Source organism: Lithobates pipiens, unplaced genomic scaffold (genome assembly GCF_037356315.1).
Source record: "Lithobates pipiens isolate NorthernLeopardFrog02 unplaced genomic scaffold, aLitPip1_a1.2 Scaffold_10, whole genome shotgun sequence".
NCBI lineage: Eukaryota > Metazoa > Chordata > Amphibia > Anura > Ranidae > Lithobates > Lithobates pipiens.
The window spans coordinates 49,322,323-49,466,501 of NW_027507686.1; positions in this window are offsets into that span (position 1 = coordinate 49,322,323).

The window sequence follows — 144,179 nt, forward strand, 5'->3', positions numbered from 1 at the left end:
TACGTGTGTACGCGGCATAAGTGGCAGCACAATGCAGAATAGCAATATCTAAAAGAACAGCATACAAGAAGAACTCACAGCACAGTACAACTCTGAGGAAGGGGGTACGTCCCCAAAACATGTTATACTTCCAGCTGCTGCATATATGGCTAGATAACATTAGCTATGGCTGGAGTTTCATTGCGCTTATTCCGTCTCACGTTTGTGAGTATGTTTTTAGCTTCTGAATTCAATACACTTTGGTGATGGTAATGCACTAGGCATTTGCACCCTTCTTTGTGTTTTCTCAGTCTTGTTGGAGATCCTCTATCTGACGAAGACAGCATTATGGACGTAGCATTACAAGTTGAGACACCATTGGGTGTGCTTGGAGTGTTACAATTTTTCATAGGACAAAGTATAACAGGTTTAAATATAGTAGAAAACATCTGTTGTAATTCCCTGAGCTGGTGAGCGATTGGTGCACTGACTTGTAGTGTCCTTCTAGCACCCAAGCAAACATATAGGTGAAAGAAAACTGGCATCTTAATCTTCCTCAATTTAATGAGTTTATTAATCCAGGTGTAGAGTACAAAATAATACAGAGCTTACCTGTTTCGACATGTAGCCTTAATCATAGTATTAAGGCTACATGCCGAAACACATAAGCACCGTATTATTTTGCAGTACACTGGGGGTTAATAAACTCATGTATTGCGGAAAGCTGCCGGCTTTCTTTCATATAAAAGTATAACAAAGACCACTAGGTAGCATCACAATGCAAAAAAATTGTATCTAAGAGAACAGCTAAGTCACAGAACACAAAAAAGACAGCATAGTGCAGTCCAGTCAAGTGCAAACATGGTTACTTGCGGCTCCTGGTAGGCCAGGCTGGTCAACCAGAAGCATCTTTGGACAGACTCCACAAAGGAAAGATGGAAGGAGTCCTCGGTTTGGAGTCTAGATAGCAGCAGAAGTCTTAGGCAACTGTAAAGGTAGTATTTCAGCCAGGGTCAGCTAGCACAGTGTCCACCACAGTGATTGATTGGGGCTTAGGATGAAGCTGTTCGTTTGCTCTTGAACTCCCAGCTGGTGACCCATGCGTTGGAAACAATGAAGGAGGCCCTTCTAGCATGCCCATTGCTGGCCCATTAGGTGTTGTCTCTCTGAGCACCTGAGGGTGACACACAGTGGAAATTTTATCCCTTGGGCATGTCCAAGTGTGATTGAGATTGTTGGAGCCTACTAGATTGTGGATAAAAGAATTAAAGGGGCCTGTACCCACTGCTAACACAAGGTGGGTAAAGAGGGAATACACCGTAGGACTAGCTTATTTCCATAAATGGTGGTTTAAGCTTTTGTGCTCCAGGTGCACAGGTTAACGACAGGTTCCTTGTCGTTAACAATGAACTTAAAGTGAACAACATCACGTCACCATATGAACCTTAATACAAGGTGATCATATTGTTTAATATAGACAAACAATAATAAGCATTTATGTAGAACATTGTTCCCTTTGCATTGGTTTGTTAGACTGGCCTTAAACTGGTGAAATAAAAACTTTACCTTCTCTGGTCTATGTAATACTAAACCCCGCCCCACCTATAGACATGCAATTGGGACACCTGTAACAGAGATCAGATTTTAACTTGACACTAGAAATGATTTATTTTTTACATTCATGGGAAGAGCAAGCCTGGTGTAGACCAAATTGTAGGCTACCTTTTCTAGAGTAATGCTTTACCGATTACTGGTTTGTCATTAGATTTGCCTGCTGCTCCTCTCTTTTCTCAAAATATCCAACATATTAAACTTTTTTTCTGATGAAAAAAAAAAACTCCCACCCAGGCGCAGGCATTGCAAGAATTTAAGCCAGTGTCATTGTAATGACATAATCAGTTTCGATGTTGTAATAAGAGTAAAACTGCAGTAAAAAGCCAGGAGCCAATCCTTTTAGCAGGACATTCGATTTCTGGGTGGGTTTTATACTAAAACAGTGCACATTGTTTCTCAGGTCTTCCATGGGTACTGTAGTTGCATTGATGCAACCATTACATTCTTTTACCAATTTAAATTGTCAGAGCTCGATGAAGATTGGATGTTGAGACTAGACCCCTTCCTTCCTTTCTTCCCTCTCCATCCTTCTCTCTCATTTCCTTCTTTCAATTTCCTTTCTTTCCTCCTTTCCCTCTTCTTCCTTCCTTCCTTTCTTCCCTCTCCTTCCTTCCCTCTTCTTCTTTCCTTCTTTCAATTTCCTTTCTTCCTTCCCTCTCCTCCTTTCCTTCTTTCAATTTCCTTCCTTCCCCCCTCTCCTTCCCTCCCTCTCCTTCCTTCCCTCTCCTTCCTTTCTCTCCTTCTTTCCTTTTTTCAATTTCCTTCCTTCCCTCTTTCCCTCTCCTTTCTTCCTTCCCTCGCATTCCTTCTTTCCCTCTTCTATTTTGCTTCTTTCAATTTCCTTCTTTCCTTCCTTTCTTCTTCCCTTCCTCCCTTTTCTTCTCCCCTTCCTTCCTACCCTCTCCTCCCTTCCCTCTCCTTCTTTAAATTTCCTTCCTTCCCTCTCTTTCCTTCCTTCCCTCCCTCTTTTTCTTCCCTTCTTTAAATTTCCTTCCTTCCTTCCTTCCTTCCTTCCTTCCTTCCTTCCTTCCTTCGTCCCTCCCTTCCTTCCTTCCTCTCCATCCCATTCCTCTCTCCTTTCTTTCTTCCCTTCCTACCTCCCTTCTTTTCTTCCTTCCTTCTCCTTCCTTCCTTCCTTGCCTCTCCTCCTTTGCTTCTTTCACTTTCATTCCTTCCTTCTTTCCTTTCTCTCCTCCCTCCCTCTCCTTCCTTCCTTGCCCCTGCTCCTTTGCTTCTTTCAGTTTCCTTCCTTTCTTCCTTTCCTCCCACTCCTTCCTTCCTTCCTTCCTTCCTTCCTTCCTTCCTTCCTTCATTCCCTTCCTCTCCTTCCTTCCCTCTCCTTTCCTTCTTTCAATTTCCTTCCTTCCTTCCCTCTCCTTCTTTCAGTTTCCTTCCTTCCCTCTCCTTCTTTCAATTTCCTTCCTTCTTCTTCCCAGCCTTCCTTCCTTCTCCTTTCTCTTCTGTTCACCCACTCACTCTGTCCTTTCTCTCTTCACTCTCCCTTCCTTTAAATCTCCTTCTTGTATATAACTCACAATTCCTGCATGCCAAGGGTTGCAAAGCTACACTGAAATGCCTGCCTATTAAGCAGCACCAGAAATACACTTGTTTGTTCCCAAGTAATGTATTTTTACTGTATACCCATGTGTGTATATATAGGATTGTGAACCTTGTCTATATTTAATATTGAATTGATGTTTTATGCTATGTATGAGTTAATCAATGTAAAGCAAGCTCTGTCTGTGAGAGCTGCTCCCAGTTTAAGTGAAGGAGCCAAGTCTCTGTCTGCAGTGCTGGCTCAGGCTATATCTATGTATTTTGTTTTCTTTGCCTCTGGGAAATAACACTGCTTTGAGAACTTTATTGTAACTTTTTTTGCCTGTGTCAATGTTCAGAATGTGGTCATTCCCTTGTACTGCCCCAATGGTCCTTAACCATTTCAATACTAGGCACTTTAACCCCCTTCCTGCCCAGGCCAGTTTTCAGCTTTCAGTGTTGGTGCACTTTGACTGACAAATGCGCGGGAACACTGTACCCAAATTGAATTTTTAACATTTATTTTTAGATAGCTTTCTTTTGGGGGTATTTAATCACCACCATTTTTTTTTACTAAACAAACTAAAAAAGCCCACAATTTTTTTAATATTTTTTTTTCTTCGTTTCTGTTATAAAATGTAACAAAAACATTTTTTTCTCCTTCACTGATGTGTGCTGATGAGGCTGCACTGATGGGCACTGATAGGGGGCACTGATGAGGAGGCATTGATAGGCAACACTGATGGGCACTGACAGGCGGAACTGATGGGCATGATGAAGAGCCACTGATAGGCACTATTAGGTGTCACTGATAGGCACTAATAGGCTGCATTGCGAGGCAGTGATAGGCTGCACTGATGGGGCAGCACTGATGGGGCAGCACTGATAATCACGGCACTAATGATCAGTGCCCTGATTATCAATGTTAATGTCCCCTGTCATAATTGGCGGTTACCGGCTCTCCTATCCTGTGACAGGGCATGCGGAAAGGAATGCTGGTAACCAGTAAGTTTGTTTCCATGTGATCAGCTGTGATTGGACATGGTTGTGATTGGCCATTTACCATGATCTGTGATCAGATGAGTCCAAAGGACACAGCAATTACAGAGCATGATGGATGCACACCCCGGAGTGGCGTGGTTCTGGGAGGAGGTCTATGAACACCCTCCCAGAACTGGACGAACACGCTGTAGCCACCTTTTGGCTATAGCGTGGTCAGGAATAGGGATGAGCCGAACACCCCCCTGGTTCGGTTTGCACCAGAACTTTCGAACTGACCCAAAATTCGTACGAACTTTAGAACCCCATTGAAGTCTATGGGACTCGAAAGTTCTAAATTAAAAGTGCTAATTTTAATGGCTAATATGCAAGATACTGTCCTAAAAAGGGTTTGGGGACCTGGCTCCTGCCCCAGGGGACATGGGTCAATGCCTAAAATGTTTTTAAAAATGGCAGTTTTGGCGGGAGCACTGATTTTAATAAGTGAAAAAAAAGTGAAATATTCCTTTAAATATCGTGCCTGGGGGGTGTCTATAGTATGCCTGTGAAGTGCCACGTGTTTCCCGTGTTTAGAACAGTCCCTGCACAAAATGACATTTTTAACGGAAATAACGTCATTTAAAACTGCTTGCAGTTTTAATGTTATTTCTGGTTCCGGCAATATGGATGAAAATCATTGAGAAAAATGGCATGGGTAGCCCCCCTGTCCATTACCAGCGCCTTTGGGTCTTGTATGGATATTAAGGGGCCTTAGGCACTGGTGCTGGTGCCACGACACTGCAACCTCTCCCATATACTCTAGTTGTGGTGCAGGAATGAGCCCTGCTACAAAGCATTGCATCAAAAATTGTAATTAAACGCCCCTGTTAAACAGGGGCTGAAAAATTGGGCCTTAGGCACTGGTGCTGGTGCCACAACACTGCAACCTCTCCCATATACTCTAGTTGTGGTGCAGGAATGAGCCCGGCTGCAAAGCATTGCTACAGCTGACTGCAAGCTCTATTTAAAAAGAGCAATATAGCTAGCTATATAGGTGGATATAGCGGTGTATTCTGCAGTCAGGGCACGCAGACAGCACGCACAATCTCCCACAGCTGACTGCAAGCTCTATTTAAAAGAGCAATATAGCTAGCTATATAGGTGGATATAGCGGTGTATTCTGCAGTCAGGGCACGCAGACAGCACACACAATCTCCTACAGCTGACTGCAAGCTCTATTTAAAAAGAGCAATATAGCTAGCTATATAGGTGGATATAACGGTGTATTCTGCGGTCAGGGCACGCAGACATCACGCACAATCTCCTACAACTGACTGCAAACTCTATTTAAAAAGAGCAAGATAGCTAGCTATATAGGTGGATATAACAGTGTATTCTGCGGTCAGGGCACGCAGACAGCACGCACAATCTCCTACAAATGACTGCAAGCTCTATTTAAAATGAGCAAGATAGCTAGCTATATAGGTGGATATAATGGTGTATACTGCCCTACAGAAGTGCAAGAAAGCAAAATCGGCCGATAACGAACGGTGTATACTGTGTTGAAGGTACACAGAACACCCACTAACTCCTACAGACGCCAACACACTACACAAGGCCGCCGCGCCTGCGGCCTTATATAGTGTGGGGCGTGTACTACACAGCCTTAGCTATGATTGGCCACAGGCATCCTGCCTGTGGCCAATCATGGCTCTCCTCGCTACCGGCGCTGTGATTGGCCAAGCATGCGGGGTCACAGTGCATGCTTGGCCAATCATGAGCCAGCAATGCACTGCGATGGCGCAGTGCATTGTGGGCCATGAACGCCACACAAATTTGGCGCGAACGGCCCATAAGGTTCGGTATTCGCCGAACGGGCGAACAGCCGATGTTCGAGTCGAGCGTATGTTCAACTCGAACACGAAGCTCATCCCTAGTCAGGAACTATTTAAAGGAATCATATACACAGGGAAATTCAAAGGCTTTTAAGGCTGATCTCATTCTGCAAAAGCAAGCTGCTGGGCTGTTGTGCTAATCCAGTTACTTTAAAACTTCTCAAGTCTCTGCCCCGGGCACATAGGAGAAAGGACATATGACAGGGTGTGATGGAAGGCAGGAGAAGGGTTAGGAATGAACAGGGAATGGTTTAAGGATATGATGTAGGGAGCAGAGATGTTGTGGTCATAGCTTAGGGAAACCTTGAGGAGGAACAGAAAGTGTGGGGAGAAATTTGGCCCACCGACCACCGTCTTGGTAAATCTGTAGATATGGATATGATTGAAGAAGCATATGTTTGGGGAACTGAGGTATGGGAAGAGGATGGCTGACTTATGGGGCAAGCCCCAGTGAGCACGGGAAAACATGTTGGAGGGCTTGGCTGGAGTGGCACTGGCTGATGCCACATTCATCTACATACTAATGCCCTGGGTTGGTTTCTTCTCTTTGATAATGGACTTGTGGGGCACATTGTACTTGTCAGAACATCGATGGGTCTTTGATGGTACCAAGAAAGTAGGATCATTGGTAATGTTTGTACAAGTGGTTTAAACTTAATGGGCACAAATATATATGATTATGTGGTGTTCATGAAAGAAGTACTTACAAAGGTTTATTCCATGTGAATAATGGTGTAAAAATTACTGATGTATAGCCACCAAACCAGTTGTGTATTTAATTTGTCAAAAGCATTCAGTAAAATGGCCAACCTGTTTTAAAGATTCAAACACTCCCTTTATTAGGGCTTTAAACATACGGAAGAGCATTATAATACTAATCATAATGCCAAAACATACTAAGTATAGATAAACATATTCAATTAAATGTATAAAATGTAAAAGTATAAAATACATAAATATACTTGTTTTATGTTTTGAAATTATGAATAGCTTTATGTAATTTATGTATTTTTAGATCTATTAGATCAACTTTTTGAATAGGTGTTATGACGTTTCTGCATTCATGTTTGTATCCCCCAATGAAGAGGGGCTTCTAAACTGGCTGTTTTAATGAACAAATTTGAAAAATAAAATCTATATAGAAAATATTTTTTTTTTCTGATGCTGTAATTTCAGTATTATGCAGCACTTTTCTATAAGAATCTAGATAAGGTTCCTGTATGTTGGAGAGCAGCCTCAGAATATCTACAGAGCAATCATTCACCCAAATAGGACAACCCCCCAATAAAGGGGGGCTTCACACTAATGGATTGACTTTTCCTTCTCATGAACTCATAGAACTGCATTTCTATTAATCCCTGTCCTGGCCAAGGAGTGTTCTGTTTTCTAGCTATTACTCTCTCATTGAGTTGGCACCATGTGATACCATGGAAAAAGGTCAAGAAAGGAAAGTTACAGTAGGTGTTTTGGTCAACAGCTTCCATCTTCTTATCCTCCCCATGGTATCACACTAACAGGAAGTAACTAGCTGAAACAGGAGTTAGACACTTTCACAATTTTATATATGTACATTGGCTGAAGTCAACATTTTTCGGCAGAAGTTGACTGTGGTCAGTGATGCCAAATCTAAGCAATGGTGAATCATAAAAGTACAAGGCGTTGTCCACGTAGCTGCCTTGTTGATTACTTTTGTTGAGACCTGACACAACGCCTCCAAAATGGTAGCCAGGCTCTGTGTCATGTAGATGGTCATCCTTTGTGGATTAGGCATGGGTCCCTATAGATCTGATGATATAGGTATAGGTCGCTATTTTGAGTATTGCAACTTCTTTCCCCTAGTTTTTGCCAAAAGTGTCCACAAATAGCTGGTCTAAATTTCTGATGTCAACAATTGTTTCTCTATAGAACCTTTAAAATCTACCCACACTTTCCGTTTCGGAACCTCAAATACCCATAATGCTATTTCCTGATTAATGTTCACAGGGAACAACACTTTCAGGATAAAGTGAAGTCTAGCAGTGAGGACCACTCTATCCAGTAGAAAGCCTAAAGTAGAACTATAGGCAAAACTATTTTTTTTTTTTCATTTTGGATAGAGCAAGGGAGGGTTATAACCCCTGCCATATGCTTTTTTTGCCACCTGTGTCCCACTTTGGAGATTTCCCTTAACTTTCTGTCCCATAGCCAAAACTGGAAGTGAGAAGGAATCCCTGAAAATTAAGGGAATCCCTTGGGGACCCCTAAGTCACCAGAACTAGTGTCCCCATTGGAGGATTTACCCTCTATTACTTTTCTGGGGACAACCCAAAATGTGAGATTTCCTCTTACTTTCATTTTTAATGATAATGGTAAATGGTACAAATAGAGAAGGTGAATCTACCTAATGGTGACACTGGCAATGACAGGAGTTCTAATCCCTCTCCACTCTATCCAAAAGTAAAAAAAAAAAAAAATGCCTCTAGTTATACATCAACAAAAGTTTGCTACAACCTATAACCCTGATCTAAATGTAGTTGCAGATAAATTGGTCCTGGTGGTTTAATCTGCAAAGGAGTGTGATTTAGGGCCATTCTGGCCAAAATGGTACACTAATTAGTGCTACTACTGGTTACTGGCACAGTCCCCTGAGGTATTTGTATGCTAGCAGCATCAGGGAAACGTGTATATCATCATTCAGTACCACTGCAAAGTGACAGTATCCCATGCCAACACTTGCGCATATAGAAATCTGGAAATGAAACAAAATCATTTTCTTTTCTGGTATGAGGCAAAGATGTTCACCTCTGGATACCCTCAATATCTCTGGTGTTAGTACCCACTCAGTGATTTTCTCAAGAGGAAGTCTGCCTGCGTAGTCTGGACCTTGGCAATAGAGGTCATGAAAATTTCAAACAGATTTGGTTGGTTCAAGGCATTATGGGAGACATTTCCCTTAGGAGCATTGCACTTCATGCTTCCCTCTTGCCTAAATACTCCACTGCCATCCTGTTTACCCCATGCAACAGGACTAATCAGATCTTCAGATAGTGTGAAAGGGCTTTTAATGCACAGAAATGTATTATTGATGCTAGGATATTGAACAAGTATCCATCTTAGTCAAAGGTCGATATCCCTGTGCCACCTTTTTCTGAACTTCCCAATCCCCCTGCTGGTATACAGAATAAGCCCTTGTACACACGATCGGAGATTCCGACGGAATGTGTCCGATCAGAGCGGTTTGTCGGATATTCCGACTGTGTGTGGTCTGCATCGGACTGTTTCCATCGGACCAAATTTTCCAACTTGCCGGAAATATTTTCCGACAAAATGCTCCGATCGGACATACTCCGATCATGTGTAGAGAATTCCGATCGGTCAAAGTGCCACGCATGCTCAGATCAAATTCCTACATCAAAGCTATTGGCTACTAGCCTGAACATAGTCCCGTCATAACGAAATAACGTCATCACGTTCTGAACGATCGGACATTCCGACAACTTCGTCCGACCGTGTGTATACAACAGTTTCGGACAAAATCCAACGGATTTGGTTGTCGGAATGTCCGACTGTGTGTACAAGGGCTAACAGTGATGCAAGATGTGAGCTGCAGTGAGTGGCAATTCAATAAGCTCAGCATCTTGAGCCACAGCCAAAGAATGGCCCTCATTAGGCGAGTCACTATTTTCTTCTGATGCAAAGACTTTGTTACCCACTGTTGGAGAAAACCCAGTTGAAAGGGTTGTAGCCTCCATTGCTTCTACCTGATCTTATGGATATTTGCAACTATGATCCTAATTAGCTTGAGGCATTGGGCTGCTGAGAGGTGAAAACAGAACATGTCCCTTGCTGCTCTTTTTTTAATGATTAGTATTTTGTCCTGTGGTAAGGTGATATTTGGTATACAAGTATTGAACCTTGCCTTCAGATATAATAGATCATGTGAGGGTTCAAGATGACCCTTGGTGGGATTTACAATCAATCCAAAGGGTGTTAGGGTGGCTAGTGCCTTCTTGCAGTACTCCAGAAATATAAGAATTCTGCACAGATGCTTTGGAATGTTTTGGGGTATTTTTTCGAGAATGTCAGGTGTGGGCCAAACAACATTATCCTTAGAACCCATGAGTCTGAGACAATGTCCAACTGAGGAGGTCTGTGTGGGTGCAAAGGCCTTAGGGTTTTCTTGTAAAGTGTATGGGCTACCCTGAAAACATGGGAATATGGTGCAGAACTGAACACAGAGTGGCCGCCTATTAGAGGAGACAAAGACCTACCCTGATAGTTCACCCAATGGGGTTTCCTGGATTCCAGATCATTTAGAGACAGGAACTTTGCCAGCAGCCTGTACCATACAGAACACACTACAAATGTTTTTCAGCATGTAGGAGGAAAGCCTTTGTCACTTATTCACATGGTCCATGGGAGAGGAGGAGACATAAAGGAACACTCCCCTTGGGCAAGGGGATTTATAGATATACAATGATAAAACACAACATATTAGCAGGGTCAACCTGTGATGCAATAGAGCAGAGATATGCAATTAGTGGACCTCCAGCTGTTGCAAAACTACAAATCCCATCATGCTTCTGCCTCTGGGTGTCATGCTTGTGGCTGTCAGTCTTGCTATGCCTCATGGGACTTGTAGTTCTGCAACAGCTGGAGGTCCGCTAATTGCACATCCCTGCCATAGAGGGTTAGAACTGTTTTAAACCTCAGACATAAAATATGAACATAGCATTACCCTTTATAGTGTGTACGTGTCTCAATCTAGAACACTAAGTGTCATTTCTGTCTATTGCCTTGTTCCTCTGCTATCTACATAAGTCACGTATGACAAGTTTACCTGACACCAAGAGAAAAAAGGTTACAGGGAGGGAGCTACAGTGCACAGCCTGTGATTGAAAGCTGCAGCTCTGTTCCTGTGTGCTGTGTGATGGGAGGCGTGTCCCTTCCCTCTAATCAGCTCTCACTGAGCTCTGCAGAATGAAACTTTAGCTCCCTGCCCTCTACCATATGAAAGCTCAGGCAAGCTGTATAAATGATGGACTTTGAAAAGGATAGAGAGAAGAGGAGACTGCAGATAAATAGGTAGGGAGATTTGTTTTATCTCTGTGTATCACCTAAAGCCAATCACTTCCCTGGGTAAATGTGAGGGTTGACACCCACTTTAATATTCTTCCCGTTAAATTGCTAAGCAAACACTTTATAACCCTAATTAGCCTCTCCCTTCTCGATATATTAGCTTAATTTGTATTTATTTATTTTTTGTTGTTCTTGTTTATATGCTAACATTTTTTAAGTTTTAACTTATTTGCCTTTTTTTGGAGTGTTGTGTAAAAAAAATATCAAAGAGGCAAAAATAATTTTTTGGGTGTTTTAACAAATGAGACAACTAGCAAAAGAAAATGTGTACTTTGTATTTGCTGCAGCGCTTTTATTTCTAAAGCTATCACTAGTTAAAATCTGTAGGTTTTTCGTTTTACTCTTTACTTTTTTTTACCTTTAAAATACCTAAAGTAAATCTGAAACCAAAAGTTTTAAGTTTTTATTTGTGAATAGAGGAGGGAATGGTTAAAAGCACCTGGCAATTTGTTTCCTTTGTGCCCCTTTTGGGGATTTCCCTAAACGTCACGTCCTACAAACACAGTGAGAGGGTATATCTCGAATTTAGGAAAACCCCTCTTAACTGTCACTGGAAAAAGTGAACCTATTGAAAGTTTTTCCTTAACTTTCTGTTCTGGTTTTATATTTTCCCTCACTTTCGGAACTGATTTCCTTTTCTATATACTGAATACAGCAAAAAAATTAAAAATAAAAATCAGTATTTGTAAAGAGTTAGGGCTATCTTGTTCCTAGTGCTGATTGGGCTCTTCATGGACAGGATATCATAGAGTGGTCAAGTATAGAAGGGTTTCACCTCTTGGTGGCATTGGTGGCTGGAGGTGACATACAGTAATAAATATTGCCTATTGCTGGAGGAATTTAAATTATATGTTCCCTCTTTAGTCTGATAGAGCTATGAACTTCAGCTTGCCCTTAATCATTTCGGATCTGTGATGCTCACTTCAAAAGATTATAGAGTGTTCCTTCAAGTCGATTGGAAAACTCTAGCCTGACGTGGAGGAATATACCTTTGAAACATCTTCATGAACAATGGTAAGTTCAGACATGAAATTGATAAGAGAACTGAATCAGCAGTTTTAAAAACATAGTTATGGTGTGATCTGAGTTTTTACCAAGGAGCACAATTTACCAATTAATCGTTGACTCTGTCCCAAGCCCTGGAAAAAAAAGTATTTTTCTGAAGAACTAGATTCTTACTTATCAACACTATAGTAGTTGCAAGAGTTGCAGGCAGGGCTGGGACAAGGGGTGGGCAAGAGGGATGGCTGCCATGGGTACTGTGATATCATGTGAGGTGTGGGGGTGCCACAAACAGATTGGGGGGTTGTGTTAGGAGAGGAAATTGGTGGGGTGGCTGCGGGTAAAAATTGTCCCAGCAGGGGACTTTTGGGGAGGGGGTACTAGAAGTAGGGATTTAGAGGGTTTTTTGTTGAGAGGGGGATGGGGAAAAGGATTTGATCTAGAAGGTGGGATTTGGGAGGTTTGTCCAAGAAGAGGAGATATGGTGGGGGGGGGGGGGATTTGTGCTAGTAGGGATGATTGGGGGGGGGGGTTTGTGCTAGGTGGAGACATTTTGGAAGGTGGGAGATTTATGGTAGGAGAGGGGGTTGGGGGGGGGGGGGTTGTGCAGGGGTGGGGGAATTTGGGAGGGCAAAGATTTGTTCTGGGAGGGGGGGTTTCAACGGGGGGTGGATTTGTATTGGGAGGAGGGGGAGTCTAAACATGCAAATTAGTGCTCAATTGTTTTTTTGGGGGGGGGGTTGCTGACACATAATGCAAATACATCTTGGGGGGGCGTAATTTGGCATGTTCACCCTGGGCTCTAGATGACCTTGCCATAGGACTGTAGCACAGGATGCAGGCCTACACACACACATCACACTCCATAAACACAGACGATAGCTCAAATATACCTCCACGATACATCTTGCCAATTATTTATCCCATTTTCATTCAACAAGCATATACTTGTAGTCGTCTGCTTTGTCCAGGGGAGGACTGGGTGGCAGGCACGGAAGTATTTGCTCGCTTGGCCAATGCTACCAAAATATGTTGACATGGTGGCCCTGAGCGAAGATTCTTTATTTAGACATTGATCAAGGCTGGAACCACGGTCAGTGACACGTGCTGGATGTACAGCTCAGTGTCCAATTTCGGGATCCGCCAGATTCCAGGATGAATTCACATCAGTGTACTTTGTGTATTTCTTCAAGTTCTATACAGATAACCAGTGAGAAATGTTGCCTCTGAAGGAGATTTCTGTATTAAGAAAATACTTTGCTGCTATTTCTTGGGTAAGGTAAATGGTCTTGTGTGTGCACCCTCCTCTAGTTTTCTGCAGGCAGTCTGTCCTGTCATGGAAATCCAAAATTTTGCAATGCATGCAAGGGGGTAACTCTCCTCTTGTGTACATGTTCACCAGTGCCCAGGACCCAGCGGGGACATGTTCACATGAAAGTCGATGTTAAGGTGGAACCCCGGTCTAGAGATAAGCCATGCACCGTGTGCAGTTCCTTTGTGAGCATTCCATCCCATGCCACTACATACCTTGCTCGTTGAATGTTGCATTTAGAAGGAACACTGCTGAGCCCATGCCCTCTCCACCAGTCCAGCCTAAAATATCTCCTTCCACTCTCCTGTACCATACGGCTAGGTCCATAAGGTCTCCGTATTGTGGGTTCGGTCCCGCTATCTTTTTTTGGGGAGCCAAACTCTAGGGAGGGAGGCAGAACATCACCCCCCTTGCTATTGGAGGACCTGTCATCTATGCCAGGTATTTGTCAGGGCGCTGTACGGGCGAATCTGCATGCGCGCAAGCGCACGTGCGCCGCTGGACAACCCAGGCATCGGCGCGTGTGTGTGCGTCAGTGTGCACCTCAGGCTTTTACTCCTCTACTCTGTGAGTGTTTAACAGGCCCAGTTCTTCTGATATGCTCCATCATGCACCCCTTTCAATAACTTCAGACCAAGCATTTGGACAGTGCAAGAAACTGAACTGAACACTTCTGAAAATTACACGTCACAATGCATACTCAGTCCTCTTCACTAACTAAGCTATGGCAGCCCAGGCATACCTGTACAGTTGTAAGTCCAATACTGGTAGAGTCCATTGGAGTTAATTTGTGAAGCATCCCTGTGATCATCTTTCCCTGTGATCCAGACCTTCTTGCTTTCCACATGGTCCTGCTCTCTCCCTGAGCTCGCCTTCCCCCTATTTACAGTATACATAGACCAGGGTGGGGGGCTAAACTTCAAAAGCCTGAGAAACCAACAGACTTAAAGCTTAACCCTTTCCTAACCTTGGCAGCTAAATCTTACTTACAAGCAGCACACTTCCCTAGTAGGCACCTGCCTATAGAGGAATAGAATGTAAATCTTCCGATGTGGATTGCTTTTTTCATGACAACTTAGGAAAGACTTCCTCTTGTTTCCTGTTGTGCCTCCAGGACAGGTAGTGAAGGTAAATTTCCCCAACCGAGGACAGAAAAAAAAACTACCCAATACTAAAAAAGGTTTTTAAAACATAGTTTTTAATCATCGAAATAAGTCATTTTAAGATGTACAATTTCATAACTTTGTAGGGTTTTTACTTGAATTTTTGTGATGTTTGAAAAATAATGAAGCTACCAAGGAGTATTTTTTTGGCACAAGAACAGGTCCATGATAGCTGAAAGAAGCTATTTAACCCCCATTGCACTCTAAAAACTACCAACCCCCCCCATAGGTTTAACTTACCTGCTCCATTCAACAGATATAGCCAAGACGGGAAAATTTTGCATAAATCTCGCGATTTTTGACGAATGTTCAGGGAAATGAAAACTCTCAATTTCACTCATATCTAGCTTACATTAGCCTGGAGTTCAGTTTTTAATGTAACCATTTTCTAAAACAGGACTTTCCTTTCCTTCAGGAAAAGGAAGTAGCTTTAATTTTTCATATTCTACTCCATGTCAGTGCTCTGTGTAGTTGCTGTTGCAGCGACAGACATATAAATCTATTTCACGACTGTGAATTTCAAGTTTGTCGTTCATTTTTTAGCCACGCACATTCTATAAGATGTAATGTTTAATGGAAACCTTTGGCGACGGGGTGAAGGGTAGTCAGTACACTGAGCTCTTTTGATTGTCGTCAGTGTTTAGATAAGGAGCTGGTGCTGCAGGATTGTCTTCCAGCCACAAATATTAATGAATAGCTTCAGTACTAGCATTCATCACATTCACCTCTTAAGTTTTTTTTTTTCCTGTAATTTTTATTCCTAAGGATGTAGTGTCAACTATAAAATCCCTGCATCGATCTATAATTCCATGTAGTGAGTCCTGTCACTTTTAAAGTGTTAAATTTTTGTAGAGAATATATTAAAGTACAATTCTAGCTTCATGAAAGCTTTCAGGAATATGTGCAGCATAAACAAAATATTTTACCTATTGGAAATTTATTTTCGCTCTTGTTTTGAGAGGTTTCTCTGCTCTCCCATTTCTGTTTCCAAAAAATGCACACGGTCAGTTGAAGTTTGAAGTATCTTGAACGTTTTGCATTGACCTGAACACATTCCAGTCCATTGGGAATCTGTCTGGGTGATTTGAGTAGCAATGACCACCTAAGGAGTCACTAGATTTTGTGGGTCCTCCTAGCCTTTCCACAGGTGATCTGACCTACAGCTTCCCCAAAACACTTACTGATCCATCAAGGGTGACCGATAGACCGGTATTCACTTTCTCAATATTTATTTGCAGCTTTTATTAGCTCAGAGTTTAGGGAAGAAAGGGTTATTGGTTACAGAATACCCCAAGACAGCAACAAGTATTCCCTCTGCTCAAAAATAATTCAACCCCTCTCAAAGGCTAGTGGTGTGCCTTCAAGTTGAGACCCGCAATCTTCTGTTGTAGTGTGGGATGTTGCAGCATGGTGTGGTGGCAGTAAACACTCATGCCTCGTACACACGATCGGACTTTCCGCCAACAAAACCGTGAAATTTTGTCCGAAGGGTGTTGGCTCAAACTTGTCTTGCATACACACGGTCACACAAATGTTGGCCAACAATTCCAAACGTAGTGACATATAAGCCCTTGTACACACGGTCGGACATTCCAATGGAAAATGTCCGATCGGGCCGCGTTGTCGGATAATCCGACCGTGTGTGGGCTCCATCTGACTTTTTCCTTCAGAATGTCCGGACAACAAATTTTGAGAGCTGGATATAACATTTTCCGACAACATGATCCGATCGGACTTTGTCAGATCATTTGTAGAGAATTCCGATCAGACAAAGTGCCACACATGCTCAGATCAAATTCCTAGACCAAAGCTATTGGCTACTAGCCTGAACGTAGTCCCTTCGTAACGAAATAATGTCATCACGTTCCGAACGATAGGATTTTCCAACAACTTTGTCCAACCGTGTGTATGCAACACCAGTTTCGGACAAAATCCGACGGATTTTGTTGTCGGAATGTCCGACCGTGTGTACGGGGGCTTAGACGTACTTCGTGGTTTATTCAGCTCTTTAGCGCCACTCTTTGGGCTCCTTCTGCTAATTTTGTGTTAGTAGAAGTGTTGGTGAGTGTTGATTCGCGCTTTTCCTTTCGTTTTTTTCATTTAGAGCTTTTCAGTTCGAGCTTTTCATTTCATGCTTTTCAGTTCGTTTCTGAATGGCCTTCGTCAACCAGACATGTTTCTGAATCGGAGGAGATAATGTGTTATTATTGGCCTTGGAGTTATTGCTTTGATATTATTTTTTTAGTAGAATAATTATTTGATTTGGTATATTTTCTATATTTTTGGATGCATAGATAAAAAAATCGTGTAGAATAATACTTAGCTATGTGTTTTACTTCAAATGACAGTTTGGGAGTAGGCAGTTACATTTAAAAAAATACAATGTAAAATTGACAAGGGACACCAACATAGTTGTATCTTTGATCTTATAAACTACAGGATAATGGTGTTGTGGTAACTTGCACAAATAAAAAAACAAAAACATAATAATATTATTCTTGATATCACTAGAAAAAAAAAAAAACTTTGAAAATTAGTTTGCAATAACTCCATCAGTATCACCAGCAAAGCAGCTTCATTATTATCCCATTAAAGAAAAAGAGAATGTGCGCTGCATTTGGAGATTTCATAATTTGCCACGTCACAAATGTTAATTCTCCATTACGAACGCTAGTTTACAAGACTGATCCGACAACACACATTTGTTGGTGGAAAATTTTAAAACACGGCAGCCAACATTTGTTGGCGGAAAGTCAGACAACAATTGTCCGATGGAGCATACGCGCGGTCGGATTTTCCGACAACAGCCTGACATCCAACATTTCCCATCGGAATGTCAGATTGTGTGTACAGGGCTTTAGAGTCAAGTTGCTGAGAACAGAACTTGTATTAAAGTTCAGCAATTCACAACAAGCCCAGTGGGAAGGCACCCAACTAGGAACATTCACAGGATGGAACAGTGATGTGTAGCAGAGCAAGTCTCAGATGTGCTGACAACATCAGTTTTAAGGGGCAAAATGTGGTCTGGCAGGTCCGTACCCAAATGGGGAGGCTTCTAGGAAGCCTTGTCTGAAACCTCTCCCAACCACTATTCACTATCCCTGACAAACGGGTGGCATGTCCCTACACAACTCACATGCGTAATGCGTGCCAAGCCTGGAAGCTAGGGTCTTAAATAGACTCTGACTGACCCAAGATAGCCACCAGAGTCACATGGGGGTGGCAATTCTTTGTGCACATAATTAACATAAATGTAAAAAGGCTTGCATTTTATGGCAAGTTATCTACCCCTATATAAGATGAGACCACATATTTTGCCTTTTCCTCTTTATCCCAAAATGTTGATACACAGCTTAAAAATCCTGTCAGCTTTTTTTTTTCCTATCTGTGTCCTAGTTGCAGATTTTTTTCTCACTTCCTGTCTGGTTAACCATTGTTACCATGAATGTAAGTGAGGGGAAACTTCTTTAATGAAGCTTTTTCTAAAAAGTTTTGGTTGGACATACTCTTAAGAATTTGAACAGATCGGGGTTCTTTTTATGCTGTTGGAAGGAGTGCCGCGCGGTGGCATTACTGCACAGGTGCGAGATTGGGAGGTGCATGCTGGGTAGCCAGCTGCACTGATTCCCGAAAAGAGATAGAAGAGGGCTTCAGATGCCCACAGTGAAGATGGGCCCTGTCAGCTTCCGGTACTTTTATTAAATTCAAACATAAATAAAAAGGACTCCGTGAATATCACTATCAAAAGAATGCAGTGGATCAGGTTAGAGTGGAGTCTTAAAAAAAATAGAATTGGGGGACTGGAACTCCACTTTAAAGTGGAATTTTAAATACAAATTAAAAATGGGCCAATAGGCTGGCTCTTTATTGCAGAAAAGGCATACTATGTCTCCTCTGCAATAAAGGATTCTTACCTGCCTGTTTGTGATCTTCTTAACAATGTACACTGAACTACACATGTGTGGGTGTTATGTTATCTTGGCAAAGCCAATCAAGTTGGACGAAGATCGAAGAAGAAATCTGAGTGAAGATGCCAGGGAAGGAGCCTATGGAAATTGCATAGCTCTGAAGGAGAGATGGGTATAGTTCCACTTTAGGATGAGCCTTTTATGGGGGGGGGGGGGAGTACTTTTAAAAAACAAGGCACATGACAGTGAATAAACGATGGTTACATAGTTACATAGTTAGTCAGGTTGAAAAAAGACACAAGCCCATCCAGTTCAACCTTAAAAACAATAAATATATATATAAAAATAAAAAATAGCATACAATCCAATATACCCAATTTTATACCCACAGTTGATCCAGAGGAAGGCAAAAAAAAAAAACCCCAGAAGAAGAGCATGCTCCAATTTGCTACAGCAGGGGAAAAAAATCCTTCCTGATGCCCCAAGAGGCAGATTTTCCCAGGATCAACTTTACCTATAAATGTTAGTACCCAGTTATATTATGTACATTCAGGAAAGTATCCAGGCCTTTCTGAAAGCAATCTACTGAGCAGGCCATAACCACCTCTGGCGGGAGTCTTTTCCACATTTTCAGAGCTCTTATTGTGAAGAAACCTTTCCGTATTTGAAGATGAAATCTCTTTTCCTCTAGACGTAAAGGGTGCCCGCGTGTCCTCTGGGTTGACCGTACAGAGAATAACTCAACACCAAGTTCACTATATGTATTAATTATTGATTTTAACCAATGCATGGTGGAAAAACATAGATCGATACGTGCATTTAATATATATATATGTGTTCAGTGCTCTTTCTCATGTTCTATGGTAGGCAGACGGGTACTGGCTACTCGGTCTGCCTGCCCTGAGATAAACGCACCCGGTTGGCTGAGATGGCTGTGGAGCGCATATAAAAACACACTTCCGGTAGGTGAAGTCACGCCCTTAGACGAAGTCGGATATGACGAAACGCGTCAGCACCATGACCCACCGGAAGTGACGCCTGCGCCTCATGGATTGATCCAGCTAACTGGACGCCTAAGGACACTTCCTACGCTCTAGCACAGACATGGATGTCTATGGTCCCGGCGGAGGAAGATCTTTTCCCAAGGCACAGTGCATACTTACTTTATTACATGCTCTAATATTATTGTGTTCGGTACGCATATTTTAAAGGGAATAATGGGCAATACAAATGAAATCTTTTAAACGGGTTCACACTATGTGGATTTTGTTACTATGTTTTTTATATGAGCCCTGAAAGAAATTAAATCCTGACATCTAGTGGACGGTGGTGGATTTGTGGAGATTGGTGTGTCCAAGCCTGGGTATTCAAGGTGCATTGACCCTTTGTGGTCTGGTGAGTGTATCCCCAAAAGGGGATTCGTTTATCCCACGTGGTGAATGGTGGTGGAAGCTACTTGTATCACAAAGAGACTGACATATACTACATCGGATTAACTTTGTTTGAACGCTGCTGCAATTTTTATAGAAACTTTTTTATTACTGTGGACTCTGCGATTATATAGGTTTCTTGTTTATTGCCATTATACTAGTTTGATTTTGTTTTAAGTGGCAGCTTTGATTTATATGGATTTTTAAATTTTTCATAAAAGCGCGGAGGGGTGTATAGAAGGAGTTGAGATTATTTGCATCCTATTTTTTTATGTTGATTATATCCCCCTTATTCTCCCCTTCTCAAGAATGAATAAATTCAGTTCCTCTAATCTTTCCTCATAGCTGAGTTCCTCCATGCCTCTTATCATTTTGGTTGCCCTTCTCTGTACTTTCTTCAGTTCCCTGATATCCTTTTTGAGAACTGGTACCCAAAACTGAACTGCATATTCCAGGTGAGGTCTTGCTAATGATTTGTACAGGGGCAAAATTATATCTCTCTCTCTAGAGTCCATACCTCTCTTAATACAAGAAAGTGCTTTGCTCGCTTTGGAAACAGCAGCTTGGCATTGCATGTTATTATTGAGCTTATGATCTACCAAAACCCCTAGATCCTTCTCCACCACAGATTCCCCCAGTTGTGCCCCCCCCCCCCTAGCATGTATGATGCATGCATATTCTTAGCCCCCAAGTGCATAACTTTACATTTATCAACATTAAACCTCACCTGCCACATGGTTTGTAGTATGATATAGTATAATAATTACTGAGTGTCAGAAAAGAAGAAGAGGGAAGAAGCAGTAATAAGTCAAAGAAAAAGGGGAAGAGCATGAATAGGATCTGTTTGAATCTTATTCTCATCCTGTATCTCAGTGACACTGATCTCTGGCAGCCTCTTTGCAGCTACTGCCTACCTTCATGCCCTGCAGCAGCAGCTTCACATCATTTCTCAGAACTGGAAGCTTGTCAAAAGTGAACCATGACTGTGGCATGTGCGTCACCACAGCTGCTTGCTTTTAGTCTCCAGTAGGCATAGGGATACTGCAGTAGCATAGGTGTTGTCACTCGTAAAGGCGATGTTTGCATTTGTGTTTCTCTCTGAAGAGCGATCTACATTCAGATCGCTCTTCAGAGAGCATTTGACAGGCATTATATCACTTCCTCACTGCCCGTTTTAACCCCTAAATGCCGAACCTTCATAGTAGAATCATCGGGTATTATTTTAATGAAAACTGCAGATTTACAAAGAGTGAAAACAACTTTTGAAATTGCATTAACATGTTAAACATTCTGTACACCATTATTAATTTGAATCGTTTTTAAGCTGAGGATTCATTTTAAAAGTTAGATTAAGTGGAAAGATTAGGGGTGGGATATGTAGTTTATAAGTGATGTATACGTTTTAGGGCTAGGATAACCCTGCATTAAGCTACCAGGACCTAAATGTTATGCACCATCCATGTGCAATAGGAAACAATGGGGAAACATCCAACATTAAATTGGATCTCTTGGCAAACCGTTTGTTTTTAGTTTTGGATATAATGGAGGAGAGTTATACCCTCTGTCAAGTTTTAATTGCTGTCTGTTTCCCCATTGGGAAAATTCCCCTCTCTCTTTGCCCTGGTGACCATTGTCACTGAGAAAGAAAGTGTGATTAATTCCAACATTTTAGAGCTTTCCCTAAAATAAGAGGTAAGAAAAAGTCTTACAGTCCAATGGAGACACCTGTTCCAGGGTCAACTGTTAAAAAGGGGAACTTCCTTCCCTTTGGGGGGGTTTCCTCTTACTTCCTGTTGCTTTTCTGGGAAAGGAAGTGAAGGAAATGTCCCCAATATTACATAGCCCTACTCTATCCAAAATGAAAAAAAACACACTTTAACAAAATAGTGGCTGTAGATGTCAGGTGACCATAGGAATATTTTAAATGCAAATTATGTTTAGAGGCGCACTGGAGAGGAGCACCTCTTATCTGGTCTTGACCATGTGTCCTATAGAAAGGCCAGAAGACAGCACTTGGGAAGCTTTTTAGCAGTGGAGTAAACTCTAGAGGAAATATAATAAAGGAGAAGCGCCTCTAAGTGCAGCAGCCAAAAGTTTTATTATAGTAAGTGTAGCAATATGGATTACAGGTTGTGCTCTGTCTTTAGGGACCAAAGACTTTAAAGTGGGGGGGAGGATGTAGCAATATGGAATACAGTTGCAAAACACCATATACTCCGGTATTTCCAGGTATCGCCTGTTCCTCTAGTGATCAGGTGACATCATATTTGTATGCCGAACAAAAAGGACTGTGTCACGTACCTTACAGCGGAGTCAGATTGTTGAGGGTGGCCTCTCGCACGGTTCCGGTCTCCACGCCCCTGGAGATGGTAACAGGGAGCGTGAAGACAACGAAAGGGTGCAGGTGCCTGCAGGTGGAAGTTGAAGACCTGGAGACGCTGGGTCCTCACGGAGGAAGAGGTGTAGACTGGTCACGGAGGTAGGCAGCGGAAGTTCAGCAGGTATGCAGGAAGCACTGCGTGTCTATAACAGGCAAGGTCGGCAACTGGCGGGCAATGCGGTACAGGAACAAGAGGCAGGTGCGTAGTCAAGGACGAGCAAGGGTCTGGTAACATGCTAGCAAATGAGGTACAGAATCAGGAAGCAAGCCAAAGTCGAAAGTCCAAGCCGAGGTCAGTGGTAGTCCAGGAGATCGTAACAAGGGGTATCCAAGGAATGGGTATCAGGAACAAGGTCACAGGAACAAGGTCACAGGAACAAGGTCACAGGAACAAGGTCACAGGAACAACGATCAGGTCTCTCAGGAGTAGCTGAAGACGATCCAGCACTTGTGTCAGGCCAGGATCCTGTTTATATAGAGGGGAGTGAGCCAGGATTGGTGGAAGTGGCCGTCCGTGCGTGAATACGTACATACGTTCAGTTTGCGCGGGTGCCTCCGCGTGTTCGGATTGGTGTACGTCCACATGTTCGGATTAGCATGCGTCCGTTCGTCCCGGAACTCGTACGCCTCTGACGGGGACACCGCGCATGGCGCCTAGAACGAAGATGAACTGCTGCTATACGGAGACGGGCATACATACGGTGAGTTCCCTGACAGACTGTGGGATGAGTAATTCTCCCGTCAGACAATAGCTGTGCCTGACTATGTGCCCGGACTACATATTACAGGGATCTTTGCTGCTATTGGGAAGATTGCTGGGAATAGCTATAAAAGAATCAGAAAGCCCACGCAAAGCTCTCTTGTTCCTGAGCCTGACACAAGACGGACCTCTCTGAGCCTGGAGAGGAGGTACTCCATGTGGAGGACCACCTTCCAATCCGTAACCTGAGGTGTCTCGCTTTGCTGTTTGCTGTCCAACATCTTTCCAGCAACACTTCAGTCGCCTGCCAGTCGGTGTGTCAAGCTTCACGTCGGGAGATCGAGACAGCGAATCTGCTGCATGAGTGCCGCTACACAAGTTACTGTCCGGAAGGCATCATAGCGGTCTGGTCATTGGTGAGAGGAAAAATCGCCCAACCTTTATCCATAGTTTGTCGCAGTTACATTGGGACACTTTGCATAGACATCTCTACTCTAGGAATACTTTACTGAATGAATTTGAACACTGTGCTTAGACATCTTTAGCCTTCCTCACTACAAGAAACATACTGTTTCCCACTACACCTAATTGGATTACAGTTAACAAGCTCCTAGAATATCAGATCTGCAACATGGACTTTATTGCTATTACTGATAGGAAGGCCGCTATATTATCATTTCTAGATCTGCTCTCTCTCCTTAGGATAGCAGCATAGGCTGGCCAGGTTCCATCTTCTACAGTGTCAGTATAATCAGTTAGCTGAAACATCCTTTTAGGGGATAGCATTGTTTCTCAAGGAAGTGTGTATATAGTATTGTCATTGTTAATATTTGTTTCGTATCTTCAGAAAAATTATTTTGCTGAGTTGGCGCTGTTGCCTAGAACTCAGCAGATCTATTACCACCTGTTTGTGACAACATCCCCTTTAATTAGTTTAAGTAAAATATCCTCAAAACATAAATATGCAGAATTGTCTGATTTAGTACTCTACAGTGATACAAGGATGTCTGAACCCAGAGTGTCGGGCAGAATGTTCACCAGATCATGGCCGTGCAGATGAGCAGGTAATTCTAAGCAGAATGGGATGGATACATGAGCCTGCAAGATGGGTGCTCGGCAACTTCCAGGACCAGCGTGAAGTACAAACAGGAAGTGATGTCACACAGGAAGGGGCAGTAATGCATTTTGGAGCAAGCTCAGTTCGCTCCTTCGTCAAAGGACAAAACTTTTGGCTGCTGCACTTAGAGACACTTCTCCTTCATTATATTTGCTCTAGAGCTTACTACACTCCTAAAAATCTGCCCAAGTGCCTCCTTCATATATACATATATGTTTTATGTAAATAGCATTATTAAAGTGGTTCTAAAGACAGAAGTTTATTTTTCACCTTAATGCATACTGTGCATAAAGTTAAAAAACCTATTGCAAGCAACTTTTCCCCAGACCCCCTTATACTTACCTGGGGCCCATCTTGATCCAATGATGTGCGTGAGAGCAGAGCCTCTCTGGGCTCTCTCTCTCCTCATTGGCTCAGACAAAGCAGCGGGAGCCATTGGCTGTTAATTACAGCCAGTGCAGGGGCGGATCCAGAGTCTAGTCTCGGGAGGGGCACTGCTATAAAATATGTTTTTTGGGGGGCAATTTATATGGTAAATGACTGGTATTGGTGCTTCAATCATTACGGCACCATGGTTGTTATGGTGTCAGGATGATTGAAGCGCATAATTTCTATTATTACATTGTAATATAAAATTAAATGGTTCAACTTCAATGCGGATTGTCACTTGCCACGTCACTTGTCACCAAATGCGGATTGTCACTTGCCAAGTCACCTGTCACACATTGCGGATTGCCACTTGCCACCTCACTTGTCACCAAATGCGGAATGTCACTTGCCACGTCACCTGACACACATTGCGGATTGTCACTTGCTACGTCACTTGTCACCAAATGCGGAATGTCACTTGCCACGTCACCTGACACACATTGCGGATTGCCACTTGTCACGCAGCCTGCCACACATTACAGATTGTCACTTGCCACATCACCTGCCACACATTGTGGATTGTCACTTGCCACATCGCCTGCCACATATTATGGATTGTCACTTGCCACGTCACCTGCCACACATTGTGGATAGTCACTTGCCACGTCACCTGCCACACATTGCGGATTGTCACTTGCTGTGTCACCTGCCACACATTGCGGATTGCCACTTGCCACATAGCCGGCTAACCCTTCCCGGATTGTCACTTGCCACGTCACCTGCCACACATTGTCGATTGTCACTTGCCACATCGCCTGCCACATATTATGGATTGTCACTTGCCACGTCACCTGCCACACATTGCGGATTGTCACTTGCCACGTCACCTGCCACACATTGCAGATTGTCACTTGCCACGCCACCTGCCACACATTGCGGATTGTCACTTGCCACATCGCCTGCCACAAATTACAGAATGTCACTTGCCACGTTGACTGCCACACATTGCGCATTGTCACCTACTGTGTCACTTTTCTGCTAAGGTGGACTTTTGCTGTGTCTCCCCTGCCCGCTGGCTTCCTGATTGGCCAGCAGCCCTCAGACACTGAGCCACCAAGCTGCTCCCCCTCTCACCCATCCACTCACCGACCGAGCCACCCGCACTGTCACCCGCGGAACCGGCCGCGCTGTCACTCGCGGAACTGGCTGCGCTGTTACCTGCCAGCTGCATTGTCATCCACAATTCTCGGAGGGGGCAATTGCCCTGCTTCCCCCCTCCTGGATCCGCCCCTGAGCCAGTGAGGAGGGAGCAGAGGGTGGGACTGAGCTGCACTCTTTGCACACTAGTGCCCCCATAGCAAGTGGGTTTCTATGGGGGCACTCGGCGGGGTAGAGGAGCCAGAAGCGCCGGCGGAAGACCTGAAAATAGAAGGTTTGGGCCTGCCCTGTGCAAAACCAGTGTGGTATTTAAAAAAATAAAAATTGCTTATAGAACCAGTTTATCCTTAATGAATATTTAAAAAAACGTTCTTACTATTTTCAATTTAACATGCAAATGAGAGCAGCCGTATCTACAATAGACATAGAAGACAATATACTCTTCTAGAAAACATTTCCTGTAACTGATTTTCTTGCAGCATCTAATATCCAGATACCCAATGGAGGTCACAACTTGCAATAATTGTACAATATATGGCCATGAAAGCATGGCCCAGCAATTGAAAATGATAAAAAAAATTGCAAAAAATAATTTTTAAGAAATGAGATATTGTCTCTATATATATAGTAATCTATTAATAGTAAATTATGTAAAGCAATACGTTTTTTAAGTTTATTGGTGCTATAATAGTGCTGTTGAAACTTAATTAAAATAACATAAGGGGAAGGAAATATAAAACTGGCTTAAGCCTGTCTAAAGATATGACATGTCAGACAACATATACTCACACAGCGTGTTGGTTTTATATGTATCACAAACGACTGCAGAGCAATGCAAATAAATACTTGTGGAACAACACCTGCTTTTATAGTTCAGGCTCTATTAGATCACTGACCTTGACCACGTGTGAAATTACACACATAGCTATTTATTGTACGCTTCGTACTACAGAAATGTTTTAGCAGGTGTACTCTTTATGTTTTATTTTTTTTGTTTTTTTCCTTTCCTGTCTTCTTAATTCTGGAAAATAATGTTACAGGGAATTTCTCCCTTTAAGCCAAAATGTTCAGTCTTAAGATTTAAAGAGGAGCTTCATTCAGTTCTTGAGATATTAAAAGTCAGCAGCTACAAAAACTGTAGCTGCTGACTTTTAATAAACATAGTTACTAAGGTTGAATAAAGACACCAGTCCAACCTGAGTGAGTGTCTACAAGTGTCCCTATCCCTGTACATTACACACTCACATCGGTCCCTACCCTCAAGGAGCCCACAATCCAAGGTCCCCATTCATATACTAGGGCCAATTTTTGGACAGAACACAATTAATCTACCTGCATGTCTTTGGAGTGTGGGAGGAAACCCATGCAGGCACAGGGAGAACATGCAAACTCTAGGCTGGTACTGTCATGGTTGGGATTTGAACCAGCAACCCTTTTTACTACTAGGTGAGAGTGCTAACCACTACACCACTGTGCCACCCTGACACCACTGTGCCGCCCTAAACATGCACTCACCTGTCCAAGGATCCAGTGCTGTCCCCACCCGGACCAGTTCTTAAATGGTTTTCAGGTTCCCGGTGCCTTCACGTTAACTGTGGGCAGCTGGCTGTGACTCCTTGTAGCCTCACAGCTGGCTTCTCACTGCGAATGTGTGAGCTTCTCTATGCTTTATGAATGGTCCCGGAGCCTCCTGGGAACCGTGACATGTCCCAGAAGGTTGTGGGCTGGGAAGGGGGAAGGACAACTTCTGCTCAGATCACTTAGGTGATCCAAGCAGAAGTGGGAGCGGGTACCTATAAGAACTAGACTTCAACCCCCCCCCCCCTCCAAATATGGCAGGAGGAGAAGTAAAAGCAAAACTTCCTCTTTTGGGTGAAGTTCCACTTTAAAGTGATACTAAAGTCTTGCTTTTTTTTTTCTTAAAAATAACAAACATGTTATAATTACCTCCTCTGTGAAGTGGTTTTGCACAGAGCAGCCCCAATCCTCCTCTTCTTGTGTCCCCCTTTGTCTCTCCTCCTTCCTAATGAGTGCCCCCACAGCAAGCAGCTTGCTATGGGGGCACCTGAGCCAAGCCCCAGCTCCATGTGTCCATTCAGACATGGATCTGTGGCTAGGCCCTGCCCCTTCTCTCTACTCATTGGCTCACTGACTTTTACAGAAGCGGGAGCCAATGGCGCTGCGCTGCTGTCCCAGCCAATGAGGTGGGATAGTCCTGGGCAGACAAGCCTCTCCTACAACATCGCTGGATAGAGATGGGGCTATGGATTAGGGGGGCTGAGGGGGACTGCTGCATACTGAAGGTTTTTTAATTTTAATGCATACAATGCATTAAGATAAAAAGCCTTCTGCCTATACAACCACTTTAAGTTGGCTATGCACTGCTTGAATTTTAGCCCATTCTTGCTGGTCATGCCAACATCCTAGGTTCAACAAAAGTCAATTTATCAATCAACTTTTGTTAACGCAGTCTGTCGGAAAATTGTTGGATAAGCAGCTTCTCTATTCACCCAGCAGGGGGGATTCATCCATCTGTGCTCTCAGCCTGGAGAGGAGATTCTGTTGGATTTCTCGATTGTTGGAAATCGATGCATGCATAGCCAGTCTTACATAGATCACTTAATGCATCTACCTAGGGCAGTGATGGCGAACCTTGGCACCCCAGATGTTTTGGAACTACCCATGGAATTTCCCATGATGCTCAACTACACTGCAGGTTGTATGAGCATCATGGGAAATGTAGTTCCAAAACATCTGGGGTGCCAAGGTTAACCATCACTGACCTAGGCAATGGTTAGATGTGTCAGAGTTTAGCATTATAATATATAGGTATTAATTACCTGGTAATTCAATTTTATTGAAAAAAAAATTGTGATTCATTTATGGCAGTTCTTGCTTAAGGCCGCGTACACACGGGCGGACTGTTCGCCCGACCTTGTTCGTCAAACAGTTTGACAAACAGTCCGTTCAAAATTAGCATGAACGGACTTGACCACACACGACGAACGAACAGTCCGCTGAAACCTTGCGCGATGACGTGAACGGCACATACGACGGGACGAGAAATTCGGCGTCCGATACACTGCAATGCAACCTTCGCCGTGTAAATTCTTTCTGAGCATGCGCGAGACTTAGTTTGCCGAACAAGCCTACACACGAGGGGACTGTTCGCTGAAACAAAGTTTCAGCGGACAGTTTTTCGGAATTTCCGAAAAACCTTGTTCAGCGGACTGTTTGCTGAAACTGTCCGCTGAAAGCCCACACACGAGCGGACTGTCCGCCGAAACACTGTTCAACGGACAAAGTTGGACGAACAGTCCGCCCGTGTGTACGCGGCCTGAGAGAAGGTGATCTAATACTCTGCTTCTCTCAAACGGGAATGTTGGAAAATCTTCTTTTGATCAGGAGTCTCTGCTTTCAGAATACAATCGCGCAGCAGGCAGGATTCCTCTATCCACCTTGAATGTGTGGATGGGGGAATCTGTTCCTTTTTTTTTGACCAGCTCACTGGCTGATCAAAAACAGAAAACAATCCATCTATTGCCAACTTAAGCCACACATACATTAATAAGCCTTTACCTAAATCAGAGCCCAAAACTTAGGGCATCCAACCAAGCAGGCACAATAGGATCAATTTATATGTAATTGTTGTTGTAAGTTGTTCTATTTTTTTGAATACAGACCTCAATTTGACCTATAATCCGTCTCCTGCAATCCCCTGAAGAGTGGGAGACGGGAAAGAGTCAATAAATTGTTCTGCAATGCTCATGTACTAGCAAGGGATATACTGATAGAAGGAGAGAACAGAGTGACAGAGAGATTGGTTCTCCTTTCACTGCCCGGTCACACAATGGACCTGCAATTAAAATCCAGCTATGCTATAGACCAGGGATATGCAATTAGAAAACCTCCAGCTGTTGCAGAACTACAAGTCCCATGAGGCATAGCAAGACTTTGACAGCCACAAGCATGACACCCACAGCAGAGGAATGATGGGACTTGTAGTTTTTCAACAGCTGGAGGTCCGCTAATTGCATATCCCTGCTATAGACCCTGCTCTGGTCTTGGTGACATACTTGTGAAGCATGGGGGTGCAGACACTGCGGGGTAGCTGCGGGGAGGAGCAGTAGATCAGATAAGCAAATTCTCTTTTATTGTTCCCCGAGACATAAATGTGTGATTCATCCTTGCAACAAGAGCACAGCCCCACTGCAAGGAATAATGTTTTATTTGTCTGGAGTTGGGCTTTAACTGAAGCAGATAAAAATCAGACACAGCTGTGTAAATCTCAGGACTGGATGGGCAGAAATACAAATTCTTTCATAGGTAAATCAGGTTCCATATACTGTATGGCCTCTTTCACACTAATGGTCTGTTCAGGTCCGCCTGTCAGTTTTTTAGGCGGACCTGAACGGATGCTCCATAGACCTCTATGGAGCGTCGGATGTCAGCGGTGACATGTCCGCTGACATCCGACCTGCTCCGATCCGAAAAGCCTACTAAGACAGAGCAAGAACCTACTTTTACACAGATCGGGTGATGACAGACTCTGCGGTCCGTCGTCATCTGATCTCCCATAAGGTAGAGCGGCGCTCTGACAGGTTCATCCCTGCACAGTGTGCAGAGACAGACCTGTCATCTTCCTGCTCAGCGGAGAGATCCCAGCTGAGAAAGCGGATATTCACGGGGCAGATCATCACGGATCCTTCCCATGTGAAAGAGGCCTATGTGTTTCATTTCTGTATTTAACTGTTTGTCTATCGTTCAGATTTAAGGAAATAAATAAATGGTAATATTGATGATGTGCTGTTATTTCTGGGTTCACTACTTATTGAATATATTTGCATATTAATTTTTTTGCTACAATTCTCCTTTCTCTTGTTTAGTCCATCTAATAGGCCAATGAACCTGGAATTCTTGCATGCTCATAATGACTGTACCATAGCTCCCAACGGTCCCTGATTTTGAGGCATTGTCCCTGATTTGGATCAAAGTACCTCTGTCCCTCTTCCCTCCTCATTTGTCCCTCATTTTGGTCTGATCTATGTAGTTGTATATAAAATGCACTTTTTATCTTTCAAAAAGTGTTTCTCCGTGCTAAACCTTCCATCTAATTTCAAAATTGCTGCATTTGTATATTTTAAAAGCCAATATAAAGGAATAGTAGTGGTAAAAAAAAAAAAAAAAAAAAAAAAAAAAACACTTGTGGATTTAATTAACCTTTTTTATGGGATTAATTCTCCTTTAAGGGGGTGTGACAGGGGGCGTGTCCTATGCCCATACATTTGTTAGTAGGTGTCCCTCATTTCTATCTCAAAATGTTGGGAGGTATGCAGTACAGCATGCATCATAAAGTTCAGCAATATACCTTCATAATAACAGCTTGGGTATTTAACCGCTTCCCACCCGGCCAATGCACATATACGGCCGGGTGGGAGCCGTCTACTCCTGATAGGACGTTCAGGAACGTCCATCAGAAGTAGCGGGATCGCGCGCGCGTGCCCGCGCAGCGGCGCGATCCCGATGTGCCCGTGTCACCCGGACACGGCGCATCTCAGATCGGCAGGAGGGCTCTGTGATTGGCCCTCCTGATCACATGACGGCCGTGTCCAATCACAGAGGAGAGCGGATCGCTGCAGCCGGCTGATGATCAGTGAGTATGAGCTGTTTTTTACAGCTTTTTACTCACTGATCATCAGTCTAGTGTACACACAAATCACCACACAGTAAACACACCACACAGTATAAACACAATGTCCCCACACATGTCCCCAAAACATACATGTCCCCAAATAATAAAAACACATGTCCCTAATAATAAAAACACATGTCCCCCACATATGTCCCACTAAAATCACATGTCCCAATGATTATCTGCACACATATGTACGTGATCACCTGCACACACATGTACATGATCATTTGCGTACATATGTCCGTGATCACACAAACCAATTATTATACACTTAACGGAATTTTTTTTACCAAAAACATGTAGCAGAATACATTTTGGCTTAAATTTATGACAAAATTTGATTTTATTGGATTTCTTTTAAAATAGAAAAAAGAAAATATTGTTTTTTTTTCCAAATTTCCGCTTTTTTGCGCTTATATCGCAAAAAATAAAAAACAGAGTCGTGAATAAATACCACCAAAATAAAGCTCTATTTGTGCAAACAAAATGATAAAAATTTCATTTGGGTACAGTGTAGCATGACTGCGCAATTGTCACTGAAAGCGCTAGAGCGCTGAAAGCTGAAAATTGGGCTGGGAAGGAAGGGGGCGAAAGTGCCCTGTATTGAAGTGGTTAAATATACAGTCCTCACCTTTTCCTTCCCACAATGCACATTGGAGTGAGGGGGGACGGGACGTGCCTAGTCCTATGCAAATAACGACATTCAGAAACTCATAATTTCCATGGGGTGTTTAACCTCCCTGGCCGTATGATTATGTCAGATTTTTGATGCTCAAAGCGGTACATTGTTTTGCATGGAAATTTGGCGTTTTATATTGTAGGCCTGTAATTCTTATGCATAACTCAGTTAAAGAGGAGCTGCACCTTAAACAAAAAATGTTAAAAGCCAGCAGCTACAAATACTGCAGCTGCTGACTTTTAATAAATAGACACTTACCTGTCCCAGGGTCCAGCGATGTCGGCAGCAGATGATGAGCAATTGCTCGTCTCTCGGCTGCCCCTGCTGCCATCCTCTGACAGGGAATCGGGAAGTGAAGCGTTGCGGCTTCACTGCCCGGTTCCCTACTGCGCATGCGCGAGTTGTGCTGCGCGTCTTTACTGGTCCCAGTTGTGTCCTGGGAACTGTGTGTTTCTCAGAACTCAATGGGGGGGGGGGGGGGGCTGCGTCTGCGGCTAACTGCGGCTAGCTATTCCCAGAAGTTGTTGCAGATACCTGGATAATACAGGTATCTGCATCCCCCTCCCCCCTGAAAGGTGGCAATTGTGGCAACGGAGGGGTGGAGGGTTCCGATGAGCCGAGCTTCCACTTTAGGGTGGAGGTCCGCTTTAAATATGCCCAAACAAGAGTCTAGTAGACATCCCGGGTATGAAACATGAAATCATAAATTATAATATAACAAATAATGTTAAATAATGTAAATGTTTTGGTTGAACTGGATGGTCTTTTTTCAACCTGACTAGCTATGTAACTATGTAACTATGTAAATAACTATAAATAATTACAACAAATGTAATCAAATCAAAAACAAAGACATTTGCTCAGTTGCAGAATTGTCGCTGTCATTAGTTTCAGTGTATGATGACGGATCTCCCCACAAATCGCTATCCCTCAATTCTGCAAGTGATTCTAATTTATTATCGCTGTTTTCTAGCTGGTCTAAAACCGCTTTTGATGTAAAGAGACAGTTTTGGTTGCTATGGACAATCTCCAGTTTCCAGGCAGAAAGAACAGTATTTATAATATAAAACTGCATGCAGGACACTGGACAGACCACTAGGGACAAAGGGGATGTGAAATTATTATATACAGTAATGTAATCTGTAAGATTACAGTGTTCTGTATGTATTGTGTGTTTTAACTTTTTGAATTTTGGCGCCGGGCTCTGTTCCACAACGCTCGCAGGAAACAGAGCCCGGCACAGTGATAGATGGAGCGGAGGACACGGCTTACACATACAGCGGGGAGACATCGCAGGATCATTGGAACAAGGTAAGTAACTTTGCCTGGATACTGCGATACAATCACAAGTTTGGTTCGGGGTTGCCGCTTTTGGTAATGAAAATTCACCCCGAGCCACACTTGGGATTAGCACCTGGGAGGTTAAGCAGGCTTTTCTTATGCAATTTTGCACAATCCCCCCATCAACACAGTCAGACTCCCTCCTGCAGGTCTATTGTGTTCTGCTGGTGGGGGGGGCTTCCCTGCTGGCAGAACACAATGATTAGTGTTGCTGGCTATAGTCAGTGACACTAATCATTCTAGAAATCCCAACAGGCTGGTTGTACACAAGTTGATAGATTGACTTGTGTACAACCATGGGGACCATACATAGATCCAAACTTGGAGGGAACCCACTGAACCGGCTGAATTTCTATACACCAGTGGCGGTTGCTCTTGCAGGGTGCAGGGGCGCAGCCCCCTAATCCATGTGCTCGGTCCCTAATCTACATGTAGACCCCCAGATGCATGGATTCCAATGTTTTTTTTTTCTTTTTGAAGCACATGATTAGAGCTGGAGGCTCTAATTGGCTTCAAAATGGATGGGCTTGGGGCGCAGAGCTAATGTCTTCCTGTTTCTCCTCCCAGCCAAACCGGAAGCGGGTCCTGAGACTGTCCGGAAGTCCTAAGACCCGTTTGACCGCGAGTCTTAACTCCTAAATTGGCCGGGAGGAGAAGCGACTGTAGGGGCTCGGGGGGAGACACAAGGGGGGAAGCTGCCTAAGCCGCGACCAGGATGGAGTAATTGCGGGGCTGGTGGATGACAAGCAAGCGATTGAGCGACGGGGGGAGAATGGTGATCGATTATGCGATCACGCGGGGGCGTTATGTGGTTGGTTGGCTGGCTGGATGGGGGAACGGTTGGCTGGTTGGCTGCCTGGCTGGGGGGCCGCTTTAAAGGTGCATTCATTGTTTTCATGCATCATTCTTTTTGCAAAATGTTGTGGCTCTGTAGATAATGCTGTATCCTTGATAAAGTCTACACACGTAGAATAAACATGGGTGTCTGTGATTTGAACTGTATTGCACTTTTGCAGAGACGGTTACGTTAGGAAACCATGAGCCTCTAAGGCAATAGTGCCATCTTTAGGAAATAAGAGGGTGATGCCCCAAACAATAAAACATGCCGCAAGAAAACAAATAAACAGACTAAGGAGTTTATAATATAATAAACTGCAAATAGTATACTGTTTGTATTTAACTCTGCCCAGCATGAAACTATAGATTGTCAACTGCTTTCACAAAAGCACAGCCAGTAATAATTCAGAGTCGAGCGATTCTATCTAGTATATATTCATGGGCTGAATAATAGTTCAAAGCAACTGAGACTGTTTAGAGAAGACTTTTTAATGCTTTTATCCACAAAGGATCCCTTGAAAAAGTTTGTAGATTTAAGGACCCCACTAAAAATTATATTGGGTAATTAGTAGGTTGTATAAAGTGAAAAAAAAACGATAAAAATGTACTTTTTGTACATTTTGTAAAGCGCTGCACAAATTGTTGCTGCTATATAAATCCCGTATAATAATAATAATAATAATAATAATAATACAGTACTTAAAGTACAACTTCACTTTCTCAGCCAACATTGACCATTTGTATTTCTTATGCTGCTAGCATTAGTAAATCAATAGGAAATTATATCATATTTAAAACCTTTTATTTATTTTTACATTTCTTCAGTTACTTCCTGGATTCCGTGCCTGGACAAATGATGTCATACATCCCAGGAGTCTTCAGGAGGTGAGGAGGGGTTTTCTCTGCTAAGCGCACCCTCCCACCTGCATGCCTGACCTAAGGGCAGATGGATTTCAGGAAATCAATGTGCACATGAATCATCTGCCCTCACTCAAGATGGCCATGCCTAGAAAAGCTAGGCGGGTGTTTTTCGAAGTGGTTTCGCCATTATAAAGCATGGAGAGACATGGGTCGATGGGTGAGTTTGCTTTAAATATCAAAAAGGAATTAAATAGCATTTTGAGTTTGTTGTGCTCAAATGCAGTGTGTTCGGTTTTAAAGCCCAACTCTAGGAAATGTGAAAATCCTCCCTTGCAGTTGGGCTGTGACTCAGACTGCACTGCAAGGGTTAACTGCTTGTTTAGTCTAGAGGACAGTAAAAGTACTTTAACTTTCCTGATCCTTCAATCCCTCCAGCAGATAGCACTCCTCTGTGCTCCGGCAATGGACTGTACCTTGTTGCCATCTTATCCGGTGCTGAGCTATGGATCCTGCATCGATCTTCATGACATCGGTACCTTAGACCACTGGTACATGGGGGAGAAGAAGCTGCAGGGACCGGTCTAGCAGTGTGAAGGATCAGGTGAGTAGATCTTGAGCAATTAAGTCTTTTAGTGGTATACAGCCAGAAAAAAAACCACAGTGAAAGTTGTAGTGACCCCTTACACTGGTGGTCAGTGTAGACAAGAGATCAATCTATCACTGCTTCCTCCTAAAGGAACCTCTGGAGGAACCTTAGAGTTCCACATAATTCTAGTTAAGACAGGCTGATTTAGAGGAATGGAAGACTAGTTACTCGGCTCCTAAACTGGCCATACACCAGTACATTTTCAAACAAACATACCTACAAATATTTGTATGAACATTTGAGCGAAAATTATTGACTGTAAAAATGTTGTAAAGAACTTCAAAATTCGGTTTGCTTTGCATATGATTTTGGAATGAATGGAATTTCCAAAACGAAAATCACATACGCTATTAGAAATTTGTTTGTGCAAGAAAAATTGCCCATCCAGCTCCTTCAAATGCTCTTCTTATTGCGATCTCAAATGACCATCGATTTGACCCCACTAACAATTACAAAATCGAAAGAACATTCTTAAAACAGAAAATTTCAAACAAAATTGTACTAGGATATGGCTGGTTTTAGGATGAAGTTGATTTGGGGTTGATATACTAAAGGGAAATAGGCTGTGCACATTGCAAGTGCAGTTGCTCCAAAACTTAGTAAATGAGGTGAAGCTCTGCTGACTTCCATCATCCACTCATATGTAAGCAAAAATGCTGTTTTTTCCTTTCATGTGATTGGGTATCCTTTGCAAAGTGAACCTTCACTTCATTTACTAAGTTTTGGAACAACTGCACTTGCAAAGGGCATAGTCTAGATGCCTTAAAGCCCCATAAACACTGTCAGACTTTCTGCTGATTTTTTCCTTCAGATTTACCAAAACCATATAATATGAGGTCAAACCTTAGGCGTTTCAATGTGTATGCAATCAGGCAGGCCCTTCTACTACATGGTTTTGGTAAATCTGAATACAAAAATCAGCAGAAAATCTGATAGTGTGTATGGCGCTTTAGTAAATCAACCCCTTTGTGTTACCTCCAGTATTTTGTGTCTCATATCAAAACAGCATAGTAGACAACACTTCCACCGATAGTATAAATGGGCAAAGAAGAGTTGGGGGATGTGTGTTATCAAGAGCAACATGCATGTTTCTATGTTTTATATTAGATTAAGGTCCTTTTGAGAAATACAAAAGTTTGTCAACTCTAGAACAATGGCATACTGATATTACAAATCCCAAAAGATGCCATGATGTTTTGGAACCCAATATTATAGGGTGAGCATTTCTACTCTGTAATGCCCTTTATGTTAAAGCAGGGCCGCTGATAAGGCAGTACAACCGGTCCTGTTGTACTGGGCCCAGGGCCTATCAGCTAAAAAAAATGGGGCCTGTGGAAGCTTCAATGTTCATTAATAAATACATTTTAGTAGACCACACACCTGCATTTACTTGCTTACCAGGTCTTAAAGCGGAGGTCCACCCTAAAATGGACCTCCGCTCATCGGAATCCCCCCCCCCTCCGGCGCCACAATTGGCACCTTTCAGGGGGGAGGGGGGTGCAGTTACCTGGATAATCCAGGTAACTGCACCCACTTCCGGGATAGCTGTCTGCGGAAAGGGGCGTAGATTACGCCCCTTTCCGCAACTGCCCGCCCCTTTGCGCAAGTGCCCCGCTGCCTGCTGGGAAACACACAGTTCCCAGAGGCAGCGGGGACCGTCCGGATTGCGCCGCGCGGCTCGCGCATGCGCAGTAGGGAACCGGGAAATGAAGCCGAAAGACTCCATTTCCTGATTCCCATACCCAAGATGGCGGCGGCAGGACCCGACAGATGACCTAGCGATCGGCTTCGGGTGCCGACATCGCGGGCGCGCTGGACAGGTAAGTGTCACTATTTTAAAAGTCAGCAGCTGCAGTATTTGTAGCTGCTGGCTTTTAAAAAAAAAAAAAAACGCGGAGTCCCGGTGGACTCCCGCATTACATTTCCCAGGGCCTCATCCGGTCAACAGAGGGACCAGGAGGTGGGAGCAGAGGAGGGACTTTTTTTTGGGACGTAGGTGAATAAAGTCAGTGCTGCTGTTCTGCTGCACTCTGGGGGTGGGGTGTAGAAGGATTGTGGGGGCCCCATCAGGGAGGCTGTACAGGGCCCCATGGTTTCTAACAGAAACCCTGTGTTAAAGACTCTGCCCATCCAAAAGTGATATTTCAATTTATAGATCAAGCCTGATGGCTTATTCCTGTATTTACTTTTTAATTCTCATTAAAGTGTTACTAAACCCACAACAGTAAAATCAGTCTGTATATGCAGTAAAGCATCCTTGTTACTGTATACTCACTGCAGAACCTAAGGGGTTAATCCTCTGCATTGTGTAAAAAAGCTGTTTGATCATGTCCTCCGATCCTCCCCCCCTTCCACTGTCTCCAATATATTTCCTGATAATACAGAGGCAGAGGACAGGTGGCACATGCTCAGTTTGGTGTGTATTGCTAGAGAGTTTTTTCATTCTTGGGAGGGTGCATATGATAAGCACAGGGCCAATCAGCACTATCCAGACAGAGGGTCAGGGGTTCTGCATCCTGATATGACAGTCAGTGCAGAATGAAAATTCCTCCTTATAAACTTTAACCAAACACTGATAGAAATTACAAGACTACTATATACTGCTGATGAGAAAAGGCATTTAGCAGTTTATATTTACTAAAATAATTGCATTTCCATGTTCTGTGTATTGTGGGAGAGCAGATATAGTGAATGCGGGGTCCTGGGTTTAGTAAAACTTTGCTCTCTTCCTTACCCTACTTCATAGTCTTTAATATAAACAATATTAGAATTCTAAAGGGGGTTAAAGGGGAACTTCATCCATGATGGTTGTAGTAGATGAGCAGAGCTTGAATCAAAGCAAAGATTTTCCCACAAATCCCCTAGCAGGAAGTGTGAGAAGGGTGTAGCTGTTCAATATCTACCGCAAAGCCGTGTTTCTGCCTGGGGGAAAAAAAATTAAAAGTCAGCAACTACTGTAGTTGTTGACTTTTAATATATGTACACATACCTGTCCAGGGAGCCCACGGTGTTGGCACCCCAGACTATTTTCGGATTGGCTATCGGGTGCTGCCGCTGCCATTCTTCATGAGGGGAACCAAAAGGTGAAGACCTTCAGCTTCACAGCCATTTCCCGACTGTGCATGCACGAAGTGCGCTGTACTTTCTAACTGGCCCAGCGACGGAGGAAGGAGTAGGGGGGCCGAACTTCAGAGGGACGGTGCCACGGCGCTTTCTCCCGAAGTGGGGAAGGGTACCTTTTAAAAACAGGTACTTGTTCCCTCCTCCTCCTTGAAAGGTGCCAAATGTGGCACCAGAGGGGGGGGGGGGAGGAAGCAAATAAGCGGAGGTTCCAGGGTGTAACATATTACAGATTCAACGCCCCTACTCCCCTGTTCTGACAGCTAGTGGGGGATCTTCTCCCCCCCACTAGCTGTCACAATCTGCCTACCAGCAGCGTCATCCATTCAAAGTGTTCTGTGAATGGGAAAACTACAAGGTCCAACAGACTTTGTAGCTGTCGGCTTGTAGTTCTCAATGAGTTACCAGTGCGCTATGGAGCACTGTGGTAGATCATTGATTCTTCCTGCCACAGTGTAACTGCCTGGTCGTATCGGAGGTAAGGCCAAACACATACACAGAAAGTCTGCAGGATCATGACATTACACCCACAATCTGCTTTACAGGTCCATTACAAAAAAAAAATGCATTTATTTTTTTTAATTAAAATAGAGCAAACTGAGCTAAATACCTAAGTAAACAGAAAACAGCAGCAGTTCAGCTGCAAGATACATACAGTTGAAACACAAAAGAAAAAAGGGAGCTGTGCTAATTAACTTGATAAAATCCGTAGTAAATGAACTAAATAAAAAAATATTGTGTATCAATCTTGAAAGTGAATACAGAAAATACATAATATAGTGCTTAATGAAATTAAACAAACAAAACTCTGAAAAGGAAAAATTATGTGTATCACTCTTGAAAGTGAAGACAAATAAAGTTGGCAAATCACTTTTCAAAGTCTTCTCATAGTGTCAATGGTGAACAGACATAACATAGCAATCCCTCCACCACACAGAACGCACACTTACCAGATAGCAAGCGATATAGCACTTGTGGCTTAATACCCAGCCCGGGCCTTTCTCCTCAACCAGGAAGTCAGATGACAGCTCATTATCTGGAGAGTCGCTCTTAGGTGGAGCAAAGCTGGTGGTCTGAGTCTTTATAATGGATCCAAACTGGCCTATTTCAATCAAGAAGTAGGTTTATAATGTGACCCAAAATGGAAATAGTGTATAATAGTGTATTTTATAGTGGAAAATACCAATGTAACAGATTGTGACGAAACGCGTTGGAAGTAGGAACATAGATTTGGGGGCACACCCTAAAAGATGCATTAAAGATGGTACAGCCATAAGACCACATAAATAAAACAAAATATTACAGCGCACACATGCAAAAATTACCTGAATTTGCCTCCTGCCAGGCTATTTAAAACACCTGAACATTTTCAAAAAATATGGGGATTTCGTCACACCATATGGCTATATGGTGCTTAAGCCTACTTACTGCATCAAAGTACCCCATTATCAGTGGGTCTTATGCTATCCATAGAATGGAAGATCCTGCTTCTCTGAACCATGGGAGAAATATACTCCTCTATATGGGAGAACTAAAAGGACTCCTCCTATAACACAGGTGGACACTAATAAGAGGCAATGATTGGGAAGTGGGGTTCTCCACTCCAAAGTATTTGGTCAGAATTCATACAATAGACATACAAAGATTTGGGGGGCACACCCTAAAAGATGAATTAAAGAGGGTGCAGCCATAAAACGTGCTGACGTCACCTCGCTGCTCAGATCCCGGAAGGAAGGGCATTCACATTAGCCAGCTGGCTTTTTTACACATGCTGTTTTATATGCTCTTACGAGTAAGTGCAATACTACATTTTTAATAAATGTTACTTTTTTTTACACTATGGCGAGTCTTTTTCCTTTTTTGGGTCACATTTTGAGTCTACTTCTTGATCGAAATTGGCCCCTTATGATGCGTTATAAAGACTCAGACCACCAGCTTTGCTCCACCTAAGATCGACTCTCCGGATAAAGAGCTGCCATCCAACTCCCTGGTTGAGGACAAAGGCCCGGGCTGGGTATTAGGCCACAGGCTTTTTTTTACTTGCAAAAAATGTGCATTCGTTTTTTTTTTTTTGTAAAGGTGAACTTATCCTTAAAAGAGACTTCAAATGGCCAGACCGACAGAATTTCTCTAATACCACCTCAAATCCCAAAATGCAGTTTGTTAGTGGTATATTATGAAATGTCTTTGGCCATGGTATCATTTTGGATACATTTTAAAGGTCCAGGAGTCTTGTTTCATTGTGTTAAAACATGTCATTGAAAAGTCTGCAAGCATTTCTTTTCAAATATATCGTATTTGCTAAAAACATTTATTTTGTATAAGTTATTGGGGAATTGTGTGTACGCCAGGATCTGTGGTCATAGGAAATGTGATGAAAAAGTTGGCTGAAGTCAGGCTATTCTTTCAGCTACATACACTTGGACGTTTGCAGGCACAAGGGAGCTCTACCTTAATCCGCCTTGCATTTTACCACACCCAGGGAGCCGCATGCGTTCTTGCATGAGGGTCTCCATATATAACATATTTTCTTTCACGTTTAGTAAATACATCTCGCAAGAATGTGCAAGTAAATGCTGATGTGAAAGAGCATTAGTATTTACAGCTTAGCTTACACCCATACCCTTCTATAGGCAATTCAATGTGTGCAGGAGCTTTATGCTCTTTTGGTCTTCAAACATTCATGTGCATGTACCCTTAAAAGCTGAATCTGCCATTGGATATAATATGTAAGCATACAAAGAATCATAAGGAGGGTATATATTCAGATATACCATGAAACATGTGAGTTTAGATTTATATTAATATTATATATTTATTTATGTTTTTTTTAATAAAATCATTTTATAATAATAATAATAATATATTGGCATAGCAAAATATATATTTTTTATAATAAAATAATATTTTATGAATTTATTATATTATTATATATAGTAGCTATAACATAATTGCTGTCTTCTTCATCTTATAAACTATTTTTAATCACCTTTCTTCCCCCTGTACAATTATTTATATCTTATGCCCTGTACACACGAGCGGATTTTCTGTCGGAAAAAACGGATGGTTTTTCCGACAGAATTCCGCTCAAGCTTGGCTTGCATACGGTCACACAAAAGTTTGCTGTACTTTTGACCGTCAAGAACGTGGTGACGTACAACACTACGACGAGCCAAGAAAATTAAGTTCAATGCTTCCGAGCATGCATCAATTGTTTCCGAGCATGCGTAGGAATTTTGCGCGTTGGAATTTGTACAGACGATCGGAATTTCTAATCGGAACTGAAAAATTGAGAACCTCCTTTCAATCTTTTGCTGGTGGGAATTTGTCAGATGGAGCATACACGCGGTCGCATTTTCCGACCAAAAGCTCTCATCGGACTTTTGCTGGCGGAATCACCGATCGTGTGTACGCGGCATTGTTGTGTCCTAGCCTTGACTTCATTTTCAACTAAATTATGAATTTTTTGCAGTGAATTATTTGCATGATTCTGGCCACTAACTTCAAATGAATTAGTGCAATTTTGTTATTATTCTTTTTTATTTATTTATTTTAATTTGATAACCTGTAAATATATATATTTTTTCCAAATGGTTATACTGTGCTTACCATCATAGCAGTAACCAGCACAAATTTAGGAAGCCTTAACACGTCTTTGTGCTGAACAGTACGTGCAATTTCTCAAAATGGAAGTCCCCACAATAAGTTTAGGATTACACTCTAGCATTAATTTGTATAATGAGTTAGTGGAAAATACTGCTTTATCTAATTAGTAAATTTCTACTTTTAAATTACTTGCAGATTCCCTTTAACGCCTACAGTATTATGCACCTCCAGCTTACAAATGTTATTTTTTAGGCTATTAATAATTTTTAGTTTAATGACAGTTTTCTTACATTATCATCCATTTAAATAGAAAGCGTTTATACACATAGACTGTGAGAATGACAACAAGCCAGGGTCCCAGCATGAAAAGGGTGAAGATAGGAAGAATTAGAAGGAGAACATTGCCATCTAGTGGTCATGTCTAATGAAGGGTTAAAGGGAAGCTAATGGTCTGCTCATAGGTTTTGTTTTAAATATCTATGTGCATATGATCCTTTAGGGAAATAAAAACATATTTAGCCTGACATTGCATAACAGGCGCAAGAATCCGCCTTGTCCTTCTCTCAATTTCCTTCTGCAATGTTGAAACTTGCACAGGGGTATAAGTCAGCTGCCTGTCCCCCACCATGTGTTTTTAAGTCAGTTCAGTTGGCTGCTCCGGCACCATTGTAGGAGTCTGTACACAATTTCCCCATACCAGTTACTCACAGCTCCCAACTGCCCCTGATTTCGAGAGACTGTCCCTGATATGAAGCAATGTCCCTAATTCCTCCTCATTTGTCCCTCATTTTGGTCTGATCCATATAGTTGTATATAAAATGCACTTTTTATCTATCAAAAAGTGTTTCCCAGTGCTAAACATTTCATCTGATTTCTAAATTGTTGAATTTGTCATTTTCAAAAGCCAATATAAAGGAATAGTAGTGGTAAAAAAAAAAGTACTTGTGGGTCTAATCAATCTTGTTTTTTTTTTTTGTACAATTCTCCTTTAAGGGGGCGTGGCAATGGGTGTGTCCTATGCCTGCATACTTTTGCTGATAGGTGTCCCTCATTCCCATCTCAGAAAGTTGGGAGGTATGTCTCACTATTTGTGGGGTCTCTGGGGTCAGATCCCAGTAATAGGGCAGCAAGGTTCAGATAAAAACTGGTCATTTTTTCCCCCCCTCTGATTTCTCCTGACTTTCCCTGCATGATTCCCTCTGCTAATGGAAGGTTAATCTACATTCCCCCCTTTGTTGACTAGAAGCAAACACCAACCCCACCTACTCAAGTTCCCACAAATGATAAGAAAACAACCAGAGTGGTTCCCTTTTATGTAATCACAATGTCAGCCATGAAATGGCAATCATACACTATATTACCAAAAGTATTGGGACACATGCCTTTACACGCACATGAAATTTAATGGCATCCCAGTCAGTCCGTAGGGTTCAATATTGTGTTGGTCCACCTTTTGCAGTTATAACAGCTTCAACTTTTCTGGGAAGGCTGTCCACAAGGTTTAGGAGTGTGTCTATGGGAATGTTTGACCATTCTTCTAGAAGTGCATTTGTGAAGTCAGGCACTGATGTGGACAAGAAGGCCTGGCTTGCATTCTCCACTCAAATTAATTCCCAAAGCTGTTCTGTCGGGTTGAGGTCAGTACTCTGCGTAGGCCAGTGTCATAAACCGGATGTGACCAGAACTGTGTGACTGCGACAGAGTAAACCAAACATAAGTAGGTGAAAGTAAGTGATTTTATTAAGATAAATACATATAATGTGAATACACCACCAATACCAAACAGAGTGAGAAACCCGAATAACAGTGACAGCCAACCAATATATATAACAAAGGGGATTCCAGAATCATAGTCAAGCCAGGCCAGGGTCATAAACAGGAGGTCAGCAGATGGGGGGGACAAGGAGAAAGGGATCAGGTAGCAGGACAAGGTTTCAGGGATTCAGGAATCAAAGTTCAGGGTAACGGGTAACAGGATGCAGGTCAGGGCTCAAGGACAAAACCAAGGCAAACATGTGAGTGCTTGCCGGCTATTTATAGGCCTATGATTGGCCTCAAGTGACACCTGATTGCAGGAGGTGCTGTCTGCTCCACACTGCCAGGATCCATCCGCTGGTGGATGCCAGTACTGCAGCCCAAAGATGACATAACATCAGCAGGGAAAAGCTCTCCTGACAGTTCCAAACTGCCAGGAGACACCTCCTGCTGGTGGACCTCAGTACTGCACACCAAAAGACAGATATTATCAGCGGATGAAACATTTCCTGAGAGCCAGTCAAGTTCCTCCACTCCAAACTCACTCATCCCTTCTTTTTTTTTTTTTTTTTCCAATTAGTTTTTATTGAAATTTTCCAACAATTAACCATATGCAAATGGTACAAACAGATGACAGATAAAAGATAATATACAGTCCTTTTAACATATAGTGCACTATCATATCTATAAAAAGAAATATAGGTAGACAGGGCCGTTTTTAAGGCAGGGAACAAGGGGCAGCTGCCCTGGGCCCTGTCATTGTTGTGGGGCCCAAAGCAGCTGCTTCATACTTGCCAACTATGCAGGTTTAAATTCCCTCGCCTCTTGAGGTTTTAGTCCTGAGCTGTGTCCCAGATGACTCACCTGGAGACCCTGTGTTTACATGTAAATTACTGGCATTCATATGTAAATAGAGGTGTATGTGTATCATGCCCCCCTGAGGTCATATCCACAGTAATCTCTAGCAACCAATCAACAAGCAGAAATCATGTGCTGTAACCTCTAGCAACTAACCAGTGAGCTGTAATGTGTTCTGTAACCTCTAGCAACCAGTCAGTGAGCTGTAATGATACACTGAAACCTCTGACAACCAATTGCAATAGCTGCCTGATCTGATTCAGTAAACTGATTTTGAGTCTAGTTGCTATTTATTGTATGTCTCAGAGCAGGTGAAGAGCGAAACTGCATGGGAAGGGGGCCCCCAAGAAAAGTTTTGCCCAGGGTCCAATCAATATTAAAGACGGCCCTGTAGGTAGACCTTTGACAAACATTCGAGTCACATGGGTATACAATGCTTCACAGGTGTTAAACCATGTTAGTCGCAATGCGTCTTGTCACATAATACCATGCGCCTGTAGGTACACGATGGGACATATGAATTGAATAACAATCAAGCAGAAAAAAAGACTCACTCATCCCTTCTTTATGGACCTTGCTTTGTGCACTGGTCCAAATCATTTTGTGGAGTGGGGATTATGGTATGGGGTTGTTTTTCAGGGGTTGGGCTTAGCCCCTTAGTTCCAGAGAAGGGAGCTCTTAAGGCGTCAGCATAGCAAGCCATTTTGGACAATTTTATCTTCCCAACTTTGTGGGAACAGTTTGGGGATGGCCCCTTTCTGTTCCAACACGACTGCGCACCAGTGCACAAAGCAAGGTCCATAAAGACATGGATGAGCAAGTTTGGGGTGAAGGAACTTGACTGGCCTGCACAGAGTCCTGACCTCAACCCCATAGAACACATTTGGGATGAATTAGAGTGGAGACTGCAAGCCGGGCCTTCTTGTCCACATCGGTGCCTGACCTCACAATTGTGATTCTGGAAGAATAGTCAAACATTCCCAAAGATACACTCCTAAACCTTGTGGACAGCCTTTCCAGAAGAGTTGAAGCTGTTATAGCTGCAAATAGTGGGCCAACTCAATACTGAACCCTACAGACTAAGACTGGGATGCCATTAAATTTCATGTGCGTGTAAAGGCAGGTGTCCCAATACTGTTGGTAACATACTGTGTGTAGGCAACAGGCATCATTCATAAAACAAGTCAGCAGCCTTCAGATGTAACTGGTGATGCCACTGTAGCCTACAGGTGGCCACTGATTAATACTGTAATATTTCACATGCAATTACAATAAAAAAAAAAAAACATTAATAATTACATTTTGTATAAACTAGTGTAGCACCCTCTAGTGTGCAAATCTATGTTTTTGGCTCATGCTAAAATGAGTCTTTGAATATGGGTCATGTTTACTTCCGTTCAGGGCTGGATGACTCGTATACAATTTATCCCGTCCAATATGCTTGGCAGTCAGCTGTCCCAGAAGGCTCATTCCTCATGATCAGGTCTTCACAATCAGATCCTCATGCTCAGACTCTCACTGGCTGTAGGCACACACAGCTTCAGGTCCCACCACGGCAGAACTTTCAGTGTCTCTGGTGTGGGCAAAGACACTCCAGAAATAGGTCTACTCTCTGGTCACACAGAACACCAAAATAGGGCACCCCGGCTTCAAGCAGGCTCTGGTCTCTCTGATGTAGTGTACAGACCCCAGCAACAGGTCTGTACGCTCTGTCTCCCTGCACTAGACTGCCAAGATCTCTGCTAAATTACCTGGGAAAATGCGGTCCTCTCCTCTCGTTCTCAGGGAATGCTGGGTGTTAAAGTCCAAGCCCCATAGCCTCCATCGTACAGCATTTCATAGTTTCATAGTTAGTAAGGTTGAATAAAGACACCAGTCCATCCAGTTCAACCTGAGTGAGTGTCTACAATTGTCCCTATCCCTGTACATTGCACACTCACATTGGTCCCTACCCTCAAGGAGCCCACTATCCAAGGTCCCCATTCATATAATAGGGCCAATTTTGGACAGAAGCCAGTTAACCTACCCACATGTCTTTGGTTTGTAGGAGGAAACCGGAGTACCCGGAGAAAACCCACACAGGCACAGGGAGAACATGCAAACTCCAGGCAGGTAGTGTCATGGTTGGGATAGGAACCAGCGACCCTTCTTACTGCTAGGTGAGAGTGCTAACCACTACACCACTGTGCCGCCCAGAAGGAGTTTAGGGACTACATGTCCTATGGTCCTCTTCCAGCCTTCGCTGATTGGGCCACTGCCTTGCTGCCAGGAGGTGGGCAGGAGTGAGCAGCAAATTTTATACAGCCCAATCTGACACACGCAGACGACAGACGTTTTAGGGCAGTGGGGGGGGGGGGGGTACTGTAAAGGAGGAGAGCAGGCACAGACACACACAGCCCGCTCCTACAGCACCCAGCTGATCACCCGGCTACAACTGAGCAAGGGCTGAGGCATTTGTACAGCAATTGTTTTGTACTGAACTTTACATTTTGTCAATGGTAAGTGGAGTTTTAAGGCTACACCCACCATCTTGATGGGTTGAATGATACACAGGTGAGATCCCTGCTATGCCATTTAATTTACTCAGTAGTAAGTTTAAAATTGCAGCTTGGCCTTAACGGAGGAATCACCCCTCGTGCCCGTTCACACCACAAAAACATCTTCTAGATCTGTTCCAGATGCGTTTCTGCATGCACGTTTTTAATGCTTTTTTTATATGCATTCTAGTACAGTTCTGCGCAGGAAAAAAGCATGTTGTACTTTTTTCTGGAATTGAAATGCACTGGAAAGTACTGCATTGGTCTGACCAATACCATTGCAACCCATATAACTTACTTTCCATGCTTTTTTTGATGCAGAAAAAAATTTGTAGAGCCCGAGCTGCTGACAGCCTAAAGATTTACTGCTGCTCAAGGGCTCTGGACTTCAGCAAAATGGCAGCCTCCGGCAAACAGAAACAGTAACATTGCTGGAGGCAATTTACAGCACACACTAATTTTGGTAGCATTATTAATGTGAAATGTATGTTAACCACTTCCGGACCGCCCGCCATCATTATACGGTGGCTCTTTGAAGTGGCATATCGTCGTTGTTATGGCAGCAGCTAGTTATAACCCCAGTATCCTCTGCTTCAGTCCGCTTCCAGGTAAAAGTGATCTCTGTGGCAGATTCACTGCAAGATCACTTTTATCGGCGACGGGAGAGTGCCCCCCCCCCCCACCATGCTCCAGTGCCCTCTGACGCTTACAGGAGCCGCCGGCAGTGGCAGAGGGGATTGGGTCCTCTTCCCTGTTAGGTATGAAGCTAAGTGAAGAGAAGATGGCCTCCACCCGGCTCCATACCATTACACCATTTTGACGTCGCTTCCGCCCATAGCTCTTAAAGAGACTTTTTTTTTTCAGACAACATTTTTTAAAAGCCAATGCAAATGTGAGTAGCTCCCGCATATGAAAACGGTGTTCAAACTACACATGTGAGTTTTTTCCCCGATCATTAGAGTGAGAGCAATAATTCTAGCCCTAGACCTACTCTGTAACTCAAAACATGCAACCTGTAGAATTTTTTAAACGTCGCCTATGGAGATTTTTAAGGGTAAAAGTTTGTCACCAATCCACGAGCGGCCACAATTTTGAAGCATGACATGTTGGGTATCAATTTACTTAGCTTAAAGAGGAAGTAAACTCTCCCACTCTGATGCTTCTCTTCATTTAGTCCATTATAATAAGTAATTATCAGACTATAGCCACTATAATCCAGCCCAAATCGCATATTACTTACTGTTTAAAGAAACTTTAAAAAACTTGTTGCCAGGGGTTAGGCAGCACCATCTTAAAGAGGGATTCCGCCCCAAAAAAAATATTAAAAGCCAGCAGCTATAAATACTACAGCTGCTGACTTTTAATAAATGGAAACTCACCTGTCCCGGGTTCCAGCGATGCCGGCAGCCGAGGCCGATCGACTGCTCGGGCCTCGGCTGCTGCCGCCGCCATTCGAGGTGAGGGAATCAGGAAGTAAAGCGAATCGGCTTCACTTCCCGGTTCCCTACTGCGCATGCGCGAGCCGCGCAAGGGGAATGGTCCGCGCTGTCACTGGGACCCATGTGTGTCCCAGCAGACAGCGCGGCAGGGCAGGAAATGGCGTAGACTCCCGTGGGAGTCTATGCCCGGAAGTGGGTGAAAATACCTGTCTTTGACATGTATCTCCACCCCCCTCCCCCCTGAAAGGTGTCAATTGTGACACCGGAGGGGGGGGGGGGTTCCGATCAGCGGAGGTTCCACTTTAGGGTGGAATCCCGCTTTAAGTATTGTTTAAGTATTGTTTTCTGAGTCCACAGTGGAGTGTAGTTCCGCCCTTACATTGAGCACTTCCTGTACTGTTAACCAAGCCTCTTTCTCAATCCGTTTCTATGGCAACCCTGCTTCCCTGTTCATAGCTGACTTGTTTTATTTCATAGTATTTACTTGTGCCGATGTCTAATGTTTCCCTTTGTCAGTCTTATCAGCTTCAGCTGATAAGACTGCAGTAATGGCCAAGTTTACACTACATGTCATGTCACATGATCACATGGTGTGTAGGAGGAAGCTCTGAATGATTCTGAAGTCTCCTGGGAGTTCAGTGTTGTGCCGTAGGAAGTCCTGATAACAGATAAATAAGCAGAAAGAGAGTGTGTCGTAAATCAGGGGAGATCTGGGCATGCTCAGTGACTTCATTCTAAAGAACAAAAAATATTACAACAATACTAAGCAAGTGAGGAGATATCTACAAGCAGTGTTCATTAGGGTTTTTTATGCTGATTTACATGGGACAAAGTTGTGGGGGAGGGTTTACATCCACTTTAACATCATCTTTCACAATATAAAAAAAATTGGACTAACTTTACTGTTGTCTTATTTTTTAATTCAAAAAAGAGTATTTTTGCCAAAAAAAGTGTTCTTGTAAGACTGCTGAGCAAATATGGTGTGACAGAAAGTATTGCAATGGGTGATTCTCAACCAGGATTCTGTGGAACCCTACGGTTCCTCCAGAGGTTGCTAGGGGTTCCTTCAGCATTGAGCAATTCCTGCCTCTCAGATAAGTTCCCCCTGACACCATTGATCTTTTTAGCTATCTGTAAGGAGGTAATTCTTCCCAATGACCACAAGTGTAAGGACTGACCATCACACTAATGTATCATGAATTGTAGATTTCAAATTTTTAGCAGGGGTTCCTCGAGACCAGAAAACAATTTCAAGGGTTCTTCTGTGTTGAAAAGGTTGAGAAAGGCCACTCTAGGGTGTTAGAAAAGAATATATATAATGTTTGGGGGTTCTAACTAATCTTCTAGCAAAAAAAAAAAAAACTGTTCTTAACTTGTAAACAACAAGTTTGAAAAATAGGCCCGATCCTTAAGTGGTTAAACAAAAGAAAGTGGTATCAAAGTGGGCCTTTAAATGGTGGTTCTCATGGATATGTCAAACTGTATCACACAAATTTGTATAATATACAACACTTTTATTGTTCATACAAAACGTCCTATCAAAAAAGTTAAGGGCACTCCAGTTTGCCTGGAGTATTTAGGTGCCATCGCTACGCTCTTCCCTCTGTTGGTTGTAAAGGTTGGCCATCTGAGAGAGGACCCACCCAACTCCCCAGTGACCGCCCCTTTTGCCTGCTTAAGGGCAGATCTGTGTGGGGAAGATTTACTGGATCAGTGGGTCCTCGGGAGACCCAGACTTCATGTGCTCTTTACCTTTTTATTTTCTTTGATACTCCTAGGATAGATTTGTCTGTGGATCAGGCACCTTGGAGCACTCTCCCTGGGAACATCTGTGGTTTACATATACCCTTGGTAACAATCTAAGTTCTGTTCCACTTCTGTTGTTTGAGCAAAAGTGTCTCTCTACCCCTCTGGTCTTGAGTTGACCCAGCAGGTACCATCCCTGAAATTTTGGTTCTTAAACTGTGCGTGACATTAGCAAGATGAAGTGCTGATAATTGGTCTCCTCTTACGCTGGCCATACACAGGTCGAAAGAACTTTCTTTTGAAAACCAGAAAATTTGTGCATTTTGTGATCTGATGGTGTCACCATTGATTTCGAAATTCGACCAACCAAACCTTCAATTTCACCTCATGTTCCTACAGAAAATAATTTTCATGTCTGGGAATCTTCTTTTCTTTCCGGGAATTTTCTTTTCTTGCACATTTCTTTTTTGATTACATTTCTCGCACGATTCTCCCATCATTGATTAGAAGATTGTTTGTTTTTAAAAAAAAATTCCAACAATGTCCAATTATTAAATTTCGATGGCCGCACGAAAATCGGCTGTTGCTGCAGCCCACTAATAGTGCGAAATACGAATGAAAATTCTTAGATAAGATTTTCGAAAGAAAGTTCTTTTGAAATTTGACCCTTGGATGGCCAGCATTAGCCAGCATTAGCCCTAACACATCCAACGCATTTTTTGGAGATGTTTTGAATCAGACACGGACCATGAAGCCCGGAAGAAGCGAAATATGGATCCCTTGCATATCAGTTTTTTAATATTTATGTATGCCCCTTGCTAAGGAACATTATTTTTTAAGTTGTTATGGGTAAAGTTCTTACTTTAAGGAGGCAATGCAGTACTTCAGAATGATTTCATGAAGGGCATTTGATTACCTCTTGGCCCACTCTTCATAACTAGGCCTCTTGTCCATGGATGTCAACATAGACCATTATCACATTGCTCAGATGAATGAAAAGAAAACACATGACATTTAGCTGCTCTTTAGGCTAAGTCTTAACATCATTAATTGTGATCATCATATCTGAATAGTCATAAATTGATCCTTTGTAATGTAAGCGCTCCATGACGTTACACTAACCATGAATGATTACATGCCAAATACAACATAGTCCCTGCAAATACAGCAACTGTCACATTTACAACCTTGTTTTCTAGTTTGGATAATGTGTGCAAGTGTTAGGAACCCTGTCAAAATTACGTTGCTGTCTTTTGACCTGTTGAGAAGAGTCACTCTGTGAATTTGTCCTAATGACCGTTATGACCCGAACAGACAGGGACATGAAATCCAAAATACTACAGGTAGAATAGGAGGTGAGGGGCCAGCTGTCAAATTTGGAATTTTATCTGTATTCTCTTACTTCCTTTTGTTTCTCTGGAATAGGAATAAACTTACATAGACAGAAAACAGAACCTGGCAGGGGCTCTAATCATTCCCCTCTCTAATCTAAAACCAAGAAAAAAAAGTTCTTCTGAAAGGATCTAAGAAATTCTTTTAATCATCCGACCTCCAAAAGATTTACCCCCTTCATGACCAGGCCATTTTTGAGATACGCCATTGCATTACTTTTTTAATTGCTCGTCTGTGCGACACTGTACCCAAATAAAATGTATGCCCTTTTTTCTCACAAATAGAGCTTTCTTTTGGTGGCATTTGTTCACCTCTTCATTTTTTATTTTTTGTGCTATAAACAAAAAAAGACAATATTTTGTACTTTCTGCTATAAAACATATCCAATAAAAAAAAAATGAAAAAAAAAATCGAAGTTCTTCATCAGTCTAAGCCAATATGTATTCTGCTACATGTTTTTGGTAAAAAAAAAAAACAATAAGTGTTTATTGAATGGCATGTGCAAAAGTTATAGCGCCTACAAACTGGGATATTTTTATTTCTATAATTATTTTTTACTACTAATGGCGGCAAACAGTGATTTATAGCAGGACTGCAATATTGCGGTGGACATTCTGACACCAACTGACACTTTTTGGGGACCAGTAACACTAATATAGTGATCAGTGCTAAAAATATATTCTGTTACTGTACTAATGACACTGGCTGGGAAAGGGGTAAACATCAGGGGTGATCAAAGGGTTAACTGTGTGCCTAGCCAGTGTTTTACTATACTGTGTGAGGTGCTTTTACTAGAGGAAGAGATGGGATTTATTCCCTGCTTTACAGGCACACAAATTCCATCTCTTCCCTCCTGACAGAATGGGGATCTGCCTTATTTACATAGACAGGTCGTTGTTCTGCCTCTCTGCCCAATGATTGGCTGGTGCTGGTGGACATTAGGTACTCAGCACTCGACGATGGGCTTCTTTCTGCTGTGTGTAATGACAGCAGAAGCAAGCCACAGTCGGCACGCATGCGTGCCCCCTACCTAGAAGTGTTGGATCATATACATGCTACAGAGTGGATGGAAAGTGGTTAATTTATAAGTAGATGTGATCAGCCTAAAGAAACTGTTATCAACATGGGTTCTGTGGAACTATAGGTTTCTTCCAGAAGTTACTAGGGGTCAGTCCTGGATTTATAAGGGGGCAAAGGCAGAATAATTGCCCCGGGCACCCCTTCCAGAGGGGGACCCAGACTTTCTTTAATTGATTAATTATCAAATTAGTTTTATTAAACAAAAAAAAAAATTACAAAACGTGCATGGGTGTCAGTTTACGGACCAGTTAAGCCTGGCTTCAGAGGCAAAGAAAAAAGATGAGCGCTTCTGGCGGATGTTTTACATTTCAACTTCTCATATTATTTTACTATTTGAGATGCAGAATTGATTGCCTTGTTAACGAGAGACAAGGGGATGGGACAAGGGAAAGTTCGAAAAATGTTGGTAAGTGCCAGGCAACAGCCCCAACTCCATTATGTGGGAGTGAAGTTAATGACTAGCATCAATTTATTATAGTGAGAAAAATGAGAGAGAAGCTCATTACCCTAATTGGGTCTGACAATCCGCTATCTCGAATAGGATAAAACTTTGTTAACAAGTTTTACCCAAAATTACAAGATTACTTAAATTCTAGACAGACATGGCCATGGATCGAAAATTCAGACAGAATGGCATAGCAGAGTGCTAGACAAAATTGGCATAGAGTAAAGGGGCCCCAGAACTTGAAGTGTCCTGTGACCCCCAAGGTCTAACTCTAACACTGCTAGAGATTCTTAGAGCTGTGACTAATTGACTTCCCATTTGATGGTGCCTGTATAGTTTTGGGGCCAAGCCCACATGACAGAGTCAATGGCATGACATCAATGATCTTTTTATCTGTCTGTAAGGATGGCATTCTAGCTACTACTGAAAAGGGGACATTCTTCTGTCTGACCACCAATGTAAGGGGTATTTTTCCCACTGACCCCTAATGAATTGGTATCAGAAGGGGTTTCCAAAGACCTAAAAATGATTCCTAGAGATAGAGAGAGATAGAGATAGAGAAAGGTTAGCCTAAAATGCCCCTCTAGGCAAAAAAAAAAAAACTCAGTTGTGCAAAGTTCCCATAATCAGTGCACATTTTCAGTCTGTGCAACATCAATTCTATCCCCCCACACGGAAAGCCCAGGGCTGCTTACAGCTTCCCATAGTCATGAATGGTTGTATGTGGCAAAACTTGGGTATACAGCGGTGCTCGCATAAACACCAGTATAGCATATGGTGTACCGAAATACAGCCATGCTCAGCAACCAATCAAAAAAAAAACAAGCAAATGCAAAAGTCACAACTAAGGCTGGGTTCACACTGGTACAACACGACAGTCATATGACTGTGGATCCGACTTTGTCCTGTGACTTGAAGTCTGACTTTCATCCGACTTCAATGAACGGGATCCGACTTTGATCCCGACAACACCAGGCCCTTTGAGTCTGGTATGAATCTTGAGGAGAAACTCCACACCAAAATAAAAAAAAATGGCATAGAGGTCCCCCTCCAAGACTATACCAGACCCTTCGGTCTGATATGGAATTTAAGGGCGCCCCAATGGCAAAATAAAAAAAACAGCATGGGGTCCCCCCAAAATTCATACCGGAACCTTATCCGAGCATGCAGCCTGGCAGGTCAGGAAAGCGGGTGGGGACGAGCGAGCACCCCCCCCCCCCCCCGAACCATACCAAGCCACATACCCTCAACATGGGGAGGATGGGTGCTTTGGGGCAGGGGACCCTAGCATTACAGAGGGAGACAGTGTCAAGAAAACATCTGAGGAAGACCAGAGGCGGAAGACAGTGGAGAGAGGAGAAAAACTGGAGAGGGGAGAAGACATCAACTGAGGAGGGAGAAAAGCCAGAGAGGGGAGAACACAGCAGAGAGAGTAGACGAACTGAAGGACGAAGACATCGCATCGCATTTTTTTTTTTATTTGGCGTGGGGTTCCCCTTCAAGATCCTCAGAGCACAAGTCGCATGCCAAAGTCAGGTCAGGTAAGACGATGATCCGACTTCAATGATATTCAATGGGCTGAAGTAGGATCAAAGTCGGCCCAAAGTAGCGCAGGAAACTTTTTCAAAGTTGGACCGTCTTGCGTTGGACCAGTTAAGACGGCTCTCATAGGGAAACATTGATTTTTACACATCATGCGACTTGAGCTCCCAATGTCGGAGCGTTTGTCATACAAGTGTGAACCCAGCCTTAAATATGTTTTCAGGTAAATATTACAATGAAAAATAAAAATGTGTACTCACTGAAAACATATGATAGTGTATCTGTCACAAAGCTTGCTTACTGCTTAAACATCTATTAAACATGTAACATGAACGAAATATCTTGACAGTAGTCTTAAACTTTTCTGACGTTGCCCATAATTTTTAAATAGAGCTTTAATGGCTGAGGAAGGAGAAGGACTTAGAAGCATCAACATTTCTGCCAGGTCAACCTGCCAACACTAACATATCATTAAACTGTTGTGGCATTTTAAAGTCCAATAAAGCTAAAATTGTTAAAAGGGCACCTTTAAACTTGCATTTTATACCAATCTTCCATCCACCCTCCAGCAGCAAGAGATTAAAAGATCAGTATACCTAAAATGAAATATCCCTCAATATGAGCACCCTATTAAAGCATGATTAAAGCCAAAGGTTTTTTTTTTGTTTTTTTGGGAGTTTTTTTTATAGCTACATCCCCATTAGCAAGATTCTCTCCTACTTCCTTTTTCTTTGACTACCAGTCATCAGAAAATAAAAAAGAGATCTTGGATTTCCACTTTAGCTGAACTAAATAAAAAGAATACCTATCTCCTGACCACACTACTGCATTAAATGATACAAATTTATAGGCTACTATTGCTGATCTCCTTCTGAATATGCTAATTACCTAGCTGTCTCTGCCTTCAGTACTTTTTGAAAATTTGCGCTGGACCCGTAAGGTTATCTTGTTGATATTACTAACTTAAAGTATCAATGCTGATGTAAAAAATATGGTTCTTGGGTTCTACACTCCAAATGATCTCCATGGTCTCCTTGGCTTGTACTGTAATGTAACAAAAAAAATTTCATTGAAGCTGCTGACAAGGCATGTGCTTGTAATCACACTGGAAGAACCCTAATGAAGGGGACATTGTTGAGCCCCCAAAATCCATTGGATTATTTTTGGATAATCCCCCTGACCTTTACTGAAATAAAGCTGTATCTGGACCTCTTAGCAGTGGTGAAGGGCCTTAATTTCAACTTTTGTTTCAGTACTCTAAAGGCCAATACACACGATCTGACTTTTTGACAACAAACATGCAAATTAGCTGTTTTAACGCCCTTTGTACAAAAATCCATTTGAACGTTTGTACAAAGTCTGATCGTGTGTATGAGGCTTTAATCTCTGACCTGGAACAACCAGGTAAGAAGTTAAGGTCTATCTAAACCAAAAGAAAAAAATACTGAGTATATTGCAGTTTATCAGCCCTTAAAAGTAGTGACTGCATTAAGGCCCGTATACACGATCTGACTTTTTGACAACAAACATGCAAATTAGCTGTTTTAAGGCAACATCCGACCGCGTGTACGATCCAACGGACAAACTTTTTCGGTTTTCATTGGACTTTTGTTGGCTGTGTGAACGGACAAACTTTTTGACAACATAAGTCCGATGGAGCAAAGTCCGATCATATATACACAAAACCATCGGACTTTTGTACAAAGTACAAACATGCATGCTCAGAATTTAGAACCAATGCAAAAGATCAGACAACAATACAGAAGTTGACCAAAGGGTGGCGCCAAAGTAATTGAACGTCCTCTTTTGAAATGTCGTCAGTACATTGAAATATCAAATGTTCATGTTTGTTGCCTAAAAAGTCAGATCGTGTGTATGCAATACAAATTTACGGCCAACGCCCTTTGTACAAAAGTCCACAAGAAAGTTTGTACAAAGTCCGATTGTGTGTATGAGGCTTTAGGATTCTTTTTTAAGGCTGTTGTCCTTTTATTTTCACCTGGTGATCATGCCTTTCCATCCTGAGGTGACACTGCTCAATCACTTTTCTGCATCTATTGGGAATCAGTGTTGTCACCCTAGAAAAAGACTACATAACCTCTCCCTTTGTATCCTTAATAGAGTGGAGGGGTTGTGTAGCTCTCATTGAGAGCTACAAACAATATAATTGATAAGAGTGCAGAACAGACAAACAGGTAGTTAGCTTTTTTTTTTTTTCTTCACATTTGCTGAATAGATCTAATAAAAGACTTTCAATGGTTTACGAAGGTGCTTATGGCCCCATTCACATGGGGCAGACTGCAGCTGTGATCTGCTTGCTCAGCGGAGGATCTCTCCGCCGATCCCTGCCGAGCAGGCGGATGACAGGTCCGAGTCCAATCCGCTCATGTAGAGCTGACATGGACACAGTCCGCTCTCCTCTATGGGCATCCGGATGTAAATGGACCTCCTATCCGTTTAAAACCAACTGCTATCCAACCTGCTAGACGGAATGGGAACGGATCCCCATCCATCTGTTTTTGGCAGATCGGTTTGGATTGAATGTAGGAGGGTATAAACAGACACATGTCCGTTTACACCCACCACTCCATAGAGAAACAAGGGGGTTCAGATCGAGTCTGCCTGAAAAACTGACAGAGGGACCCGATCAGAACATCCGTGTGAAAGGGGCCTAAATCAATTATGATCAATTTCGATACAAGCAAACTGTTAAGCCCTATACACACTATCATATTTTCTGCTGATTTTTTTCCTTCAGATTTACCAAAACCATATAATATGAGGTCAAACCTTAGGAGTTTCAATTTGTATGCAATCAGGCAGGCCCTTCTACTATATGGTTTTGGTAAATCTGAAGGAAAAAGAAAATCTGATAGTGTGTACGGGGCTTTATTGATTAATATATTGCTTTATTGATTAATATATGCATATATAAATATGCAACAAACACGGTACTGTTCTGCATATATGTAATTAATTGAAAATATGGATTGAAAATTCGACCTATGAGTATAAATGTAATCGATCTATTAGAAACGATTATTTAAAGCAGGGCTTGACAAGCCCCAGGGGGCAGGTCGCATTGGCCCCTAGAATTAGCAGCACAGTGTCTGGGCTAGTCCGCGGCAATTGTCTTGTCCCCTTTATCCCCCACCGTGGGTGTGTGTACTAAGATGCTACGCTGGCCGGCTTTGCGACCTGCTGCAGCGAGATGCAGCGCTGGCAGGGAAACTGGCGTCCTCTTCTGGTGGCCGGCGCTGCTACAAGCAGTCACTGAGCTTCCCCTGCCTGCTCTCACTGTCTGACAGCTGGGAAGGTGTTATGGGCTTTATCTGGCACCCTTTCCATTACAGTGAGCAGACAGGGAGTGTGGGGCAGCTGGTTGGAACAGCTTCAGTTCCATTTCAACACCCCTTCCCCCAAAAAGATGGAAACCGTTTTCAATTCATTTTTTATATTATTTTTTATTCTCTTCAGTTTTGCACTCTCTCCCTGTCATGCCACAGCCACACAGTCGAAGGCCCCTTTCACACAGACTCTCTGAACAGGTCCCCCTGCCAGTTTTTCAGGTGGACCTGATAAGACCCTCCAGTCTCCTCTATGGAATATCAGATGTCAGCGTACACATGTCATCTGACACGCGTCACCATCTGATCCTGTCTGTCAAAAACAGATGAATGGTGGCCCTTTTTTCCATGTGCCTGGTGGATCAGTTTACATGGCGTTGGATGGAATCGGACAGGCGGTCCATTTGCATCCAATTGCCCATAGAGGAGACCGGGACTGTATCTGCTATGCATAGCGGAGTGGACATGGACCTGTCATCCGCATCCTCAACGGGGATCAGCGGAAAGATTCTAGCTGAGCAAGCTGATTCCACTTAGTGGAGGTGCCCATGTGAATGTGGCATGTGTCACTGGATCTCCTATCGCCCCACCTTGCTGCACTGTCCTTACCTAGTGAGCTGCTACCCATCACATCATGAAGCCTGGTACACACGGGCCAAATGACATTGGCTGGTACAATAAAAACTGTCTGACAATCGACCTGTGTGTATGTCAGCCGGTCTGACAGAAGCTGGTCGTTCAGCTGACTTCTGTCGGAAGAGCATGCTGGAAAACCAGCAGCTGACCAGCTCCTGATCAGCACTCTCAGCCAATAGCTGAGAGCACTGACCAGAGTGTTTTGGTGGGGGGCCACCCCCTTGTCAGAACATAACAGCTCAGCGATGGAGATCACTGTACTAAAATCAGATTGTTAGTACAACGGCTCCAACCTGAGCTGTTTTTTTCATTCAATTGACAGTGTGTACTAGGCTTTACATGCATATGGTGGTCAGGTGATGGACAGGTTGTGATGCTGTCTTTCTGCCTTGGGCCTGTGTCCTACTGGGGATGGTCTACATGCCCTCCACTGCATTGTGTAAAGTGCCCCCCGCTATACGTGTGCCCCCACTATGTTTCCTGGGCTCTGCTTGCCCATCTGTGGGCCTGGGCCCAGCATAGCGGGTGCTGCAGGGTAGAGGAGAGGGAGAAGAGTGGACACACGTCCACTCTCCTCCTCATCTTGTTTATGACCCAGAAGTAATGTGTATGACGTCACTTCCAGATCCCTGTTGACAGTTTCCCCGGCCAGCATGACCAGGAAAGAATTAATGTAACGCCATCTGCACTGCATTACATTCAGTGTAGCACAGGAGAGCTTCACATATACGCAAGTACAAACGTAAATGCATGCGCTGGGGGGTCTACACATACAAAAACATTGATTATGAAAAACGTTACATATCGCCATGCACAAACTGGCGCCTAACTTTTTTTGCTGTCTCCTGGATTCAAAATAAATTTGTCAAGCTCTAATTTAAAGTATAACTAAAGGCAAGACTTTTTTCAATTTAGATATTTTAGATCAGTAAGGGAAGGTAATAACCCCCACCAGTTTTTATTTGCCATCTGTGTCCCATTGGGAAATTTCCCTTCACTTCCTGTCCCATAGCCAAAACAGGAAGTGAGAGGAAATCCCTCCAAAGTGAAGGAATTCTGGTGTGTCACCAGACCTAATGCATAGCTCCCAACTAGGGATGCACCGAATGGGTTTTTTGGTGCCGAAACCGATACCGAAAATGAAAAATACACTAGGCCGAAAACCGAAACCGATACCGAAACAGCACTGATACCGAAAATGACTGTTTTCAAAAAATATTTTTATACAGGAGATGGTCAGAGACTGGGGACATGGTACAGGAGGTGGTCAGAGACTGGGAACATGATACAGGAGGTGGTCAGAGGCTGGGGACATGGTACAGGAGGTGGTCAGAGACTGGGGACATGGTACAGGAGGTGGTCAGAGACTGGGGACATGGTACAGGAAGTGGTCAGAGACTGGGGACATGGTACAGGAGGTGGTCAGAGACAGAGCACATGGTACAGGAGATGGTCAGAGACTGGGGACATGGTACAGGAGATGGTCAGAGACTGGCGACACGGTACAGGAGATGGTCAGAGACTGGCGACACGGTACAGGAGGTGGTCAGAGACTGGTGACACGGTACAGGAGGTGGTCAGAGACTGGCGACACGGTACAGGAGGTGGTCAGAGACTGGCAACACGGTACAGGAGGAGGTCAGAGACTGGCGACACGGTACAGGAGGTGGTCAGAGACTGGCGACACGGTACAGGAGGTGGTCAGAGACTGGCGACCTGATAAAAGAGATAAGTGCAGCCAGTGTTGCCCCCAGTGATGCAGCCAGTGTTGCCCCCAGTGATGCAGCCAGTGTTGCCCCCAGTGATGCAGCCAGTGTTGCCCCCTGTGATGCAGCCAGTGTTGCCCCCTGTGATGCAGCCAGTGTTGCCCCCTGTGATGCAGCCAGTGTTGCCCCCTGTGATGCAGCCAGGTAATCAGCGAGTACTTACTGTCTTGGTGCATCCCCAGTTGTAGGTGTAATTCTGGGAGGTGATCCTGTGTTTACTTACAGGGAATGTCCGCTCTTATCAATAGTTTTCTTAGATAAACACATCAGTCTAATGTAAATAATCTTATCAATATGTGGCAATGCTGTGAAAATCTCCTTCCTCTGATGCAGCCAGCGATGCCCTTCTGCAGTGAAGAGAGCCGTCTGGTTGAATAGAGCACCGGGAACATCACAGCTTTAATTTCAATAGCTGTGTGTTCCCCGTCGCGCGCCATCACACACAGCCCCTCCCCCTTGTCCAGGCACTTTGATAGACAGATCACCCGTCCAATCTGGACAGGTGATCTGTCTATCAAAGTAACCCCGGACAAGGGGGAGGGGCTGTGTGTGACGGCGCGCGACGGGGAACACACAGCTATTGAAATTAAAGCTGTGATGTTCCCGGCACTCTATTCGACCAGACGGCTCTCTTCACTGCAGAGGGGCATCGCTGGCTGCATCAGTCCTACGCTATTCACCCCCATCATGGGAGGCACCAGGGGCAGGGCGGGGGCGGAGTTCCGCCCCAGGCCCCGCCCCATTTCCGGCTCAATTATCGGCCCTTTTTTCCTTTCAGCAAATTGCCGAAAAGGGCATTTTCGGCCGATATGTTGCGGCGGCCGAAATTTCGGTGCATCCCTACTCCCAACTGTCCCTGATTTTGAGGGACTGTCCCTGATTTGAAGCAATATCCCTCTGTCCCTCATTCCTTCTCATTTGTCCCTCATTTTGATCTGATCTATATAGGGTGGGATTGCTTGGGGGAGGAGACACACAATATGTCTCCTCTCCCATAAGAGAACTGGGATTTGTGTGTTTACACACACACACACCCATTCTTATTCTGTCACGAGCTATCGCGGGTGCCCAGTTTACATCTCACCTCCTGGGCACGCGCATTGGCTCCGGGGACATGCGGAGGGCGCACGCCTGCTATGATGTCTTGCAGGACAATTTTATGGGTCAGATGGTAGAAGCACCAACTAGAAATAAAGCGTTACTGGATCTACTGATTACCAACAATACAGACCTGATCAAGGATGTGGAAATACGGGGAAATTTAGGTAACAGCGATCACAGGTCAATTGGCTTCTGTCTAAATCACACAAATAGGAAACATAAGGAGAATACAAAGACACTGAATTTCAAAAGAGCCAACTTCCCTAAACTACGAGCCTTCCTAGAAGGTATAAATTGGGATAAACTCTTAGGAACGAAGAACGCGGAGGAGAGATGGGTTTGTTTTAAGAGCATATTAAATAAGGGGCATTAGCCAATGCATCCCATTGGGTAATACATTTATAAAGTTAAACGAGACCTAATGTGGAAATCTCCCAAACTCCACTATATGCGTGATATTTAACGAATTACGTGAAACCAAAATAAATATATAAATGAAATGTGTGTCTATTATCTTACAACACAAAACATGCACATGTGTAGTGAAAAATATGGTTAATCTGTCACAATTAAAATATTAGGTGCTTTAGTGGAAAATCATATGCGAGTCAAAAATTATGCTCAAAATCCTCAAAAGTGACAATCAGAAAAGCATTGTGAAAATACCAAGTAAAAACAACAAAAAATCATATAATGTCCAACTAAAAATATTTTTTCAAAATCGCATCATCTAGTTGCTGGAAAAACGCATGGAACTTTTATCAGATGAGGAAGGTGAAGCAAGGTGACTGGTGTAAAAGGGTTGAATGCATTCCTCTCCGGTGCGCCACTCTGTGTTAGAAAAGAGATATATATATGCGCTCACCAGACACCAAACCCTCAATGGGTTAACCGAACAGTCACAGTATGAGCCACTGTGCAGCTTTCTTCGGGCTCTGCCTCCGCTGTGCTGTGGGGATATTTTGCACTCTTCCTTCCGTAAATAGTCCGTTTAGCGTTTATACATAAAGGGAAACAGAAGTACAGCCATAGTGCAATACTGTTGTATGAACGTTCTTGTTTATTTAAAATCAGGTTACTCACAAAGTCCGAAAAGACAAATCGCTATGAAATTGATTGCGCCGGCGTTGCTGCTTGAATAACAGTGTAAGGTGCACGTCCTAGGCCACGCCCTACGCGTTTCGTCAGAGCGACGTCATCTGGAGCCTCCAGATGACGTCGCTCTGACGAAACGCGTAGGGCGTGGCCTAGGACGTGCACCTTACACTGTTATTCAAGCAGCAACGCCGGCGCAATCAATTTCATAGCGATTTGTCTTTTCGGACTTTGTGAGTAACCTGATTTTAAATAAACAAGAACGTTCATACAACAGTATTGCACTATGGCTGTACTTCTGTTTCCCTTTATGTATAAACGCTAAACGGACTATTTACGGAAGGAAGAGTGCAAAATATCCCCACAGCACAGCGGAGGCAGAGCCCGAAGAAAGCTGCACAGTGGCTCATACTGTGACTGTTCGGTTAACCCATTGAGGGTTTGGTGTCTGGTGAGCGCATATATATATATCTCTTTTCTAACACAGAGTGGCGCACCGGAGAGGAATGCATTCAACCCTTTTACACCAGTCACCTTGCTTCACCTTCCTCATCTGATAAAAGTTCCATGCGTTTTTCCAGCAACTAGATGATGCGATTTTGAAAAAATATTTTTAGTTGGACATTATATGATTTTTTGTTGTTTTTACTTGGTATTTTCACAATGCTTTTCTGATTGTCACTTTTGAGGATTTTGAGCATAATTTTTGGCTCGCATATGATTTTCCACTAAAGCACCTAATATTTTTAATTGTGACAGATTAACCATATTTTTCACTACACATGTGCATGTTTTGTGTTGTAAGATAATAGACACACATTTCATTTATATATTTATTTTGGTTTCACGTAATTCGTTAAATATCACGCATATAGTGGAGTTTGGGAGATTTCCACATTAGGTCTCGTTTAACTCTTCAGAGTATCAGCATTTATATTTATAGTACACAAAAAGGTTTTAGCGCCAAAGCTCAATTTACTTTTCAGATTTCTAGCCTATTCCCATTTATAGGGATAGGTTTCAAGCACAGGCAGCTTTAACCCCTTATAGTTCACTTCATTTTAGTTATTTTCTGACCTGTCTGGTGAACAGGTAAATTTGTCCATAGCGCAACCTTATTTTTCCTTATTGCCAATACATTTATAAGAGCGAGCAAAAGTCCTGGATGGCTTAACTCCAATGTAAAAATGCATATACATGCAAAGAAAAAGGCCTTCAAAAAATACAAGGTTGAGGGATCATCATCAGCATTCAGACCTGCAACAGGAAATGTAAGAGTGCAATAAGGACGGCTAAGATAGAACATGAAAGACACATAGCAGAGGAGAGCAAAAAAAAATAGTATGTAAACAGTAAAAAAGGGGAGGACAGACCATATTGGCCCTATAAAAAATGAGGAAGGACATCTGGTTATAAAGGATGGGGAGATGGCGAGAGGTACTGAATTTATTCTTCTCCTCAGTCTTCAGGAGGTAATCAGGCGGCTTCAGTAACCAAAACTGCAGTGTTTATCCTCATGACACATCACAGGCAGCACCTCTATGGTTATCAGAGGACAGAATTAAAATTAGACTTGGGAAACTTAACATTAATAAATCACTGGACCAGAAGGCTTGCATCCAAGGGTACATAGGGAACTCAGTCAATTGCCAGACTATTGTTCCTAATTTTTACTGACAGTCTACTGACTGGAATGGTACCAGCTGATTGGAGAAAAGCCACCAATATTTAAAAAGGGCCCAAAATACATCCCTGGGAATTACAGACCAGTTACCCTAACATCAATAGTATGTAAACTCTTGGAGGGCATGATAAGCGACTATATACAAGATTTTAGTAATGAGAACAGTATCATTAGCAGTAATCAGCATGGATTTATGAAGCATTCTTGCCAAACCAATCTATTAACCGTCTATGAGGAGGTGAGTTGCCATCTAGATAAAGCAAGGCATGGTGTATCTGGATTTTGCAAAAGCATTTGACACAGTTCCCCAACGTTTACTGTATACAATAAGGTCCATTGACATGGACCATAGGGTGAGTACATGGATTGAAAACTGGCTACAAGGGCGAGTTCAGAGGGTAGTGATAAATAGGGAATACTAGGAATGGTCAGAGGTGGGTAGTGGGGTCCCACAGGGTTCTGTGTTGGGACCAATCCTATTTAATTAGTTCATAAATTACCTGGAGGATGGGGTAAACCGTTCAATTTCTGTATTTGCGGACGATACTAAGCTAAGCAGGGCAATAACTTCTCCGCAGGATGTGGAAACCTTGTAAAAGATCTGAACAAATTAATGGGGTGGGCAACTACATGGCAAATGAGGTTCAATATAGAAAAATTTTAAATAATGCACTTGGGTGGCAAAAATATGAATGCAATCTATACACTGGGGGGAGAACCTTTTGGGGAATCTAGGATGCAAAAGGACCTGGGGGTCCTAGTAGATGCTAGGCCCAGCAATGGCATGCAATGCCAAGCTGCTGCTAACAAAACAAACAGAATATTGGCATGCATTAAAAAGGGGATCAACTCCAGAGATAAAATGATAATTCTCCGGCTCTACAAGACTCTGGTCCAGCCGCACCTGGAATATGCTGTCCAGTTCTGGGCACCAGTCCTCAGGAAGGATGTACTGGAAATGAAGCGAGTACAAAGAAGGGCAACAAAGCTAATAAAGGGTCTGGAGGATATTAGTTATGAGGAAAAGTTGCGAGCAGTGAACTTATCCTCTCTGGAGAAGAGACGCTTGAGAGGGGATATGATTTCAATATACAAATACCGTACTGGTGACTCCACAATAGGGTTAAAACTTTTCCGCAGAAGGGAGTTTAACAAGACTCATTAAAATTAGAAGAAAAGAGGTTTAACCTTAAACTATGTAGAGGGTTCTTTACTGTAAGAGCGGCAAGGATGTGGAATTTCCTTCCACAGGCGGTGATCTCAGTGGGGGGGCATCGATAGTTTCAAGAAACTATTAGATAAGCACCTGAACGACCGCAACATAAAGGGATATACAATGTAATACTGACATATAATCACACATGGGTTGCACTTGATGGAATTGTGTCTTTTTTCAACCTCACCTACTATGTAAAACTATGTAAAATAATCCCTGTCAGATTTTGTTCCAATTGTGTCCAATTGGAGAGATTTACCTTCACTTCCTGTCCTATAGCCAAAAAAGGAAGTGACAGGAAATCATTGCAAATGAAGGTAATATGATTGGGTAAGAAAAAGAAAATAGATATGGCGCTATACCTTATTAAACTCACTAAATATGGATACCGTAAAAATGTACAGATTTTCCAGCTTGCTGGCTAATAATTTTAAAATCCCGAATAGAACTAGATGAACTAAGTAATAAAATCAATAAATGATAAAGTGCTAAGAATCAATCAATATTAAATAGTGAATACAAAGTGAATATAAATTTTCCAGCGTGCTGGTTAATAAATTGAAATAAGGATATAAAATCCACAATAAATTAAATAAATTAGATAGCTGAGATAAATGAATAAAAAATTAGTACTATGTTGCTAAAATACCATGAATCAATCAATATTCAATAGTGAAATGCAAAAAATACTCAAAGTGCCTGTCACTGTGATTATGGCGCAACCAAGTAACTTGGTTTACAAAATCAAGAAAATGGTCATAAAGGGGAACGACAAAACAAATTATTCAAAATTATACAGGTGTGAATACAAGTGGAATAGTGAGTGCAACAAATATATATAACACACTGTGTCAAATCTCAAAACATGCCAAGATTTGCAAAATAAAATAAAAGTAGAAAAAATAATAAATAAAGATTAAGTCCAGAAAGTGAAAAAATCTTGCGGTGACTAATCAGATGTGAAAGTCCAATTGAATAAGGGTTAAAAAATTAAAAATTTAAAATGAAATGAAAATTTGATGGTGAAAAAGGTCTTCTGTGTATAGGAGAGGAGTGGAGGGAGTGACTTCGCTATCCGTTCGCAGTGAACGTTTATGAATTTTGCTCTCACCAGAGATATAACCCCGTCCGGGGTGGATCAGCCTCCACAGTATAAGCCACTGTGTCGCTTCTTGGGCTGTCTCTGCTGTAATGCTGGGGAGATCCCTCGTTCCTCCGTGGGGATGTTGTACCTCGTTTTACATGTGATAGAAAAGAGGACTATCCATGGTGTAGTATGTTTGAAACTCAGTTTATTTGAAACAACCTTAAAAGTACTCACATTTAGTACGATAAAACACGTGTTGTATTGCTAAAAAAGCGTTCGGAACATCCGCTCGGCTAACACGCCGTTTGCACTGGAGGTGTACATATCTGGCCACGCCCTACGCGTTTCGCCATTCAGACGTCATCTGGAGCGGCCATCTTCATACACCTTTCCACTTATATAGGGTATAGTTACCAATCACGCATGCGCGGGACCTAACCGCCATGTTTGCTAAGGGAATTGCCATTGCTAAGCCTATTTTTGTGCCGGCCCTGCAGGAAATATATCATTGTGCCTGCTAGTAATCTGATGTTAATAAACGCAGATTGGGCACTACTCCTATATAAGTGGAATATATACTATGACACCTTTAATTATTTATACACACACATAAATCGATATAAACATAAAAATTACAGTAAATTGACAGTATCTATAAAAAATTGACAATATCTATAAAAAAGGAAAAATTTAAAAATGAAGGAGAAAATTGAAAAATGAAGGAAGGAGGAATACTAAAAGGGGAACCAATCTGTGTATATATGCTTTATAATGGAAAATGGAGGTAGAATAAATCAATAATAAAATAGATTAAAATTAAAATTAAAATTAAATTTACGCTAAACTTCGTCTCAAGTGTGAAGGAAGCTAATTGGATTCCAAAAATGTTTAGATAAAGAGATTAATATTTAGCAAACCTTAACTCTTTTCTAGTGTATTACTTTTGAGATTTATTTCCAGTGTTTTTAAACTATATGCTGTGTTACCCAAGGGCTAGGATAATTGATTAATTAGGGAAAGAGAATGAATAACATTCGACCTCAGTTGTAATGGCAAAGATAAAATAAAGAATTATGTGCAAAATTTGTATACAAAATGTAAAAATATGTAAATATATATAAAAATATATATAAAAAATATATAAAAATATATATGTATATAAAAAAGTATATAAAAAAGTATATAAAAAGGAAGACACTAAAATGGTAGAATAGAATGTGATTATCAGTGAAAATGTTAATATTTTTGCGTTGGGTAGGAAAATTAAGATGTTGGGACATTGGGATATTAGAATATTGGAACATAAGTTTTTTGTTTCTAAATGCAACCTTATTTCTTATTCCTCTGCAATATATTTCTGTTAAAGGCCTTGTTGATTGTATTACATTCGACCTCAGTAAAATGTATTAGGATTAAAAATTGGTTAAAAATTGGTTAAAAATTGGTTAAAAAGCAGTTGAGGTCCAAATCTATATTCATTCCAGCAGGTTGCAAAGTTTCCATGTTAAAAATCCATCTGGTTTCATTTTGAGAAATTTTCTTGGTCATGTCTTCTCCCCTCCAATGTCCTTTCATTTTGTCAATTGCATAAAAAATCATCTGTTTAGGATCTTGATTGTGAAAGTCTCTAAAATGACGTGAGACACTGTGTTTATCATATCCTTTTCTAATGTTCTTAATATGTTCTTTAATTCTTACATGCAATTCTCTTGTGGTTCTACCCACGTATTGTTTATGACAAGGACATTCTATAATGTACGTAACATGCGTGCTCTTGCATGAAATAAGTTCCTTGATGTTGAATTCTCTCCCATTGGTAGTCGAAGTAAATTTAGTAATTTTTCTGCTGGTCTTTTTACTTTTACGGCAGGGAAGACATTGGCCACATTTGAAAAAGCCTTTGAGGTGTTCGGCGATTTTAATTTGTCGTGGGGGGTCAATTGTGTTTTTCACTAATTTATTTCTTAAGTTGGGAGCTTTTTTGTATATGAAAGAGGGATTATTGGGCAGGATTTGTTTTAGTACGTCATCTGTTTCCAGAATAGGCCACCGTTTTTTGATAATCCTTTCTATTTCTTTGTGTTGCCTATTAAAACCTGTCAGGAAGGCGGTTTCCATATTTCTGGTCTTCTTGATATTTGTTTTGCTCTCTAACAGTTGCTTCCTATCCATTTTTATTACATTTTCTTTGAGAGCCCTCAGGTGGGCTTCTTTGTATCCTTTACTTATGAACCTATTAATGATGACTTCTGCCTGTTTATTAAAGTCTTCTTTTTTTGTGCAATTCCTATACAATCTTGGTATAGTTGTTCTCTTGGTATGTTACCAATCCACCTTGGATGGTGGCAGCTTGAGGTAGGAATGTAGCCATTTCTATCCGTGGCTTTAAAAAAGGTTCTGGTGCCCAAGGATCCATCCATTTTAAAAATCTGTAAGTCCAGATAGTCTACACTCTGGTTGTCCCAACTTCCTGTGAACGTAATGTCATAAATATTCTGATTTATCTCATCTAAAAATTGCTGTAATTCCAAGTGTGTGCCTCCCCAGATAATTAAAATGTCATCTATGTACCTTTTGTACATCTTGATGTTTTTTCTAGTGACTCCATATATTTGTTCTTCCTCCCAATGGTCCAGGAAGAGGTTTGCCACGCTGGGTGCGTATTTAGCCCCCATGGCTACTCCTTTAGTTTGGACATAATGTTTGCCTGTATACCAAAAATGATTGTGGGACATAGCCAGCTCTAATCCTTCAAGTATATAGTCAATTTGTTCTTGTTTTAATTTGGATCTCTTGTGAAGGGCCCACTTTACTCCATTTAATCCATCTTTCTGTTTAATGTTTGTATAGAGAGAATTTACGTCGATTGTTACTAGTATATCATTTTCTTCTATGTTGATATCCTGGAGTTCCTTTAGAAGCTGTCTACTGTCCTTCAAATATGACTTGCCTTCCACTACCAGTGGTTGTAGAAATCCATCTACATAGGCCCCCAGTCTTGAAAATAAGGAGTCTATCCCACTCACTATGGGTCTTCCTGGGGGCTGTGTTTGATTTTTATGGATCTTCGGTACATAATATATCACTGGAATTTTCGGTGCCTTGGGTATGAGATATCTCGATTCCTTCTTATTGAGTATCCCTTTATTTAAACCCTTATTGACGTAATCTGTTAATTTTTTGTTATGTTCTTCTTTTGGGTTTTTCTTCAATTGTTTGTAAGTGTCTGGGATACTAAGGAGCTTAGTCATTTCTTCCTCATAGGCGATTTTGTCCAATATTACCAATCCTCCTCCCTTGTCTGCTGGTCTAATGACTATGTCTTTTTTCTTTTCTAGTTGTTTAATGGTCTTCCATATACCCTTTCTCTTTGAAGGTTTAATTGTTAATTCTCTGATGTCCTTTTCTACCATTTTTTTGAAAACTTTGATGCCTTCATTCTGTTGTTGGTTAGGGTTGAAAACAGAATTATTTCTTAGTTGGGAATGTTTATATTGTGTCTCTTCCCTATCGGTATTTTTAAAATTCTTATTAGCATAAAATTTCTTAATATTTAATTTTCTTATGAACTTTTGTAGGTCTATGAAGGTCTCGAACTTGTCCAAGTTCTTATCTGGGGCAAATTTTAGGCCTAGATCTAGTATTTTTAGTTCCTCCTCATTAAAGGTGGCCTGGCTAAGATTATAGATGCCTTTCCCTAGTGTTCTCTCCTTCTTTTTCTTGTGGCCTCCTCTCTTTCCCCTCTTTCGTTTTCTTCCAATATGATTGGGGTCCCCCAGGTCACCCAGTGTCCCCATTGGAAGATTTCCCCTCTATTATTTTTTTGGGAGACAACCCAAAATTTGGGATTTTCTTTCACTTCAATGATGGGGGGGATATCTGTATTGGATGCACAGACTACAATAATAACCTGAGCATTGTATTCTGTTTCTACCCTGTCCAAAACCCCAAAAAAAGTTTTGCCTTTAGTTATACTTTAACTGATAGGGTCTCTATTTATTTTGGTCGGGACTAAAAAATATACTCTTTTTAAAAGACAATTTTTTTTCTTAAACAAAATTAACTCACGGAATATAAATATTATGTATTCTTTTGTCTGACCACAAGGTAGAACCATTGGCTCCTTTTCCAATTTCCCTTGTCTATCTACCACCTACTGCAAAAATGTATTTTTTTACAGAGCTCAATAGTTCTAGCTAAAATTTACAGTACACAGACAATTTAAAGAGGAAGTAAACCCATCAGGGTTTTTCTTACTTTCCCCTTCCCTGCAAAGCAAAGGCATAATGTGCTAGCATGCATCTCATACTAGCACATTATACAACACTTACCTGCAGACGAAGTCCACGCTGGAGGCCGCATCCATCTTCGCCCATCTTCCTTCTGGTTTGCAGACTCCGGCTGTGTGAGTGGCTGGAGCCGCGTGACGTCACTCCCGCACATGCACGCGGGAGCTGCCGATCATGGCACAGAGCTTGAAAGGAACGGCACCCGTGCCTGTTCCTTCAATACGCATACTGTAATATCTCCTAAACGTCACACATTTAGGAGATATCTACAATACCTATAAGTAAACCTTGTTCTGAGCATACCTATAGGTACAAATGTTAGATGGAGGTTTACAACCACTTTAATTAGTAAGAGATTCTATTGGAGATTTCAATCAGGCAATGCTGGCCTCAAGGCAAGCAGCTACTGCTATGCTGTCTTTTTAGCATTTCACTCTGGGAATCCTTTGCTAACTAATGAATGTTTACGTGTAGAATAAAGATCCTAGATATATAGTATAAAATCTGCTTAGAAATGTATAAATTTAAAAAGAAATCTAAATAAAATTTGACCTTAGACTAATGTAGTTGCAAGAACACAGCGATGATGTATAAAGTGATGATTGGTGACTTTATATAACTAATGACGCCATGCTCCACACTCTTAAAAATAAACTATATTATCAAAACGTAAATCCTATCACTTTAAATGTGTCTTGACATCAGCAAGCCCCTCCCCTACGTGTTACGCCACAGGGTCACGTGGTTTCCTCAGAGGGATAAGATCATGGTACTTGTAGCAATTTATTTCCGCAGTTTGCACACTGCATTACAACATTACTATTAAAGACCAACAAAAATGACATCTAGAATTTAATAACACCCCAATTTTTACCATCTCATTGGAAGGGTACAGATCTAAATAATATGACAGCCTCCATAATAAAATTCAGAGAAGTCCTGTAATTACTGTTCTTTTTAGTTTACTGTCTCTTTAAAATCCGTTTTCTCCAGTTCAGTATTTTTTTTTATTTTTTATATTTGGACAAGTCTAAAAAAAGTAATGATAGTAAACTTTTGAATTCTTTACTTTTCTCCTACTTATGAAAGCAAATCTTAATAAGACGTGTATAGAGAAATATGTACTCCACCAACACCATGGCTACTGTCAACTGTCAGAAGTGGTAATTGCTCACAGATTGCTTGGCCCATCCAGTGCACATGGCGTCTTTCAGCTGTGCACAAAAAAAGCCCTTCAGTAGATGCCAGCAGCTGGTTTTATTGAACAACTACATGAAAAGTATAGAGTGTCACAGAAATAAAAGCAGTCAGACCCTTTCATTTGAACATCAATAAAAAGAATACATGCAAAGACACAAGGTTGCCCACAGGACCGGCAGATCAGTTCCTAAACTAACAGTGCTGCATTCTCAGGAGTTTGTCTTGGACCTGCTAGAGTTCAGAGTGTGTATACAATGACTTCTGGGTAATACTGATGTAGACAATGCCCCGAGGGCACAGGGAATGCTGAAGTAGCGCCAGCTGCACTATGCAGGTTTACCAGGGGCACTGCTATACAAAGCTATTGGTTTTGCAAATGATGTAGATCTTAAAGAAGGAAAAATTTTTATTTCAACTGTATGTGAACCCTAATGCCGCATACACATGATCGGAATTTCGGCCAGCAAAAGACGGATGAGAGTTTTTCATCTGAAAATGCGACCGTGAGTACGCTCCATCGGAATTTAGCTGTCCGAATTCCCGCCAGCAAAAATTTGATAGCATGTCCTCAATTTTCACGATGGAAAAACTTTATATCGGAAATTCTGATCGTGTGTATGCAATCCCGACACGCAAAAACTCACGCACACTTAGAATCAACTACGAGATGGAAGCTATTGGCTACTAGGTATTGAACTTCCTTTTTCTAGTCCCGTCATACGTCTTGTAGGTCACTGTGTTCTTGGTGGTCGGAATTTGGTGGAACTGTGTGTAGGCAAGACAGTTTGAGCGGAATTCCGTCGAAATTCCGACGGGAAAACCATCAGAGCTTTTTCCGACGAGAATTCCGATTGTGTGTACGCGACATACCAATAAACTTCTCTTATTTCCTTACTTTTGGTGTGTTAAAGTGGGGTTGCACACAAAAAAAAAAATCATTAATATTCCTAAAAAAATAAATAATAAAACATTTAGAATTTTTTTTTTTACTCGCCTCTAAATGGCTGTTGCTAGGGGGTCTGCCTCCTTCAGTGCCTCGGCTGGGGACATCACTTCCCCCTCGGCGCAGGAAGGGCTCAGCTCTGCCCCCTCCCTCTTGTCTATCATCTGGGACACGTGACAGGTCCCAGATGATTGTGCGGTCACTCACGTCTCGCAGCGCTGCTCGCGCATGCGCAGTGGGTGCCCAGCTGTGAAGCCACATCCGGGTGCCCCAGTTACAATGCCGGAACAGAGGGGGGATCTCCCGCATCGCTGGACCCTGGGACAGGTAAGTGTCCGATTATTAAAAGTCAGCAGCTGCAGTATTTGTAGCTGCTGACTTTTAATTATTTATTTTTTAAATGGGCACACCACTTTAAGTATACCATTTTGAAAGTGCTTTGGTTTACCTGTTTAAGTGCAAAAATATCGGTTAATATCGGTTAATTCTCAAAAAAAATCATTTGACCATATAACTTCTGGTGCTCTCTGCCTGTGCTGACTATTATCAGCATTGTTACCATTTCTCTCTCTGACTACAGAACACCACCCATCTACACTCTCCAGCCACTTTATTAAGTACACCTGTTCAATTGCTTGGTAACACAAATTGCTAATCAACCAATCATGTGGGAGCAACTCAATGCATTTAGGCATATAGGCGTGGTGAAGACAACTTGCTGAAGTTCAAACCGAGCATCAGAATGGGGAAGAAAGGGGATTAAAGTGGCTTTGAACGTGCCATGGTTGCCATGGTTGTTGGTGACAGATGGGCTGGTCTGATCTATTGAGATTTTTTTTGGTGATAGATGGGCTGGTCTGATCTACTGGGATTTTCACACACAACCAGCTCTAGAGTTTACAGAGAAAATATCCAGTGAGCGGCAGTTGTGTGGATGAAAATGCCTTGTTGAAGTCAGAGGTCAGAGGAGAATGGGCAGACTGGTTTGAGATGACAGGCAACAGTAACTCAATTAACCACTCGTTACAACCAAGGTATGCAGAATACCATCTCTGAACATACAACACATCAAACCTTGAAGTAGATTGGCTACAGCAGCAGAAGACCACACCGGGTGCCACTGCTGTCAGCTAAGAATAGGGAACTAAGGCTACAATTCACACAGACTCACCAAAATTGGTTAATAGAAGTTCAGAAAAACATTGCCTAGTCTGATGAGTCTCGATTTCAGCTGCGACATTCAGATGGAAGGGTGAAAATTTGCAGTAAACAACATGAAAGTAGGGATCCATCCTGCCTTGTATGAAAGGTCCAGGCTGGTGGTATAATGGTGTGCGGGATATTTTCTTGGCACACTTTGGGCCCCTTAGTACCAATTGAACGTTGTTTAACCACTTCAATACAGGGCACTTAAACACCTTCCTGCCCAGACCAATTTTGAGCTTTCAGCGCTATCGCACTTTGAATGACAATTGCGCGGTCATGCTACACTGTACCCAAATAAATTTTTTATCATTTTTTTCCCCACAAATAGAGCTTTCTTTTGGTGGTATTTGATCACTTCTACGGTTTTTATTTTTTGCGCTACAAATAAAAAAATACCGAAAATTTTGAAAAAAAAATGTTTTTTTTTGTTTCAGTTTCAAAACTTTGTAAATAAGTACGTTTTCTCCTTCACTGATGGGCACTGATGGGGCTACACTGATGGGCACTGATAAGGCGGCAGTGATGGGCACCAATGATGTGGCACTGATGAGGTGGCATTGATGGACACTGATATGTGGCACTGATAGGCGGCACTGATAGGCGGCACTGATGGGCGACACGGATGGGCGACACGGATGGACACTGATAGGTGGCACAAATTGGCACTGATAGCTGGGATGGATTGGCATGGATGGGCGGCACAGATGGGCATGGATGGGCGGCACAGATGGGCATGGATAGGCGGCACAGATGGGCATGGATAGGCGGCACAGATGGGCATAGGTGGGCACTGATAGGCGGCACAGGTGGGCACTGATAGGCGGCACTGATAGGCGGCACAGGTGGGCACTCATAGGCGGCATTGGTATTATACTGTACTAATGGATGCCAATCAGTGCCAAACAATAATGCATGCCAATCAGTGATGCCCATTGTGGGCACTGATTGGCATCCATTATGGGCACTGATTGGCATCCATTTTGCTGACTGGCATCCCTGGTGGTCTAGGGAGGATTACCTTTTCCCTGGTGGTCTGGTGGCGTCCCTGGTGGTCCAGTGTGGGCATCCTCGGGGGGGCTGTGCTGATAATCGATCAGCACAGACCCCCCCTGTCAGCCGATCGGCTCTCCTCTACTCGCGTCTGACAGACGCGAGTGAGGAAAAGCCAATCACCGGCTCTTCCCATTTACACTGTGATCAGCCGTGATTGGACACGGCTGATCACGTGGTAAAGAGTCTCCGTCGGAGACTCTTTACCGAGATCGTAGTTGCCGGGTGTCAGACTGACACCCCGCAACAACGATCGCCGCAATGCGTGCCCTCGGGGGCGCGCAGCGGCTCATAATCCTGAGGACGTCATATGACGTCCAATCAGGATTATGCAACCACTTTGCCACCGTCAATTGCCTATAGGGCGGGCGGCAAGTGGTTAAACACCTCGGCCTACCTAAGTATTGTTGCTGACCATGTCCATGATAATGCACCATGTCACAAAGCTCAAATCATCTCACCACTGGTTTCTTGAACATAACAATGAGATCAGTCATTTTTTTACAGTAATCAGTGCATTGTTATAGTACCGATCGCTGTATAAATGCCAATGGTCCCAGAAATGTGTCGTAAGTGTCCGATGTGTCCGCCATAATGTCGCAGTCCTGATAAAAAACGCAGATCGCCGTCATTACATATAAAAAAAAAAATAATAAAATGTTATAAATCTATCCCCTATTTTGTAGACGCGATAACTATTGCGCAAACCAATCAATATATACGCTTATTGAGATTTTTTTTACCAAAAATATGTAGAAGACTACATATCGGCCTAAACTGAGAAAAAATTAGCTTTTTAAAAAAAATATGGGGATATTTATTTTAGTAAAAAGTACAAAATATTGTGTTTTTTTCAAAATTGCCACTTTTTTTTTTTGTTTATAGCACAAAAAATATAAAAAATACCACCGAAAGAAAGCTCTATTTGTGGGAAAAACAGGACGTCAATTTTGTTTGAGAGCAACGTTGCAAGACCACGCAATTTTCAGTTAAAGCAACACAGTGCCGAATCGCAAAAAATGGCCTGGTCATTCAGCAGCCAAATCTTCCATGGCTGAAGTGGATAAATGGCGTGCCTTTGGTGTAACGCACTTGAGACATATCTTTGATAATGGCACTTTTACTTACCTTCAACCATTTGCAATCCTGCTTTGGCATTCCATCCACAATGCATTTTTATTATCTCCAATTATGGCATGCAATTAAAGCGGTAGTAAACGGCTGAAAAAAAAACCTGTAAGACAATAGCATAATGTGCTAGTATTTATCACATGCTAGCACATTATGAAATACTTATCTTATAACGAAGCTCCCGCAGAGCACCCAGTCACTGCTGAGGGAACTGACATGTTCCCTCTGCGTTTTCTTCCAGGTTCATGGCTCCGGCGCTGGAGTGGCTGGAGCCGCGATGGTGTCACTCCCGTGGAAATCTTTCATTTCGGCAAGGTCTGACACCATCACCTTTACAGTGCGTGCGCCACTGATGTCAGCAGCTGCATGCAAGGTGAATATCTCCTGAACCATGCAGATATTCATTTTACCTACAGGTAAGCCTTATTATAGGCTTACCTGTAGGTACAAATGTGCAAGTGGACAATGCAACTGCTTTAAGACCCAATTGTCAATAAGTTCTCCTGAAATGTCCCCGACCCCTGTTTTTATTAAGATGCAACAATCCAGCTTAATTAAGGGCTTTATCTCTAGATGCTATGCAATGCTATTGGGGGGATTACCTGGAGTGTTACCCCAATTTGGCTATGGAAAAGGTGGGAAAAAGCTGTAAGTACCATGTCTGGGGAACAATGGGGGGAGGCTTTGAAATCTTTTCGCTGTTGCTCCCTCAATATAACACAAAGATTGACACAACTATATATATTGTTGAGAGTACACTAAACCCTTCAATAACTATTTTGCTTTCGAACACGCCCTTATCCATTGTGTGCAAGATGTTGCAGCGACATGGGTGATCTCCTACAATTATTATGGAGGTGCCCAATGCTCTACAGGTAATGGAATCTCTTTGTTACCACCATTAATAGGGTTTTTCAATTGACTTTACCTGTTGACCCAAGCTGTGTCTTTTGGGCCTTCTTGATGATGCGGTGCAGGACATTTGTTAGGGGGGCAGCGTCTAGGGCCCTTTTTCCAGCCTGCAAACTTATCTTACTGAATTGTATTTTACAGTCCCCTCCCACATCTCAGATGTGGATAGATCATATGGGAGTACTTATTAGATATGAACACCTGATATATCAACACAGGGGTAATCCATCTAAGTTTTAAAAAGTGTGGGGAGGATGGTTAACCACACCAGGCCTTGCTCCTGTAGACTTATTATTGGACAGATTATTAGTGTAATTTCAGGGCATGTATGCTAGTGAAATTTTGTAGTATACAGAAGTGGTTGAAGTGGCGATTATCCTGTTACTACGCATTACCTATTGAACCATGGGCGGATTTAAGGGTGCGGCAGCGCAGTCGTGTGTGTATAGGTATTATTGGGTATATTTTTGGGATACCTAATTATTCTTGTGTACTATGCTTGTAAAGCAAGAAATGACAAAATGTTTCTTGTCTTTCTTCTCTTCAGTAATGTTGGTTTGAGAGAATTTAAGGTATGCACTCCAAAACTACTAGTGTTGAGATAAAATACTTTTAGCAGGGTATGCCTGTAATTCAGCATCAAGCTCACTGGTGGTTAATGAGCAGTGGTATATGATATCTGGCATCTCAGAGTACTGTTGCATTGGTTGAAAGCATAAAACTGAATTTTTATTCAGTTTAAGAAAATAATATGTAGGTGGCAAAGTAATTTAAAAATAGACTGTGGTAAAAATGGTATAATGAGTTGAAAACTCTGCAATATGGAGCCAAATGGCAACAATACGGTATTACACTATTGTCTAACATTTTTGAAAACGATGGGCTCTGTCCCTTCCATACTCTGCAAACTAGATTTCAACTTCTAAATACTATGCAATTCTACTATATGCAACTTCAACATGCAGTTAAAGCACAATCCAGGTCTGCAACCTGGGTACAATCTCCAATGTCTATCTTCAACTTCTATCTGAGGTGAAATTTACAAGGGTTTCAAATCTAGGTGTTTTACAAGGGTTTACAAGGGTTTCAAATCTAGGTGTTATTATATGTTACTGATTATTTTCCCCTCGACGGCTGAGGCTCGTTGGGAGCAAGATGTGGGAGCTTTTGAGGAGGACCAATGGGAGGAAGCCCTGCAGGCCGTACTAATATGTCCCTTTATCGTAGCACAAAGACTATCACAGCTGTACATTATTCTAAAGCCCCATACACACTATCAGATTTTCTGCAGTTTTTTCCTTCAGATTTACCAAAACCATAAAATATGAGGTCAAACCTTAGGAGTTTCAATTTGTATGCAATCAGGAAGGCCCTTGTACTACATGGTTTTGGTAAATCTGAAGACAAAAATCAGCAGAAAATCTGATAGTGTGTATGGGGCTTTACAGCCCATATTACTCGTGTACGGCTTTTTAAAATTGAGGATGAGAAAGGACCCTATATGTTCTAGATGTTCTAGAGACCATGGTGATTTGACCTGCTATGGAGATGCCCTTAGCTCCATCTCTACTTGTGGAAAGTCCTGGACACTCTTAACAGAGTGTTTCAGAATTACTATTAGACAAGATCTAAACCCTGCCTTTGGGGCATATTAGATGATCTCTGGGTGGAAAAGGTCACCAAACAAGCCATAGCTCGAGCCTTATTCCAGACTAGAAAGCTAATCCTTAGACATTGGAAATCTGATGAACCTCCCTCCTGGAAGCAATGGCAATGGGTTGCAACAATGGGAGATTCAATTTAGTTAGAAAAATACATCTACCAACATAGGGGCTGCCCACATAAATTTCAGGCAGTGTGGTCGCCTTGGCTTAATACCCCCAGGGTTATCACCGGTTGACTTAATTCTGGACAGAGTTTTGAACAGGTAGCAGCCTCATCTTTTGAAGGTTTATATATGGAGTCAATGTGGTGTGTTTTGTAATTTGACACTTAGGATGAGAATGATTTGTTTTATATGTACTCATGTGACAATGTTGGAATTGTCGCTAATCCCTTGATATGTTTGTGTTAATTTCTCTGGAAGTGTTCAATGACACTTGTCAATTTTTTCAATAAATACTTTATTGAGATAAAAAAAAGAAAAAAATAGACTGTAAAGCAATTAGATATAGGAACACAACTTCCAGTGGTCTCGCCTCTGCAGAATGAATTTTGATTGGTTGTTATCAGTTTATAAGAGCTCTATGTTGAATATAACTTTTTGTGTCTGGAAAACAAAGCATACTGGAATATTGAATATATACATTTTTTTTAAAACAAATTAGATTTGAGATACAATGTAACTTTAACATTGTCCCCTCATGTTGTATTTTGATTAGTGCCCATCGATTGCTGCCAAGCAATGAATGGAGGGATTAATTAATTTATGAACTTGTCCTTATAAGCAATTGATTACGGTGTCCTCCCTTAAAGATTTAATTATGCCTAAAGTTAAAATGTTTGCTAATTATTGCATTTTATCTAATTGAATCTTTGTATTACATATATGGTGCAAAGGTGGAAGACAGTTGACCTTTCAACTATTGGGCAGGATGAGGATTTAATTAGAGCCGTCATTGATTTGGAATAGATTTATCTGAATATTCCCAAGCAACTGTTCTACCGTAATTGAAATTGTTCATGGCAATGACGTTTATTTAAAGGGGTATTATTAATGAATATATACAAAACTTTTAATAAGATGGTTTGTTTTTTTCAAGACACATTACTAGAGTTGTGTAACTCTTCAAAAAAGAAAAATGTTATACTTTATTTATAATAACCCCATCTACAAAAGCTAGAAAATTTTGGAGGCTGGAAGACACTTATTATCTTACACATCTAAACTCTATGAAAGGGAAGTACTTGGGCTTGTTCAGACCAAATAGAATGTGACGACTTATATTACTATGTATTTTCATTTGGGCGTTCTAAGGGTTTTTTTAAATTTTCTTCATAGGCATTACCACGTCAAGCTGACTTCACATGGGTTTGACTCTGTGATCCTCAATTCAGACCTCGTGCATCAAAAGCAGGGACCTGTGTAAAAGTTGTTCACCAAATGGAACCCAAGGATGGTCTTTTGGTATTTTTTCATTTGTTTAGCAAAAAATAAAAAACCCAGTGGTGATTAAATACTTCCAAAAGAAAGCTCTATTGGTGTGAAAAAATATAAACATTTTATTTGGATACAGTTCTGTTCCGTGCAATTGTCATTCAAAGTGTGACAGGGCTAAAAAGTGAAAATTGGCCTAGGCAGGAAGGGGGGAAAAGTGCCCAGTAGGGTTAGTGGTTAAAGTGACAGTAAACTCAAACTTCTAATTATACTTTAAGATGCAAGAGTGCTACATCTGATTATGTGTGCTAATTATTTGTATAAAAAGTCCAGTTGTGGCTGCAATTATCTGGTTATCCTGCCAGTTCCCTATTATTATCAGCAATCTTTCTCTCCTCCATGTTGCCATTCAGTTTGTGTGTGCTTCAGAATTCTTTATTTCGCGCTAAATAGGCACCCCATGTGACAGTCTGACATCATGCAAAGCAGCTCGAGGATCGTGATTGACAGTAGGGAATTGACTCATTACGCAGCTGTTTATCATTGATGAATATGTGGGTGGAGCTCCAGAGGTCGGGTGAATCATTAAAAGCAGCTCCTAATGCAAATAACAAAATTTGAAACAAAACACATGAAAGCAAGTATTGCTTTCATGAGTTTGCATCAAATAATGTTTACATTTGGAGCAAAGAGGGTTATTTACTAAAGGAAAATCCACTTTGCACTGCAAGTGCACTTGGAAGTAAAGTAGCTGTAAAGAGAATTTTAGCCTGCACATGATTGGATGATAAAATCAGCAGAGCTTCCACTCATTTCAGATCTACCCCTTAGATTTAGAGTGACTGCACTTCCAAGTGCACTTTCAGTGCAAAGTGGATTTGCCTTTTATAGATAACCCCCAGAGTTTTCCCCAACTAATATTCCTTCCACTTGAAGACCCCCTGCCACACCGTGTCAGACCACCCCCTGTGGCTCCACCCATTCCTAACATGGAAACCAATCAGGTAATTCTCCGCTAAGTTATTTTTCTACAAACTCATAGGACTCCTTTAGGTCCAAACTCCTTTAACCCCTGTCATGCCGTCTCTACGTTCATATTTTCTCTTACTCCAGGCCTCCCTTCAATGATAAACAGAAGAGAGATGAGTCAATGCCCCACTGTCAATCATGATCTTGGAGCCACCTCGCATGTTGTCAGCTAATAAACGTCCATGTCCATACATGAAACTAAGCATTGTACCATACTGCATATTATTTAAAACATGTGTATGTGGATTCAATGACACCTTAACCTACTTGCTGTTACTGAAATCTGGCCCCCTCACAATACACAGAACAATACACAGAATTAGGCCTCAACCGCTACAACCTTGGCAAACAGACCACACTAAAAGTCTAAAAAGACATAGTCATGCTCTTGAGTGAATGTGGCATATATCTAAATCCCTGAAAGACTTAATCTCATATACATCTGCCCTTTAAAAACACAGCCCCTGCCTCAATGCTGCCAAACAGACTTATTTCATAACTTTCATTAGCACCCTCTCATTTAGTCCTCGTCAACTTTTTTCTATCTTTAACTCTTTACTTGTTTCCCCACCACCTCCACCCACTAACTCATTCATTGCCCAGGAGATCACCATTTTTATTTTATTTTTGAAAAAAAGATGAATGCAGTTTGGGATGAGATCTCCATTATTCACATATCTCCCCCACCTAACATACCATGTTTACCACCACATTTAGTACTTTCCTCCTTTGACCTTGTCAACACAGAAGAAGTTGCTATACTTGTGTCTGAAACCCACCTAACCATGTGCCCCCTGGACCCCATTCCCTCACAATTACTGTGGTCTTGCTCTTGCTCTTTTCTACACTCTGCAATTCAAATCTCCAGTCTCTCCCGCTCTACTACCATCTTCACTACCTTTCTAAAATATGCAAACATTACTACAGATGTGCACAATAGAAACATTTGTTTTGGATTTCTTCATTAATTACTTGACCACTGGGCACTTAAACACCCTTAATAACCAGACCAATTTTCAGCTTTTGGTGCTCTCACATTTTGAATGACAATTACTCAGTCATGCAACAGTGTACCCATATGAAATTTTTGTCCTTTTTTTCACACAAATAGAGCTTTCTTTTGGTGGTATTTAATCACCTCTCGTTTTTTTTTTTTTGTGCTATAAAAGAAAAAAGACCGAAAATTCTGTAAAAAAATGAATTTTTCTACGTTTCTGTTATAAAATTTAGCAGATTAGTAATTTTTCTTCATGAATTTTGGCCAAAATTTATACCACTACATATCTTTGGTAAAAATAAGTACAAATTGGTGGATATTATTTGGTCTTTGTGAAAGTTATAGAGTCCACAAGCTATGGTGCCAATATCTGAAAATTGATCACACCTGAAGTACTGACGGCCTATTTCAATTCTTGAGACCCTAACATGCCATAAAATTACAAATACCCCCCAAATGACCCCTTTTTGGAAAGAAGACATTCCAATGTATTTAGTAAGAGGCATGATGAGTTTTTTTAAGTTGTAATTTTTTCCCACAATTCTTTGCAAAATCAATATTTTTTTTCCTTTTTTTTTTTTTCCACAAAATTGTCATATTATCAGTTTATTTCTCACACACAGCATATGCATACCACAAATTACACCCCAAAACACATTTTGCTATTACTCCTGAGTACGGCGATACCACATGTGTGAGACTTTTACACAGCGTGGCCACATACAGAGGCTCAAAATGCAGGGAGCGCCATCAGGCGTTCTGGAGCACCCAGGACAATTCTGACATTTCTCTCCTACATGTAAAAATCCTAATTTATTTGTTAGAAAATTACATAGAACCCCAAAACATTATATATTTTTTTTAGCAAAGACCCTAGAGAATACAATGGTGGTCTTTGCAAATTTTTATCTCACACTGTATTTGCGCAGCAATTTTTCGAACGCTTTTTTTGGGGGAAAAAAACAGTTTTGTGCTTAAAAAAAAAACAGTAAAGTTAGCCCAATTTTTGCATAAAGTGAAAGATGAAGTTATGCTGAGTAAATAGATACCTAACATGTCACTCTTCAAAATTGCACATGCCCGTGGAATGGCGCCAAACGTCGCTACTTAAAAATTCCCATAAGCGTCGCTTTAATTTTTTTTTACTGGTTACATGTTTTGAGTTACAGAGGAGGTCTAGGGCTAGAATTATAGCTCTCACTCTAACGTTCACGGCGATACCTCACATGTGTGGTTTGAATACTGTTTTCATATGTGGGTGGGGCTTACGTATGCATTCGCTTCTGCATGCGAGCACATGGGGACAGGGGCGCTTTAAAAATTTTTTTTTTTTTTTTTGTTGTTCATTTTACTTTATTTATTTTAGTTTGACATTTTTTTTCCCAAAAATAAATTTTTGATCACTTTTATTCCTATTACAAGGAATGTAAACATCCCTTGTAATAGGTATCTGGGATGACAGGTCCTCTTTACAGTGATATATGGGGTCAATAAGACCCCACATCTCCCCTCTAGGCTGGGAAGCCTGAAATAAAAAAAATAAAAAAATAAAAAGATTCTGGCTTTGATCGTATTGGCGAGTTGGTAGAAGCACCGGAGGGCGGCGAGGGGGGTGTCTATGGCTGGGTATTGCAGGGTATCACCGAGTATGGCTGGGTATCTCCGAGTATGGCTGGGTATCTCCGAGAATGACTGGGTATCTCCGTGTATGGCTGGGTATTGCAGGGTATCTCCAAGTATGGCTGGGTATGGCAATTTATGGCAGGGTATTGCAGAGTATTGGCGGGGTATTGCAGAATATTGGTGGGCATTGGAGAGTATTGGCGGGTATTGGAGAGTATTAGCAGGTATTGCAGAGTATTGGGGGGCATTGGAGAGTATTGGCTGGCATTGGAGAGTATTGGCTGGCATTGGAGAGTATTAGCTGGCATTGCAGAGTATTAGCTGGTATTGCAGAGTATTGCCAGGGTATGGAGGGGTTAAATTTGGTGAGCAGCGATGTGGACACTGCAGATGCAGCCCACAGCGCTGCTGACACTGATCTCTCCCCCTCCGCTGTACCGATCGGTACAGAGATGGGGAGGGAGGAACCTGCGTCATAACATGACGCTGGTTTGTTTACAAGTGATCACTCCGTCATTTGACGGAGCGATCACGTGGTAAACGGCCGCGATGAGCGGCCGATTATCGTAATCCGTGATGCGCCGGGTCCACTGGACCTGGCGGTCACAGATGCTCTCGTGTGTGCGCCCCAGGGGGCGTGCAAGAGCAGAATTCTGGGAGGCCGTTAATTAACGGGCTCTCACAGTTAAACAACCGCCCTGAAGCCGTTAATCGGCTATGGGCGGTTGTTAAGTGGTTAAGCTAATCATTTCTTTTCCTCATATTCGTTATGTTAAAATGTATTTGTTTTCAGATTTAATTTCATATACACAGATTTGTTTTGTATATTCATTATTTTCAAATCAATTTGAAATTCAAATTTATCCAAAATTTGAATTAATTCAAAATTCTAATTTTGGAACAGCCATATTTGTGTTTATTTCTATTTTATTCTAATCTATTCCTTTATTTTCTATTATATTCTGTTTTATTCTATTGTATTATTTTATTTTCTGTTCTATTTTATTAGATTCTATTATTTTATATTCTATTTTATTCCTTTGTTTTCTATTATATTCTATTGTTGTATTCTATTCTTTTCTTTAAACCAGCCTAGGTAGGAATAATCAACTTATTCCCCTTTTATACCTTACTGTATTTATTCCAATTCAAATTCATTTTCAAATTTAAATATTTTTTTTAATTCAAATGCATTTACGATTTTGAACTCTTTTTTAATTTATATTCAAATTCATTTTCAAATTTGAATAATTCATTTTGTAATATTTTTTTTCAGAATTGTGGAAATTTGTTACTATTGTGATTCTGAAATTCAGATACATCCAAATCTCTGAATAACGAAAATTTTATCCGAATTACAATTCATAAAGAAACAAACTGCACATCCCTAATCGTTACCCCATACTTCAAGAATTCTCACTGGACACACCAGTCTGAATGACTTAAGACCCATCTAATTTCTCCCATGTGTGTGTGTGTGTATATTATATATACATATATATATATATATATATATATATATATATATATATATATATATATATATATATATATTTAGCAGAGACCCTATAGAATAAAATGGTGGGTGTTTTTTTTGTGTCACATTTTTTTATGTCACAAGGTATTTGCACGGCAGTTTTGGAGCGCAATTTTTTTCAGAACAAAATAACTATTTGTGAATTGAAAGGAACAAAACCACTAAAGTTAGCCAAATTTATTACATAATGTGAAAGATGATGTTATGCCGAGTAAATAGATACCTAACATGTCACGCTTTAAAATTGCGACTGCCCGTGGAATGGCGGCAAACTACGATGCTTAAAATTCTCCATAGGCAACGCTTTAAACACCTTTACAGGTTACCAGTTTAGATTTACATAGGAGGTCGCATATGCGTGCAGGGGTAATGTATGTGTTCGCATTTGTTTGTAAGCACAGTGGGGCGGGGGTGCTTTAAATACATTTTTGTTTTTATTTCTTTATTTATATTTTACAAAAATATTTATTTTTACACTTTTTTTGTTGTACTAACTTTATTGCCATTACAAGGGAATAACAACATCCCTTGTGGTAGCATGGGCCGTGACAGGTCTATTAGACTCCAAATCTCTCTTCTGGCCTCCCATGTAGCCGATCAGACACAGATTGGTCTGATTGGCTACTTACCCGGCCGTTACTGACCAGGTAAACAAAGGAGCAGAACTGAAAGTGACAAACTGCATGTTGCTCCCATTTTTCCAAAGAGAGAGGGGAACAACATCAGTTCCTCTCTCTGTACAGGGCAGCTATCGCCACTGGCCCCATTGCTCCCGACCTTCGCAACGAGACTGGAGAGCACGAGAGGGGTGGTGGGACTAATTAGCAACTCAAATTACTTTTGCCTGTAGGTGCATGCATCATTCCGGTATAACCACTGAAACGGGAGGACGTCCATGTATGCCCTCCTGACGGGAAGTGGTTAATAGCTGCCAAAACCAACCAAAACCAAAAAGCCAATACTCATACTTTTAGCCCCTGTACACACGATTGGACATTCTGACCACAAAGTCTATCTGATTTTTTACGACGGATTTTGTCCGAAACTGGTGTTGCATACACACGGTCGGACAAAGTTGTCGGAAAATCCAATTGTTCCGAACGTGATGGCGTTCGTTCGTTCGTTATGACGGGACTACGTAGCCAATAGCTTTGGTCTCGTAATTTGATCTGAGCATGCATGGCACTTTGTCCGTTTGGAATTCTCTACAAATCCTGTTCTCAAATTTTTTCTGTCAGAGTTTCTGACGGAAAAAGTCCAATAGATAGAGCCTACACACGATCGGATTTTCCAACAATATAATCCGATCGGACCTTTTCCGTCAGAATTTCCGACCGTGCGTACAGGGCATTAGACCTTTCTGCTTCCTTTGACACAGTTGACCACCTGTTCCTCTTCAAAAAAAAAGCCACTCCTTTGGTCTCCAAAATTCAAATGTTTCATTGTTCTACTCATATCTATTTCAGTGCAGTGTAACAAACTGTCATGAAGATCCTGCCAGAAATATGCGCCCCAGGCTCTCTGGCTCGTGTCTGAGCGTGCGCCCCTGTTGGCGCCAGATGGGCTATTTAAGCCTGTCTGTCACAGACGGTCCCCGCTGTCTCCTCTACAGCGTTGTGTGCCCAAGAACCTGATCTGAAATACTTACCTGTGATAAAGGCCCGGCTTGTCTGTGACCTACCTGTTATCTGCCTGCACCGAACCCCGGCCTGTTTGTGACTACTCTCCTGCCTGCTTCCTTGTACCTTTGCCGCCAGCCTGATACCTGACCTTGGCCTGTCTGTGACTTCTCTCCTGCCTGCTCCCTTGTACCTTTGCTGCCAGCCTGATACCTGATGTGGCCTGTTCGATGATCCAGTTTGCTGAGCTGATCCTACCTGCTAAGCTGTTCCAGTCTGCTAAGCTGATCCAGTTTGCTGAGCTGATCCAGGTTGCTGAGCTATTTCAGTCTGCTGAGTTGATCCTGTCTGCCAAGCTGTTCCAGTCTGCTGAGCTTACCCAGTCTGTTCATCCTTTTCGGTCTGTTCATCCTGCCAGGCACCCCTGCCCCTCCTTACTCCTGTGTCTCCTGTTACCTTACCAGGGAACTGGGAGTGGGAGCAGTAAGGGAGGCCTCCCTCTGCAATTCGGGCTCAAAACCATTAGGTACCTGACACAAACAGCTCTTTCACCTCTTCTCCTCTTCCTCTTTCTGTAGGGGGTAATCCAAGGCTTGATCCTCTGGCTTCTTCTATTCTTCATCTACATCTCCACCCTGGATCAGTTGAAAACTCAAATGGACTTCCAATATCAGCTCTATGCTGATGATCCCCAAATCCCCAAATCCATTTCTCTACTCCTAATTTCCCCTATTCTGTCTCTTCATGTCTCACGAATTTACTAACTGACATATTAGCCTGAATGTCATACCACTTCCTAAAACTCAACCTGTCCAAAGCTAAACTCATAATCTTTCCTTCCTCTTCCTCAGTTCTCCATTGCAATCAAAGGAAAACTATTCACCCCTTCCTCTCAGGCCAGGGTGTTAGGTGTAGTGCTGGATTCTGCCCTCTTTCCCTTTTGTGACCTTAACACCTGTTACATCTTTAAAATTGCCTCTTTTTCAGTGCCCGTTCACACTACCGCGACTTGTCAGGCGACTTAGCCGCCTGACAAGTCGCGCTCCGTTGTGTACTGTGGAACCGTTCTAATAGGAGCGACTCAAGTTGCTCCAACTTAGAAAAAGGTTCCTGTACTATTTTTGGGGTGACTTCAGGCGACTTGCATTGACTTCTATACAGTAGTCGTATTGCAAGTCGCTGCTGAAGTCGTGTGCAGGTCGCGTCTGTGAGTCGCGCTGCAAGTCGTGTCGCGTCTGTGTGAACCGGCACTAACAGATGACACCACAAAGCTTCTAATTCATTCCCTTGTCATCTGTCTACTGCAACTACCTCCTTGTCAGCCTGCCTTTACGCAGGTTATACACCTTCCGTCTATCCATTAATTCTGCTGCAAGAAATCAGCACCTTACTGATCGCTCAGCAGTCACTGACCCTTTCTGCCAATTCTTCCACTGGCTTCTGATTGCCCAATGAATAAAATTCAAAATACTAACAATAACATACAAAGCCTTCCCAACCTACATCACAAACCTTGTCTCGTAATGTTACCCAAACAGTTCTTTTCACTCCTCCTTTTGGTCATATAAAGATTATGAACATCCTACTCCTTAAAGCGGACTTCCGCTCATTTGTCTCCTCCCCCCCCCCCCCCCGGTGCCACATTTGGCACCTTTCAGGGAGGCCGGATACCTGGCTTTGACAGGTATCCTGTCCCCACTTTCGGGAGAGCGGACCATGGCGCATTATATCAGCAGCTCGGCTCACTACTCCTCCCTCCTCCTTCTTCCACCGTCGGGCCAGTAGATCACAGCGGTGGATCACGCATGTGCAGTAGGGACCTGGTGTGAAGCTGTAATGCTTCACTACAGGGTTCTCTTACCGGCAATGGCGGTGGCAGCACCCGACAGCTGATGGAAACATCAGCTTTGTTGCTGAAATCGCTGGACTCCAAGAGGTAAGTGTCCTAATATTAAAAGTCAGCAGCTACAGTATGTGTAGCTGCTGGCTTTTCATTTTTGCAAGGATTGGTGGACCTCCACTTTTAGTAAACACTCTCACCTGTCTCTTTAACACCTTTACACAAATCTCAGTACACTTCTTTCTGGTAACAGCTTAGTCAATGCACAGAAGTGATATTTAATCTAGGCAATTAAAGTATGCTGAAGAACAGGTGATTATTTTGTCAATAGAATTATTTCTTTAGTAACTGTGGTATATTGATATCACATTAGCTATAGCAAACTGTGTCATGTAGATAAATGCAGGTTAACTGCTATATAAAATCTCTGTTTATAAGGAATGTAACAGTTGAAACATAATTTATTTGATTTGATTGTTTGAGTGGAAATCTTGTGAAAGGGACTAAAATAGGCATCTTTGACAGTTGTCACTGAACAATTGCCTCCATATGTCATACTGCTCATATGGCATTTTGAATATTCTGGATATCCTCTCACTTTTATCAATGACACAGTGGTCACAATGACAAATAGATAGGAAGGATCTCTTTAAACATGTTTTAAATATTTGTGTATGCTTCTTGGGTCTAGCAAATTAAAGAGCAGAAGCTCAGGACCCAGCCATCTCACATGGTAGGAGTGGAATGTGGATCCATGGACATTGGCCGAGCTGCAACGTTGCCTAGAATTGCTCTTTGACTGCACACATGCTTCCCCAATTGCACAGAGCCAAAGTACACTTTTAAAAACACCAACCAGACTGTCGGTGACCTTGTTTACCCCTTCAGCTCTCTATCCACTCTGTAGCATACGCTCTCTACCACTCCTGACAGTTGTGTCCTCTCTCCTTAAACTCTTTCCTTCACCCCTCTTCTCCACCCCATACCTCATATATTTCACCCTCACTTCTGTCCTCTCCTTATTACTACACTAACTAACTCCTGCTAATTATAAATCTAAAAACAAATAAAACCTCCAGGACAATAAGGCATGTCACTTCATATAAATCACGCTCCCATATTACCTCCCTCACCCTTCTGCTTCTCTTAACCTCTGGAGATATAGTATATCCCCAAACCCTGGGCCTCCATCAATTAACTGTACCCAACACACCTATCACTCTGCATCCTCTGCAAGCAGCCACAATCCACACAATTTTGCTTCCATTATGCTTCTTCCCACAACCAGACATCCTTTTCGCCCCTTAGAATGCCTGTTGTGACTGTAATAAACTAACCTCCCTCCATGACTCCTTTTTCGCTAATTCATTTAATCTACTCATGATTACTGAAACCCAGACCCAGTGGATGGAAGGGAGGGGGAATCCTTCTAGCCCCACATAGCACCTTTCAGGTACTTTACATTTTCTCCTCTCTGTTACTCTCCTCATTTGAGGCACACTGCATTCATCTTTTCTCTCCAGTTTCTCTAAGGATAGCTGTGACCTACCGGCCCCCTGGACTGGTACCAACCTTTCTTGATGACTTCTCTGCCTGTCCACCTTACTTTCTCTCTTCTAAAATTTCCGCAATGATTCTTGGTGACTTACAGTGGTGTGAAAAAGTGTTTGCCCCCTTCCTCATTTCCTGTTCCTTTGCATGTTTGTCACACTTAAGTGTTTCGGAACATCAAACCAATTTAAACAATAGTCAAGGACAACACAAGTAAACACAAAATGCAATTTGTAAATGAAGGTGTTTATTATTAAAGGTGAAAAAAAATCCAAACCATCATGGCCCTGTGTGAAAAAGTGATTGCCCCCTAAACCTAATAACTGGTTGGGCCACCCTTAGCAGCAACAACTGCAACCAAGCGTTTGCGATAACGTGCAATGAGGCTTTTACAGCGTCCTGGAGGAATTTTGGCCCACTCATCTTTGCAGAATTGTCCTATTTCAGTTACATTAGAGGGTTTTCGAGCATGAACGGCCTTTTTAAGGTCATACCACAACATCCCAATAGGATTCAGGTCAGGACTTTGGCTAGGCCACTCCAAAGTCTTCATTTTGTTTTTCTTCAGCCATTCGGTGGTGGACTTGCTGGTGTGTTTAGGATCATTGTCCTGCTGCAGAACCCAAGTTCGTTTCAGCTTGAGTACACGAACAGATGGTCGGACATTCTCCTTCAGGATCTCTTGGTAGACAGCAGAATTCATAGTTCCTTTTATCACGGCAAGTCTTCCAGGTCCTGAAGCAGCAAAACAGCCCCAGACCATCACACTACCACCACCATATTTTACTGTTGGTATAATGTTCTTTTTATGAAATGCAGTGTTCCTTCTACACCAGATATACTTGGACACACACCTTCCAAAGAGTTCCACTTTTGTCTCATCGGTCCACAGAATGTTGTCCCAAAAGTCTTGGGGATCATCAAGATGTGTTGTGGAGAAATTGAGACAAGCTTTGATGTTCTTTTTGCTCAGCAGTGGTTTTCTCCTTGGAACTCTGCCATGCAGGCCATTTTTGCCCAGTCTTTTCCTGATGGTGGAGGCATGAACGCTGACCTTAACTGAGGCAAGTGAGGCCTGCAGTTCCTTGGACGTTGTTGTGGGGTCTTTTTTGACCTCTTGGATGAGTCGTCGCTGCGCTCTTGGGGTAATTTTGGGCGGCTGGCCACTCCTGGGAAGGTTCACCACTGTTCCATGTCTTCGCCATTTGTGGATAATGGCTCTCACTGTGGTTCGCTGGATTCCCAAAGCTTTGGAAATGGCTTTATAACCCTTTCCAGACTGATAGATCTCAATTACTTTCTTTCTCAATTGTTCCTGAATTTCTTTGGGTCTCGGCATGATGTGTAGCTTTTAAGGATCTTCTGGTGGACCTTACTGTGTCAAGCAGCTCCTATTTAAGTGATGCCTTGATTGTGAACAGGTGTGGCAATAATCAGGCCTGGGTGTGGCTAGAGAAATTGAACTCAGGTGTGGACAACCACAGTTATAGTATGTTTTAACAAGGGGGGCAATCACTTTTTCACACAGGGCCATGATGGTTTGGATTCTTGATGATCCCCAAGACTTTTGGGACAACATTCTGTGGACCGATGAGACAAAAGTGGAACTCTTTGGAAGGTGTGTGTCCAAGTATATCTGGTGTAGAAGGAACACTGCATTTCATAAAAAGAACATTATACCAACAGTAAAATATGGTGGTGGTAGTGTGATGGTCTGGGGCTGTTTTGCTGCTTCAGGACCTGGAAGACTTGCCGTGATAAAAGGAACTATGAATTCTGCTGTCTACCAAGAGATCCTGAAGGAGAATGTCCGACCATCTGTTCGTGTACTCAAGCTGAAACGAACTTGGGTTCTGCAGCAGGACAATGATCCTAAACACACCAGCAAGTCCACCACCGAATGGCTGAAGAAAAACAAAATGAAGACTTTGGAGTGGCCTAGCCAAAGTCCTGACCTGAATCCTATTGAGATGTTGTGGTATGACCTTAAAAAGGCCGTTCATGCTTGAAAACCCTCTAATGTAACTGAATTAGGACAATTCTGCAAAGATGAGTGGGCCAAAATTCCTCCAGGACGCTGTAAAAGCCTCATTGCACGTTATCGCAAACGCTTGGTTGCAGTTGTTGCTGCTAAGGGTGGCCCAACCAGTTATTAGGTTTAGGGGGCAATCACTTTTTCACACAGGGCCATGATGGTTTGGATTTTTTTTCACCTTTAATAATAAACACCTTCATTTACAAATTGCATTTTGTGTTTACTTGTGTTGTCCTTGACTATTGTTTAAATTGGTTTGATGTTCCGAAACACTTAAGTGTGACAAACATGCAAAGGAACAGGAAATGAGGAAGGGGGCAAACACTTTTTCACACCACTGTAATACGAACTCTCCTGCTACTTCTAAACTTCTCAGTCTAACCTCCTCCTTTGACCTAAAGCAATGGATACATGCTTCTACTCTGACGGCAACACCCTTGACCTTGTTTTCTCCCATATATGCTTTCCTTGCAAACTCTCCAACAATCCATTCCCTGTCTTTGATCAATACCTTATTTGTGTCACTCTCTCCCTGTCTTCCATCTCCTCTCCCTCCAACTGCCTAACAATTACCCGTAGAAATCTTTTCCGCCTCAATCTTTTTCTTCTCTACTTTGCTACTGACCACCTCTATAACAAAATCTCATCCCTGTCCTGCCCAAACCTAGCCACTTCTGTCTACAACACTTCACTGTCATCCTCCCTGGACACACTGGCCCCACCCACTCCACACAGAATCAGGCCCCGACCCTTACAACCTTGACAAACAGATGACACCAGAAGTCTGAAAAAACATAGCCACGCTCTTGAGCACCTGTGGCGTAAAACTAATGCCCCGTACACACGATCATACTTTCCGCCAACAAAACCATGGATTTTTGTTTGAAGGTTGTTGGCTCAAACTTTTCTTGCATACACGGTCACACAAATGTTGTCCAACAATCCTGAACGTGGGAACGTGGTGATGTACAAAACGTATGAACGAGCCGAGAAAAAGGAAGTTCAATAGCCAGTGCGGTTCCTTCTGCTTGATTCCAAGCATGCATGAACTTTTGTGAGACGGACTTGTGTAAACACGATCGGACTTTGAGAACCTGCTAGAAAACATTTGTTGGCGGAAAGTCTGACAGCAAATGTTCGATGGAACATACACAGGGTCAGACTTTCTGACAGCAAGCTCACATCCAACATTTCCCATCGGAAAATCCGACTGTGTGTAGGCTGCATAAGTCTCAGAAAGATTTCAACCAATATAAATCTGCCCTCCAAAAATACAATTCCTGCCCCCTCACTGTCAAGTAGACCTATTTTATCACTCTCATTAACAAATTTAGCATCCCATCCCCGTCAACTATTTCCTACCTTTAACTTTCTACTTCGTCCTCCACTACCTCCACCCACTAAAGCTTGGTGCATACTAATCGTTTTTTTTTTCTGTTCAATCTAGGGATTAAAAAAAAATTGGCAGCTCTGGTCGGAGCCGCTGTACTAATGATTTGACTTTAGCACATCGATCCCCTCAGGTAACTCCGATCAGTGCTCTGGGCCATTGGTTGAGCACTGATAGTGAGCAGATCAGCTGCTGGTTTTCCAGCATGCTCGTCGGACCAGCTGTCATACACATGGGTTGAATGTCGGATGGTTTTTATTGAACCGGTCTATGTCTCCCATGTGTACAGGGCTTAACTCACTCACTGCCCATCACCTAAAAAATAAAACTGATACAATTCATGAGGATATCTCCACTGTATAGATACCTTTCCAACTTAAAACTCCATGTTTACAGGTACAATCATTACTTCCCTCATTCAACCCCACCCCAGACAAGATTGCTAAACTTTTTTTTAATGTCCATCTAACCACCTGCCCTCTAGACCCTGTTCCCTTGCAAATGGTCACCCTCTGGCTCTATCTTTTTGTGAGGGGAAAAAGCACATAAAATACCCCACCCCCATGTACACGCACATACAAATGTAAATACACGGGGCGGCCACCTACACCTGAAAATGTTGATTGTGATACACGTGTTAGATATCGCCACACACGCTGGAATGAGAGCAAGAATTATAGCACCAGACCTCCTTCGTAACGCTAAACTGATGACTTATAGGGGGCTTTTAAAATGACACCTATGGAAAATATAGGGTACTGACATGTTTAAGGTTTGACATGTTGGGTAATCTATTTGCACAGTGCAACTTCTGCTTTTTATATTTTAGCCAAAAATTGGGTAATTGATTGCATTTTTGTGCCCCCTAAAATTACCTTTTAATGTGTTTTTTTTACAGAAAGTTTATGTTTCCTAGACCTCTGCAGTAATATCCTGTGATATAAATAATTGGAACCACAACTATTTTGTTCTCTAGGGTGTCTGCTTTCAAAAAATATATAATGTTTGGGGGTTTTACGTAATCTGCAAGCCTAAAATTATTTTTTAAACGTGTGCTAAAAATGCAAAAACGTCTCTGGCTATGAAAGGGTTAAAGGATAAGTACACCTTTGTGAACATGTTACATGTTCCACCCGTAAGATTTGTTGGTTAAAAAAAAAAAGGCTCCTTTTTTAGCTGGCTCCTAGATTCAAAGCAAGTTTGTCAAGCCCTGTCCTACACACTGTAATTTACATCTTCAACCTTCCCCTCTCTCTGGCATCACCCCCATACCTAAAATGCCCTCACTGAACTCTACCAATCTTAATAAACTATACCCCATCTCCTTTCTCCCCTTTTTATCCAAACTTCTTGAATGGCTAGCAGTGCTGTTACAAGGTCATCCAGTGCACAGGGCAAACATTCTAAACCTTGTCACTATCTTTGCATTACCATCATCCAACATTTTTTATCTTTTTTTTAATAAATTTTTTATTGTATTTTTATTAGTTTTTGCAAAAAGAAAAAAGTTACACAATACTCATTAAATGACATATGTAACAATAGATATAATGTATGTAGCGGAGGCTCCTGAAGAGCAGGCGCTATGCGTTTTTCCAAAGTTAAAGCTTTGCCTAAACTGCAGTTTGGTTTGTGTCAAATTGTCTAAATTAGACTTCAGCATCAGTCTGACTGGACTGGAGATATTCAGCTTGGCCAGAAGGGGCACTATCTCTGCTGGCAGGCATGGAACTATGGTCTGGTTAGGTGCTTAAATTACTCTCTCTCGGAGCCTGTCCAGTGGGAGTGGCACTCTCGCTGTGCTTTCTGGGAGAGGGTATTTAAGATGCGGACGTCACGTGGTTCGGTGTTCTGGTCCAGAATGATGTACTGACTTCATGGTCCTGGTCCTCCTGACCAGCCCCCAGGAAGGCTATGGCCTGGGGTGTGGATCCACCTGACTTTAATGTCTCGGGCTGGCTAGCCCGAGGCAGGAAAACTAAAACAAGGATTCTGAGGTGTTTGGGTGCCGTCTCCGGTTCGGGAGAGACCCAGTGACTTCAAGCATTCCAGGGGAGGACTCTTCAGAAGAAGACCACGTACGGGTTGGCTTCTTAGTGAGATCCTGGAAGGGCTGAAGTAACCGGCAGAATACGGTCTTGTGGATATTGCCGAGCTGGCTGAAAGATCCAGGTATCCTACAAGTGTTTCAAGCTTAGTTTTCCTACGTGTTCTACAACAACGTCTGTGGCAGAGACTTATTCCTGAGTAAACAGCTTGTTGGCTGCTAGGCCTTGTGAGAGAGGAACTGTCCAACCTGAGTGATCATTCAGTTGCAAATGGCTATTCTCTGGATGCAGTCAATGTAAGCAAGTTCTTCAACAAATTTGACACTAAGAGCACCTGCATTTCCTTTCCAACCCTCTAATCCCAATTCAAGAGACTGTTTCCTTGTCTACGTTTTTGCAAATAAAATCCATTCAAGTGGATCTGTTGTCAATCTCTAAGTTACTGGGCCATCTACCACAGGAACCCCTAGACGTACAACGAGGAAAAAAGGAGGTAACGGTAAGCCCAAATCTAACCAGCAGCTCCTTCGGGGGTTAGTGCTACATGTACAAATGAGATGTCCAAAGTAACAAAAAGCTGAGGATAACTGTAGGTCATACATGGGTATAGTCAGGGTATAAACAAATCACGATGCATTACAGAGGTCATACATACAAATTGCCTATGTATTGAATGTGCAAAAATCACGGAGCTCTTATGGGACACCACATGGCAAGGACCATAAAAGGTGAAACCTATAAAGAGGCTTAAGGATAGTCAATTGCATACCTTAAGATATAGAGTCTGGGAGGGGTGTCCCAAATTCTGATTGATCCCATGGTTCCCATATTTTATTAAATTGTGGGATATTATCACATACAGTAGCTGTGAGGTATTTCATTCTTCGAACATCAGCTATGAGTTGGAGGAATCTGGACCATGGAGAAGGCATATTGCATAACCAACACAGTGAGATAATTCTCTTAGCAGCTAACAGGATGTAGGAAATCAATCGTTTAACATGTTTAGCAATGCCGGTAAAGGCGAGACCTAATAAGTAGTGTACTGGGTCAAGCGGAAGGGACATATCTACCAATTTCTGAAATCATAGCATCACCTCATGCGAAAAGGGTTTTATCAGAGAGCATTGCCAAAAAATATGGAACAGCGAGCCTATATCAAGCCCACAGTGCCAGCACATCGCTGAGCTCAACATTTTAAATCTTAATGAATTTAAACACTAACCTTTGTATGTTACATGCCAAACAAAATAGCTCTATACAGCCTGCAAACATCAGACATAGTGCGTCACCAAAGTGGTGACACTAGCATCACTTATTTTATTTTAACCACTTGCTGACCAGCCGCCGCAGTTTTACTGGGGCAGAACGGCATAGCTGGGCGAAACAACGTTATCTTACGTCGCTTCACCCTGTGGCCACTAGGGGCGCGCACACCGCCGGAGCCGATTTGAGTGCCCGGCGGTCACGATCACAGCCGGGCTCCCGCGATCACTGGTGACACGCCGAGAACTGGGGTCTGTGTGTGTAAACACACAGTTTCCGGTTCTCTGAGGGGAGAAGAGACTGATCGTCTGTTCATACAGAGTATGAACAGCGATCTGTCATCTCCCCTACACAGTCCCCTCCCCCTTCAGTTAGAACACACACTAGGGAACACAATTAACCCCTTGCTCGCCCCTAGTAGTGTTAACCTCTTCTCTGCCAGTGACATTTTTACAGTAATCAGTGCATTTTTATAGCACTGATCGCTGTATAAATGTCAATGGTCCCAAAAATGTGTCAAAAGTGTCCGATGTGTCCGCCTTAATGTTGCAGTCCTGATAAAAATCGCAGATCGCCACCATTACTAGTAAAAAAATAATAATAATAATAAAAATGCCATAAAACGATCCCCTATTTTGTAGACGCTATAACTTTTGCGCAAACCAATCAACATACGCTTATTGCAATTTTTTTTACCAAAATATGTAGAAGAATACATATCGGCCTAAAATGAGGAAAAAAAAAAGTTTTTATATATTTTTGTCGGATATTTATTCACATCCGATCTCTGTGCGATTCGAGTTCAGCCATTCGCCGCACCCGCCGCACCCGCCACACCCGCCGCAAATTCGCACGGGACCCTTTTTTTGGCCCGCAGCAGAATCGGATCGCATGGGTGTTCACACCATGCGATCCGAGTTTGCAGATCGCACTGCGATATGCGAACTGATCTGGGGGTGTCAGTAACATTTCACTGACACTCCCAGCAGTTCGCATAGGGCAGTGTGAACTGCCGCCGGGAGGCATGCGATGCGGGAACCCGCCGCGGATTCGCGGCGTTTCCGCATCGCTCCAGTGTGAACCCAGCCTAATAAGCGATCATTTTTCTGATCGCCGTATTAGTGTCACAGGTGACGCTAGTTAGGCAGGTAGGTATTTAGGTTCGCCGCAGCTTTTTATAGCGCCAGGGACCCCCATATACTACCGCATAAAGCCCCCTGATTGCCCCCTAGTTAACCCTTTCACCAGTGATCACCATATAACTGTTACAGGTGACGCTGGTTGGTTAGTTATTTTTTTATAGTTTCAGGGCACCCGCCATTTATTACCTAATAAAGGTTTAACCCCCTGATCACCCGGCGGGTGTCATTTGTGACTAATAACTGTTAGGGCAGTTAGGGTTAGCCCCCTTTAGTTCTAAGGTACCCCCCTAACCCCCCCAATAAAGGTTTAACCCCGTGATCACCCCCCGTCGCCAGTGTCACTAAGGCTGGGTTCACATTGCAGCGGTTTATGAGAACGGATGTGATTCGCACCGCACTGCAGTGCAAATCACATCCGATCTCTGTGCGATTCGAGTTCAGCCATTCGCCGCACCCGCCGCACCCGCCACACCCGCCGCAAATTCGCACGGGACCCTTTTTTTGGCCCGCAGCAGAATCGGATCGCATGGGTGTTCACACCATGCGATCCGAGTTTGCAGATCGCACTGCGATATGCGAACTGATCTGGGGGTGTCAGTAACATTTCACTGACACTCCCAGCAGTTCGCATAGGGCAGTGTGAACTGCCGCCGGGAGGCATGCGATGCGGGAACCCGCCGCGCATTCGTGGCGTTCCCGCATCGCTCCAGTGTGAACCCAGCCTAATAAGCGATCGTTTTTCTGATCGCTGTATTAGTGTCACAGGTGACGCTAGTTAGGCAGGTAGGTATTTAGGTTCGCTGCAGCTTTTTATAGCGCCAGGGACCCCCATATACTACCGCATAAAGCCCCCTAATTGCCCCCTAGTTAACCCTTTCACCAGTGATCACCATATAACTGTTACAGGTGACGCTGGTTGGTTAGTTATTTTTTTATAGTTTCAGGGCACCCGCCATTTATTACCTAGTCTCACTAGTGTACCCCTAAATTTAGGGGTGTCTACTTTCCAAAATGGGGTCATTTGGGGGGGGTTTGTGCCATCTTGGCATTTTATGGCCTTCAAAACTGTAACGCCCTTAGAAAGCCTGAAGGCGGTGCTTGGTTTTCGGGGCCCCGTACGCGGCTAGGCTCCCAAAAAGTCCCACATATGTGGTATCCCCGTACTCAGGAGAAGCAGCAGAATTTATTTTGGGGTGTCATTTCACATATGCCCATGGCATGCGTGAGCAATATATCATTTAGTGACAACTTTGTGAAAAAAAAAAAAAAAAAAGTTTGTCATTTTCCCGCAACTTGTGGCAAAATATAAAATATTCCATGGACTCAACATGCCTCTCAGCAAATAGCTTGGGGTGTCTACTTTCTAAAATGGGGTCATTTGTGGGGGTTTTGTGCCATCTTGGCATTTTATGGCCTTCAAAACTGTAATAGGTAGTGAGAAGTGAACTCAAAAATTTACGCCCTTAGAAAGCCTGAAGGCGGTGCTTGGTTTCGGGGCCCCGTACGCGGCTAGGCTCCCAAAAAGTCCCACATATGTGGTATCCCCGTACTCAGGAGAAGCAGCAGAATTTATTTTGGGGTGTCATTTTACATATGCCCATGGCATGCATGAGCAATATATCATTTAGTGACAACTTTGTTAAAAAAAAAAAAAAAAAATTTTTTTTTGTCATTATTCAATCGCTTGAGGCAAAAAAATAAAATATTCAATGGGCTCAACATGCCTCTTATCAGTTTCCTTAGGGGGTCTACTTTCCAAAATGAGGTCATTTGGGGGGGTTTTGTACTGCCCTGCCATTTTAGCACCTCAAGAAATGAGATAGGCAGTCGTAAACTAAAAGCTGCGTAAATTCCAGAAAACTTACCTTAGTTTGTAGATGTGACAACTTTTGCGCAAACCAATAAATATACAATTATTGACTTTTTTTTTACCAAAGACATGTGGCTGAATAAATTTTGGCCTAAATGTATGACTAAAATTGAGTTTATTGGATTTTTCTAATAACAAAAAGTAGAAAATATCATTTTTTTTCAAAATTTGCGGTCTTTTTACGTTTATATCGCAAAAAATAAAAATCGCAGAGGCAATCAAATACCATCAAAAGAAAGCTCTATTTGTGGGAAGAAAAGGACGCAAATTTTGTTTGGGTACAACATTGCATGACCGCGCAATTACCAGTTAAAGCAGCGCAGTGCCAAAGTGTAAAAAGACCTCTGGTCATTTACCAGCAAAATGGTCCGGTCTGAAAGTGGTTAATAGCCTCCTTTGGCTTCCAATACCATCTCCACGCTAACAACACCCACATTTATCTCTCTACCCCTCAGCTCACTCCTTCAGTCTCATCACATATCGCTAATTTACTAGCAAACATATCAGCCTGGATTTCACACCTCAAACCTCATCTCAAACTCAGTCTATCCAAAACCGGACTCATAATATTTCCTCTCCCACGTGCCTCTTCCCCTGATTTCTCTGTCAAGAACGATGGCACAACTATCAACCCATCCCCGCATTCCAAGTTTCTAGGTGTAATCCTGGACTGTACAATTGTACTTTTATTTTCTCAATCAGCTCATCTCCCCCAGCTATTACCTTTTGTATCACTTGACCCTCCCTCCTAGATTGTAAGCTCTAATGAGCAGGGCCCTCTGATTCCTCTTGTATTAAATTGTATTGTAACTGTACTGTCTGCCCTCATGTTGTAAAGCATGGCGCAAATGGGTGGTGCTATATAAATCCTGTATAGTAATAATAATAATATTGCAGAAGGGTTAGAGCCTTTTTAATGTTTTTTTAATACTGTCTGGTATTAGAAGGAGATTTTTCTAGTTCCTGTCAGGACAGGAAGGGGTAGAAATCTCCCCAATGTGGTCATAGACAAAATAGATACATTTTTAGTAGAGTCGGGATAGTTTAGAACTTAGATAATATTTTTATTTCTGTGTAAATTCCTGATTTGGGGCCAACTGTTATCTCTAACTCTTGGCCTGATGTCCTAAGGTCATAAAGTGATGGAAGTTCTTTAAGGTGGAATCAAGAATGAAAACCAAACATGTTAAACTCAAAAAAACAAAATGGTTAGATTGTAGCCGTGGCACATCATTTTGGTACTTCCCAAGCGCTCCTACAAGTTCTGACTACTATGAGCTGATTAAGGCTCTTGATCTGAGCTGGAACGAGTGGTGATACCCACCATTCTGACTTCAGGACCTCAGGAGGCTCTCATGCTCTAGGGGAAGATGGGGGCCTTCACGAAAAGCGTTTTACTATGCCCAAGGCCCTGTATCACCTTTGATAGTTTTACCACCACATAGGATTACAAGGAATGTTCCTAGCTATTCACTCGATTCAGGTAAAATTCTTCTTTCACAGAAACAATGTTTCACTGTGTTTCGGTTTGGCAGAGGTTCTCCCAACTGTCAATTCTTCAACCAACAGTTTATAACTTGAACATATTTAACTTCAATCCTTGTGTGTTAATTTCGGGTTATGGCAGGGTCTTTGATCCCTCAGAGAGCCACACTTTCTAATATACTGCTAACTTAAACAAACAATAACAATAGTTCAGTACACTCTGTAGATTTGTCAGTTAGTTGGTATTTTCTTCAGGGTTATTTACAGTGTCAACCTCTCTCTTGCACCTCAGAGAGCTGCGTGTGTGTGTATGTTTTACATTTTCGAGGTTTATTTTTGTACCCCATCATGTTGCGCAGAAGCCAAAGAATAAAGCCAAGTTTGGTTTTTGGAATTCAAAACAGGCAAAGTGCAGCCAAATCATATTTCTATTTAACCACCTGTGAAAATGGGCCAAGACGAAAACTGGGGACATGTAATAACTTTGTTAATCTGGTACACACTGGATAATGTAAATACTTGTACTGCACCTCTCCCAAATGCCAAAAGGTCAGCCTAAAGCAATTCTGTTGCTAATTTTAAAACTTGAAAAGCAGTCATCCCTAAAAAGAAAACAATTAATAGTTACCTGACCCAATGTCCACTCTGCCAAACTCCACTGGGTTGAAGAAGGAAAACTGGGTCCTGTCCTCTTTTAAATGTATGGATCACTTGTAAATCTTTTGCATAGTGACATGATTTACTTAAAGTATTGTAAGATTGGGGTGATCAGACTCAAGCGGTAGGTGCGTTTCCAGTGAGTACGCCAGTCCAAAACTGTATTTAAAGGGTGTGGTAGCCCACTTTTATTTAAAAGAATGAAAGTTCACTTATACATCAGTTGCCCACGCAGGGGATTCTTCCACATAACATGAATTAACAAAAATACCAAGCCACCTGGCTTATGTGTTGGCAGGACGGCTGCTCCTCTTACCAGTCCTTTGACTGTGTCATTCAGCTCTCTCAGAAAACTTGGCTCTCTAGCCTTCAGTCGCAGTGCCCTGCTGCGTGGCCCACCTCTGGCCTAAGAATTGGGATTCTCCTGACAAGAGACGACTTGAATCCTAGGACCGAGACCTGCTGTCTCGCTGCTTCTGGCTGGGGCCCCCTGACCCTGGGTGAGACCTTCCATCTCCAAACTGGAAGCTGTCTCCAAAAATGAGAGCCTTGAGCAATTCTCAGACCTGACTATATAATGACTACACCTGTATAGTGAGCCAGGTTGCAGGCCCTTAGCAAAACCTGGACCCAGGATTGAATGTTCTGATTCAGAACTACAGAACCTGGAGAGATGCTAGTTCTGAACCTTGCATTAACCCATAATGAGACTCCTGGGTCACCTTTTCCTATAAACTTCTACTGGCAGAGCCTCTCTCTGTCACAGTATATACAGTATCCTTTGTGTTTTTGATTGGTTTATTTAGTGACAGTGACATGGTGGCTATATAGTCTCATGACGAAATATAACATCTTTAAACAATGATGGATATGTCTGCCTTGTTCCACTAAGGTTCGCCTCTTCCTCATGCAGCAGGGTTAGTAAGGACTTCCTTTTTTTATTTATTTTTTGTGGGTTTTGGTACTGGTCATTCTAGTGAGGGTAGGAGCCATGTATTTAGGGGAGAGGTGGTTAAAAAATGGAGAGGAAAGCCTGCAAAAGAAGGATGTAGGGTACTAAGTGCCTAATTATTCAGGACACAACCCTAGATGGAAATAGAGTGGAAAACTCCAACAGTACGTGACCAGAAAAAATGCAAGAGCACATGTTTGTCTCGATGGAGACTATCAACGTGGGTTTGGCAAACTCGTTAAGGCAAAAATCTTAAGGTTATTGGTTTAGACTGCTGGACAGATTGGTATGGTACAGCCAATGCCTGGGGGATGTGGACATTACAACAAGATCTGGTTTGGAATTAGTGGTAGCGCAGTGGAGGAGGGTGCTTCTCGGAGAGTTTTTCTTGGGTGCACATTCCTGGTACCTGGGCCCCCATGCCGTATGAACCTCTGGTGTTTAGCAGGACTCCTTGCAGACTTAGTATGGGATTACTGAACACAAAAGAGAGGCTCGCCCAATATTTCCAAAATTGCTTAAGAGACAATTTCACTGTTGATACTGAACAATGTAGTAAACTGGAGGTATGTTTATTAGGGTCTTGGACCCACCATGACTAAAAATGTAGAGTGGTTTTAAAGGTAAAAGGTTTTTATTACCTTAATGCATTCCCTGCATTAAGGTAAAAAACATTTTGCCTCCTGCTGTGCCCTCCACCCCCCTCCCAAATACTTACCTGAGTCCTGTATTGATACAGCGTGGTGCGCGTCTTGACAGTCTTCTCTCCTCTCTCCGCACTTTCACGAGTTTGTCTGAGAGAAACAGGAGCCACTGGCTCCCACTGCTGGCAGTTAAATCCCAAGCACACATGTCTACCCCCATAGCAAGTGCTTGACACAGACACAGAAAAGGAGGAGACAAGATTTCCAGCGGGGGACCCCCAGAAGAGGAGGTTTGGGGCTACTCTGTGCAATACAATTGCACAATCAGGCAAGTATAATATGTTTATTGTTTCAAAAAAAAATTGTCTTTGCAAACACTTCAACTTTAGGCCTCGTGCAGGAACTATCTTATCAGCTCCCTACATACATGTATATGACCGCTGGTAGTTCAATTTTAACCTTTTCTCACCTAAAGAAACATGTAGGGATCTACTGCCTGTACTGTTTGAATTTGTAAATGCCTGTAAATATATTACGTGTGCGCTTCCTGCCCCTGGTTTGTTGGCTTTGAAACCCTGGAAGGAGAAAGTGGAGAGGGATAGAAATTATCAGCCACACGTCCTGACCATGCTACTAAATCCTGGACCAGAACAGACTATTATGCAGGTAGTCCTGTGATCTAATATTTTGACTGCAGCTGCTGAGTGTATGTCTGAATCCTTGTGACAGACAGAGTATCTCTGCCCTGTCTTTGTTATTATTTCACAAGCATAGTGCCAGATACCTAGGTCTGTGCTGCTATATGTACATAGTGGTCACCTTGCTCTATTTTAGAAAATAAACCTGTTTATTGCAATAAAGTTTATATACCACTCTTATTATTTTAGACACTACTAGGGAGGGGCTAAAGTGCAGAGCAGATGAGCTGACTCCAGTGCCACACCACAGTTCCTGCCAATGAGAAGTCCCATTCCAAGCTGGTTGGACAACAGTTGATGGATACCTCCATGATCGTTGACCTGACACAAATATAGATGCTGCATCATCCTCAGAGGCCGCTGCAACTGGACTTTGCTGCAACATTCTCTAATAATAATTATATATACCCGGGTATATGTACACAAATCCCCCAGGACTCCTATCGGAGTTAGGACCTTTTGTTGATATTATCTGTCTCTACATTAAATGTATTTACTGTTTTAAATCTCTTCTTATATAAAGATTGTATTATTTCTATATTGGTGTGCATCTAAATATTTTATGGTTAATGCTATGTAGCGCACTACTCCCTTGGGAGCTGCTGGGTTGTTCATATTTTACCGCTAACAAACCTCTGTTCTTCCACCCCCGCACAAGTCACATCAGAAACAGTCTGTAAGGTTTAACAAATAACTTTATTCTCTTGGTTGCAGTCCGTTACAATTGTATTAAAGGGAAATATGAGCTGATTCCTCCTTCTGGTTCCTTAGTGTAGTTAAGTCCCTCTCCCTTAATTATCTGACTGGTGCACCTCTGAAAAGCACATTGGTAAATGAATGCTGGAAGTCCCAGGCCTCATCTGCCTCTCTTGCCTTCTGCGATCCTCCCAGGTCAGTTCAGGAAAGTCCGGATGACATCCCGGTCTACTCCATTCTCTTTGCAGCTACTTCCTGCTTCTTGTAGATAGAACCATCCCAGCCGGGATGCCTGGTTCACTTCTCCCAAGGTTTTCTTTTAGGTATAATGGTGTCGTTGAACCAGAACCATCCAGCACTGAGGTCTCTGAACCCTCAGGCCTTCAAGTTTTGGTTCCTGCTCTCCAGCGCTGGGGTCTCTGAACCCCCAGGCCTTCAAGCCTGCCCCTTAGAGTCACATTTTGGCTGCTTCTCTCCACTCAGATTCCTCCCATCCTCCCCAGGAAGCATGTGACCTCAGTTTATATATCAGTCCCGCCCCTCTCCATACAAATTAATGATTAGACCAGGGCCATCTATACAAACTGCCTACACTCCAGTCCCCAGCCCGCCTTCTTCCCAGAACATTTCTTACGGAAAGCAAGGGCGGTTTTTCCAGGACAGAGTACAGGTGGTCACACCCCCCTCTATTCTATTACTCCTCCCAAGCCAAATCAAACAACAAGGCCTAAACAATCAGGGTAAGGCACTGGCAATTTACTTAACACTTACCTACTAGCACCCACCTAAAGGTGGTGGGTGCTACACTATATGCTGGTTGCAGTTCTTCTGGTCTCAATTGCTTTATTTAGATTACTGAATAATTTTCCAGAAAGGCAATCCCCTCTGTTCAGAGGCCCTGCGCTGGGTGGAGGTACTGCTAACTTCATTATCAAAACCACCTCTTCTACTTACCGAAGGTTCTGGTCCTATTATTTACCTACAGGTTTAGCGCAATATTCTGATGGGAGGAGGCTCATTTCTCATAACCTAGTTACACAGTTTTATGCTAGTACATTATTGTGTAAAGAAAGTCAACTAGTTTCCTGAACGACGTCTGTTGTTCTAGTGAGACCTATAGTAGAAAATGGATGGAGGGGTTGCATGACTAGGGGAGGAACAGGTTCAGGAAATGGTCAGCTATGTCAGTGGTGGGGGCAGGGGTGTAGACCTTACCTGATTGAAGGCAGAAGTTAGAATGGGCAGGGTCCAGAGGAGAGGGTCTTGCTTAGGGGGCATATCCTTCAACATTCCGAGGAGTTATGAGAAGTGACAACTCCCCACCCTACCACCCTGGTGTTAGGAGTTATCGCACTGGGCAGGTATTGGGCGAATTGGTGTCTATAGTGTTGTGATTTTGTTTTGTTTTTGCTTTTTAAAAATAAATAAATAATTGCAAAAAAAAAGACAAAAGAGAAAACTAAACACAAAAAAAACAACAAAAAAACACATTGGATATGGATATAATTTATTGACTGGTGTATATTGTTCAATTTTTTTCTCAGCAGTCGGCAGTTCAAGGGGTCTTAGGGGGGTCAGTGAGGAATTACATGGTTACAGGATTAGTGGGGCCCATCTAAGGTATGGCGCTTCCACTTGGTTAGCGGTGGTTCTCCCAGGAGCTTGGTGCCCTGGGGGAGGGGAATATGGAAGTATGTGTGATGTCAGAACGTCCTTGAGCTGGTTGGGGAATGGCTGAGGTCGTATTCTTTGGTTAATAAAATTTGGCTGCTGTGGCCATATAAATCCCAAGTCTGTGTCTTTAATTTAATGTTAAAAACCAAGGTTGACAAATCCTTTAGTCAAGTATATTTCTGCTTTTGCTACCAAGAAAAACATGACAGAGGGTAAGGAGAGAGACTTTCCTAGTTTATCCAGCACTGTAAAAAAATAAAACATTGCATATTAGCAGACTTGGAGGTCACAATATACTTGCTTCATGTCTATAACATTCATTCTGGCATCTGCCTTTGCAACTGGTTGTTGTATTGGCTAAATCAGTATTGGTACAGAAATAATGTCATATGATGCAGTACTTACTGTATATACTGTAACCAGTATGGTCACTAATGATGCAAAGATTGGAGCCACCAACAATTCAACAGTGTATGCACTTGCGATCAGGCCCCATGCTCCAGGGGTGCCACGTGGCATATTCTTCTACATATTTTTGGTAAAAAAAAAATCGCAATAAGTGTACAGTGGTGTGAAAAAGTGTTTGCCCCCTTCCTCATTTCCTGTTCCTTTGCATGTTTGTCACACTTAAGTGTTTCGGAACATCAAACCAATTTAAACAATAGTCAAGGACAACACAAGTAAACACAAAATGCAATTTGTAAATGAAGGTGTTTATTATTAAAGGTGAAAAAAAATCCAAACCATCATGGCCCTGTGTGAAAAAGTGATTGCCCCCCTTGTTAAAACATACTATAACTGTGGTTGTCCACACCTGAGTTCAATTTCTCTAGCCACACCCAGGCCTGATTATTGCCACACCTGTTCACAATCAAGGCATCACTTAAATAGGAGCTGCTTGACACAGTAAGGTCCACCAGAAGATCCTTAAAAGCTACACATCATGCAGAGACCCAAAGAAATTCAGGAACAATTGAGAAAGAAAGTAATTGAGATATATCAGTCTGGAAAGGGTTATAAAGCCATTTCCAAAGCTTTGGGAATCCAGCGAACCACAGTGAGAGCCATTATCCACAAATGGCGAAGACATGGAACAGTGGTGAACCTTCCCAGGAGTGGCCGGCCGCCCAAAATTACCCCAAGAGCGCAGCGGCGACTCATCCAAGAGGTCACAAAAGACCCCACAACAACGTCCAAGGAACTGCAGGCCTCACTTGCTTCAGTTAAGGTCAGCGTTCATGGCTCCACCATCAGGAAAAGACTGGGCAAAAATGGCCTGCATGGCAGAGTTCCAAGGAGAAAACCACTGCTGAGCAAAAAGAACATCAAAGCTCGTCTCAATTTCTCCACAACACATCTTGATGATCCCCAAGACTTTTGGGACAACATTCTGTGGACCGATGAGACAAAAGTGGAACTCTTTGGAAGGTGTGTGTCCAAGTATATCTGGCGTAGAAGGAACACTGCATTTCATAAAAAGAACATTATACCAACAGTAAAATATGGTGGTGGTAGTGTGATGGTCTGGGGCTGTTTTGCTGCTTCAGGACCTGGAAGACTTGCCGTGATAAAAGGAACTATGAATTCTGCTGTCTACCAAGAGATCCTGAAGGAGAATGTCCGACCATCTGTTCGTGTACTCAAGCTGAAACGAACTTGGGTTCTGCAGCAGGACAATGATCCTAAACACACCAGCAAGTCCACCACCGAATGGCTGAAGAAAAACAAAATGAAGACTTTGGAGTGGCCTAGCCAAAGTCCTGACCTGAATCCTATTGAGATGTTGTGGTATGACCTTAAAAAGGCCGTTCATGCTCGAAAACCCTCTAATGTAACTGAATTAGGACAATTCTGCAAAGATGAGTGGGCCAAAATTCCTCCAGGACGCTGTAAAAGCCTCATTGCACGTTATCGCAAACGCTTGGTTGCAGTTGTTGCTGCTAAGGGTGGCCCAACCAGTTATTAGGTTTAGGGGGCAATCACTTTTTCACACAGGGCCATGATGGTTTGGATTTTTTTTCACCTTTAATAATAAACACCTTCATTTACAAATTGCATTTTGTGTTTACTTGTGTTGTCCTTGACTATTGTTTAAATTGGTTTGATGTTCTGAAACACTTAAGTGTGACAAACATGCAAAGGAACAGGAAATGAGGAAGGGGGCAAACACTTTTTCACACCACTGTAACTGCAGCGTTCACAGAGTCAGGCCTGATCCCTGCGATCGCTAACAGTTTTTTTTGGTAGCATTTTATATTTAAATCCTGAAGACAGTGCTTGGTTTTCTGGGTCCTGTATGTGGCTAGGCTCCCAAAAAGTCCCCCACATGTGGTAATTCCGTACTCGGGAGAAGCAGCAGAATTTATTTTGGGGGGTAATTTCACTTATGTCCATAGCATGTGTGAGCAATATATCATTTAGTGACAACTTTGTGCAAAAAAAAAAAAAAATTTTTAATATTCCTGCAACTTGTGGCAAAATATAAAATATTTTATGGACTCAACATGCTTCTCAGTAAATAGCTTGGGGTGTCTACTTTTCCAAAATGGGGTCATTTGGGGTGGTTTTGTGCTATTTTGGCATTTTATGGCCTTCGAAACTGTGATAGGTAGTGAGGAGTGAAATCAAAAATTTGCACCCTTAGAAATCCTGAAGGCAGTGATTGGTTTTCGGGGTCCTGTACGCGGCTAGACTCCCAAAAAGTCCCACACATGTGGTATCCCCATACTCAGGAGAAGCATCAGAATATATTTTGGGGTGCAATTCCACATATAACTATGGCACGTGTGAGCAATATATCATTTAGTGACAACTTTTTGTAAACTTTTTTTTTTTGTGTGTCATTATTTAATCACTTGGGACAAACAAAAGAAAATATTCAATGGGCTCAACATGCCCCTCAGCAATTTCCTTGGGGTGTCTACTTTCCAAAATTGGGTCATTTGGGGGGGATTGGTGTTATTTTGGCATTTTATGGCCTTCGAAACTGTGATAGGTAGTGAGGAGTGAAATCAAAAATTTGCACCCTTAGAAATCCTGAAGGCAGTGATTGGTTTTCGGGGTGCGGCTAGACTCCCAAAAAGTCCCACATATGTGGTATCCCCGTACTCAGGAGAAGCAGCAGAATATATTTTGGGGTGCAATTCCACATATAACTATGGCATGTGTGAGCAATATATCATTTAGTGACAACTTTTTACCATTTTTTGTTTGTGTCATTATTCAATGGGCTCAACATGCCCCTCAGCAATTTCCTTGGGGTGTCTACTTTCCAAAATGGGGTCATTTGGGGGGGTTTGTACTGCTCTGCCATTTTAGCACCTCAAGAAATGAGATAGGCAGTCATAAATTAAAATCTGTGTAAATTCCAGAAAATGTAGTTTGTAGACGCTATAACTTTTGCCAAACAATAAATATATGCTTATTTACATTTTTATTACTAAAGACATGTGGCTGAATAAATTTTGGCCTAAATGTTTGACTAAAATTTAGTTCATTCGATGGGGAGGGTGCTTTGGGGTCCATCATCATACAGTAATGCACTGCCATCTCGCAGTGCATTATGGGGCATTCGGTGGCAATCAAATTTCCTGCCAATGCCCCATATGTTCGGTTCGTTTTACAACAAACGAGCCCCCAATGTCCGAGTCAAACTTAGGTTTGAGTTGACCGTGGGCTCATCCCTATTTAGAAGCTGAAGTGAAAAGTTGATTGGCTACCATGCACAGCTGCATCAGAGGTTGTACCCTCCAGTTTTAGTCTCTATCTATCTATCTATCTATCTATCTATCTATCTATCTATCTATCTATCTATCTATCTATCTATCTATCTATCATCTATAAATTTACCAATTGTATTTTATCAGTTCATCAAATGAGATATACAACCTTTTTATCTTTTTGTAAGTTATTTGAACCCAGAGAACATTTTTAGGAAACATTAAGTGAACGTGAGTCAAGTTCCCATACATTCCTTATAAAGACATTGCGGCTGGTATGTGTGCACTTTATTGACTTGTCTGTGGACAGACAATGGCAGTGGAAAAGTACCATCAATAATTACCTAATGAATACACATTAGAAGAACGTCTTTGCATCGGCTGAATCCAAATGTCACAAGATCATTAGCAGCGCTCACAATTAAATTGCAAATGGGATGCTAACGAAGTACCTAGCATAAAGGAGAAATGGTGCCCCAAGGCAAGCCCTACAAATGGTTTGTTAGCTATCGGCTACATTGGCTAATAGACATATGATCAAATTAAAGTCACAGACAATATTTACTGTGCAGAATTTTAGATTATTTTTTACATCTGTCAATGTTAAATCGTTAAACTACTATATGCACGTAGGGGTAGATGTCTACCATGGAAGGCAAGTCCCTAGTAACAAGGTGGAACTATATCAGAGAGGTGCACAAGGGAGGGTTGTATGGCTAATAAAGGTTACAGGTACTTTGTGGGATTCACTCTTAGCCCTTGTACACACGGTTGGAGAATCCGTCGGAATGTGTCCTATCGGACCATGTTGTCGGATAATCCGACTGTGTGTGGTATGCATCGGACTGATTCCGTCAGAATATCCGTCGGACCCAATTTTCCAACATGTTGGAAATATTTCCCGACCAACTGGTTCGATCAGACATACTCCGATCATGTGTAGAGAATTTTGATCGGACCAAGTGCCACGCATGCTCAGATCAAATTCCTACATCAAAGCTATTGGCTACTAGCCTGAATGTAGTCCCATCGTAACAAAATTACGTCATCACATTCTGAATGATCGGATTTTTCGACAACTTAGTCCGACCCTGTGTATGCAACAGTTTCGGACAAGATCCGACGGACAAAATCAGACGGATTTGGTTGTCGAAATCTCCGACCGTGTGTACAGGGCTTTTAGTTTTGACTAACAAAGCAAACCAGTGACATAATGTAAACTGAGGCTGGAGTCATAAAGCCATCCTCAAGAGGTGCCACAACTTACCTTTAAATTTAGTCCCTCCAGAACCCCCTGGAAATCTCAAACTTCCAAATATAGAAAGAATTGACACAGCGCTTCCACTTCACACATGGCAGTTCTTGGTGCCTGAACCATCTATTACCAGGCTCAAGAATAGACAGGGAGGAGGAGGTGATGGCTATGCAGAAAGATGGATTTTGAATAGATGTTTCCAGTGGGAGAAGAAGCAAGTTATTCAATACAAGTATAAAAAAGTCAGATTAATGAGGTCCACAATGTCATGCCAATACCTACAGCATATTGGGAAATGCCAAAACATATGTATTACCAGTACCGTTTTTGTGGTGCTTTTCTGCTGCTAGCGGGGTGCTTTTAACCTCTGCTAGTGGCTGAAAAAGGGTTAAAAGTGCCTGCAGAAAGTGCCGCTTCGCTAGCGCTTCGGCGACTCTGCCCATTGATTTCAATGGGCAGTGGCACTTTAGGAGCAGCTATTGTGCCTCAAAGATGCTGCTTGCAGGGCTTTTTTGAGCATCCTGCCAGCACACCGCTCCAGTGTGAAAGCACTTGGGCTTTCACACTGGAGTGAGAGGAGAGGTTCTTTGCAGGCGCTAGTTTTAGCGATATAGCACCTGTAAAGCTCCTCATTGTAAAAGGGGTCAAATTGAACAAGCTGAAGTTAGAAGCTGCTTGGACTGCCATGCACAGCTGCACCAGATTTTGCAATCTCCATCTTTAGTAAATCAACCCCCACGTGTTGCCAGCTGTACAGCTGCAGCCAAATTTATATGATAGTGTGATATTGATTATTATTTTTTAAGTCCAACGCTACAACTTTTGATTCAGTTTTGAATAGGGTTGGAAAGAATAACTACTTCTGTCAATATTTGTATTGCCGTTCTTGACTCTGATTGGAAATTTTAGTTAATTTTGTGTCAGTGTGGTCAATAGGCTGGGAAGACGCAGATAGTAAAAACAGCCTACTATGCCAGTAGAAACATCACCACCAAGTGTGTGGGGCTGGACAAGGGACTAAAGTACATGTAAAGCTCAAATAACTAATCAATCCCTTACAAGCTGTCCGTACTATTATATTTACACAAATTATAGCAAAACTAGGTGTATGAAAATGTGTAAACTCTCTATACTAATACCGTATATACTCGAGTATAAGCCGAGATTTTCAGCCTCTTTTTTGAGGCTGAAAGTGCCCCCCTCGGCTTATACTCGAGTCATCGCTGTCTGCCCGCTCGATCAGCGTGTCGAGCAGACAGACAGCGGCCATTCTATAATTCAAAAGCCGCGCCTCCGGCTCCGCCTTCGCCTGTGATAGGCGGAACACTGAATTTCCCAGCAGCCTGTGTTCCGCCTATCACGGACATCGTATCATCCTCGTACTACGGACGAGGATGATACGATGTCCGTGATAGGCGGAACACAGGCTGCTGGGAAATTCAGTGTTCCGCCTATCACAGGCGAAGGCGGAGGCGCGGCTTTTGAATTTTACAATGGCCGCCGAGGCGCCGACGAAGAGGGCACGGGACGGAGGCAAGGCAAGGCACGGCACGGGACGGGACGGGACGGAGGCAAGGCAAGGCACGACACGGGACGGAGGCAAGGCACGGCACGGGACGGAGGCAAGGCACGGGACGGAGGCTCGGGACAAAGGCTCGGGACACAGGTAGGCTGGACACACACACACACACACACACACACACACACACACACACACACACACACACGGATGGATACACACACACACAGGGATGGATGGATGGATGGAGACACACACACACAGGGATGGATGGATGGAGACACACACACACAGGGATGGATGGATGGATGGATGGAGACACACACACACAGGGATGGATGGATGGATGGACACACACACACACAGGGATGGATGGACGGACACACAGGGATGGACGGACACACAGGGATGGACGGACACACACACAGGGATGGACAGGCATGTCTCACCCTCGGCTTATACACGAGTCAATAAGTTTGCCAGTTTTTTTGGGGGTAAATTGGGGGCCTCGGCTTATATTCGGGTCGGCCTATACTCGAGTATATACGGTACATACATATAGATCTTAAAGTTAGACACATAAGGGTTGATTGGATAAATAGGCTGTACATTTTGCAATTGAATTTTGCCATAGCTTAGTGTAGCAAGGTCCCAGGCCTCCTTTGATCTAATGAGAACCTCCAGGGCCAGGGATAGCTGACATCCTTCTGTATATGTGAGGCATGGTGCAGAGTAGTTAAAGTTATTGGGCGCCAGACACTTCTTGAATGCAAAAGAAAGTTTATTTCTCTTAACAAACTTTTTGGGGGAGAGAAGGTTAAGACCAGGACACCCTTAGGTAGTTGTAAGATTAATTGGCAGACTCCATGACTTCAATAGGACAGCCATGCAGGGAAAGGCATCCAGCAAGATGCCACATCTGCATGTGCAGGAATCCTGTCTCCTATGGCAACAGTCTTTAACAGTTCCTAATACAAACGTAACAGTTCTTTCAATTTCACTACAATCGCTCCTTGTAGTTCTTCAGGCAACTGAGCTCCCAGTCTCTAACTAGACCCACTAATTCACTGCCACTAAATCCCTTGAGCTCCTTCAATCTTCACGGTGGTATCTTCCTCAAGAGTCACCCCCGCCTCTATGCTGGGTCCCTAGCTTGGCACTCAAGATACCTCTCAAGCTTCACCCCACTGGCCTGCTCAGTCCCTGGCTTGACACAGGGCTGCTCTGCAAGCATCACCTCTGCTGGTTGGGTCCCTGGCTTGATACACACTGTAGTTTCCAGATTCTTCACCCTCCCCGGTTGGTGAGACTGCTGTTCCAGTACTTGCCTCAGTTACTCACTGTGGTCCCTGGTAATTAGGCAGATAGTCCCTTACTGGCAACAGCTTCCCCTCTAGGATTGGGGCCACTCTGTGCAAAACGAGCTGCACAGTGGAGGTAAGTATGCTATGTTTGTCATTTAAAAAAAGGAACATTTTCAACCCCTTTAAAGAAGAACAAAGCAGAAATCGTAATGGTTTTATGAAGCCCATAATAAATTCGACAAAGCGCAGCAAAAACTATTATAAATGTAGATGTCACTAATAGTAGCAGTAGATTTTAAGTGGCAGCTGAGGTCTCAAGTGGCCTTTGGAGCAGTATCATACACCAACTAATCTAAATTTAATTAAAACTATCCATTTAATTTCGTTTACTGGAAGAACAATCATCTGTTAAATATGCTCAATACTCACACATACCTAAAAAAAATTAAAGAAAGAAACCATTAACTCTGTAATGCTCCCGTCCCACGATTAGCGTGTCTTTTGAGGAAATATAATTAAAAAGCTTTGATAAAAATGTATGGTCACATTGATCAAGATGTTTCTGCTGCTCAGATTAAAAAGAAATAAATCATGAATGAAAATGAAATACTCTGGAACATTAAAATTGGTGATGACCAGAAATGATAGGTGGGTAATGTTCAATGGATCTGTGGTTGTGAAAGGGATAATACACAGAGGAAATGACAAAAATACATACAATATAGAAACACATCTTGGTTTGGTTTGTGTGCCTAACAGGAGGGCTTTGATCAAAATAAAGAATATGAAAAGTCCTATTTCCTATTCATCTATGCCTGAATATTTGGTAAAGAAAAAGCATTTTTCATCAATTTTCCCCCTTGGGGCAAAGTACCAAATTCTATTTATGCTGACAAGGCAAAAATGAATGCAATCCTATATCCATTATTAAATCATTTTTTAAGTACCTAAACATCTTGCAATTCACTAAGGGAGGGTCAAACTGGGAGCCAAAGAGGTGCACATGTATTGAAAATGAGAGTGCTAATAGAAGAGAGGAGAGTGAGCAGAGGGATGACTCCATCAGTCTGCTGCTGCTATTTCACTATCCAGTCACCAGCCTGGTGGATGGAGAGAGGACACCACTGTATTCCTTAACTGTAAGTAGTGTCCTCTGCCTGTGTATGTGGAGGGGCGTTAGGAGGGTGTAAATCTCAGGACTGAATGGGTAGGAATAAAAATTATTTGACAGCTAAACAAATTCCTTACAATTAACTAAAGTGGTTGTAAACCTCTGAAATAAAAAATGAACAGAGCATATCCCTCTATAGTGTGTACTAGCCTCAATCCACAGCACCTAGTGTGATATCTGTCCTTTCATTTCTCTGCTATCTGCATGAGTCACTTTTGACAGGTTATCCCCCTCCAACATACAGAAGGTGATTGACAGTCTCTACTGTGCATGCTTCCCTATGAGACTCTGTAGAGGGAGAAGTGTCCTTTCCCTCCACTCAGGTCTCAAATTACATTCAGCTATCCACACCCCTTGCCTGCTGGAGCTGACAAATAGCTTTTGATTTGTGTGTTTTAGAAGGCTATAGAGCAAAGAGGGTTGTAGATAAACAGGTAAAGCCTATGTAGGGGATTTGTTTCATCCAGTGTGTATCAGTGTGTATCACCTGAGGATAGTCAAGTCAGTGGGTATACTGTATGTAAGGGTTTTCAACCACTTTAATATGTGTATTTAGCTTTTTGCCAGGAGTTCAACTGTAATTACAACCTTCCCAAAGCTGATACTTACCTTTGCCAGGCTCCCTGACAGGCCCGGACTGGCCATAGGGCATAACAGGCATTTGCCCGGGGGGCTGGGGCCACATGTCCTAACAAGAGCTGGCTAATGTGATAGAGAGCCCCAGCGGGTGAAAACCATAACAGAAAACCTGCGATCATATTGCATATTTCATGCACCTGGCTCTCACCCGTGGATCTCTGACTGCCGCAAGCCATGTGGGCCTCTAGGGAGTGACACCGACCAAGCAGCAGTCTCTAAGTCTTCCAGGACCAGTCTTCCCTTTGGCCTCACCATGGAACATGATGATGGCACTCAGTGGTAGCTGCCTGTAAAAACCCGGCAGAGGAAGACAAAAAACAGAATCTGTTATGCGATGTACATAGCCAGATTCTGTTTTCTACCTCCATATTGGGTCTGGTGAGGGCCTCCAGGGAGGTATTGTGACATGGGCAGGAACTTAATCTGCATGAGTAATCCTCCTACTGCAGTGTGCCACTTCTTGTGGTGCAAAATAGAGATGCCGATGCTTGTAGAGATGTCGGCGCTGGTAGAGATGACGGCGCTGTTAGAGATGACGGCGCTGTTAGAGATGACGGCACTCGTAGAGATGCCGGAACTCAATAGAGATGTTGGTGCTCGTAGAGACGCCGACGCTTAATAGAGATGACGGCGCTCGTGGAGATACAGGCGCTCAATAGAGATGCCAGTGCTCAATAGAGATATCGGTGCTCGTAGAGATACTGGTGCTCAATAGAGATACCAGCACTTGTAGAGGTGCCGGCGCTTGTAGAGATGCCAGTACTCATTGGAGACGTTGGTGCTCAGTAGAGGATGGCGGCACTCAGGGAGGGACAGTAGATTGGTAGCCTAGGCACCACCTCGGAGGAGGACTAAAGATTTATCAGGCTATGCACATAGCGTAAGATGCGTAACATGCTTAGGATACACTATGGGTGTAGCCAGATACTATCTTTATTCTTCTTATTATTGCAATTTGGTTAAAAAAAAATAAAAAAAATTGGCTGCTCAATCTAAAATGCCCGTGCCTATTTTGTGTCCCAGTCCGGACCTGTTCCCCGATGCTCACTATGTTTGTCTGTTGAAAATGGGAACCCTTGAAAATACCCAGCACTGTGACTTTCTTCACAAAATTCATAGCTTTGAGGCACAGGCATACAATTTGTTCAGCCCAAACATCATCCCATGGGAGGCGGGATTAGGTCACTAACAGTAACCCTGTGCAAGCTTCAAATCAGTCTGATACAGAGCTTACACAGAAATCAGAATAAGTATCTTTGGGGGTGTTCTAACAAGATTACCTGTCCGTTCGTCCCGAATAGTTATATTTAAAGTCCATGAACTACTGTCCTGTTCTTATTACAGGCAAACTCGCACAGTATATTACCACTCCCAGTCTCCCATCTAGTCATTAGGTTATTCGGTCTCTTTAGCCATACATGCCTACCAGTGCAGGTGCACTTTTGGTTGATATTAATTACTACTCTTTAAACACCATCACACACTACATTATAGGCTTTCAAGTATTGTTTCGGAAATGACTGCATGGAATTAAAATGAACATATTCACATCTGGTTTGTCAAGTGAAAAACTGCGTTTGTTTCTCTGTTATGCTGTCTCTATGAAAAGAGATTTTGCTGCATATAGCTAAAGATTACTAGCCGGGAGGCACTTGTAAAAACTCATAGCAATGCAGCTGCCAGCATGCAATAAACACATTTTAGGTACAGGTCTATTTTTAAACACATGGAATAGCCTTTACATTAATCATGTATACAGCAAGAGCTCTCCAAATCTCCTTGCGTTTTACTATACATGGAATAATTCTTTTTCCTGTTGATCTGGCAATAGCTATGCAATACGCCTTGCCCGTCTGTCTGCGTTGTCATACTGTGCCGTTTCCCTTATGTGCAAGGTAAATAAAACAAGATTAAAGGAAACCAGATTAATTCAGCAAGAGATCAGTTCCCTCTTTGGGTTAATGCTCAGGAATGGCTTCATCTTTGGCTTAGGGAGACCCTCTCAGAAGTGGCGCACTCTGACGGAGCTCTGCTTTAAGGGGTCAACTAGAAATTTTATCAGAAAGAAACCGGTGTGTGAGTTTCACTAAGCCGGTGGAAAATATCAAATCCTCTAAACAGCAATTGAGATTTAGAAAACATCTTATTCAGCTATTTGGGGATTTTGTTCATTAGGACTGGTAAAATGTTATTCAGACTGTCTGGAAGGGTGCTATAATTTTTGAGTAATGGCTCACAGGAAGACTACTAGGTAGCAGTATCAGATAAAATGATGTCACAAAGGGCTTCTTTGGCAATGAATCAATGGAGTCTGAGAGTGGTTGGCTGTGAATTTGCACTGTCTATGTGGTGTTGTTTTTTGGTTTTGTGCTGCCCTAGGCAAAACAAAAATCGGGTGTTCCCATCTAAATTTGTTCCCTCTCAGCCGCTTTAAAATTGCGGGCGCCCATGCAACGGCAAACAAACAAAGTCAATTTTAGTATCCATAGGCGACGCTTTAAAAGCCTTTACAGGTTCCCACTTAAGATTTACAGAAGAGGCCTGGTGCTAGAATTACTAATCTGATGTTTGCTGTGATACCTCACATATGGGATGGGATGATCGCTATTTGTGTGCTTGTGGAACCGACATGTGCTTTCGCCTTTGCGTGAGAGCATGGGAGGATGGGGGCACTTTAATTATTTATTTTTTATTACTTCATTTTTATTTATTTTTTTCAAACATCCTGGTGACAGCAATAAGCATGTGGCAGGTACTCTTTATGAAGAGATCTGTGGCATAAAAGACCCCAAATTCCTCCTTTGCATTTAAAAGCATTCAAAACACCAAGATCGATCTTTTTGAATGCTTTAGTTTTTAAAAACTGGCAGCGATGGTTTCTGAGTAAACCAGAACTAATGTCATGTCATTAAGATTAACAGCACAACCATTGGTCCCTCCACACATGACAGGGTGCTGGTTGTAATCCTTGACTGACCTCTCCTTCAGCCCCCACATCCAATCATTGGCTGAATCCTGCCGCCTTCACCTCCGCAACGTCTCCAGAATTCGACCCTTCCTGAGTAATGACACCACAAAGCAACTTATTCACTCCTTGATTATTTCCCGCCTTGACTACTACAACTCTCTCCTTAAAGAGGAAGTAAACCCTGATGAGTTTACTTCCTCTTTCATTCCCTGCAAAGGCAAAGCATAATGGACTACTATGCATCACATAGTAGCCCATTATGTGTCACTTACCTGACACAGGAGCCAGTGAAGTCGCCGCTGTCCCCTGTAGTCCGCCGCATCCATCTTGTTGGTGGTGTCTCGCAGCTCCGCCGCTGTCATTCGGCGAAGCCGCGATGGCGTCACTCCTGCGCATGCACACGTCGCTGAGAATGCCGCGCTCAGTGCGCCTGCGCGCCGCTGTCTACGGCGCATGCACCGTAGACAGCGGTGCCCGTTTTCGGGCAAATATCTCCTAAACCATATACAGTGGTGTGAAAAAGTGTTTGCCCCCTTCCTCATTTCCTGTTCCTTTGCATGTTTGTCACACTTAAGTGTTTCGGAACATCAAACCAATTTAAACAATAGTTAAGGACAACACAAGTAAACACAAAATGCAATTTGTAAATGAAGGTGTTTATTATTAAAGGTGAAAAAAAATCCAAACCATCATGGCCCTGTGTGAAAAAGTGATTGCCCCCCTTGCTAAAACATACTATAACTGTGGTTGTCCACACCTGAGTTCAATTTCTCTAGCCACACCCAGGCCTGATTATTGCCACACCTGTTCACAATCAAGGCATCACTTAAATAGGAGCTGCTTGACACAGTAAGGTCCACCAGAAGATCCTTAAAAGCTACACATCATGCCGAGACCCAAAGAAATTCAGGAACAATTGAGAAAGAAAGTAATTGAGATCTATCAGTCTGGAAAGGGTTATAAAGCCATTTCCAAAGCTTTGGGAATCCAGCGAACCACAGTGAGAGCCATTATCCACAAATGGCGAAGACATGGAACAGTGGTGAACCTTCCCAGGAGTGGCCGGCCGCCCAAAATTACCCCAAGAGTGCAGCGACGACTCATCCAAGAGGTCACAAAAGACCCCACAACAACGTCCAAGGAACTGCAGGCCTCACTTGCCTCAGTTAAGGTCAGCGTTCATGCCTCCACCATCAGGAAAAGACTGGGCAAAAATGGCCTGCATGGCAGAGTTCCAAGGAGAAAACCACTGCTGAGCAAAAAGAACATCAAAGCTCGTCTCAATTTCTCCACAACACATCTTGATGATCCCCAAGACTTTTGGGACAACATTCTGTGGACCGATGAGACAAAAGTGGAACTCTTTGGAAGGTGTGTGTCCAAGTATATCTGGCGTAGAAGGAACACTGCATTTCATAAAAAGAACATTATACCAACAGTAAAATATGGTGGTGGTAGTGTGATGGTCTGGGGCTGTTTTGCTGCTTCAGGACCTGGAAGACTTGCCGTGATAAAAGGAACTATGAATTCTGCTGTCTACCAAGAGATCCTGAAGGAGAATGTCCGACCATCTGTTTGTGTACTCAAGCTGAAACGAACTAGGGTTCTGCAGCAGGACAATGATCCTAAACACACCAGCAAGTCCACCACCGAATGGCTGAAGAAAAACAAAATGAAGACTTTGGAGTGGCCTAGCCAAAGTCCTGACCTGAATCCTATTGAGATGTTGTGGTATGACCTTAAAAAGGCCGTTCATGCTCGGAAACCCTCTAATGTAACTGAATTAGGACAATTCTGCAAAGATGAGTGGGCCAAAATTCCTCCAGGACGCTGTAAAAGCCTCATTGCACGTTATCGCAAACGCTTGGTTGCAGTTGTTTCTGCTAAGGGTGGCCCAACCAGTTATTAGGTTTAGGGGGCAATCACTTTTTCACACAGGGCCATGATGGTTTGGATTTTTTTTCACCTTTAGGCTGGGTTCACACCGCTGCGATGCGGGAACGCCGCGAATCCGCGGCGTTTTCCCGCATCGCACGACTCCCGCCGGCAGTTCACACTGCCCTATGCGAACGGCTGGGAGTGTCAATGATATGTTAATGACACCCCCAGATCCGATCGCATATCGCAGTGCGATCTGCCGACTCGCACAAGAATCGGATCGCATGGTGTGAACGCCCATGCGATCCGATTCTGTTGCGGACGAAAAAAAGGGTCCCGTGCGAGTTTGCTGCGGGACCGCTGCGAGTTCAGCCATACTATCTGTATGGCTGAACTCGCAGCGCTACGGAGATCGGATGTGATTTGCGGTGCGAATCACATCCGGATCTCCCCCCGCAGCAGTGTGAACCCAGCCTTAATAATAAACACCTTCATTTACAAATTGCATTTTGTGTTTACTTGCGTTGTCCTTGACTATTGTTTAAATTGGTTTGATGTTCCGAAACACTTAAGTGTGACAAACATGCAAAGGAACAGGAAATGAGGAAGGGGGCAAACACTTTTTCACATCACTGTAGGTTTAGGAGATATTGCTTGGACCTACAGGTAAGCCTTAATCTAGGCTTACCTGTAGGTCAAAGTGGTTTGTAAGGGTTTACAACCACTTTAATGGCCTACCCTTACGCAGGCTCTCCCCCGTCAGTCTATTATGAATGTTGCTGCTAGACTAATACACCTCACTGATCGATCTGTGACTGCTGCCCCTCTCTGCCAATCTATACAAAAGTGTAGCGCTACATTTTTGTATAGATTGTACACCTTTTACCTAACATATCCATTTTGGTGTGTTAGCAGCTTTTTTGATGTTTGGATAGCGCAGTGTTTTTTCTTTAAATATCCCCTCTCTGCCAATCCCTTCACTGGCTTCCCCTACCCCACCGTATAAAATTCAAAATGCTAACCACAACATACAAGGCCATCCACAACATCGCTCCCAGCTACATCACCAACCTCATCTGCAGATATGCCTAAATCGTCCCCTCTGCTCCTCCCAGGACCTCCTGCTCTCTAGCTCCCTTGTTACATCCTCTCATGCTCGTCTTCAGGACTTCTCCAGAGCCTCTCCTATCCTCTGGAATTCCCTGCCCCGGTATATCTGATCAGCAGTGATGTAACTAACGCCGTTACTTTAGAGGGTAATGAGTGATCTAACCGCAATTATATCTACCGCCACTAGGAGCGCACCCGCCACGATCCGCAAAGCACTCCGTGGCCTTGGCCTTGGGAAAGGCCACGGCTTCGGCCTAGCTCCGGAGCGGCGGCCATCTTGGTGCACCCTCCGGCCGTTTACAATGTGATTGCTCCATCAAATGATGGAGCGATCACTTGTAAACAAACCGGCGTCATGTTGACGCCAGTTCCTCTCTCCCCTCTGTGTACAGATCTGTACAGTGGAGGGGATAAATCAGATGGCAGCAGCGCTGTGAGCTGGATCTGTAGTGCCACAGCGCTGCTCTGTGGCAATTGCAATCACAGCCATCCCTCCATACCCTGCCAATACTCTGCAATTCCCTGCCAATATTCTGCAATACCCTGCCAATACTCTGCAATACTCTGCAATACCCTGCCAATACCCTGCCAATACTCTGCAATACAATGCCAATACTCTGCAATACCCTGCCAATACCATGCCAATACTCTGCAATACTCTGCAATACCCTGCCAATACTCTGCAATACCCTGCCAATACTAGGCAATACCCTGCCAATACCCTGCAATACCCTGCAATACTCTGCCAATACTCTGCAATACCCTGCCAATACTAGGCAATACCCTGCAATACTCTGCAATACCCTGCCAATACCCTGCAATACCCTGCCAATACTCTGCAATACCCTGCCAATACTCTGCAATACCCTGCCAATACTCTGCAATACTCTGCAATACCCTGATAATACTCTGCCAATACTCTGAAATACCCGGCCAATACTCTGAAATACCCGGCCAATACTCTGCAATACTCTGCAATACCCTGACAATACTCTGCCATACCCAGCCAATACTCTGACATTTCCAGCCAATACTCTGCCATACCCAGCCAATACTCTGTAATACCCTGCCAATACTCTGTAATACCCTGCCAATACTCTGCAATACTCTGTAATACCCTGCCAATACCCTGTAATACCCTGACAATACTCTGCAATACCCTGACAATACTCTGCCATACCCTACAATACTCTGCCATACCCTACAATACTCTGCCATACTCAGTAATACCCAGCCATACTCTGCCATACTCTGCAATACTCGGTAATACTCAGCCATACTCAGCGATGCCCAGCCGTACCGGCCAATATTAGAGTGGGGGAGATGACGTGGATATTACAGTGGGGGAGATGTATATTACAGTGGGGGAGATTGTGGATATTACAGTGGGGACTATATGGTGGTGGAATTTTCACAGGTTTTTGCAAATTCATTTATTATTTGCTGATCCAAAAAATGATCCGATCCGTGACTCTGATCCAAGGAACGATCCGATCTGTGAGTTTGGGGGGGACAGATGTACAGAGGGGAAACAGATATATGTGTTTGGGGGGATGACAGACATGTAGTGGGGTACAGAGGGGGAACAGATATATGTGTGGGGGGAACAGATGTGCAAGGGGGTACAGAGGGGAAATAGACGTGCAGGGATTTGAACGCGCCCCTTGCTTACAGTAATACTAAACCCACCCCTTAGAATATTTTTAAAAAAGTCACAGTTATTTTGCTGAGTAACTAATTACTTTTCCAATGTAGTAACTGAGTTACTAACGCAATTACTTTTTGGGAGAAGTAATTTGTAACTTAACTAATTACTTTTTTAAAGTAAGATGACCAACACTGCCGATCAGCCCCTAACATGTCCACCTTTAGGAGATCCCTGAAAACTCACTTATTCAGGGAAGCCTGCTATTAGGCCCAGTAGCTTGTTTTGGGGCCTAATATGTTCTGAAGTGGTCCTGCAGGAAGAAGCTGTGCCAAGGAGAAGACTCAGGAGAGGCTCCTTGCTAAAGAGAGCCAGGAAGAAGGCTGGTCGGTCAGAAAGGCCTGCTGACTCATTGGAGGATGCACTGAAACTTGAGAATGTGCCTACAGTGTCGCTGGGTCGGCTTAAAGGTACTAATACTGTGAAGCTGGACATTGATCTGGATCTAGAGAATCTGTATGTGATCTGCTACGGTATCTGGGACCCTTAATTCTCATCTGCTTAACCGTTCTGCAAAAAAACTATAAAAAGACAAAAGTGACTGGTGCCCAATATCCTTTCTCAGTCCTCCCATTTAAGCTGTGAACTCAGTCCTGGGGTGAAATACTAGCAATCCCCTGTCTCTGGTGGTGGATGCTACAAATATGTTAAGAAGCAAGTTCTTTTGAACTTTGGAATTGTTGAACGTGCTTGTATGTGATATATGTGATGTATGGGATGTATATGATATATGTGCTTGTATGGGATCTATGTGATGTATATGATGTATGTGATATCACATATGTAAGGATTAAGGTATATGTTGAAACAAAATGGTTGACCTTATGTCTTACTAAATACTTGTATTTTTCTATCCTTCTTTGTAAAATAAGGATTCGTCATCTATTGTCACGTACTCATCAAGAAGAGGCCGCATCAGCCCTAAAAAGCAGTCTACGCCCAGAAGATTGTCTTATCAGCTGATAACACCCGGAGAATTGTCTTTCCTTTGCAAAAATGTTGCTTTTTTTTACATTTGCTGATGTTTGCTCTTTTCTGTCTATAAAAGATGTAATAAAGAAGCCTCAGAGCCACAGTCAGTCAGAGACAGTCAGAGTTAACGACGGACTTCTGAGCAGAAATACTGAATAATATCTCCGTGTCTCTTTGCTTGGATAAGAACTCTAACTAACAATTGGGAAACGGTAACATAACCTGACAAATAGGTGACTTGTTGAGGTCACACCTAACATTTCTGGCGCAGCGAATAGGGACTCGCTGAAGAAACTACAAGAGGCGAACGAACATAAGGACGGAACGAAATGGTCGGGCACATCAAGAACCACAGACAAATCCTGCGCAGGTAAGAAAAGCTTTATTTTCTTATAAACTCTGTGCTTCTTAGATTTGTGCCCACCTGATCTGTCTGAATTGTTCTTCAGGTAAACACCAACCTCTGTAGTAAGTGGGTCTTGAACTTAATATTTTGGCTTATGTTACCGTTGTTTCTTGTCTGTCTACTTGTCATCTGTCTGTTGTGACTGAGATAAGCCCTGTTTGTATGGTGTGAATTGAAACATATATCATCCCAATGGGTAACGGAATGCGCCCTTAACTCGTAAGAGTACTTTGGGGGTCCGACACTTAAGTTTGATATACGCTTTTTGATTCATGAGCCTAAAAACGGGTTGAAAGTATAAGTCCTGACTGCCTCAATAAAGCAGGAATAAGAAACGAATGCTGAGAGATTCCATGGTAATGGGAAGGGAAATAAGGTCTCCACAAAGTCCCGGAGACCTAGTCATATGTGTTTGGCCACCAAAAGGGAATGCTTGTATATGTTGTAGCCGTCAGTCTGGTCATAATATTTGTCAGTTGGCTAGCATATAAGGTAATTCGATTTCAGAAATCTCATCCAGGAGAGGTTTTTAGTATTTTGGCACCCTAGGAGGAGAAGGCAACGAGACACTTAGTAAGTGATCCAAACGCCACCTAGGCAGGACTGTCAAAATGGGCCAGACACATGGTAAACCCCAGGAGGAATCTCAGAAATGTTATGCTGTTAAAGACATAATTACAATGTTGTATGGGAAGGATAAGGCACAGGGCACAAATAGGATTCTCAAGAAATTGGGGATGGATGGAGAAAATGGATTAAGTGTAGAAGGTTGGGAAGAAATAAAGAAAGACAGACAGGGAGAGATATTGAAAAACGGATGGGTATCACAAATACAATGTTTAATTAAGGTTTCCAACAGGGCTAAAGAGGAGGGATGGGAGTATTGTCAGGAAAAGGGTGGATGGGATATGAAGGTCCGACACAAAAGTCTTCCTTCTGCTCCCGGCGATAGGGTAAATACGGGAGATACTCCACCTCCTTATAACACTACCACACCAGGTAATGAAAGACCAAAACTTTATCCTTCCTTAAGAGGAAGAGGATGGGTATGCCGAGTATGCGGTACCCAGAACCCAGACTGGGCACAGGAATGTGTACATTGCGGCGCTCAAAGACCAGAGCCCGTAGCTCCAGTCCATAGTCGGACTAGGGTAATACAAGTAAATAATCCAAATGCGGGTCAAGCAGGACAGCCACCTACAGTGACCCGACAAGTCGTTCTGAGGACATGGACACCTTGGTCGGCTGACACTCTTATGGCATTAATACAGAATGCTCCTGATCCCGTAGCAAAACCTGCCGCATTCTGTAGATTCGTGACACAATTACTAGACACACATGAAGCAACTTGGCAAGATGGGGAAGATTTGTGTAGACATAAAATGACACTAACGATGTTTAATCAATTTATGAATGAAATTGCTCCACATAGACCACAAGGGGATCCAGCGGCAGATCCACCAGGAATACATCCTCGTCATATAGATTCTAGACCCCTGTTTATTGCTCAGTTACGAGAATTTTGCCAAGGGAAACAGCAGGAAAGGGGTTCGACAGCGCCCATAAAACAGGCCCCAGGTCAGACTGTTACAGAATTTTACCTCAACATGGAAAGCATGATGGCTGACGAAGGTCTAGATTTAGCCTTACCGGGCCGTCACCATTAGGGCTTTCAATCGACAGTTTATGGAAGGACTAGTACCCCAAGTAGGTGACAAACTGAAGGCATGTACTCCCGAATGGAGAGCCATACGGGACAGAGGAACATTGTTGCAGAAAGCACAAGGCATAGAGGCTGATTTAGCAGAAACTAAACCCAGAAGGACACCGGGAGTTAACACTGTTGCCCGGGTCAATGAAGGAGGGAATTCCTCCCGTAAACCTCTTACCTGTTATTACTGCAACAAGGTGGGACATATAAAAAGAGACTGTAGGAAAAGGATAAAAGACGAACAGGAAGGAAACACGGACAGAGACACGAGGGACTACAGACAGAGGCGTACCAATGATAGGGACGATCCGACCGCATGACTTGCCCCAGTCCTAGCTGAATCAGAGAACAAAATGCTCCACATGTTGATGAAGGTGGAAGGTAAACATATTCCTTGTTTGGTTGACACAGGAGCGTCACGCAGTCTGTTGTCTGATTCAGTAGTCCCTCCACACATGACGTCCCGTGACACCATACCCATAAGTGGTTATGACGGTCTTTTGACTGATGCCCCACTGACTAAACCTTAAAAAGTAAAAATAGGGGGAATGGCAACCGCCTGACACTTGTGTATTGTTGCAATATGTAGATGACCTATTGTTATGTTGTCCGGATAACGATACTTGTTTAAAAGCCACTCTATCATTGTTACAATTCCTGGCTGAAAAAGGGTGCAAGGTGAATAGAACTAAGTTACAGGTATGTCAGAAAAAGGTTGTCTTTTTGGGCCACTGTATATCCCAGGGTACTCGACATCTCACTGAAGACCGAGTCCAGGCCATAAGACAAATGAATATCCCACGCAATTTTAAGCAACTTCGTATGTTTCTGGGAATGGTATCATATTGTAGACAATGGATACCACATGCCAGTTCTCTGATGCAGCCATTATATGATTGCTTGAAAATAGTACCCTATGTACTCACAGAAGCAGGTCATGAATCTTTTAGCACCTTAAAAAGGTTACTAATTTTGGCACCTGCGATCGGGATCCCTGATTATACCAAAACATTTCATTTGTACATTGCTGAAATCACGGGACACGCAACAGGGGTGTTGACACAACAACACATCAAACAAAGGCCGGTAGCATACTTCTCGGCGGCCCTCGATCCTGTCTCTAGAGGATCACCGTCCTGTGTACGAGCAGTTGCAGCAGTGTCAATTATCATTGACAAATCCTCAGAAATTGTCTTAGACAATCCTGTAGTGGTACATACCACACATGACATACACGCCATCTTGTCACAGGTCCAACCAAAACACATATCAATGGCAAGGCAGCTGCGTCTACAATGCACTTTGCTCCTACCCCCCAATGTTACCTTTCAGCGATGCACTTCTTTTAACTTAGCACAGCTTTTACCATTACAGACAGATTTGACAGGGGGGAGTAATGATGATAATGGTGTAGATACAGCACAAGATACTCAGGATTCTGACACACTTTCATTTCATGACATAACATCTGATGAACACGATTGTTTCCAACTTATGGAACAAGAAACCACGGGGTTCCCACATGTCACAGACATACCCATTACAAATGCAGAACACACACTGTACATAGATGGTAGTAGATTTGCCGATGACAAAGGTAAATATCACACAGGTTATGCTGTGGTAACGGACACACAGGTAATTGAGGCAAAGTCACTACCAGCACACATGTCGGCACAAGAAGCGGAACTAACCGCTCTAGAGAAAGCCCTAGAACACTTAGAGGGACAAGAAGGGAACATTTACACTGATTCCGCATACGCCTACGGTGTGGCACATGATTATGGCCACATATGGAAAGCTAGAGGTTACCTTACAGCAGCAGGCACACCTGTTAAACATGGTGAAGGAATCAAAAGAGTCCTGAACAATCTTCAAAAGGTTAAAAGAGTAGCCATCATGAAGATAGCGGCACACACGAGCGCAAAAACAACTGAGGCAAAAGGAAACGCATTTGCAGATTTAACTGCAAAGAAGGCAGCTCTAGGGGAAGTAAGCCCTGAGACCTTAGCCACGGTACAGGTGAGTATGCCCGAAACCACATGGCAGCAGCTAATGGAACTACAGGAACAAGCAGGGGCTATTGAGAAGGACCGTTGGGTTAAGGAGGGAGCAGCACCAGGCCTTGACAATACATGGAGGGAAGGAGGCAGAATATGCCTACCTGCTTCTCTATGCCCAGCAATGGCAGCGGCTGTCCACTTACCCACTCATGTCAGCTCCAATTCTATGTATAGGATTGTAAGCCAAGGATGGCTAGCCCCTGGATTCAGTAGTACTGCAAGGAACTACTGTGCTGCATGCCAAATCTGTCTGATTAATAACCCAGGACAGAGAGTGAAAACCCCACGTAAACATCAGGTTCGGGCCCAATATCCCTTTCAGAGACTGCAGATTGACTACATACAAATGCCTAAGAGCGGCCCCTTTGAATTTGTTCTCGTGTGCATCTGCCTATTTTCAGGCTGGTCCGAAAGTTATCTTGTGAAATCAGCTACGGCAAAAGCCACCGCCAAGAAACTGATTACTGAGCTGATACCTAGGGTTGGTCTCCCAGAAACAATAGAATCAGATAGGGGGACACATTTCACGGGAGAAATAATGCAAAATGTGATGGCAATGTTAGGGGTTCAACAAAGTTTTCATACTCCTTACCACCCACAGAGTTCAGGATCAGTAGAAAGAGTAAATGGTACAATCAAGCTGAAAATACAAAAAGCTATGCAAGAGTTAAATAAACCATGGCCTGAGTGCCTAGCTTTAGCTTTGTTCTCTATTAGGTACACCCCAACAGGAAAAACAGGGTTATCCCCATATGAAATACTGTTTGGAAGTGCACCTAGATTAGGTTTATATTTTCCTCAAAGTATGCAATTACAATGTGATAGTTTAACTACGTATGTAATACAGTTGCAACAGCGTCTGACTAAAATCCACAAGAGTGTGTATTCTTCTCTTCCAGACCCTAATTCTGTCACAGGTACTCACGATCTACAACCAGGAGACTATGTGTATGTAAAGAAACATACCAGAAAGACACTGGAACCAAGGTTTGAAGGTCCTTTCCAGGTGCTATTGATTACAGCAACCTCAGTGAAATTGGAAGGGAAACCTACCTGGATCCACGCTTCTCATTGTAAAAAGGAGCCAGTTGGCAAATGACAACATGTATCTTTTTATTGTTTCAGTAATTCTGGCTAATAGTTTGGTTACCTCACAGAATAAAATACACAAGGATGAAGGATTTTCTAAAAAAATTTTATTACTGAAGTTTAAATATGCTTATGCCCAGAAGTCAGGATATGAGAAATGTTGGATCTGTAGCAAATTACACCCCAGCACAGCAAGTATACCACTGATGGCAGTTCCTATAAACTATACTGATCTTGCTAACAGTAGCATTAACATAATTAGAACAAATACCAGCGAGACAGTAATGTTTACGTCAAATGGTCTCGCCTTTTCCCCTGATTGGTGTTTCAACTTAGGGAACACAACGGGAGGAAATGGAGAATGCCAAGACAGCAAGTTTAGTACCAGTAATGGGAGTAGTAGGTGATGAACGAGGTGATCACCTATTAGAAGCTAGCATGCACCCTAGATATCCCCTCAGGTATCGTAGTAAAAGAGAAATATTCCTGAAGAAGGACATGGCATGGGCTTGGTTCCCGTCCTGGACAGGATGGGGTATAGACTTAATGAAACGACTAAATAACTATACAGGAATTATTAATGATGTTTTGGAGAAAAACTCTGATGACATTACTAAGTTAAATCTGGAGACCAGAGCCATCAGACAACAATTAGAATTACATGAATTAGCAATTGAAAGTATGAGTGCAGCACTGACAGGACTCTGTGAAACTACTGAGGACTATGAGTGCTGTACTTGGATACATAACACCAGCATTGAGGTACCTGACTATTATGACATCATTGCACAACACCGTACGGAAGTAAAGAATTTACAAGAGAAGGCCCGAAATATTGGTCGCGACTGGGATCCGTTTGGTGGAACTTTTAGTTTCTCAGGGTTATTCTCTTGGGTTAAGAAGGCAGCAATGACGATTATAGTGGTGCTCTTATTCGTATTTTTCTTTTATGCATGCTTTAAACTGTTCATGTGCTTTTGCAAGAAAGCCAAGGTAAATGATGCGGAAAAGATGGAACTTTTGTGAAGATAGGTAGATTTAGATCCTTGACATCACCCATCTGTCAGAAAAGCCACTCTTCCTGAATTTTAGATGTTGGTACTGTCCAGGGGGATGGGTGTATACCCCTCTGACAACTCGCGGTCAGGGAGAGTACTCTGGATATAGGCCGACTAGAACTTGTTCAGGTGGACCCAGGGCAAGAGGGAGGGGTGATGTCAAAGGGGGAAATGTAAGGATTAAGGTATATGTTGAAACAAAATGGTTGACCTTATGTCTTACTAAATACTTGTATTTTTCTATCCTTCTTTGTAAAATAAGGATTCGTCATCTATTGTCACGTACTCATCAAGAAGAGGCCGCATCAGCCCTAAAAAGCAGTCTACGTCCAGAAGATTGTCTTATCAGCTGATAACACCCGGAGAATTGTCTTTCCTTTGCAAAAATGTTGTTTTTTTTACATTTGCTGATGTTTGCTCTTTTCTGTCTATAAAAGATGTAATAAAGAAGCCTCAGAGCCACAGTCAGTCAGAGACAGTCAGAGTTAACGACGGACTTCTGAGCAGAAATACTGAATAATATCTCCGTGTCTCTTTGCTTGGATAAGAACTCTAACTAACAATTGGGAAACGGTAACATAACCTGACAAATAGGTGACTTGTTGAGGTCACACCTAACACATACAAGCATCTGGAATGGATGCGCAATGATAAGCTCGGGTCAGGGGTATTTTCTGAAAGCAGTGGGCCCGTGTGCAGGATCATAAGTTGGGCCCCCGCAGCTGAGAAAAAGTGCAGCGCTCTGCGCCACAGGAAAGGTTGAGTATGATTTTCATTGCGCTGAATACTGGCTCTGGCTTAAAGGGTAACAGAGTGTCGGGGTTCAGCAGTAAGTGACACAAAGGTTCAGGAATAGTTTCAACAAACTTCCCAGAAGCTCAACAATAATTCCTAAAAACTGTCACCTGATTGTGGTTTTCTCAATCACAGTGAAATTCCTTCTGAGATTAGTAGTGACAACCAAGCGAGTGATCTTCTTCCAGATAGTGGGCGGGGGGCTAGCAGGACTGTGATTGGCTTTAGCAGCAATGACAGTCCTCCTCCTCCTGGAAACAGGGACAGCCCCACCATAGCAGAACTGCACCCGATCTCTTCCCCCATCACAAAAGCTGATGATCGCAGCTACAGCACAGGTAAAGAACCAAATAATTGTTCCCATATTTTATTATGTGCGGGGGCGCAATGCCTTCCCCTCAGTGTAGGTACGGTGTGGGGAATTCTGAAATTGGAATGAATTAGTGTCTCCCTGACACTTCCCTGCGCTGCTCTGCTGATGGGGAGGGAGTCAAGTGCCAGCAAAAGAGGCTTTGCGTGCTGTGGCGGGGGTTGCCTACCCCTGTTGTAGACCAATGGTGTTACCTTCCCAGTAGTTCCTTCATCTATTTCTAGCCAAAAAAATAAATAAAATAAAAATCAGATATGCTAGAAACAAAGCAACTGCAACCAAGATACACCTGCGGCTTCCTTACCTAGTCGATTTTCATATTGACCCCCTAACATCTTTTTTTGTCAGTAAATGACAAGTTTTATCTGAGCATAGCAATGCAATCAGCCTGCATTATTATAATTGTTTAAGAGTCGCACAAGACGCTGCCTATCATTCTAATTCTCAGATCATTGATTCCAGCCAATTAGTAGAAACAAAGGAATTGCCAATTAAGAATATATGAACAAACATTCCAGTAATGAACAGTAAATCTCATTGGGAAATGTTAAGTAGAATTAATAACTCTGAATGATTGATAATATTGATGGACCAGTATACATTCAGTTTAGTGGCAACTTTTCATGTTTTTTTAAACAAATAAGCTAGTTCATATCCATTAGCATTTTCAAACAGTTCTTGTTTTCCCTATTGGTTGTTGTGTTTTCAATAATGTCTGAGGTTTATGTATCTACTACTACTTGGGTTAACTTGGGGTACATTGTTAATTTATCACATTTCTGCTTTATTCTGACTAAGACAACTCAGTGTGTGAAGGCATTCTGTTCAGTTCTAAAATTCAATGAAAGCAATGCCCACCTTACTGATACAAGAAGACTTAAAGAAAATTTGCAAGCCTATATAAATGTAAAGATGTAAAGTGAGCTGTGCATGCACAGCTCAGTGTTGGAATAAGGGAACTTCATGCATGCATTGTCATGCCAGCCTGGGCGATCAAGAAGGCTGAAGAGATCAAACTCGGAGGAAGCCAGGAAAAAGATGTTCTCTCCGATTAAGGAATGATGAGTATAGTTTCACTTTAATAGAGCGTAGTGTAATTTTCCCCTCTAATGGCTGATCCACACATTTCTGTATTTAAATCCTAAAACCAGGCTTAAAGCAGAGGTCCGCCTCCCCCCCCCCCCCCCAAAAAAAGTAAAAGTCAGCAGCTACACATACTGTAACTGCTGACTTTTAATATTAGGACACTTAAGCCCCATACACACTATCAGATTATCTGCTGGGTTTTTCCTTCAGATTTACCAAAACCATGTAGTAGAAGGGCCTGCCTGATTGCATACACATTGAAACTCCTAAGGTTTGTCCTCATATTATATGGTTTTGGTAAATCTGAAGGAAAAAATCAGCAGATAATCTGATAGTGTGTATGGGGCTTTATCTGTCCTGGAATCCAGGATGTCAGCACCACATCTGATGTTTCCATCAGCTGTCGGGTGCTACCGTCGCTATTGCTGGTAAGGAAAGCCTTGCAGCTTCATAGCTGGGTCCCTACTGCACATGCTCTATGTGCACCGCTCTCTCTTACTGGTCAGGCAGCGGGGGAAGGAGGAGTGGGCCGGACTTCTGACGTACCCCCCCCGCTCCCCAGAAAGGTGCCAAATGTGACACCAGAGGGGGGGAAGAGACAGGTAAGCAGAAGTCCCACTTTTGGGTGGAACTCCGCTTTAAGTGTATATTTCTGGCAAAAATGTGGAAGATCAAGCTTGTAAAAAGTAATGTGAAAAATTGACTTGAATTCAAACAATATGTAATACGAGGTGTGTCTAAAAAGTTTGGTGAATGGTCTAATATCTCAATGGTAACATGGGCCAGGTGCGCGCTCATGCACATGGCTATCCAGAGACACATTGAGTAGCGCCACCTAGCATGGAATACACATGACCATCAGGTTAAACCCGCTGTGCAAGTTGAATGCAGTCAGGCCGCGTACACACGCGGGGACTGTCTGCCGAAACTAAGTTCGTCAAACAGTCCGCTCAAACTTTTGAATGAACGAACACGCCCACACACGGCACTTTTTGAGCGGACAAATACGGCAAACTTTGTTCGTCGTACTAAGTCCGCGCAACTTTTGAAATGAACGGACTCGCCCACACACGAGGCAACAGTCCGCTCATTTCGAGCGCGTGTGCAGGTAGGCGGGGCCCGCGACGGAGACGTCGCGGGCTCCGCCGCCTGGAATGTACTTAAAGGGGAACCCCAACGCCGAAAAAAATCAGCGTGGGGGTCCCCCCAAAGTCCACAACAGACCCTTGTCCGAGCACGCTACCCGGCCGGCCAGGAAAGGGGGGCGAGCGAGCGCACCCCCCCTCCCGAGCTGTACCAGACCGCGTGCCCTCAACATGGGGGGTGCCTTGGGGAAGGGGGGCCGCGCGGCCCCCCCACCCCAAAGCACCTTGTCCCCATGTTGATGAGGACAAGGGCCTCTTCCCGACAACCCTGGCCGTTGGTTGTCGGGGTCTGCGGGCGGGGGGCTTATCGGAATCCGGGAGCCCCCTTTAATAAGGGGGCCCCCAGGTACCGGCCCCCCACCCTATGTGAATGAGTATGGGGTACAATGTACCCCTACCCATTCACCTGTAAAATAAAAGTACCCAAAAAAAAAACACAACACACGAGATAAAATATTTTATTACACAGCTCCGGGGGTCTTCCGTCTTCGGGGGTCTTCTCGCCGGACTCCTCCGCTATCTTCTTGTAGCTCTTTTGCTAGCGGAGGAGTCCGGCTTTCTTCCTCCCCGCCGCCGGCCTCTTCTCCCGACTTCGGGGGTCTTGTCCCCCTCTTCGGTTCTTCTGCCGGGCCACCGCGCCTTCTTATAGCTCTTTTACAGGCGGTGGCCCGGTCTTCTGTCGCCGCCGCCTTCCGTTCTTCTGCCGAGCCACCGCGCCTTCTTATAGCTCTTTTACAGGCGGTGGCCCGGTCTTCTGTCGCTGCTGTCGCCTTCCGGTCGCCTTCCGTTCTTCTTCTTGTTCTTCTTCTTCTTCTCCAGGAGATGTTGACATGTCGCTCTCTCCGGCCGGAATGCCAGAGCCGCGCTGCGCGGCCACCTATATAGTGACAATGGGGCGGTGTCACATGGTATATGTCACATGGGTTGGTCACATGGTGACCCCGCCCCCTTACGATGTCATAGTCCCCATGTGACATCAACCCATGTGACCAACCCATGTGACATATACCATGTGACACCGCCCCATTGTCACTATATAAGTGGCCGCGCAGCGCGGCTCTGGCATTCCGGCCGGAGAGAGTGACGTGTCAACATCTCCTGGAGAAGAAGAAGAAGAACAAGAAGAAGAACGGAAGGCGACCGGAAGGCGACAGCGGCGACAGAAGACCGGGCCACCGCCTCTAAAAGAGCTATAAGAAGGCGCGGTGGCCCGGCAGAAGAACGGAAGGCGGCGGCGACAGAAGACCGGGCCACCGCCTGTAAAAGAGCTATAAGAAGGCGCGGTGGCCCGGCAGAAGAACCGAAGAGGGGGACAAGACCCCCGAAGTCGGGAGAAGAGGCCGGCGGCGGGGAGGAAGAAAGCCGGACTCCTCCGCTAGCAAAAGAGCTACAAGAAGATAGCGGAGGAGTTCCGGCGAGAAGACCCCCGAAGACGGAAGACCCCCGGAGCTGTGCAATAAAATATTTTATCTCGTGTGTTGTGTTTTTTTTTTGGGTACTTTTATTTTACAGGTGAATGGGTAGGGGTACATTGTACCCCATACTCATTCACATAGGGTGGGGGGCCGGTACCTGGGGGCCCCCTTATTAAAGGGGGCTCCCGGATTCCGATAAGCCCCCCGCCCGCAGACCCCGACAACCAACGGCCAGGGTTGTCGGGAAGAGGCCCTTGTCCTCATCAACATGGGGACAAGGTGCTTTGGGGTGGGGGGGCCGCGCGGCCCCCCCTTCCCCAAGGCACCCCCCATGTTGAGGGCACGCGGCCTGGTACGGCTCGGGAGGGGGGGCGCGCTCGCTCGCCCCCCTTTCCTGGCCGGCCGGGTAGCGTGCTCGGACAAGGGTCTGTTGTGGACTTTGGGGGGACCCCCACGCCGATTTTTTTCGACGTTGGGGTTCCCCTTTAAGTCCATACCAGGCGGCGGGGCCCGTGACGTCTCCTTCGCGGGTCCCGCCTACCTGGAGACGCGCTCGAAATGAGCAGACTTTCCTCCGAGCGGGAACAGTTTGCTCATTTCGAAAGTGGCCTACACACGGGCGGACTGTCCGCTCAAACCAAGTTTCAGCGGACAGTTTTTCGGAATTTCCGAAAAACTTTGTTCGTCAAACTGTCCGCTGAAACTGTCCGCTGAAGCCCCCACACACGAGCGGACTGTCCGCTGAAACACTGTTCAGCGGACAAAGTTGAGCGAACAGTCCGCCCGTGTGTACGCGGCCTCAGTGTGGGAAATAGGGTCACAGTGCAATGGAGCACCAAGTGAACATCGAGTTCTGCTACAAATTGGGATGACAGGAACACATTAAAATGTTTGTGCAAGTGTAGGGGACTGAAGCCGTGAGCAGAAAATGTGTTTACAATGGGTTCAAATGCTTTTTAGGGGGGAAGGAAACGACTGAGAATGAGGCACATTCAGGTCAGCCGCCGACAAGCAGAACCCCAGACATGATCGAGCAAGTGCGACAAATGCTGACATGAAATTGGTGAATGACTCTACAATTGATGGTGGAGGAATTGGACATTAGCAAGGACATGGTGCACACCATTGTCCACATAGATTTGGGTAAGTGGAAGATCTGTTCCCAGTTGGTGCCGCACAAGCTGACAGATGAACAGAAAGCAAAACGAATGAGATTTCTTTACCATCTGTGACCAGGATCCATCCTTTGCGTGAATCATTGTGGAGATGAGACCTAGTGCTACCAGTTCAATCAGGAATCTAAGCAGCAATCAATGGAATGGTGTTCACTGTCTTCCCCACAACCCAAAAATTCTCTGCCTAAAAGGCGCACATTTTGTGAACGTGGTGGCAATCCAAGAATGTGTAACAACGGTTCTGCAATTGATTCCTAAAGAGGCTTTTGACAGTTTCCAGAAGCTTTATGAAGGTTTCCAAAAGTGTGTTGTGAAGTATGGCAATTATTTTGAAGGCCAATAAAGTCAATTGTTTGTATCTTCTGTTTTGTTTTCTGATACAATTCACCAAGCTTTTTAGACACACCTTGTATATCGAACAAATTGCACTATAACAAAATGCTAACATTGCAAGTGGGGATAAGTGGGCAGAGGGAAGGTAAATTTAATGTGTAGAGTACACTCAGTTTCAAATCCTCCATCTTCCATTCTAACTCCTGACAACATTCCTCCTTAAAACCCCTGTAGGTGACATCTGGATAGAAAGATGAAGCATGGGCAACAAGTTCCAGAAGTTAGGTTAAAGTTTTTAAGTGATGAATCAAATATCAGTTGCCTATTGCCTTTGAGTCAATGCAGGTCTGGAAAGTAAGATGGTTACTGTTTAGAGTTTTATTGCAGAACGTTTAAGGAATTGAGGGCTAGGGGTCGAAGATACCGTAGCATATCACTTACAGACTTTCCAGATCCAGATCCATGTCTGGCTTTACAGTGTCAGAACCTTTAAGCTTACCAGGCAAAGCTGTAAGCAGGTTCTTACATTCCAGTGCATGCTCCAAGTGAGTCACATTCAGGACCAGCTTCAGGACCATTTCACTATTATTAGGTTTAACAGCAGAGATACATCCAGCAGCACCTCCCTCGGCCTCTGCCCAGGGAAAGAGAACAATCACATGGCCGGTCCTAAATATTTATATCCTCTCCCAGCATACACTAGTGGCCTAAACCTGCTACTGGATTGTCTGAATCAAATATAAATATCCATAACTAGTTTTGTTTGTAAAATCTCATACTGTGACCAGTTGGCTTCTGATTTCTCTACTGGTAACAGTGAGAAATCAGAAGCCAACTTCAGCTTAGGGAAAAACCAGGTGAAAAACTCAATTTGTCTGAGCTAACTACAGCTCAGTCAAAAACTAGTTTGACATAGTAGCCCCTGTTTAGGACAAGGTGACACCTAGGTCACCTAGGCTGGTTAAATGACCATTTAATTATCTCATGTTAGTTTATGTTTCTGGTTACAGTTTGTATTGTTAGGGTAATATGATCAGGAGGGGGAACCTCCTTCTCAAGTGTATAAAAGTCTGTATTCTTGTTCAAATAAACAGTTCCAGCTTTGCAGCCAAAGTAGTCCTGCCTAGTTCTTGGTTGTAATATGTGGCTATAATATCTAATATCTATATTCAGACTGGAGGAAGCAGTATGTGAAGGAAGCACTCAAGCAGAGTCTAAGACGTTCCGTTACAAGCAGAACCAAGGGTGGGTGCTCAGAGGTGGGTATGGGCAGAACCAAGGGTCAGTGCTCGGAGGTGGTTAGGGGGCGGAGACACAAAGTGGCTTAGAAGGGGAGGAGTTCCTGCACGTATTCTCTAAGAAAAAAGGACTGCATAAATGGATACTCAAAATGTTTTGCTTTATTTACTAACAATCACTTTGCAACTCCAACAGCTTTTACTACTTTGGTGAATGACCCCCAATGCAAAAGAACAAAAGGAGAAGCATTCTGTGGACAAAACCTTGACTTTTCACTACCCCCAGATTTTATAAATCAGCTCCTTTGTGATTTCTTTCATTTAGCAGCTCCGGCATGTACAACATTCGACAAAAGGTCTTCCTTTACATAATTGGGATTCAAGCGTTGCTTTAAGATGCAAGTGTAACTGGTGTACAATAGAATAGATCAGACGGCACCCAGACAATTATAAATCTTATAAAGAGGTCTTTGGATCTTGTTAGGTTGGCATCATGCATTCTGATGAATCCCTGCATAATTCCGCTGTAACCTGAACCCACGTTACAATCAATTTGCATCTGATATAAAGAAGTGGTTTCTTAAATATTCACATCTGCTCTCAAAGGGGAACAAAACACTCCATAAAGTTTCCATTAGCATACTCGAGCAACAACATCTGCTGAAAACTTAATAAGATTATTACCTGCAGTTCATCATCGTATTATCTGCAGTTGGTCACCTCTGCCCTTAGCAGTGGGTGAATCAGCTTCTAGGCGAAGAGGCAGCATTGGCGGCTGCACTCATAATCACGCTGCATGGAAATATCCTACAGGTAAAGAAAAATATACAAGTTGCCCCAAGCTGTCTCGTTTACAGTAAAGCACATCAATTATTCATGCGCACAGATTTCCCCTCAGCACCTTTTAAAACAATATCTTGGCAGAATTCATTAACAAAGTTATGCCAACAATTAAATAAACCTGCATGACATTAAGTGGAGCAGGCAAGAAATGCTTGGGTTTGAATGTCCTTTTGCACATTTTTTTTTTTTTTGCAAAATGTGGGCAAAAGGATGTCTACTGAGCTTTGTGCGCCACCTAGAGGGCATGTACTAAAACACAGGCATATTTAGCCCTTCCAGTGTAGCTAGGAAAATATGCCATATGGCAAGTCTTGCTCAGTCTAAGCCTAAGGGCTTTGTTACATGCACAAATTCTTGATCAAATTATTTTGTGATCAGGATTGGTGGTGATGTTCTGTAGGTGATCACAGGCTTTGCAGCTAATAGAATTGATCTGCTGGACAGGTGGCGAATAGAGATGTGCACGATGGAAAAATTAGTTTTGTTTCGTGTCATTTCAGATTAATTCATTAACCCCTTAATGACCAGGCCATATTTTTTTTTTTTTGCGATACAGCACTGCGTCGCTTTAACTGACAATTGCGCAGTTGTGCGACGCTGTACCCAAATAAAATTGATGACCTTTTTTTTCCCACAAATAGAGCTATCTTTTGGTGGTATTTGAGTGCCTCTGCGGTTTTATTTTTGCGCTATAAACAAAAATTTACTGAGAATTTAGAAAAAATAAATACAATTATTTTTACTTTTTACTATAATAAATATCCAAAAAAACAAAAAAATAAATTTCTTCCTCAGTTTAGGCCGATATATATTCTTCTACATATTTTTGGTAAAAAAAATCCCAATTAGCGTATATTGATTGATTTGCGCAAAAGTTATTGCGTCTACAAAATAGGGGATAGATTTATGGCATTTTTATTTTATTTTTATTTTTTTTACTAGTAATGGGGTTAACACTAGAAGGTGATTAAAGGGTTAAATGTTCCCTAGGAAGGTGTTTTCTAACTGTGGTGGGGGGATGGTACTGACAGGGAGTAGAGAGAGATCGCTGTTCCTAATCACTAGGAACAGACAATCTCACTCTACTCCCCTGACAGAATGGGTATCTGTTTGTTTACACTGGCAGATCCCCGTTCTGCCTCTCTGTGGAGCGATTGTTGGTGGCCGACAGACATCGAGTCTGGTGGACCCAAAGATTGGCTCCCCCACTAGCAGAAGGGAACGCCTCCAGGGGCGTGCATGCTCACAGATCGGCGTGTACACACCCGACGTCCAATGACGGCAATTGGAGCAGGAGGGCCAACCTGCCAGCTGGTCGATAAGTAGTTAAAATATAACTAAAGGCAAAATGTGTTTTTAGTTTTGGATAGAGTAGCAAGGGATTAGATCACTTGTCAGTTTTTATTGCTGTCTGTGTCCCAATTAACCGCTTGCTGACTGTATACTGAACATATACTGCAGTAAGATCTTTGCTTTCTCACAGTAAAAGCACATCCCCCAAAGTTAGTAATCACTACCAGCCCTGCCCTTGTGCCATTCCCACAGTCTGATGGTCTCTTGTGCCATGCTGGCAGTCTGACGGTCCCTTGTGCCATGCCTGCAGTCTGACGGTCTCTTGTGCCATGCATGCAGTCTGACGGTCTCTTGTGCCATGCCCGCAGTCTGATGGTCTCTTGTGCCATGCCCACAGTCTGATGGTCTCTTGTGCCATGCCTGCAGTCTGACAGTCTCTTTTGCCATGCACGCAGTCTGATGGTCTTTTATGCCATGCATGCAGTTTGATGGTCTCTTGTCCCATGCCTGCAGCCCGATGGTCTCTTGTGCCATGCCGCAGTCTGATGGTCTCTTGTGCCATGCCCGCAGTCTGATGGTCTCTTGTGTCATGCCTGCAGTCTGATGGTCTCCTGTGCCATGCCCGCAGTCTGATGGTCTCTTGTGCCATGCTCGCAGTCTGGCTCTTTCTTGTACCATGCATGCAGTCTGAGGCCGCGTACACACGGGCGGACTGTTCGCCCAACTTTGTTCGTCAAACAGTTTGAGCGGACAGTCCGCTCAAAATTAGCATGGACGGACTTGACCACACACGATGAACGAACAGTCCACTGAAACTTGCGCAATGACGTGAACGGCACGTACGACGGGACGAAAAATACGACGTCCAATACACTGCAATGCAACCTTCGCCGTGTAAATCCTTTCTGAGCATGCGCAGAACTTAGTTTGACGAACAAGCCTACACACGGGCGGACTGTCCGCTCAAACCAAGTTTCAGCGGACAGTTTTACGGAAATTCCGAAAAACTTTGTTCGTCAGACTGTCCGCTGAAACTGTCCGTTGAAGCCCACACACGAGCGGACTGTCCGCCGAAACACTGTTCAGCGGACAAAGTTGGGCGAACAGTCCGCCCGTGTGTACGCGGCCTGACAGTCTCTTGTGCCATGCTTGCAGTCTGATGGTCTCTTGTACCATGTATGCAGTCTCTGGTCATCCCTTGTGCCATGTATGCAGTCTCTGACCATCTCTTGCATCATGTATACAGTCTGTGACCATTTCTTGTATCATGTATTCAGTCTCTGACCATCCCTTGTATCATGTATTCAGTCTCTGATGGTCTTTTGTGCCATGCCCGACAGTCTGACAGTCTCTTGTGCCATGCATGCAGTCTGACAGTCTCTTGTGCCACGCCCGCAGTCTGACGGTCTCTTGCGCCACGCCCACAGTCTGACGGTCTCTTGCGCCACGCCCACAGTCTGACAGTCTCTTGTGCCAGGCCGCAGGTTTGACAGTCTCTTGTGCCAGGCCCGCAGTCTGATGGTCTCTTGTGTCATGCCTGCAGTCTGACGGTCTCTTGTGCCATGCCTGCAGTCTCTGCTCATCCCTTGTGCTATGTATGCAGTCTCTGGTCATCCCTTTTTCCATTTATTCAGTCTGTGGTCATCCCTTGTGCCGTGTATGCAGACTCTGACCATCTCTTGTGCCATGTCTGCAGTCTCTGACCATCCCTTCTGCCGTGTATGCAGTCTCGGACCATCTCTTGTATAAAGTATGCAGTCTTTGATCATCCCTTGTGCCATGTATGCAGTCTCTGTGGACTGTAATGTAAGGGGGAGCTCTATGGACTGTGTTTGTAAATTATGGGTGCCCTCTCAGTAAATTTCACTTTGGGGAGTTGGCAACACTGCACCCCAGTAAAGTGCCCCCCTCCCCCAACTTTGTATCCTGAGCACTGCTTCCTGAGCCCTTTTCCGGCATTAGGAGTGACATAGCGGGTGCCATTGGGTAAAGGGGAGGGAGAAGATCGGATACGCGTCCACTTTCCTCCCCTTTTCGTTCCTGACCCAGAAGCAAGATTGACAGTTTTCCCAGCCATCAAGGCTGGAAAAGAATGTAATGCAATGTGATCTACACTACATTACATCCATGACTGAATGCATGGTAACATCGATTATGTAACATCAGCA